Genomic DNA, 141,668 nt, shown 5'->3' on the forward strand with positions numbered 1-141,668 from the left:
AATCCTTGACCAGATACAGACTCAGTGAACACAGCCTGGCCATCGAGAAGGGACGCCACAGACAGACCTGGCTCCCAAGAGAAGACAGACTGTGCTCCCACTGCACACACAACCAACTAGAGACAGAACTGCATTTCCTGACTTCCTGCCAGTCATACGAAGACATCAGGAATACGCACTTCCCACGGATTATTATAATATATACCTTACCTTTTTATATTATATCGCTGTTTATTTTATTGTTCACCTGCTTTGGCAATGCAAATGTATATTTCTCATGCCAATAAAGCTTTTTTGAATTTAATTTAATTTAATTGATTGAGAGAGAGAGAGAGAGAGAGAGAGAGAGAGAGAGAGAGAGAGAGAGAGAGAGAGAGAGAGAGAGAGAGAGAGAGAGAGATATTCCGGTTATGATGTTCATGCTCTGACTCGCATCATCATGAGTCTGAACATAACGGATTATTCTGGACCAATGTGAGCCAGGGTAGACGTTTGGACCAATCACAGAGCAGTGCGCTGGCTTGTCATCTACGCTAAGGAAGCAGTGTAGCTAGCCTGGCAGCTAGCTGCAGACGTACTGTTATTTATTCCTGTTCTGTGACATAATTTACATACTGATCTGTGGATTATTTAGCGATCATCCAACGCTACACCGGGGGTCTATAGGAAGCCAAGGTTGGTTTTGTGTTGCGTTAAAGTGTGATTAAGTTAGCTTAATGGGAAAGGGCGTAGTGACACTGATAGCCCTGAGCGCAGCAAACGACATAGCCACCGAGCTAACAGAGTCTATAAAGCTTTCCTAACATTTGTTTACATTGGTGATTTGCGTACATAAGGTTTTATATATGTACATATATATTGATCTAATATATTGATGAACAATTATATGAATGTGGTTGATCAACATTGTTGCACTTTTTCTGTTATTGTTGTGGAAATATTTTATTGCCCCCCCCCCCCCGATATCCTTAATATTGTAATGATGTATAAAATATTTAGTTATAATATATGTAATTATAATATGATATATTATTTATTTAATATGGTTTTATATCCACACACAACCCGCAGAATACTTAATCAACATTGTTGCACATTTCCTTTTATTGTTATTGAATTGTATTTTATTTCCCCTCGAATCCTTTAATATATTAATAATACATATAATATTTATAGATAATATATGCAATAAAAATATGATCTATTTTATCTCCAGATGCAGTTCATGCTTCTGTTCAGCCGGCAGGGGAAGCTGCGGCTGCAGAAGTGGTACGTTCCTCTCTCCGACAAGGAGAGGAAGAAGATCTCCAGGGACCTGGTCCAGACCATCCTGGCCAGGAAGCCCAAGATGTGCAGCTTCCTGGAGTGGCGGGACCTCAAGATTGTCTACAAGAGGTAAGTACGAACCACTGTGACAGCGCAGAAGATGTATCTAGGGAGAGTATGAAAGAACATCATGCAGCACATGTGCTCCATGAGGTTGTTTCAACATCAATCTACAGCTGCCATACTTTCTATAAACCCTTAAGCTTTTGTTGTCAGAAAGATGAGTTGGGGCTCCATCATCTATTCTAGGTAAATGTTCTGCATTTATACAGAGCTTTTCTACCCAGTGGCCACTCAAAGCGCTTTATGATATTGCCTCACAATCATCCATTCATACACTCATTCACACAACCATGCGAGGCGACAGCCAGCTCGTCAGGAGCAGTAAGGGTGAGGCGTCTCGCTCAGGGAGATCTCGACACTCAGGTAGGAGAAGCCGGGGATCGAAGTAGCACTAGGTCATCAGCCAATCCGCTCTACCTCCTGAGCCACATGCCGCCATACCGCCTAAAGAAAATAAGTTTTGGTCACTGAAGTGATAATAAACGCCCCCCCCCTGTGTCTCTGTGTGGTAGACACCCTAGCAGCCTGTATAGCGATCCTAGCTTGTATCTCTGTTGTGTTGTAGATATGCTAGTCTGTACTTCTGCTGTGCCGTTGAGGACCAAGACAACGAGCTGATCACCCTGGAGATCATCCACAGATACGTGGAGCTGCTCGACAAATACTTTGGCAGTGTGAGTACCAGACAACGCTTTGAGGGTGATCGCACGTTCTTATCCTCAGTCCAGTTGAACCTATACTTTTGGATTATGTTGGGATGTGAGTTCATGTGTCAAAAAAAAGACACAATCATAATGTGTTTAAAGGGGACATATTGTACCACCAGGTGTGAGTGTGATTAGCCTTACGCCCCGTGCCCACTACCTCCGTCAGTTGTCCGTTGCCCATTGACTTTGAATGGGGACGGTCGCGCAATGCATTGTGGATCCGTCCGTTGACTTGGAGCGTTCGCCACCGTCAAAAAGTTGAAAAATGTTAAACTTTTTCGGCAGCGACGGTTCCGTCATCCAATCAGATCCCGTATGCAAATTTAAGCACTGTGACGCGACTCGGGCTCTGACGATACTGGAAAGCGGGAAAGCGGGTCTTCTTGCCTCGCAACAAGCAGGAAGAAGCGGGAAGAACCTGGCGAAGCGATTTGATTGGCTGACGGTTGCCTCTGCAAAGACTACTCCCCCATCCGTCAGCCACGCCTTCCCACGTCCGTTGACTGACGGTGCAGTGGGCACGAGGCGTTACAAGCCGTTTCGAAAATCTGCCCCATATGACATCACGAGTGGGCATGTCCACCTAGATGTGTGCTGGATAGATCGGTCTACCAGCCTACCCAGTGGACTGAAGTAAACGTTGCTCATCTATCCAGCACAGATCTAGGTGGACACGCCCACTAGTGATGTCATATGGGGCAGACAAGAGGTTTCTAAGGCTAATCACACTCACACCGGGTGGTATAATATGTCCCCTTTAATATATTGTGTCTGTGTATTTTTTTAATTATATAAAGACACATTCCTAATTAAATATGACTGATCGTCATCATCAGAGTTTACATTAGAGATGAGGGATGAATAGTAGCAATGTGAAGCATCTTATCCTGGTTATCGAGCTGTCTGCTAAATGCCCTCCATGTAAACGTAGATGTGTAACGTGTGGGGGTGTGGTTCAACAGGTCTGCGAGCTGGACATCATCTTTAACTTTGAGAAGGCCTACTTCATCCTGGACGAGTTCCTGCTGGGCGGAGAGGCCCAGGAGACGTCCAAGAAGAACGTGTTGAAGGCCATCGAGCAGGCCGATCTGCTGCAGGAGGTGGGGACGGCCTCAGCCTATCGTATGATGTTAGGACAGGGCGGCTCAGCCTATCGTATGATGTTAGGACCGGGCTGACCTATCGTATGATGTTAGGACCGGGCTCAGCCTATCGTATGATGTTAGGACCGGGCTCAGCCTATCGTATGAGGTTAGGACCGGGCTCAGCCTATCGTATGATGTTAGGACCGGGCTCAGCCTATCGTATGATGTTAGGACGGGCTCAGCCTATCGTATGATGTTAGGACCGGGCTTAGCCTATCGTATGATTTTAGGACCGGGCTCAGCCTATCGTATGATGTTAGGACCGAGCTTAGCCTATCGTATGATTTTAGGACAGGTTCTAGAGGTTATCTTGGGGTAATCATACTTTTAATTACAACTTAAATGATGCTTGTTGAATTTGTAGTGTTTATGTAGATATATGTATCGTTGCTGATCTCCTAGCCTTCCTAACGGGGCTGTAGGGTAGGAGACAGAAACGTAATCAGGTCACAGCCAGTGGACGTTTCAGCGCCACAGTGTCGCCCATTCCCGTAACCATTGACCGACGCACAGCCCAAAACCATTTCACTGTTAACCACTTCCTCTGTTTCTCGTGGGCAGGAGGCCGAGGCTCCACGCAGTGTCCTGGAGGAGATTGGCCTCACATAGACCCAGGTCCACGTCCATCCACCCCCTGGCCTGTGTTTGTGATCTAGTGTTGTTGTTCTCGTTTGCTTGTCGTCTTTGCTGTTTTTCGTAATGTTGTGCCAACTGGTATTATCATCCTCGCCCGCGTACCGAATCCTCCCATGTCTGAGAAACACATCCCTCCTGTATGTTCCAGCCGATATCCATGGAAACGCCCGGGAATACTAATGTAGCAAGACATTCACCGCACATCCGCAGTGTAGTATTACGTCCTGTTCAGTCTTTGTTACGTGTGGTGTTAAATCTCTTATTTATGGTTGGTACCGCAACAAGCACTGCTTTGAGAATCATTTGCATTGGATGTAGATGAAAATATGATGCGAGTCTCCCTGCATTCCCCAGGACTTCATGCGTGAATACAGAACGTTCACCGTTGCTGTATTTCGTTTCGTCTAAGTGAATGAGCAATCACATTCCCATTTCCTTGTCCAATCGATGTTCCCCGTCTGTCCTTGCTTTTGTTTACTTTCCTTATCCTGAAAATCAACCTTTTGAGAGTAGCATCGGCACGTGACAAATTTAGACAGTATTCATGTATCCTTGGCTAATTCACATGTTAAAATGACCAAAGAACACTGTGCTAACATTAGTCGTTAGGGAATTAAAGCATTTAAAAAAATAAAAAAAACAGAATCTAATGATTGATTTTCTAACTCTTAAGATCAGTTTACAGCGCTCTGGGCCCATTCTAAGTATTTAGTTTATTTACTAAAGGTTGCATGTTTGTTAAATCCACGTTACAGGATGCAGCAGACCTACGCTTTAACGATATCAAACGCTAATCCTATTTTATGCGGTTAGCAGGTGCACTTTTAACAAGTTCCGTTTTTTTATTGCAGTCATCCATGGATTGATTCATTTGCGATAATTATGCTTTTTATCACTTTATTCAACACTGCCGGTGCATTTTCTTCTGATAATTAACAATAAATGTATCCCAAAACAAAAAGCCTGTTTTCAATTTTTTTTTTATTCACTAAATGCTATGTAATCTAGCACTAGCTCCGTCAATCCTCTTATTAAAAAACCATTATGTACAGAGAGAGCCATCAGAGCTGTGGTTTGACATCGATAACGTCCTCATCTTCCTCCTGTTGGCAAGGCAGCTCAGGGGGATCCGCGGTCTCCTCCAGAACAGACTGCGACTCGGCCGCATTCTGAGGTTCAACACGCGGGTCAGGCCTCAGCCCGGCGGACGACACCTCCAGGACACCGTCCCCGGTGTTCGGGGGAGACGTCTCTTCCTTGATCTCCACGTCCGCGTCGTCTTGGTTCTCCGAATCCCCGGAGGAACTGATCACCTCGGCCGACCGGCTCCTCTTCTTCTTCTTGAGTTTCTTTTTGTTCTTCTTCTTGCTCTTTTTGGAGCGTTTATGGCGATGGTGCGAGGGGTTGGCGTCGTCTGAGCTCCTGTCCCTCCCCTCTCCGTCCTCGTGGTTCTGTTTCTCCGGGCTCCGACGGGCGCTCCTCTCCCGTTTCGGCCGCCTCTCCCCGTCTTTGCCGCCGCCCCGCGAGTCCCCGTTCGGGCTTCCGTCCGGAGACCCGTCTCGCTCTCTACTCCTGTCTCGCTCTCTACTCCTGTGGCTGTCTCGCTCTCGATCCCGTTCCCTGCTCCTGTTCCCGAGTCTGTCCCTCTCTTGGCCGCCACTCGGGCTGCGGCTCCGGCAGCGCTCCCCCCTGCTGCTCGCAGGCCTCCTTCTGGACGCCTGACTCTCACTCCGCAGGCTCTCCACTCTCCTGTGACTGCGAGCGCTCTCCCTGCTCTGGCTCCTCCTCCTCCTCTCCCTGCTCTGGCTCCTCCTCCTCTCACTCCCCCTCCTCTCACTGCCCCGCCTCCCCGTGCCGGAGCGCTCCGAGCGCGGCGGGCTCCTGCTGCCGTGGCGATGGTTCCGCCAGGACCGCTCACTCCTCCGCTCCGAGCCCCACCCCCCCCGGCGGGAGCCCTCCCCCGTTCGGTCGGGGGATATGTCGCGGTCCGCCTCCCAGAACTCGTCGCCCGGGTTACGGAACACGTGCAGGAAGTTGCAGTGTTTCCCCTTCGGACACTTGAGCTTGTTGAAGAGCCCTGAGAGGAAATGCACAAAAACATGATACCGAATTAGAACTGGCTTTTACCACCACATTATCGCCTGTGCAACACAAAATACTGGCTGCACAAACTCTGTTTCCTCATTCTCCTCGAGGTGAAAATAATGAAATGCATCACGGCATATTCACAGTTACCGAATATGAAATGGCAGCCTCTACGGCGCTTGTGCCTTTAAAATCATCCTGATTGTCGTTTTGAATCATTGAGATCCCCGAGGCTCACCACAGATAGCGTTCTTCCAGCGCGTGACGGGGCACAGCTCACAGGTGAGTTGCTTGCCCGCGTAGTATCTCCCGTTGAACTTCTGGTAGGCCTCCATGCACTGTTCCTCCCTGGACCCACCACAGACAGAAGACACACGTGAGGGAATGCTTTCCCACCCAAATAAAGAATAGGTTTTTTTTTTCGGTAGGTTTGACTGGTCTTACGTGCTGAATTGGACGTAAACGTTTCCTCTTAAATGTGGTTCAAAGTTACAGCTGACCTACAAGAAGAAAAGATGCACAAATTAAAAGACTGATAGAAAATGCCCCCTCGATTGTGCATTCTTTGGCCCTCAAATAACAAAGTTTACATGCAAGAATGTCCTTAACTGTAAAATAGGATCATGGCAGAAAATGTACATTCTGTTTGTTGAATCCACAGTTACATACAGGTGAGACAGAGAACAATCAAAGCACAACCCAAATGGGGGTCACCTAAAAAAAAGGACGGACTAAGGAAAGATATCAGGGGCCGTATTCACAAAGCATTTTATCTTACCGCTAGGAGTGCTCCTAACTCGCGCTAAAACATTTTACGTAGGAGTTTTTTCTTAAAAGTTATTCACAAAGCCGCTGAGACCTACTCTTACTAAGGATAAATCACAAAGAGTGAACTAAGAGTGACGCGCCGTTGCTATGGATTACGTCAATTCTCGTGCACGAGTTTAGAAGCGGTCAGTTCGGTGATTGGTTGTTCAGACGAGCCCACTGAATCACCGAAAAACAAGGAAATAGCCTAGGTTAGAAATTAATTCCTATTAAGTAGTTATAGTGCAGTTAGCAGAATACACGCATGATGACAATTTTGTGCAGACCACGATAATGACGTTGTAGCCTGCACGTTCAAGAGAGAGAGAAAGCAAACAATAAAAATACGTAAAATCTAAAAGAAAATAAATGTTACGAACTACCCAAGTGTTGACTGATTTGTGCCAAGGTGTTTACCTAAAATGTGTTTTCAAAGTGATCCCTAAATGCCAGTCCACTCGGTTCCACACGGCCAAATTCCTTGTAATGTTGATCGCCATCATCATCATCATCATCATCATCATCATCGTCTGGCTGTGGAATGTTCCTCCGCTTGCAAAGGTTGTGTAGAATGGCACATACAGTGATTACTGTGCTTGCCCTCTCTGGGGTGAGGCGTATTTCGCCGTGGAGGACATGAAACCGACGTTTCATCTGCCCAATTCCTCTCTCCACAACATTTCGTGTATGTTTGTGTGCTCGCAAAGAGCCAATACGATGTGTTTTACGCGTAATCTGCGTAATCACTTACATGTTACACTTTAACTGTGCTCCCGGTTGTGGATTAAGATAGGGTGTCTAGAGCCACGTCTTGCATGGATAGTCACTGTCACCCAGCAAGTGACACCCAACTCCTACATCTCAAAAAGCTGCCTCAGACCGCTCACCATTAAAATGCGCGAATCATGGGTAGCTGAAGATCCAGGCCACTTTGCAACAACATCCAGTAGGCTATGTTAAAATTTGCATCAAAAACAACCTGCGTGTTGATGGAATGCACTTTCTTCCTATTGACGAACACGTCCTCGTCTTTTGATGGCGCAATTATTTTTATTTTTTATAAGTTATATATATATTTTCTATAACTTATAATTTTATAACATTTTATTTCGGGACTAATCGGATTATTCCTGTTAGTCGGGGACGTTATTGCATCGCGCATTAACTCCACAATAAGTTGAATACCCTAACATTTCGTCTCGCAGGCATTTTAAGATTCTTTGTGAATAGGTCTTACTGAGTTAGGAGTCCTCTTGAGGACTTTTAAGCTCTCCTAGACTTAGGTGCTACTTTTAGTCCTAAAATACTTTGTGAATTGCTCTTAGTGAAAAAAGTTAGGAGTCCTAAATTTAAGAGTGACACGCCCATTATTTTTAGGAGTTACTCCTAAATTCGCCAGTTAGGACCTACTTTTAGCCCTAAGATCCTTTGTGAATACGGCCCCAGAACAATCGATGGGGGAGTCATCCAGAACATTGGTTCAAAAAAAACATAGCCAACCGACGGCCAATCAAAATGGGATTCCCCCATTTTGATTGGCCGTTGGTTGGCTTTGATTGTTCTGAATGGCTTGTCCTGATATGTTATATCAAACCAAACCCCGCACCTTGAACTGCACCACGCGTCCGAGGCTCTGGAACTCGGGCAGCACGTCGTGGTAGAACTCCAGGAAGTGGTCGTGCAGGTCCTCCTCGCTGTGCTCCAGAGAGGCGTCCGTGTCGTAGTCGTCGCGGTGACACTGGTCCATGCCGTACGTCACGAACATCCCCCGGATCATCAGGGTCGAGCTGGACGGGGGGTGGGCGTGCCGCCGCGAGCACCTGGGTCCACATGGTACAGAACAATAGCATGATTATAATCACAAGGCCTTACAAACACACAGTGTAGAGCAACACAACCACACAGGGTCGCCAATCACAAGGCCTTACAAACACACAGTGTAGAGCAACACAACCACACAGGGTCGCCAATCACAAGGCCTTACAAACACACAGTGTAGAGCAACACAACCACACAGGGTTGCCAATAACAAGGCCTTAAAAAGCATGATACCATTTTTTCCTTAAGTCCCTTAACTCAAGTTAAGATTCCTTAACTTGAGTATCGGTCGATAGCGAGTATATACACCGATACAGCGTCTAGCATTGTAACTACTACTAGCACTTGTCTAATTGAAGGGTTCTATTACGATGAGTAATGTAAAGTCGGTTCGCTTGCTGTCTGCATTTTATTTTCCAGAACTAGACAATTCACATTTACAATCTATAATTATATATAATATATATAATACAATTATTTTCTTGTAGTTAAGCGTCCATGCATCCATGTTGCTGCATTTCAGGCAGCATCGAAGGACTTTCTCGGAACGACTCTAAACTGAATGTTTAAAGGGCATCCTTGTGACAGCACGACGTACCTGTCTCCGAATCGACACGCTCCCGTCTTCAGGAAGAAGGGACAGTTCTGCCCGTCGCGCTCGGTTCCGTAGTTCTCAGAGTTCTCCGTCTTGGGGGCCTCGGGGTTCATCCACTGAACCGGTTTACTGAGCTAGGGAACACAAGCAGTCCACCGGAGACAGAGCGTGGGTCTACAAGAAGCCACCACGGTTGTATTCACTGCCAATTCGCTTACGACACGGTCAGCCATGATTGGCTTAAGGGCTCTTTATGGTCCCACGTTCCCTCAACGCAATGACCACGCAGGCGCTTCGACGCAGTCGTGAACGTTTATGGTTCTGCGTCGGCTTTTAGTAAGTGGACCAATCACAGCGCTTGCTGGTGCGTCACCTCGACGGAAGGTAAGATTTTTGGGAGGCGCACGTCCGGCCCTTTTGGTGGACGCAAGGAGGGCACGCAAGGACGTAAGGGGTCCGTAACCCCCTTGGGTCGCGTGAACGTGGGACCATAATCAGTGGGCGTTGCGTTGAATTGGAACCATAAAGAGACCTTTAGACACCAACAAAACTTGTTAGGACGTTGGATAGGAACATGCAAATACCTGACTCTCTGCTTGGTCCAACATTTTCTGAACAGCCTCCTACAAATGGTGCAAACACATGCTTTGTGAAAAATGTGTAGCAGGCAGGCAACCACGCATGTCTGTTTCCAGCAGGTTAAGATGATATTTACCAGAGGGGAAACAGGCTACATTCCCAGCAGGGCAATTCAACAGTATCATAGACGTTTCGATGTTACACAAAAACACACGTAAAAGATACATCCTTGTCTTGAGGGATGAAGTTGCCAGGTAAGGTTGGTTCTCATTGTGTGCATCTTAGTCAAGGAACAGGGTGAATTATTTGGGCCAATCATATTACATATAATGCAAGAAAACATTGAAAATGTATATCTTCTTCGGAAACAAAAAACATCATAGCTGATTCTCTATACATATGATGAGGTCCATTACAAGACCATATTCAATTATTTTACCACATCAGACTACCACGCGACTTGCTCAATTAAGAGCTATTAGCCAAAGAGGGCATTGGGACACATTTGGCTTAAGGCTAAAAGGTTAAAGCTTCGATACCTAAACTCTTCTAGGAGAGGGCAGTTCAGAAGCTCCTTATAAAACACATGAACAGGCTTTTCTGCAAAAGATGTGATTTTCCTCCAAAGGTTTAACCTCGTAGTCGTAGGATATATATACAACTGTTTTTATCCTCCAGGTGACCGCTTCACCTCTCTGTTCTTCTTCTCCTGCTGCTTGTGCTCCTTCTCCTCCTCCTCCTTCTTCTGCTGGGTGTCCCACTCCTCCTTTATTCTCCGCTGTAAACGGGGATGTCAATCCACATGGGTCAGAGGGCAGCTTTCACAGGCAAATTGTACGTTGTGGAACAATAATATGAAACATACAGTATGCACAGATGGACCAGCAGCCGTTATATGAATGATGAGGCAATCAACTCCATTGATTTTAATTGACAGCGATGTTGAGAAATAAGCTGATATGCGTACGTGACAGCGTATTTGTGTTGACGTGTACTGGTGTCTATACAGTACACTGATTCCATCATTTCTTTCTGGCTGTATTGTTTAGTTTATGGATCATGGATTTCCTAAAGAATCATAGACCAGGACCCCTTGTTGATGATCACGTTCTGGACGTTACCTCTTCGTCCTCTTGCCTCTTCCTGGCGGTCTCCTCTCTCTCGGCCCGGAGTTGGAAGGCCTCCTGAGCGAGCCTCTCTCTCCCCAGCCACTCCTCATGGTGCCGCTGTCTTCAGAGAGAACGCAACGAGACACTTCAATCGGCTGAACCGCCCGACAGTCCATGTTGGCTTTCATCACCGGATATAAGGACTGCTGAGTCGCCCTACCTCTCCTGGACAGAAGCTTCCCCATCACAGACATCTTCCTCCTCCTCATCCTCCTCCTCTTCCTCAGGCCTATGCCGCTCTCCATCTTAAACAGATAAGATACAAGCAATGACAGAAGATAAGATATAAGCCGGGGTTATTGTCTAATGTTACAGCCCAGGTTGTTAGTAAGGTACATATTGAGTATAAATATAAAGGGTAATAGACAAGCATCCTATATCTTTAATAGGAACATACCGCCTTCTCTGGCTTGGGCTAAAGCCTGACGTTTACGCTTCCTTCTCTCCTTCTTCAAAACAGCCAAGCGTTGCTTTTTACTGCAGGACAGAAAACACAGGGAGGGTGATTACAAATCCGGACCAAAAACCTGGTTATAGTTGGTTATAAACCTGGTTATAGTTTTGATTACAGAACCTCACTATACCTGGTTATCTAGTGGGGTTTTGTTTCAATAGGTACACATACACACACACGTTTTTACGTCTTACGTTTTAAAAGGGCAGTGCACAGGAGACATGTGCCTGCAAAACACCGTATAAGCTTGGTTAAGGTTTAAATCATTCAAACTAGAGATTTAAGAGCATTAAAGAGCATTCAATTCACAGACCTCATCGCGGGGACCTGGACCGCCACGGGCGCCGCCATGACAGCTGGGCGGGAGCTGCTCACGTTGGCCTCAATAAAATATTAAGCATTATTTATCAAGAGGCGAATTAACTGCCAGTAAGTCCGTGTGTCATTGAATTGTATTCTTTGTGATAAGGGATCAAATAGGTAAATTAACGGAACTGTTACTGATCGTGGTAACCGTCCGTGAGAGGCGGAAAGGAAATATAAAAACTTCCGGTTCGGAGTTCGCGCTGCCCTTTCCCTTTCCGGTGTCCGTTGTAAACATCAGGTCGATGACGCGTGTGTTCACAAAACAGAGTTGATATTAAATAGATGAATATGTACAGATTTAAAAAAAGACACATACATAAAACATTCATTTTGTGGTTTCTGTTATTATTGATTCAGACAAATTGCTGATTACCAACTTTACTACATCTTCATACACACATTCCTAGTACTACTAAACAACTAAATCATACATTTAGCAAACATATTTTTATTAGCTTGATGATCATGTTAAGCCTTATTAACTAAATGTATGTAATCGGTGCTTTAGGTGTAATTATATTTGATCTTATATTGTATTAAGCTTTATTTACAAAATATATGTCATCTGTGGGATGTTTTTTATTGAATGGTTGCATTTATTAAATTATTATTCACACTAATAATACACTTTGGTGCATATATATTTAACCACACACACACACACACACATGCGCGCACACGCACACGCACACGCACACACACACACACACACACACACACACACACACACACACACACACACACACACACACACACACACACACACGTATACACACATAAAAGGGTTGTATAGTATTTCAGTGCTGTAGTTCTTTGTATCCAAGTCCCAAGTGTTCATAGTACCTAGTCAGACTGTCGAACCAGAGTACATTTTCATGGTTTCAGACTGTCTGTTAGGCACAGTATTGTGAGGTCAGATGATGACCTGACAAACACACAGACACAGGCACAGACACAGACACAGACACAGACACAGACACAGACACAGACACAGACACAGACACAGACACAGACACACACACACACACACACACACACACACACACACACACACACACACACACACACACACACATCTTGCTCCTTCACAGTGTCTTCCGGTCCGGGCTGGGGCGGAGGAAGAGCTCCGGGCGTGTGGCGCAGCGGTAGCAGAGGGCCTGGGGCAGCAGGCCGTACAGCAGGTTGACCAGCAGGAACAGCAGCTGGCCAGCCGCAGGGACGCGGTACGAGAACGGGGTCCGCGTGTGGAGGGACGCGCCGATGTGAGAGAACTGAGCCTGGGAAGTGATAACGACGACGGCAGGTGAAAGAGGAAGAACATTAAAGAGTAAAGAACGTAGGCAGGGTAGTCTGCAGTGGAGGGACTCCCCAGCTGAAAGGTACTGGGTTCGAGGCCCGATGTCCTCTGCTTAAGCTGCTGGAATCCTTGATCAAAAAGCCCAACCCCTGCCTGCTTCCTAATGACATGTATCTGAATTCACTGAAAATCCCTTTGGATCAGCATGTGATAAATTAATTAATTAAACTAAATAGTCAAATAAAATAAAACAAAGCACTAAGCCAAACAATTCAGCTCAGTGTTCCCGGTTTGTGCCTTTTCCTGGTGCTTAGTTACGGAAAGTGTTGACTTCTGCTAGAAGTCTGAATTTGGACTTGTGGGTTTCTATGTGTCATGTTCAAACCTGTTCCTTCTCATCAGGGTGAAAAAACAGTACAACATCATCATAGCAGCCATATTTCCCTGAGCATCTCTATTAATAGCTCGGCCACACAGCTGACATTTAGATGAATAGCACCATGCCTGGTCTGAAGTTAGCCCTGCCTTTGTCATCGTGGTGACTGATAGCACGTTGGGAATTCCAGCAACAAAGCTAATGTTGTACCGACCAGGCTGATATACTGGAGGATTCAAGCACTCAGCTTTTGAATTAAAACATAACCTCACAGGACGGTAAATAGTTTTCTGTGAGAACAATAATCCTTGTGAGGAATGATGTCTGAAGTTTAAAGAATACCTTTTTTTTTTACATTTATGCTTTGTATATTTGTACATGTATGATGGATTGTACCCACTTGTGCGAGAGCCCCCGAGTGGACAAGGGTGAGGTCTGGCATCCACTCACATCCGGGGACCACAAGCCCATAGAGAGCCATGATGTAGTACGGCCCTGAGTACAACATGCCCACCAGCATCTGGCAAGCAAAGACACAGAGCCCTCAGGCTTTGAATGGGTATCAAGTACGAGATGTGCAAGTTCCAGTCTGTAATGGTCAAACGCACAAAGATATAAAAGAGTCAGACAGGGCTCCAAAATCACGTCCCGGTCAGCGGAAGCTGTAATGCCATCGGAAGTGGATGTTATGTTAATGATATTGTAACTGTAATGTCAACTGTAATGTCAATAGAAATATCAATAACTATATCGATATCAGTTTGGTTACCTGTATTTTAGGGTAGGCCGAAGGGTCTTTCAGGTAGGGCTCGTATTTCTGAGCGTACTCTAGACACCATTCCCAGGGACAGTCCAGCACAACCTCAAGAGAAAACAGGATGTTTTAAATGCTGGTAATAAATATTAATAATATGAAGTAATAATACATAGTAATTACTATGCATGCTTACCAGGCCTCTGAAGATGCAGAAAGCCGTTGCAAGGACGAGGTAGATGATGAACAGAACGTCTAGAGGTCTCCTGAGGACATTCTTGCTCCGCTTCAGCGGGATGCTCTAGTAAAGTAAATGTAAAAATAATGTGTTGTCTCACTGGCCCAAACCGTACTGCATAGCTTTGTTACACAAATAACGCGAGTATGTGCCGTTTAAACATGACCTTTTGACAGTGATTGACTTTGGCTTACTTGGCCTGTGATCTCCAGCGTGGGGGGCTGGCTGAAGACCCTGAAGCAGGCCCAGACAGACACCAAGACGTACGAGATGTGCAGGAGGAACAGAGGACCCACCTGGGTCCCATACTTCCCTGTGAAACAAAAAGGGAAATAAAGACAACAAGGCTACAAAGGTTGCATCATACGTAACGTTACATAATAGGAAATAACATCAAAGGAACACAACTTGACGTAAAGAAAAGTAAAAAAAAAACGAAACATCACGTAACGTTACATAATGGAACATAGCATCATGGAACGTCACACAAAGTAACGGGGGACATCATACTATAACATAGCTTGGCGGAACATAACATGAAGGAACTTAACATAACACCTAATGGCAAATAATGGGAATGAACATAACAGCACAGAACAACAGATACCTCAAAGTACATAAAGTGTTCAGGGCTTGAGGGCACGTGTGTGTGTGTGTGTGTGTGTGTGTGTGTGTGTGTGTGTGTGTGTGTGTGTGTGTGTGTGTGTGTGTGTGTGTGTGTGTGTGTGTGTGTGTGTGTGTGTGTGTGTGTGTGTGTGTGTGTGTGTGTGTGTGTGGACCTACCCACAGCGTTCCCCAGTATGTAGACCATGACCCTCATGAGGAAGGAGCCCACCCAGTACAGACCGATCGCCCGGTAGCTGCCCCTGGGGACACAACACTCTGTAAACCACCATGAGCAGGTACATGAGGTAGAGACAGACAGACAGGCAGACAGACAGGCGGACGGACGGACGGACGGACAGACAGACAGACAGACAGACAGACAGACAGACAGACAGACAGACAGACAGACAGACAGACAGACAGACAGACAGACAGACAGACAGACAGACAGACAGACAGACAGACAGACAGACAGACAGACAGACAGACAGACAGACGGACAGTACCCCCAGGTGATAGCCGCCACCATCAGCAGGTACATGAGGTAGTGCACGCAGCCGTCCCAGTAGGAGATCATGTGACCGTAGGCCGTGTTGATGTGAGGTTCAGCCTGGAGGTGTTCAGACCATAACCGTCAGAACCAGGGGGACGTGATCAGGTACGATCAGGTACGATCAGCTCCACTCATATTCACGTAAACTACGGTAGACATCACTGGCCTCCTTGAGGTAGAAGGTCATGAAGCCGTCGATGATGTTGTCCTGCTCCAGCCCGATGATCAGGTTCACCACACTCAGGAAGGCATACACCGCGTACACTGCAGGGGTGGGGGGGTACAGACGCACAGGTCAGCCACTGGGGGTTCACACTGCTGTCAGACAGACAGGTAGACACACTGCTGTCAGACAGACAGGTAGACACACTGCTGCATACAGACAGACAGACACACTGCTGTCAGACAGACAGACAGACAGACAGACAGACAGACAGGCATACACATTGCTGTCAGACAGACAGACAGGCAGACATACTGCTGTCAGATAGACAGACAGACAGGCAGAGGGACAGACAGACAAACAGACAAACACACTGCTGTCACGGAGACAGAGAGGCAGACAGAAAGACAGACAGACAGACAGACAGACAGACAGACAGACACACAGACAGACAGACAGACAGACAGACAGACAGACAGACAGACACACAGAAGGAGTGGAAGTACAGGCGCACATGTGAGGTTTTATATCTAATGTTTTATATTGAATGAAGATCACGACCAACAGCGTGAAAAACCGTCACGACGACGTCAGCAGGATAGAGAAGCCTCACGTTGACGGCCTCACCATAGAAGAGGGGGTCTGCGGGGGTCTTCCTCTTCAGCAGAAACCGCGCCGAGATGGCCAGGATGAGCACCGTCGTGCATCCAGCAAAGAAGACAGCTTCAATGCTATCATAAATCAAATATAATCACAAACATCAGTGCGGGTTAGTTAATTTCCCTCCATACTTTTCGATCATCAGTGAAGAAATCAATTATTGTAAATGGTGAGACATACTAACTTTAAACAAAATACCATTCACCTTACCTGCTGTTGCACATGAGTGAGTTAAAGAGGAAGGAGATGGGGATGGACATCAGGGACAGGAGGAACACGCCCGACCCGGCAGACACGTTCATCGCAGCGGCCGTATTTGATCCAAGCCTATAGTTCCAGATATTTGGTTCAGTCAGAATATTAGATCCCTATAGATCCCGTTCACAATGAACACACATTCAACTAAGTGCTTCAAGTGGTGCCTTGTCTCGCACTATTCAACTTGGTGCTTTGCGCGCCTGCCCGTCTGCTGTCCCTCCCTCCCTCCCTCCCCCTCCACCTCCCTCCCCCTCTCTCTCTCTCTCTCTCTCTCTCTCTCTCTCTCTCTCTCTCTCTCTCTCTCTCTCTCTCTCTCTCTCTCTCTCTCTCTCTCTCTCTCTCTCTCTCTCTCTCTCTCTCTCTCTCTCTCTCTCATCACTAAGTGGAGTCACTTAATAAAGTTTCAAAGTTCTTTCCAGGTGAAAGGAAATCTGAAGAGGATGAATCGAGCGAATTATCTCCAAGTGGAAAATTGTGGAAAAAAATACAAATTACTATTTCTTTTATTTTCTTTTTTTTAACCGTTTAATGCATCCGCAGTCTACTTTAAAGCATGTTATCCGACCCTCTATGCGTGCATGATGTGATGTGGCTCAGCCCAAACTCTCCTCCCTCCACTAGCCGGCGACACCTCCTGCGCTCCTTCGACCAACGAAGTAGCGCAGCGTGTGTGCGTCACACTGGGAGGAGCGCACAGCAAGCTGGTAAACACACCGACGATGCTGCAACTGGAGACCACCTAAACACGGGTGATATGCGCGTTTCACTTCAGTCTTCGCTCTTCACTTGATCACCGATTACACACACCGGCCGTCGGGCGGTGCAGGATGGCGACAGGCGGCGGTGCGCCCGCTGCGCCTCACCTTGAAGGGCATGCGTCCAATTACACACAGCCTGGCGCGGCCATGAACGCGGCGGCGGCGAATTCCGCCGCGTCTGCCGCTGTGATCCCCGCTCCCCCTGCAGCCGCAGCGGCCGCAGCGGGGGGCCTTCACCGGGAGCCCATGTACAACTGGCAGGCCACCAAGAGCTCCCTGAAGGAGCGCTTCGCCTTCCTTTTCAATAACGAGCTGCTGAGTGACGTGAGGTTCGTGGTCGGTAAGGGCAGGCAGGCCCAGAGGATCCCGGCGCATAAGTTCGTCCTGGCCGCCGGCAGTGCTGTGTTCGATGCCATGTTCAACGGCGGGATGGCCACCACGTCTGCGGAGATAGAGCTGCCTGATGTGGAGCCTGCAGCGTTTCTGTCGCTGCTCAGGTAGGCCCTGTTTATTTACTGCAACGTTGGTTCATTAATCAACATAGACAGACAGACACAGACAGAAAGAGAGAGGAAGCATACAGATAGACAGACAGACATGTACAGTACCCCCAAGGGGGGTCGGCCTATTTATTGTCCTAAAACAGGCCGACAGGACAGTTTATTACTGCAACGTTGGTTCATAAATCAGCATTCACTCAGGTGAAGGGATTTTTTTATTGTAAAACGATGATGCTGGATGTCCTGTCTCGTGATCCGTCCAGGTTTCTGTACTCCGACGAGATCCACATCGGGCCGGAGACGGTGATGACAACGCTGTACACTGCGAAGAAGTACGCGGTGCCAGCCCTGGAGGGGCACTGTGTAGAGTTCCTAACTAAGCACCTCCGGGCGGACAACGCCTTCATGCTGCTCACCCAGGTGGGTGGTCCTTCAGAACACCGTCTCTCCTCCGTCTGTCGGCCAGATATAGTCTGGGATGGGTATTTATATTTATCATGTGGGTGTGGAGATGAGGAGGATAGAGAAATGCATTCCTCATTTCAAGAGCAGGATCTCCACATTAAACGGCTTTAGTGATGGGATGTAAGCCCTCTCACACGTCTATCACATGATCGAGTCCCATAGGACAACATGGGGGTTATATTGATGTATAGTGCGTGTACCTTCTGTATATTTTGGCTTGGATATAGGTATATATTATTGGTTGGTATACATGTATATGCAGGTAAGATATGAGTAGTGGAGTGAATTTGATACACAAAATCTCAAGTTTTCAGCATTCAGAATTATTGTATGAATCTTTTAAAATGCTAGAACAAATGTACCTTTAGTGGCCCTTTCATTTAGGTGGGGATCACTGGGAATATGCAGTAGTTTAATATGTAGAAAGAATTCAATCCAGGGGCGCCCTGGTGGTTCTCCGGTTAGAGAGCGTACCATTAAGGCCTAGTCCCGATCGCAGCGACCCAGATTCGGTTCCTGCCTATGTTCCTCTGCTCCATGTCTTCTATCTCCCACACCTTCCGGTCTATCTCACTCTACTACAATAAAAAGGATAAAATCTTAAGAAACAAATCTTCAAAATAAAACAATTCAAGGCTCGGGAAAGTCCTTAACCCGTGACCCTTAATCCTCACTGTATCTGATGTTTCTCTTCCCAGGCCAGGCTGTTCGACGAGCCTCAGCTCGCCAGCCTCTGCCTGGACACCATCGACAAGAGCACCGCGGACGCCATCAACGCAGAGGGGTTCACGGACATCGACCTAGGTAGGTCAGAGGTCACCACCACTCCCCTGGTAAAGCCTGGCTCGCTTCCCCATCATAAACACGTCCACAGAGTAAACACGGAAAAGGAATCACCCTGTGTGTGTGTGTGTGTGTGTGTGTGTGTGTGTGTGTGTGTGTGTGTGTGTGTGTGTGTGTGTGTGTGTGTGTGTGTGTGTGTGTGTGTGTGTGTGTGTGTGTGTGTGTGTGTGTGTGTGTGTGTGTGTGTGTGTTCCTCAAAATAGAGAGAGAGAGAGAGAGAGAGAGAGAGAGAGAGAGAGAGAGAGAGAGAGAGAGAGGAGAGAGAGAGAGAGAGAGAGAGAGAGAGAGAGAGAGAGAGAGAGAGAGAGAGAGAGAGAGAGAGAGAGAGAGAGAGAGAGAGAGAGAGAGGTCTCTATGACAGCTGTGTGTGTGTTGACTGACTGACTTGTGTCGATAACGACGCTGTGTGTGTTGACTGACTTGTGTCTAACGACGCTGTGTGTGTTGACTGACTTGTGTCTAACGACGCTGTGTGTGTTGACTGACTTGTGTCTTACGACGCTGTGTGTGTCTGCGTGTCTGTGCAGACACTCTGTGCGCGGTGCTGGAGAGGGACACGCTGGGCATCAGGGAGAGCCGTCTGTTCGGGGCGGTGGTGCGCTGGTCCGAGGCCGAGTGCTTCAGGCAGCAGCTGCCGATCACTGCGGAGAACAAGCAGAAGGTTCTGGGCAAAGCCCTCACCCTCATCCGCTTCCCGCTCATGACCGTGGAAGAGTTCGCGGCAGGTAAATAAATACACATTTTGTTTCATTCCATTTTTCTGTGGTATTAACACTCTCATATCACTCACTAGTCTGTTGATTGTGTGAATCAGCAATTCATCTCACAAATCCAACCAGAGGAATGTCAGTCACCAAACACTGCGATAGCTCTTTCTGGTTCAAACCGGTGCAACGTGATGCTGTTCTGCCCTAGCTGACGTGGCACATTATGTGACCTCTTAGCTATCTGGTCCAAATGAATCAGAAACGGCTATTGCAGCGATCTCCTTGTTTAACATTGGGGCCCGACTGATTTTTTTACTCCCCATGTAGGGAGTAAAAATGGACCGATATCGATTTATCAGCTGATATGTTAAATATCGTCACCGTTTCATATCGGCAAACATCGTTGAAAAAATCGACCAGCCGATATATCGGTCGGGCTCTAGTTTGGATGGTTTCCTCCTTTGGTTGGATTGTTGTAGAGCTGTCATTTTTTTTTGTGATTGGATGATGTGTATGTATGAAGATCTTTGTTTTGTATTTGATAAACCTGAACTGTCCTAAACACTACACCGGTAGAAACCAGTTATATATTTTTCCTTGTGCAACAGGGCCTGCCCAGTCTGGAATATTGTTCGATCGGGAGGTGGTAAATCTGTTTCTCCACTTTACAGTAAACCCCAAACCGCGGGTTGAGTACAATGACAGGCCCCGCTGCAGTCTCAGGGGAAAGGAGTGCAGTATTAGTAGATTCCAGCAGGTTGAGAGTCGATGGGGATACAGTGGGACCAGCGACCGCATTAGGTGAGACCCAGGCCCCAGGTAGCCTCCATCATGGGCACATTGGAGGCATTTGAGACCTAAAGGTTTCGAATTTAGGCCCAATCCCATTTCTACCCCTTTCCCATCCCCCTTGTTTTGAAGGGGTAAGGGGAAGGGGTAAGGGGTAGAAATGGGATTGGGCGTTAATCTCAGCTGATTTTTACACGATTGATGTCTGTAATGTGGACATGGTATTATCGGAAGTTTGATTTGGTGTATTGTAATGAACGTGTTAAATGTGGTGTATTCAACTAAATTCCCATATATTTATGAACGTGAATAAAAACATACTAACGTATGCATTTTAATTTCTCCCTCCAGATTTAATGTCAATAGAAGAATATCAGTAGTTGGGTTTGGCTTATACGGTTCAATACACGGACCCAACGACTACCAGGTCAACATTCAGGTAAACCTCCACGTGACAACCGCAAACCGAGAGGAAAGACACCCGCACCCCCCACACAACAGCAGCAGCAACACACGCCCTACAAACCCTTCTCCACAGACTCATTTAGCTTTCCTTTCCAGATCATCGAGAGTGATAAGAGCCAGACGCTGGGCCAGAACGACACGGGCTTCAGCTGCGACGGCACGGCCAGCACCTTCAGGGTCATGTTCAAGGAGCCCGTGGAGATCCTGCCCAACGTCAGCTACACCGCCTGCGCTACGCTGAAGGTGGGTGAACGCCTGCCTGGGCCCCCACCCCCCCATCCATGATGAGGATGGAGGATCAGGAACTTGTTAAATGTGCTGAAATGGATACGATCATTGTTAATAAAAGTTAGCTTTATTTCGAAAAGCCTTTTTTAAGAAAGGTATTTCATTAACTTTTTTTCGTAAACGTCCTTATTCAGAGTTTATGTCAATGCTATGGAATCCTGTGGCGACACCAATGCATTCCCTTCCCCCCCCCCCCCCCCCCCCCCCCCAGGGTCCGGACTCCCACTACGGTACCAAAGGTCTGAAGAAGGTGAGCCAGGAGTCGGGGCCCGGCCCCAAAACCACCTTCTTCTTCTTCAGCTCGCCAGGCAACAACAACGGTACCTCGGTAGAGGACGGCCAGATCCCCGAGATCATTTACTACATCTGATGTCCACCAGGGCAGTGCAGGGCAGGGTGGGGGCAGCCCACCCAGGGGCCTCTGTGCCGGTGGGGGCTGCAGGGCTAGACAGACCCTGGCTCTCCACATCCATGTGGACGGTTCCAGAGTTGTGTGTTTCTACTTGTGGATGGGATGCTATGTCTAACTGTAGTGTTCTCCCCAATCATCTTCTTTTGATTGTATTTTTTTGTCGATGTATGTTCATTGTTTCGTTTTTTTATATCATGCAAAACTAGTCACAGAAACACGGGATTTATGGGTGACGAGGTTTAATTTGCTTTAGTTTAAGGGCCAGTGGGAATTTGCAGGTGATGAATACTTTGGTTTTAGGTTGGAGGTGAAATTGATTGTTTGCTGTAGACTTGTCATTATTACTCAAAGGCACGACCAGACAGCCAAGGTACATGTGTAGTTTATCTCTTTAAATCTTCATATACACTCAACATTGCCTTGTCTTATTCTTTTGGATCGTCTTTGCAGACCAGCTCAGAAGCTCTGTAGACACGTTTTCTTTTTTTATATGTGCACCAGCAGCATCACTCATTCAGCTGTAGTTTAAGTGTTTTTTAGTCCATGGATGCAGCTCAATGTGTATATACTGGTACGAGATTGCTTGTGGTACAAACTAATTTATGATGCCATATTGTTTTCTAAGCACTTAAAATGTAATAAAACCATCTTTGACACTTTATTTTTGCAATGAGCAATATTTTTATCAAATATAAACAACCGAGTTTAGTTTTCCCTATTTAATTGCTGAAGAGCTGGATGCGTATTCTTGTCACTAGGTGGCGCAATAAGATCCCATTTATCGACAAGGTAAGCGCCATATCAACGGTGCGCTATAATTGTCAACTACTTTCTAGAGTAGACCTTACTAGTACTTCAGAGACTTCTTTTTTTGAACGATAAAACGTTCCTGTTTAGTCACAGTATAAATATTACCTACATATAAAACTCCAGATGTGCACAACTTATTTTGCACCTTACCACACCTGGCCTGAATGTTAAGTACAATAGTTTATTAGGGCTGGTTGATCTTGAATTCATTACCAGGGTAATGTAGATATGGATAGATCATGATACCGTCATGTAAATGATCTGGTCAAGGAATTGACAGGGAATTGTTAGATTAACAAATAAAATCATGGAATATTTTATTTACAATGATCTCAGTAAACTTGTATACAGAGGATTTCAAATGAGCCCCAAAACCACAATAAATATTAGTTTTATTTTCTTTCCCATATAAAAAAAAAAAAACATGTCTAATATCCCATATATTTTGCAAGCAATGTTTTTAAATTCCAAGGAGCAGAGTCAGTATGGTGGGCCGGGGGTGACCATCACTCAAAGGAGATCTCCTCATCGTTCGTCACTGTGTCGTCGTCGTCGTCATCATCACGCACCCCTGGCCCCGGGTCGTTCAGTATAGCCTCAAGCTCTGGGTCGTAGAAATCTTTATCCGAGTCCTCGGTCGCTGGTTCCGAACGTTTCAGCTCCTCTGAGGAACCCGGGTCCGTCTTCGGGTCTGCGTCTGGGTGAGGTTCCTCTGGGGGCCCCTGGTCCGTCGTCGGGTCCACCTCCGGCCGAGGCCCCTCTCTAGGTTCCTCTGTGGGTCCCTGGATGGTGACGGCCTCCGAGGAGGTGGGGCTACTGAGATCGGCGCTCAAGTCCTCCGCCAGCACCACGATCTCTCTCTTGGGGAGGAGGAAGTCCAGCGGGGCGAGGATGGTGTTCTCGTCCATACAGCCCAGGCTGCCGTACTTGTGGACCTGGGTCGGCGGAATGCCTGGAGGACGGAGAAACGGTCATGCTTAATGAAGAGAACTCCAGAAGGAATAACAACATTTACCAGAGTTATGCTTTTCAAAATGGTCTTTACAGTGTGAATGATATTTAAGTTGCCTTTCCTTAGAATAGCATAAAAGGACAACTCACGGTTTGAATTAGACGGCTCTTGATTCAGAATGGATAACCTCAAAATGTATTCTCCCAAATGTCCCAAATTGACGTTTGTTGATGTATGAAAACGTGATTTATGTGTGACAAGGTTCTAAGGGTCGGTTGGAATTAGATCAATACGGTTTTAAGTTGATTGTATACTGTGAACTTGTCATTAATATTCAAAGGCACTACCAGACAGCCGAGCTACATGTCTAGTCTGTCTCTTTAAATCCTCACATACACTCAACATTGCCTAATTATTTTGGATCGTCTTTGCAGACAAGACGGGAAAATAAATCCTAAAAACCTCCCCATGGTATTTACCCAGTATCAGGGCCAGCTGGGCGGGGGGGAAGAGGACCTGCAGGCAGCGGTTGAGGAAGGGCACCAGGTCTTCAGCATACGCACAGCAGAACTGAACGAACAGCTCCTTCTCCCGGACGCTGAAGGCCGTCTCCTCAGCCCGGTGGAACACCAGGATCAGCTTGGTCACCTGGGGGGGAGAAAGGGGGAGAGGGAGAGAGGGAGAGAGGGGGAGAGCGAGACAGAGAGATAGAGAGAGAATGTATTTAAAGCAGAATCTCTTCAGTACGAGATTAAGCGACATCTTAATTGAGCAAAATAATGGCCATGAAGAGTGAAAAACTAATTAATTGTGATTTCAGGAAAATAAAAACAAAAGGAAAAAGGAAAAGGAAAACAAAAAAGCATTAGCCGACAAACCAAGAACAACATCTAGGTGGACGTGCTTTTGTTTATGTCACAAACAACCCAGCATTAAACCTATTGTGGCTTTCTGTTTTTTTGTAAAATCCAAAGTGTGAGTCCTTGTCGTTACCTTCATCAGGGCGTCCTCCAGGTACAGGCCGACGTCCTGGGCCAGCCCGATGGGGCAGCACAGCCGCAAGTCGTTGAAGGCCGTCAGGATGTGGTTCAGGAAGCACGCCAGGGGTTGGAAGTCCAGCAGGGACATGGGGGGCTGCAGGGTGCCGGGCTGGGTGCTGGGGGCCACGGCCGGGATGGCGCCCCCCAGCATGGAGGGCAGCGATATCAGGGTGTAGTGGTTCATGTCCTCCTGGAACTTGTCCGCCGCCTCCTGCACGGCCTGGTGGAAGGTCTCCCCGGCCACCCTCTGGAACATGGGAGCCAGTTGCCCGCGGAAGTCCGCGCCCACCCTGCTGAAGGAGAGGCCGAAGTACATGCACTGTCCCAGCAGAGACTCCAGCCGGCTGCCCACGCCGCGCTGGAGGTCCCGGTCCAGGGTCTCCAGGAACTCGGCCACCTTCTGCACCACCCAGCCATGGAAGATGGCGCCCTCGTTGACCGCCTGGCCCCCGGGGGCCAGCAGGGGGTCCTCGTCGCTGAAGATGGCCCGGTACTGGGTGATGATGTCGAAGAGGTGCACGCGGCAGGCCTCGATGGTCTTGGTGATGTGGAAGTAGGGGTCGTCGGCGGGGACGGCGCCGGTGATGGAGTGCAGCCAGGTGCCGCGCGCCTGGAGGAACTTGACGCGGAGCTCCGCCTCCGTGAACACGTCCATCCTGCGGAGGTAGCCGATGACCCGGAGGCAGACGGGCAGCTGGGAGTTGCTGCGCAGCTGCTGCAGGAGCTGGTTCAGCATGAGCTGGGACGACTGGCGGACCTCGTGGACGATGCCCTGGGGACAGACACCGGGTTAGAGGGGGGGGGGTACATTAGGGATGCTCCTATTTATCGGCCCGACATCGAATCCGCCGATACCCCGCCCATACATATACTGACATTCAGCGATGGCAGTGGCCAGTGTTTATATGTTTTTTATATTTACATTTAGGGCCTTTAGCAGATGCTTTTATCAAAAGCCACTTACAATAAGTCAGAAGAAATATGTCGGAAGAAAGAGAAATAACAATATATCGCTGTGAGTGGGTACAGTAAGGATGTTCATAGAACCAAGTGCCAAGCATTAACAATCGCTAGGTTAACCCATTCCCCGTAGACAACAAAGATAGCTCGGATAAGACACATAGCTGTTGTGTCGCATACATTTAAAAGAAGGGATTTTTCACCAAAATAATCTTTGTTAGATGAAAGAAGCTCCCCCTGAGATCCCCGAAATATTAAACCTGAGCAGGTTCTCTGGTGGTCTGATTCTTGGGGGCCCTAACCTGGATGACTGGCAGCGAGGAGTGCTTCTTCTCCAGCCTCTTGACGTACGCAGCCAGCTCCAGGGCCTCCTCGTAGTAACCGTTCCTGACGCAGGTGTCCATCAGCTGGGGGATCTCCAGGATCTCCAGGATCTCAGTGTGTCGGTTCAGCGTCAGGCTGTTCATTCGCCGGCTGGCCCCGATCTGCTCCGCCTCCTTCATGAACCCCCTGGATGAAGAAAGAGGGATTGAATTTATAGAGCGCTTTTCTCTCACTCAAAGATGCTTTACACTGAAGGGGGGGGGGGGGGGGGGGGACCTCACTCCCCACCACCAATGTGTAGCACCCACTTGGGTGATGCACGGCAGCCAATATGACCCAGAAAGCTCACCACACACCAGCTTGAGGTGGAGAGTGAGGGAATTAATGAGTCAGCCTGGAGGATGATTAGGGGGCCAGATTGAATGACCCTGGTTGAGCGATTTTAGCCAGGACACAAGTGTCAGAACAAAAAACTCACATACTGTCAAAACTCTTCATGTGTTATTACATGCATTGCCTATCATCACTGACCTGCATTTCTCCCCAAAACTCGGAAGCTTGTCCAGGAGCTTGGAGACGCTGCTCTCTATCCTGCCGAAGTCCCTGTAGATCTCCTCGGTGCAGTCGGCCGTGCGGATGAAGGTCTTGTAGTTGGAGAAGGCCAGCTCCCGCGTCTGCTGGAGGATCTGGGCTCTCTCCTCCGACAGCCGGTCGGGCTCACGATTCAGCTTCTCCACCCCGAAGGAGCTGAGCTCGGACAGGTAGGCGGCGAAGTCCGGGTTGTCCCGCCAGTTGTCCGGGAAGCTGTCTTTGAAGATCGAGGCCAGGATGCTCTCGTCCTCCACGTCCACAGACTCCATCGCCCTCTGCTGCGGTAGTGGAGCCTCTCAGTAAAACGCTTTCTACAGACGCTCACTATAATATTAATTAATTATTTTTGACATGACGGGGTACCTTTCATAAAACAAGGGGGATTCTAATGGTTTTGGAACCCTCAAAGCAGCAGGATGTTTGTTATCTTTCGGTATTCCTCGGATTGATTTATCAGTCACGGAAGTTTTCTTTACTTCCGGGTTTCTTCTTCTTCTTCGCTCCTATTTTCTGGTGTAAGGTGCTGCCCCCCACAGGCTCCCAGGAACCTGTTCAATAAACAACATGGTACTGGGATCTGTCTCCACATAAACGTCTGCACCACACTCTGCCAACCGAGTAATTTGAGTGTACGTTTTTAAATGTGTACTGTTAAAATGTAGTCGTCCCTTCCTTTCAAAGGTCATGGGGTCTCCACCTTGAGAATAAGATATTCAAAATACTAATTGATTCGACATCTGTGTCAAGAACTTGGGAAAAGTATATCAATCCCATTTGCTACAATACCAACAATAGACACAATACTAAAATAATTTTGCTTTGAATGGATTAGTCAAACTATTTAATCAAAGCCAGACCTGAATCAGGATAGTATGAAATAGGAGACAGACTTCATTGTTCACAGCCAGCCACAGAGGCCATTAAATTAACAACCTGTTGACAAACACAAACATAAACCATTGTTGCTCTTAAAGGATATTAAAGGACAAACATGAATAGGATCAAACCATTACATGATAGTAGATGGTAGTCTAGGCTTCAAACAATATTTAGCTTGGAACTCACAACACTCCAAAATGAATGCCAGAGGAACACGTTTTAAAGGTTGAGCCAATTCATAAAGCACATTAATACAATAAATATTAAAGGGTAACACATTGTGTTTTACAAAAAGTAACAATACAATAAAAATACAATTGCAATTGTAAAATATAAATATGTATATCAATAGTTGTACGGGAAAATACAAAGAATTATTGCAGAAAATAAAAAAACATGCATGCGCACCCGCACCCACGCGCACACGCGCACACACGCACACACACACACACACACACACACACACACACACACACACACACACACACACACACACACACACACACACACACACACACACACACACACACACACACAGTGGATGTCAACTTCCTTCTGTATCCTGATACATGTAGTTGCATTCCAAAGTGTGGTAAGTTTTCATTTGTTTTATCACATTGTATCATTCCAAATCTTAAAATAACTGTCTAATAAATGATATATGTCTAAAATGGATATGATATGTCTGATCCTGTCTGCAGCGATGCCCTTTTTTGGGCATAACCGGAAGTCGTTGACGGCTTGTGTTTAGTTGCTAAGCTGCGGGACGGTGTTGTGTTGTTGTGTTGTTGTGGTCTCTCCTCCGGCGCACAACACCTATTTACCAACAAGTCAACAACAACCGGCTTCCTGCTGAAGAGGTACCACGGATGTACTCTGAGGATCTGGTCGGAGATGAAGGACCAAACTACAGGAATCTAACTCAAAGTTAGCGAAGAGGCTAATTAGCCTAGCGAGCTAACGCAGTAGCCGCGGACAGTGAGCCAAACTCCTCACCAAGGTACAAACTAACAGTCTGTTTAAAGTATATAACCCAAAAGAGCGACGTGGTGGCATGGTGAACATTGAGTTATATGTGTAAATATATATTTATAAGGACGGATTTACTGGAGTGTGTGTAGTTTGGCTAACTCAGGCTGATTGACAGTTCATTGATTGACAGTTCATCACTCCACTAAATAATGTGTCGACTTCACTTGTCGACTGGATGTTAAATTGTGTTATTAGTTTCTGGTTGTTAGTGAGTGTGAACGTGATGACCTGGTACTGGTACTTACTGAAGTTGTCTTCTTCTGGTTCTCCTGTAGGTCCACATTCCTCCAGTATGTGAACTGGAGGACTGGATGTTGCTTCCATTAATCCCGATCAGCCAAGACGCTAATGAGAGGGGTCACGTTTAATACACCTTAAAACAAAGACGCAAGCCCCCCCCCGCTCTGGCACCATGGCTGGGGCCCACGCCACCAAGACCTCCTGGAGACTGCGTGAGTATACACACTGTACTATATGATATAACTCTACTACTGGGCTGGGACTTATTGAGTATATACTATGCTATATAATTACACTGTATATACTATATCACTTCTGGTGTATAAACACTACTCTAGAACTATACTATACTCTACTGTATAAATCTAGACTGAGCTGGGATTCTCGAGTGTGTCTGGTTGCTTTGCGATGAGCTAAAACACGTGTGTGTGTGTGTGTGTGTGTGTGTGTGTGTGCGTGTGTGTGTGTTCCTGCAGAGGAGTTTGTGGCCCACTCCAGTAACGTGTCGTGCTTGGCTCTGGGGAAGAGCTCAGGCCGTCTGCTGGCTACTGGAGGGGAGGACTGCAAGGTCAACATCTGGGGTGTCAACAAATCAAACTGTATTATGGTAAGGCTACCCTACAGCTGTTTCATTCACATTTCATCCAAAGCCACTTACAATAAGTACATATGTCAGAAGAAGGAGAAACAACAATATATCTCTGTCGGTACAGTAAGGATGTTCATAGAACCAAGTGCCAAGCACTAACAATCACTAGGTTAACCCATGTCCCGAAAATACAATAAAGATAGCTAGGATAAGATGCTACACAATGCTGAGTGCTATTACATGTGCATTTATATGCATGTAATTTTGAATATGCCTTTTGCACTAGTCATGGGCTTGTGTTCCTCTCGTCAGAGTCTCACTGGCCACAACAACCCGGTGGAGTGCATCCAGTTCAACAGTTCAGAGGAGCAGGTGGCGGCTGGCTCCCAGTCTGGATCTCTGCGTGTCTGGGACTTGGAGGCCGCCAAAAGTAAGGCCCAGACCCATTTCTACCCCTTACCCCTTCCCCTTACCCCTCCCCCTTGTTTTGAAGGGGTAAGGGTAAGGGGAAGGGGTAAGAAAGGGGTAAGAAATGGGATTGGGCCGGGTCTGTTGTTGTTGTCTGTACCTTATTAAACACTTCTTCGGCTTGGGGCTCAGGCGGTAGAGCAGGATCCCGGCTCCTCCTAGCTGAATGTCGAGGTGTCCCTGAGCAAGACACCTCACCCTGACCTTTTTTTAGTGAATAATACAGAACATAAGGAACTTAATAAATCACATATTAAATCGCAATCGCAATATTGGTCAAAATAATCGCAATTAGATTATTTCCCCAAATTGTTCAGCTCTTAAAATGCCATCCATTTTACGTTCTTTAAAACGCTCTTAAGTCTTTCTATGGCCTTGGGTCTGCGATGGTTGTGTCAGTTGTGTGAAGTAGTGTTGTTGTGTGATTCCTCTCAGTCCTGCGTTCTCTCTCGGGACACAAGGCCAATATCACCAGCCTGGACTTCCATCCGTTCGGGGATTACTTGGCCTCCGGCTCCATGGACACAAACATCAAGGTGTGTGTTAAAGACTGTTCTATTGCGTAAACCTTCTCTTGGCTTCCCCCAGTTAAACCTTTTGTTGTTGTGGTTGCTTCCTCTCAGGTCTGGGATGTGCGGAGAAAGGGGTGTGTCTTCACGTACAAGGTAAGTCTGTATCCATGGGAACGGGTCCATTGATACACCTGTCATGTCTATTGAAAACATTTTCACCTAAAATGAATTTGTACTGTAAGCAGTTTTTACCTTTTGGATCTATGGTTTGTTTATCTCATCAAGTTGGCTACTAGCCTGCTGCTAATTTGGTCTCTAATTTGCCTTTTTGTTATCGGTGAGTGCCGGGCGGCTGAATAGCTAATCCTACAGATTACTGCGTCGCATGCGTCCAGACACCGACTGTCTTGTGTCTGACTCCTGTCTCCTGTGTGTCTAAATCCTTATCCAAAGGATGATGTTTTGAGTCTGTGTTTTGTAAAAATCATGGCTAGGTTCAATGGAAGTTAAACGCTTCAATCTATTGCTGCCTCAGAGCACAAATCTTCTTTCTTATAAAGAGATTTAATAATACAGACAACCGTATTATTAAACCAGAACCCTTTTACCCATCTGCCCTCTGCCCTATGCGTCTCCACGGACCGCATTTCAATGGGATGTTCTTCTCAGACTAATGGAGTTACCAGACCTTTGTGCTCCGCCGACCCCTCTTTGGTATTTGTTGTTTCTTCCTCCAGAGCCACAGTCAGGCGGTGAGGTATCTCGCTTTCAGTCCAGACGGCAAATGGCTGGCGTCCGCTGGGGACGACAGCACTATTAAGGTAACCACATCTGCAGTCTTCTTTTAGTTATGAAGCCTTGTTTAGGTTTTGGAATTGATGTTGACCAAATAAGATTAAACTCTTATAAAGTATACTTACATGAGCGCATGATTATAGATGGAGAGTATAGATGTTGTCTTGTCTCTCAGCTGTGAGGACCTGACTGGATGTGCTCTGCTCGTTATGTCTGTCTCCCAGCTGTGAGGACCTGACTGGATGTGCTCTGCTCGTCATGTCTGTCTCAGCTGTGAGGACCTGACTGGATGTGCTCTGCTCGTCATGTCTGTCTCTCAGCTGTGAGGACCTGACTGGATGGGCTCTGCTCGTTATGTCTGTCTCTCAGCTGTGAGGACCTGACTGGATGTGCTCTGCTCGTCATGTCTGTCTCTCAGCTTCGAGGACCTGACTGGATGTGCTCTGCTCGTCATGTCTGTCTCTCAGCTGTGAGGACCTGACTGGATGTGCTCTGCTCGTCATGTCTGTCTCTCAGCTGTGAGGACCTGACTGGATGTGCTCTGCTCGTTATGTCTGTCTCTCAGCTGTGAGGACCTGACTGGATGATGTGCTCTGCTCGTTATGTCTGTCTCTCAGCTGTGAGGACCTGACTGGATGATGTGCTCTGCTCGTTATGTCTGTCTCCCAGCTGTGGGACGTGACCGCGGGGAAGATCATCACGGAGTTCACCGCCCACACGGCCGCAGTCAACATCATCCAGTTCCACCCCAACGAGTACCTGCTGGCGTCGGGGAGCTCAGACAGGTAACCCGGGGCTCCGGCCCCCAGGTGGATCCTGTGTTTAACGTGGCGTTCCCTCGCTGCTACATCATGTCCTCTGTGTTCCAGAACCATCAAGCTGTGGGATCTGGAGAAGTTCAAGATGATCGGCTCGTCCGACGTGGAAACCGGCGCGGTCAGGTGTGAACCGTGACACTTTAGAGTTCTCTCTTATGATTCTTTTCCGGTTTCACAAAATGGAGATTTGAGCTGAAAGTTAAAATGAAGCAGGTGGGAGTGTGGTGACTGGTTGGTGGCTGGTTTGGTGACTTCGGTCTGAGTGTGGTGACTGGTTTGGTGACTGTGGTCTGAGTGTGGTGACTGGTTTGGTGACTGGTTCGGTGGCTGTGTCTGAGTGTGGTGACTGGTTTGGTGGCTGTCTGAGTGTGGTGACTGGTTTGGTGGCTGTGGTCTGAGTGTGGTGACTGGTTTGGTGGCTGTGGTCTGAGTGTGGTGACTGGTTTGGTGGCTGTGGTCTGAGTGTGGTCCTCTCCCCCCCCAGGTGTGTCCTCTTCCACCCTGACGGTGGCTGCCTGTACTCCGGGGCCTCCGACTCGCTGCGGGTCTACGGCTGGGAGCCTGACCGCTGCTTCGACGTGGTGCCCGTGGGCTGGGGCAAGGTGGCCGACATGGCCATCTGCAACAACAAGCTGGTGGGTCCGGCCCCCGGGGGCCGATGGGTCACCGTCGGGGGGAGTGGGGGCGCGCTGTGGGCGTGTGTTGGGGATAGGATGTATGGGGATTGATCTGTACATGTTGATTGATATGTGACGGGAACTCAATCCCATTTCTACCCCTTACCCCTCCCCCTTGTTTTGAAGGGGTAAGGGGAAGGGGGAAGGGGTAAGTGGTAAGTGGTAGAAATGGAAATTGATATGTGACGGCGTGTTTTCACATAAGTGACCATGTATGTTGGATCCTTGGGAGATCTTATTCCACCATTTGAGGCTGGTAAATAGAGAGGAGGCAGGCAAAACGCACACAATACGCACTTATTCTATGGAACACACTTATTGTTCTTATTGTATATGGTATTGTATGTTGTACGTCCTTAAAAATAGTACTTAGCATCGTATAGCATCTTACCCGAGCTGTCTTTGTTGTATACGGGGAATGGGTTAACCTAGTGATTTTTAGTGCTTGGATTTGTTTCTTTGAACATCCTTACTGCACCGACAGAGATATATTGTTCTTTCTCTTTCTTCTGACAGATGTACTCACTGTAAGTGAGTCGCTTTGGATAAAACCGTCTGCTAAATGTTAAATAACATGACAACGCCTCAGAGGCCAGTGTCTTGACAGTACGTCAATATGCTGTCCAAACCCCCATGATTCACTCTGGGCCCCCGCTCCGCAGATCGGCCTGTCCCACCACCAGACCAACGTGTCCTCCTACCTGGTGGACCTGACCAGGGTCAAGAGGTCCGGGGGCGCCGTGGTCCAGCCCACAGAGCCCTCCCCCAAGGGGTCCACCCTGCGCCGCAGCTACGAGCGACCCATGACCACCTGCAGCGGCCCTCAGAGGTACCCCAGCCGGGCCCCGTGGTCATACTGTAGTCTCCACGGTAACACAGCCGGGCCCCGTGGTCATACTGTAGTCTCCACGGTAACACAGCCGGGCCCCCTGTTCATACTGTAGTCTCCACTGTAACACAGCCGGGCCCCCTGTTCATACTGTAGTCTCCACAGTAACACAGCCGGGCCCTGTAGTCATACTGTAGTCTCCACGGTAACACAGCCGGGCCCCCTGTTCATACTGTAGTCTCCACGGTAACACATGTATGCCCCCGTCCCCCCCCCTCCTAGGGTGAAGCAGAGCTCAGAGTCGGAACGACGCAGCCCCAGCAGTGAAGACGAGAAGGAGGAGAACGAGTCCGCTGCCGAGATCCGGAACGCCGACGACTACCACGAGATCTTCCAGCCGAGGAACGCTATCTGTGGGTCACCTCCTCTGGGGAGAACCATGAGAACCCTTTAGATGGATGCACTTTATATGAGATTAAACTCCCCGTTCTCGTTCCCTTCCAGCGCGCTCTCCTCCCAAGCCCGGGGACCTGTTCCCTGCCCCTATGGAAGATGGTGATGATCTACATTTTCCTTCTCGTAACACATTCAACTGCTGAGTTTATTATTGATCCTCTGTAGCAAAACAGTTTGTCTTGTGCTAACACGCACCAATGTGTTAATGTGCTGTCCCTGCAGAGACCTTCATAGTGAGAGCCAGCTCGGTGAAGGAAGCTATGACCCCCATGCCTGAGAAGCAACAGGTGGGTTTGTTTTGGTGTTGTTCGTTGTGTATGACGTTTATCGTTTTAAATAAGTATAAACAGTGGAAGGAATGATGCATGCAAACAAACATCCAAAAATGTCCAAGTTCAGTTTCTACATGACTCAGATGCGTTCAATATGGGGTACTTAATGTGTTGTGGTATGAACCAGGGGTTTTCAAAGTTTTGACGGCTAAGGGCCAATTTAGGAACCCAGAATTTGAGGGTTGCCAAAGGAAAGAAAATGACTGTAGGCGGGAAACGCTGTCAGCATCCCAATGGTGAAAAAACACAGTGCACCGTGGACCTCTGGGAGTGAGGTCAAGTGAGGTCCAAATCACGAAACTGAGGTTCATCCTTTCAAAGTAATGGACAGTCAGATTAAAACTAACAAATGTAACAGGATTTAATTGAAAGCTAGAGAGAGTCGACTTTTCTCTTTATATATATATTTTTTTGTTTAAATTAATATTGACATAATAATACAAAAAAAATATATATATAATATTTTTATTTACATACTTACATCTGTCTGTCATTGAGGGCCGGCAGGAATGTTTCTGCGGGCCGTCATTGGCCCGCGGGCCGCACTTTGAGAACCAATGGTATAAAGCCTCACAGCCTCATCCCCCTCCCCCAGCTAAAGAAGCCCCCCATCGCCATGTCGACCCCCGTCCAGAGGGTTGAGCCCACCGTCGTCTCCGCCCCCCCGCGCCCCACCACCACCACCACCACCGCCACGACGACCACACACACGGCCGCCCGGCCCACGGCCTCCGACCCGCCCCCCCCCGGGCCCCAGTCCCCCCGGGCCCCCCCCCAGGCTACCACGGCCGCCGCCAAGCCCAGAGCCCCGCCCCCCATCAACATCATCCCCTCCTCCAGGAAGGAGCCCATCGGACTCAACGTGGCGGACTTCAGACCGGTGGGCTGGGGGGGGCGGGGGGGCGTCACCTGGGGCTGCTCGGTTATTAAATCATAACCACGATGATTTTGGTCAATATTGAAATCACGATTATTCAAACGATTATTTTTGATTTTGTCTCCCTCAAAAAATTCTCCTTCAAAAAAAATTCACAAAATGGTAAAAAAGAAAATGTTCAAATCTAAAATAATGTACAGATATGTGTCCAGCTGTTCTGCACTTCCTTTAAAACATTGAATGAAAAAAAAAAAAGAATAAAAATTGAAAACTAGATTATATAAGTTTTGTGATCGTTTGACGTCACCGTAACAATCTAACCGGTTCTCTCCCCCCCCTACGCTCCAGAACTCGTTCCACAAGGGGCCCGAGGTGCTGGGGGACGAGGAGGCGCAGTCCCAGATCAAGAAGGGCCACGACACCATGTGTGTGATGCTGAGCAGCCGGCAGAAGAACCTGGAGGCCGTGAAGGCTGTGTGGGGCAGCGGTGACGTCAAGGTGAGGCTTCTGCTGGCCCCCCGACACACAGAGAGGGAGCCCCCCCCCCCAGGCCTCACTGAACCAGGCAGTGTCCTGCACCAGTGGGGAGCCCCCCAGGCCTCACTGAACTAGGCAGTGTCCTGGACCAGTGGGGAGCCCCCCAGGCCTCACTGAACCAGGCAGTGTCCTGGACCAGTGGGGAGCCCCCCAGGCCTCACTGAACCAGGCAGTGTCCTGGAGCAGAGAGGGAGCCCCCCAGGCCTCACTGAACCAGGCAGTGTCCTGGACCAGTGGGGAGCCCCCCAGGCCTCACTGAACCAGGCAGTGTCCTGCACCAGTGGGGAGCCCCCCAGGCCTCACTGAACCAGGCAGTGTCCTGCACCAGTGGGGAGCCCCCCAGGCCTCCCTGAACCAGGCAGTGTCCTGCACCAGTGGGGAGCCCCCCAGGCCTCACTGAACTAGGCAGTGTCCTGGACCAGTGGGGAGCCCCCCAGGCCTCACTGAACCAGGCAGTGTCCTGGACCAGTGGGGAGCCCCCCAGGCCTCACTGAACCAGGCAGTGTCCTGGAGCAGAGAGGGAGCCCCCCAGGCCTCACTGAACCAGGCAGTGTCCTGGACCAGTGGGGAGCCCCCCAGGCCTCACTGAACCAGGCAGTGTCCTGCACCAGTGGGGAGCCCCCCAGGCCTCACTGAACCAGGCAGTGTCCTGCACCAGTGGGGAGCCCCCCAGGCCTCCCTGAACCATGCAGTGTCCTGCAGCGGTGGGGAGACCCCCAGGCCTCACTGAACCAGGCAGTGTCCTGCCCCAGTGGGGAGCCCCCCAGGCCTCACTGAACCAGGCAGTGTCCTGGAGCAGAGAGGGAGCCCCCCAGGCCTCACTGAACCAGGCAGTGTCCTGGAGCAGAGAGGGAGCCCCCCAGGCCTCACTGAACCAGGCAGTGTCCTGGACCAGTGGGGAGCCCCCCAGGCCTCACTGAACCAGGCAGTGTCCTGGAGCAGAGAGGGAGCCCCCCAGGCCTCCCTGAACCAGGCTCCTGCAGCGGTGGGGGGACTGCTGTGATGTCAGTCGATGACTCGTGTGTAGAAGGTCATCCCTCTGTCTCCGTTGTGACGGCGTCTCTCTTTGGCTCCTCCCACCAGAACTGCCTGGACATGGCGGTGGCCATGAACGACCGCTCCATCGTGGTGGACCTCCTCAACATCGTCAACCTCAAACCGTGAGAGAGAGAGAGAGAGACACACACACACACACACACACACACACACACACACACACACACACACACACACACACACACACACACACACACACACACACACACACACACACACACACACACACACCCCCCTTGGTGTTTGCCTTGCATGGCGAGTCCTCCTCAGGTCTGTAACCGTGCTTCTGTCCCAGGGTGCTGTGGAAGCTGGACCTGTGTACGTCCATCCTCCCCCAGATTGAAGAGCTGCTGCAAAGCAAATATGAGAGGTGAGTGAGCGGGTCTCGTGTTCCCACAAACTTTAAGGATGAACACGGTTAGATTGGGATCGCAACAACATCATCCTCCTGCCGGCAGCTCTTCATACCAGCAGCTGTGTCGACGTGTCTGATAAACACACAGATCACATTTCTGCTGTAGGCTTGCGGAAGGTCAGGTGAATTTGCATGTCAGTGAGTTGCAGGACGACTTTGTCAGAAAGACGCTTTGATTGACGTCTGAAGTAAATTGTTGAGGAATGATAATGCCCGTACTTCCTGGAGGGTTACGTAACATTTTTTATTATGATCTTTCTTTTATAAACGCTCCGTTGATACTGGCTTGCTTTACTTTGCTTCTGTCATTTGTAATGTGCTGTTCCCAGGCCCTCAACCACCTAACACTGTGTGTGTGTGTGTGTGTGTGTGTGTGTGTGTGTGTGTGTGTGTGTGTGTGTGTGTGTGTGTGTGTGTGTGTGTGTGTGTGTGTGTGTGTGTGTGTGTGTGTGTGTGTGTGTGTGTGTGTGTGTGTCCAGTTACGTCCAGACGGGTTGCATGTCGCTGAAGCTGATCCTGAAGCGCTTCTGGCCGCTCATCTCGGAGACGCTGAAGGCCCCGCCCTCTGTGGGCGTCGACATCACCAGGGAGGAGCGGTGAGTGACAGCGCCCTCTCAGCTGGCTGTCGCCCTGACTGGCTGACACCGCCGTCGCTGTGTGTGGATGTGTATGCAAGAATATATGTAGCAAAATTAAAATGGCAATGCAATTTGCAATTCAATAGGTCATTACATTATGCAAATGACAATTCATTATGCAATTTAATGACATCAGTTTAACCTAGTGATTGTTAGTGCTTGGACTTGTTGGGATCGCAACAACATCATCATCCTGCCAGCAGCTCTTCATACCAGCAGCTGTGTCGACGTTGGGACACAAGTGTATTTTAATATGCAAAGTGGCGTTGAAATCCTCAATTCAATTTGAAAAAGTTATAACAAACAATATGATAATTATAGCGTTTTGAGGGGTCACTGGTTAGAGAAGCGCTGTATAAATGCAGTCCATTTGCTGTTGAACTGACCCGACGCTCGTGTGTGCACGGTCTCAGGCTCCAGAAGTGCAAGGCATGCTTCAAGCAGCTGAAGAACCTGAGCAACGTGGTGAAGACCAAGGCCGACCAGGTGGGTCGCCACGGCAGTGCCTTCAAAGAGCTGCAGCTCCTGCTGGCCCCGTTGGACTACTGACCCCCGCCGGCCTACTGACAGTGATCCCACAAGAAGAAAGAGGGGAGACCGGGCCTTAAACACGCCTCCCGCCGCCTCGGGGAGCCAATCACAACGTCTCTATCGGGACGGGAGCCGATGCTAAATGGACAGTGGTGACCGCGTTTGGAGGCATCAGCGTTGAAACGCCTCACTGCTTCACTGTCGTTATCGAGGCACTAATGAATCCTGCCAGTATAAATGTGTGTCTGTGAGTCGGGGGCGGGGCTCTGTGGGGCCGGCCAATCAGAAACGTATAAGGCCTTGCGTAGTATAGTGGGGAAATGGGACACATCAACGCAACTCGTCATCGCTCGGACAGCATGTTTTAATTTAAACATGCTGTGGAGTCGTGAGACACACAAGTAAGGGACAGCCGTTCTTCCTGAGACACGTGATTGCACAAAGCGCTGAAATCTGGGCACTGACGAGTTGATGCTTCAATGTTATTTAAAACATCTATCAGGATTATTTTTTACTTGATGAAACTGTATAGAAGCGCTCCTTTTAAATGTAGTTGACAATGAAAGATTTTATTTGTTCCTAATAAAACGGTAGAACATGTGAATGTCTTATGTTGAGCATAAAGGGGGTACCCTACATATGATGGGTTGCTGGTATGTTGACAATATCCGACCTACTTATACACACACGTTAACCTCATACATGATATTAACTAGGTTTGAGAGCTTATTGAATTGAGTATCGTTTCTCTACTTGGCTTGCATTGCTTTGAATCGTCAATGTTCTTTGTAGCCTAGTTAACAATGTCAGGACTAACACAGGTGTCACTCGTAACACTAGTGCTGGGTTTGCTACTTTGTTAACCAAAGACAAACATGGATGCCCGCATTGTCCTTTGGTTTGTATCTGTGTCGCTGGCATGTTGGAGCTGCAAATACAACTTGTAAACGGAACTGCAGATCTCTTGGATGAATAGCCCCATTAATTTTTACCTTTCTGATCTACGTGGATGATAGATATTAAATTAACAAAAAAGATATAAAAAATTACTTATTGATCTGTAAAGAAATCTGTAAAGCAATGTTTACAGATTTCTAACATTAATGTCAAAGTAGCGTCTATGTTTATGCTTTAACCATGACGTGTATCACTAGTCAATCAATGTACAGGTACATAAAGAGCAGATCAATAATTAGTGTAATGAGCAACACCTGGGTTTGTCTTACACAGATACCTCCGATGAGGTCAAGTTCACGTCCCACAGAATGCAAAGCAGCACAGCCAAAATACAAATGACAAACAAATGATCTGGATCGGGCAGTCAATACTCATTTGGTTTCGAGTGTTTATTTAAAAAGGGTTTCATACAAAATCACGGCTAGAAATCTACGACAAAGATAAGCAAGCAGAGCACGACAGACAAGCGTTCCTCCTCTCGGGACATTGGGTTAGCGACAATTTACTGACAACACGCTCCACCAGTTCAGTGGTTTCAAAGTCCTAAGCAGTCATATATTATATACACACATACATACGCCCGGCCCGGCTCGGATCACCACTGCATACGCACGCGTCCCGTCCCGTCACGTGGTTTTAGTTTGGTAAGCACCAAGCCACTCATGGAAGAATTCACAGTGCAGGAATGGTCGTTCCTGTCGTGTGTTTTAGAGAACGGAAATTCTTCCATGCGGGGTTGAGGTTGACACTAGTTATTCCCCCCTGTGGATTCAAACCCAAACATACTAAAGAGATGGTGTTCTCCAGCCTTCTACACTCTTCTATTGCTCATGTCCTATTGGACAGAATATGCCCCATCTTGGATTCAGTGGAGTACCCTGATTGGATAAAAGGAGGCCTTCAGGTAAATGCAAAAAAGATTATCACATCGGCCTCCATTGGAAAGTTTAAGCAAAATAAAAATGTAGATTAAAGCATGTCAAAACATAAATAGATATACCGTATTACCCATACTTTAAAAATCAAGCATAACTTATGTTAATACACATAAACAAACAAAACTAAAGTTTAAAGTGCAACTTTACCATGGAATACTGTAATCGCAAAGTATATACTGTGTTAGGGCATCAGGAAGAAAAAAGGGTTAGCGGCCGTAACCAATGGTTTCCGGACGGAGGCAGAGCTTATCTAAGGTCCAGGAGGGGGGGTGGGGGGTGGTTAGTATGGGTTGGTACGGGCAGCTTAACTGCCACTGTAGTCTTTTTGACAGCCACCAGTCAACATCCCCCCTCGGATTGACTGCTGACGAGGGAAACTTGAAGTTCAGGGTGCTGATGAAGCAGCCTCAGTGGAACTTTAGAAAAAAAACTAGAGTGAACTGCTGCGGGCGAGAGATTGCTTTGTGTGACACCTCCCCCGCTCCTCATCACTCCCTCTTCGGCGTTCCCTCCGTCACTCCCTCAAACGTCCTCATCCTGCACTCCCAGAGAGGAGTGAAGCAAAGCAGAGACATGTTGTTTAGGGAGCCGCTACTGGAGTCGTGTCCGTGCTGTACTCTCTCCTGGACGTTCTCTCCCCCCCGGTTCCTCACGCCGTCAGCTTCAGTCGTCCTGGAACGGCAAGAGAGAAAAAGCATGTGAGCAGGAAGCCACGGAGGGAGGGGTAGGGTTTAGTGCACTGCTGCTCTGTTAAACAGCCCAGAAACATCACAGCCTCTTCACCAAGAACACAAGACACGAGACGAGCACACTCACACCAGAGCACAATCCTGTGTGTAACGCACAAAGAAGCCACACAACGTCATCCATTCAACCGTACAACACACACACGCATACACACACACACACACACACACACACACACGCACGCACACGCCAACATAAGCCACAGTACCAGAACGCAACGTACTGCACCACTACACACATGGTGCTCCATGTGTGTGCGTGGCTGTGAGTGTGTGTGGGTTTGATATTTCTTTGCAGCGGAGCACAACAGAAGCTTTGTGGATGGCGTCCGGGTTAGCGGTGGGGGGGAGGAGTTAGACGGGTAGGTCGTGACCGGGTGACATGTGGGCACCATGGCATGCGGAGCGCGGCCATGCTGAGCAACCGACCAGTGGCCGACCCACCTACCTGCCCACTGTCCCCCACCAACGGGCTGCCTCTGTCTACCTGTCTGTCTGTGAACCAATCACAGCACAGCGTCAGGACAAAGAGAGGGGGGAAGGGGGACGCGCGCTGAGCCATCGCGGCCGTCGCCGGTCGTTGAGATGGAGTGCGCGTGTGTCTGGGTGCTCGTGTGTGTGTACCTGTCGAGAGTTGAGACTGGGAGCGTCGGCGCGTGCTGGGGGTCCGGGAGGTGGAGGAGAGGGTGGAGCCGGCGCTGCTGGCCCGAGAGATGGGGAGTGGCACCGGCGTCACGGGCGGAGAGTCCAGCTGCAGAGGTCAGAGGTCAAACGTGACTCCATATCATCGTTGCGATCGATACAGATCACTAGAAGGGTTTCATGTGCTTCCTCATCAGGTGTACAACTAATTCAGACGCAACATGGATCAATTTACAGACTTTGTAAATGTAATCAATTATCTGTTGGAGAACCATTATACCATTCACGGCATTTAGCAGACGCTTCTATCCAAAGCAACTTACAATAATTACATTTGTCAGAAGAAGGAGAAACAACAATATACCGCTGTCGGTACAGTATTGATGTTCATATAAACAAGTACCAAGCATTTACAATCGCTAGGGTAACCCATTCCCCGTATACCACAAAGATAGCTAGGACAAGACGCTACATAGTACTGAGTACTATTTTTAAGTGCCAGGACGTACCACACACATAAGTGCGTACATCAGAGTATGGGACTAGATTGTGAACATCAGAAGGTGGAGCGACCGCGCTACAGTCCCACACCACAGGCCGACGAGCAGGGAGGACAGAGCAGCTCACCTCCACACTGTCGTGGGTGGGCGACGAGGAGGTGGAGGAGTTCTCCACCCTCTTGAAGGCGGAGGCCGAGCCCAGTTCAACGCTGCGGACGCGCTGGGCGAACTTGAGGGAGCAGACCGACTCGCTCATGTTGCTGACCAACGGGGACACCTGGAGGGAGAGAGGGCGAGACAGAGACAGAGAGACAGAGACAGAGAGAGAGAGAGACACACACACACACACACACACACACACACACACACACACACACACACACACACAGAGGGAGAGAGAGAGAGAGAGAGAGACACACACACAGAGGGAGAGACAGAGAGAGAGAGAGAGAGACACACACACAGAGGGAGAGACAGACAGAGAGAGAGAGAGACAGACAGACAGAGAGAGAGACAGACAGACAGACAGACAGACAGACAGACAGACAGACAGACAGACAGACAGACAGACAGACAGACAGACAGACAGACAGACAGACAGACAGACAGACAGACAGACAGACAGACAGACAGACAGACAGACAGACAGACAGACAGACAGACAGACAGACAGACAGACAGACAGACAGAGAGAGAGAGACAGACAGACAGACAGACAGACAGACAGAGAGAGACAGACAGAGAGAGAGACACAGAGAGGGAGAGAGAGACACACACACACAGAGGGAGAGAGACACACACAGACAGACAGACAGACAGACAGACAGACAGACAGACAGACAGACAGACAGACAGACAGACAGACAGACAGACAGACAGACAGACAGACAGACAGACAGACAGACAGACAGACAGAGAGAGAGAGACACACAGAGAGGGAGACAGGGGTGAGGTCTACGGCATCTCAGCATCATCACTACAACGTACACGGTGAGGAGAACCAGTGTGGCGCCACGTTGCTCAGGAGCGAGAGCGGCTGGCTGTGGGACCCCCTCACCTGCACCATCATGAGGGTCTTGCTGTCCCCGCTCAGCGAGTCCTGCAGCAGGTAGGTGAGCCGCGAGTTCCTGAAGGGCACGTGGGAGTGGCGGCAGCGCAGTGCGTTGATGACGTCGCCCAGCGCCGACAGAGACTTGTTGATGCACTGCGCCTCGCGCAGGCGGCTGCCCTCCGCGCCCGACTTGGCGATGCGCTCTGAGCCCGCCAGGTCCACCAGGTTCAGCTTACCTGCGCGGGAGGGAGGCAGCGCGCGTTTATAACTTATATTATTATTAATTACATTGGCAGAAGAAGGAGAAACAACAATATACCGCTGTCGGTACAGTATTGATGTTCATAGAAACAAGTACCAAGCACTTACAATCGCTAGGTTAACCCATTCCCCGTACACAACAAAGATAGCTAGGACGCTACATAGTACCGAGTACTATTTTTAAGTGCCAGGACGTACCACACACAATAAGTGCGTACATCAGAGTTGGTGTGGTTGTTGTGGATATGGTGGTTGATGTGGTGTTGGTGGCTGGTGTTGGTGGTGTTTGTCGTTGTGGTGCTTGATGGTGGTGGTGGTGGTTGTTGGTGGTGTTAGGGTTTGGGTTATTGGTGTTGTTGGTGGTGGTGGCTGTTGTTGGTTGGTGGTTGTCGTTGGTGTGGTGGTGTTGGTTGGTGTGGCTGGTGTTGCTTGGTGGTTAGGGTTATTGGTGTTATTGGTGTTGTTGGTGTGGTTGTTGTGGCGGCTGGTGTTGGTTGGTGGTTAGGGTTATTGGTGTTGGTGTGGGTTGGTGGTTAGGGTTATTGGTGTTGGTGTGGTGGTGTTGGTTGGTGGTTAGGGTTATTGGTGTTGTTGGTGGTGGTGGTGTTGGTTGGTGTGGCTGGTGTTGGTTGGTGATTAGGGTTATTGGTGTTGTTGGTGGTGGTGGTGTTGGTTGGTGTGGCTGGTGGTTAGGGTTATTGGTGTTGTTGGTGGTGGTGGCTGTTGTTGGTTGGTGGTTAGGGTTAGGGTTATTGGTGGCTGGTGTTGTCCTACCTTGAGTGCGGTTCCCGGTGGCCGAGTTGAAGCCCGCCACCGTGATGACGAGCAGCGCGTGGGAGCGGGAGCTGTGCTCGTTGAGGTTGGTGCAGGCGGTCGCCCGGTTCATGTGGCCGAGCTCAAACACCTGGAGGAGGAGGAGGAGGAGGAGGGTCAGAGCTTTGTGGACGCCTGACCTTAATGCAGAGTTCAGTTACACAAACGCAGAGTGTGGGATGTGTACATGCGCTCGTAAAAAAGCCGGTGAACAATGTCATCGTTGATACATTAGCACATAGGCCTAATCCGACGGGATAGACGCAAATCCCTTCCTGTGGACATTCCATCACCTCAACTGGAACAGGCAGTCATGGGTCTCATGGCATTCGCTGTATCCCTTATCCGGTTATAGGCACGCACTAAACAAAAGTATAAACTACTGTATTGTACAGCGAGGTTGGACCACTCGTGACCGATGTGTTTGTTCTAGAGCTACTGTGACCACAAGGGCCTAATGAACGATGTAATGCAATCAGAGCGATCAGGGAGAGGGGGGCAGCTGACCCTGTTGATGTCCTCCGGGCACTGCACCGTGATCTGGGTGAGGCCGGGGACGTAGAGCTGCCCGCTGCCGTCTGGGTTCATCTTGATGTCCAGCTTCTCGCTGGGGTTGTCTCCCAGGAGGTTCCTGGGGGGGGATCACATCGGGGTCAGGTTGTGCATGGTGAGTGTCCACAGACTGGGACACCGCTCTGAGAGGGACGCCCAGAGCCCTGGACGAGGACGCGTTGGAAAAGTCCAGGCCTGATTTATTTCCAAGTGTTTAACTTTGATTGATTACATTTAACATTACTTGGATGTTTTATTTCATCCAAGTAATGTAATAAAATCTGAGCCGTTTTGAGTCACCAGATTTGTTTGTACAGTAAACACATTAAGTCGTTATAATCACTTGCATTGAAGCACATGATACTTGAATTAAAGAAGAACAAAGTGCTGACCACATGCTTTTCATCTCGTGCCGAGGCTGTGATGTGATCTCACACACACACACACACACACACACACACACACACACACACACACACACACACACACACCACACACACACACACACACACACACACACACACACACACACACACACACACACACACACACACCTCAGGGTCTCGTTGTAGATCTCCACCATGCTGACGGTGATCCTGTAGTCCCAGTCGGGCTTCTTCTCCATGACCTCGGAGAAGAGCAGCCGGAGCGCCCGCTGGTTGATGCCCGGGTTCTGGCCCGCGCCCTGGGGGAGAGAGAGAGAGAGAGAGGGGCGTACGACCATTAGATGCTGCTCAGACCCAGCAGCTCCAGTCAAGAGGGCGAGAGCAAGTGAGAGAGTGATGGATATATTTGTATGATTATTTTATTCTATATTCATGAAGAGTCAGACAGGAAGGTATGGAATAGACAGAGAGAGGCGGGGAGACATGCTGCAAAGGACCACGGTCAGGAATCGAACCCGAACCCTTAATGGTACGCGCTCTACCCGGTGAACCACTTGCTAAACCCTAATCTCGTTCTAGTCTCTCCAAACGCGTGGCGTTAACACCAGCTGGCGTTCCCGGGCTGGTTCTATGACGCCAAGAGTTCCGAGGAAGGCACCAACGTGACTGAGGATGAGCCGACTCACCTCCATGGTGTAGGTCTTCCCCGAGCCCGTCTGTCCGTAGGCGAAGATGCAGACGTTGAAGCCGTCGATGCACGAGGTCACCAGCGACTGGACCTCCTGGAACACCTGGGGTACGGAAAAGGATTGATTTGATTGGTTTACTGGCGATGGTAAAAGGTAAATGGACTGCATTTATACAGCGCTTTTCTAACCAGTGGCCACTCAAAGCGTTTTACAATATTACCCAACATTCACTCACTCATGCACAGATTCACACACACGACGGCGGAGTCAGCCATGCAAGGCACAAGGGACACCTCAACACTCAGCTAGGAGGAGTCAGGGATCGAACTAGCAACCTTCGGGTTACCAGCCAACCCGCTCTACCATCAGAGCCACATGCCCCCGATGGCACACAGACGTCCACACGACGGTCCCCGGGACAGACTGACCTCTTCCTGCGTGGCCTGCGGTGGGAAGACCTTGTCGAGGTCGAAGGTCATGGTCTTGCCCTTGTTGGAGAGGTAGAGGACCGCGTCATCGTCCGAGTCGAAGCTGACCATGTTCCGGGACTCGGCGGAGACGTGCTCCTCGTGGCTGACCGGCCGCACCCGGCAGAACACCCGGATGTTGCCTGGGGAACGGGAAACACGGCCTCGGTCACACGTGGGATCGGTAGGGCGGCAGCGCAGGAAGTAAACACATGTTGGTTTCATCCATCGCTACGTCGCATACGTCGCCAGTGTATTGCCCTAGCATAGGTGCTTGGTTCTATGAACACCCCTACGGTACCGACAGTGATATATTGGTGGTTCTCTTCTTCTCACAATGGATACTTATTTTACGTCGCTTTGAATTATAGCGTCTGCTAAATGCCCTATAGGTAAATGTAAGCATAGAAATTGTTTTCTTAATGGATGCAAACAAAACATACTTTATTTTGAGTCGATTTTATGATGGCAAAATGTGACGATTGAAAATGTAAATATATATTTTGTTACAGACTGGTCTGGAACTGTTACTTCAAATGCATACGGCCTTTAACTCTTTGCTGCGCCCTCATATTAAGGCCCGTTAACGTCAACCGTTTCCCTGGCGCCCGGTGTTCCTGCGTTTACCTTTGAGGCGCACCAGCTCGTTGTGACACTTCTTCCTCAGGTTCATCTCCCGCTTGTACTTCCTCAGGAGCTCCTGGTTGGCTGCGCTCACCTCGTTGATCACCTGGCAGATCTGCAGAGAGCGACAGCACAGTCACGGCTCAATACACACACACACACACACACACACACACACACACACACACACACACACACACACACACACACACACACACACACACACACACACACACACACACACACACACACACACACACGATGTTTGTACAGCCGGCAGCGACGCCGTGTTTACTCACCTCCTGCTTGGCCTCCACGATGGCCTTGTCCAGCATGTAGGGGAATTCCTGCACCTGCCTCTTGAGCAGGTTGTAGTCGCAGGTCAAAGTGCGCAGCGCGGGCTGCAGGGTCAGCAGGTTCATACGGACACCTGCACAGGGGGGCGATGGGGGGGAGGGTGGGCGAGAGAGGGTCAATAGTGCCGTAGCCAGGCTGATTTTTCTTTTTTGGAATGGAGCTTATTTACTGGATTCCCGATGACCTAAATTCATAGAAAACGGACACCGACAAGACTCCTAAAAAAATCCCCAAACTCTTATTTATACATCTGTATCTATATAGATATAAAAAAAAACAATAAATAGGAACTGACCCGGGACAAGAGTCCCGATGAGGCGAGCCCCCCTCTCACCCACCTGCTAGGTTCTCGTGGACCGCCTTCATCTCGCTCTCGGCCCTCACGAAGGCCTCCTCGATCACGCGGTTCTTCTCCTCCTCCAGGCTCTGCATCTCCACCTCCAGCTGCCCCTGGGCCCGCTCCATCTCCCCCTCGTACACCAGGATCTGCCCCCCCCCCCACACACGCAGCGTCAGGAGGGGAGGGCGCGTCTCACGGGAGAGCAGCCAGGGACCGAGCACCACAGCTAGCCACCGAAGTACACGCTACGACACACACGCTAGGCTCAAGGGCTACAGCTACACGCTAGGCTCAAGGGCTACGGTCAGCCACACGCTAGGCTAAAGGGCTACGGTCAGCCACACGCTAGGCTAAAGGGCTACGGTCAGCCACACGCTAGGCTAAAGGGCTACGGTCAGCCACACGCTAGGCTAAAGGGCTACAGCCACACGCTAGGCTAAAGGGCTACAGCCACACGCTAGGCTAAAGGGCTACGGTCAGCCACGCGCTAGGCTAAAGGGCTACGGTCAGCCACACGCTAGGCTAAAGGGCTACAGCCACACGCTAGGCTAAAGGGCTACAGCCAAACACAGCAAAGCCATCCGCAAACCAAGGGCGACGCAAAGCCCCGGGGTGTGCAGGTACCGCGGCGCTACAACATTACTGCTCTATAAAAAAAAAGATACGAAACACGGGAGGACGGGCTGGGAACGTTTACTGCTAGGAGCTGGGAGCACACACTGGGGACGTCCAGGGGGGACCAGGGAGCACTGGGGGAAGAGACCTACTGGGACAGCTGACTGGGAGAGAGACCTACTGGGACAGCTTACTGGGAGAGAGACCTAGAGGGACAGCTTACTGGGAGACGACTACAAGCGCACAGGTTCCAAACGCACTCGACTGACTCACTAGCCGTTTTAAACCCAAGCTCTCCCCCTCCCTCCCTCCCTCCCTCCTCCCTCCCCCTTATCTCAAACCAGATCATTCAGTAGTTTGTTTTTTCAGTACATGGCAGCTTTGGAACCTGCAAGCTCACACAGGCAAGACTAATAGTATGGAGGACGTCTCCTGGGGGGTTCAGGTGGACCACAGGTAGCAGGGGAGCTGGGGTTGGGTTTGGGGGGGGAGAGGGGAGGGGAGAGGGGGTATGGGTCAAACCTTGGACAACCTGCGAATGACCTCCCCATTGTCCGTCCCAACGGCCACGGAGAGCAGGCCACAGAGGCGGGCTCTGTCCGAGAGCAGCTGCAACCAAACGCAGGGAGAGAGACGGGGTGAACTACAGGGCCAGTGATGGGGAGGAGAGGGGGGCGGGACCTCAGGCGCTGGCGTGGGGGCGGGACTTTCGTTTTAGTTTCCTATTAACTCAAGACTCAAGAGGTCAGAGGTCAGAGGGCGCCTGGGCCCTGACGGACACCCCCACAGTCCACCCCCCCCCCCCCCCCCCCCGACGGAGGGAGGACCAGGGAGGAGCCGGGGCGGGCTGTCGTCGGGGGGGGGGATGGGGGGGGGGGTCTACCTGGGTGCGCAGCTGGGTGCAGCTCCTCTGGGACTCGTGCAGCTGCGTCTCCAGCTCCCGCAGCAGCTGCCTCTGCACCAGCAGCTGCTCCGTCAGGGCGCCGCTCTGCGCCCGCGCCTCCGCCAGCGCCCGGCCCGTCTGGGCGTTCTCCACCTCCACCGTCTGGGTCACGTACTGGGAGGGACGGGAGGGTGGCACGGTTACTGGGAGTCGTGGTTTACATTCCTGAAAGCGAGCCGAATTCACAACACGTGTCTTTGTGATTTATCATCCAGGAGAGGCCTCACTAAGGGTTCTACAAGAGACCGTTCTGTTCCCCAACTGGGTCTGCAGTGTGTGTCTGCAGTGCGTGTGTGAAGTGTGCGTGTCTGCAGTGTGTGTCTGCTCTGCAGTGTGTGTGTCTGTAGTGTGCGTGTGCGCAGTGTCTGCTCTGCAGTGTGTGTGTGCAGTGTGCGTCTGCTCTGCAGTGTGTGTGTCTGCAGTGTGCTTGTCTACAGTGTGTGTCTGCAGTGCGTGTGTCTACAGTGTGTGTCTGCAGTGCGTGTGTCTGCAGTGCGTGTGTCTACAGTGTGTGTCTGCAGTGTGTGTGTCTGCAGTGTGTGTGTCTGCAGTGCGTGTCTGCAGTGTGTGTCTGTACTGCAGTGTGTCTGCAGTGCGTGTCTGCAGTGTGTGTCTGCACTGCAGTGTGTGTCTGCAGTGCGTGTCTGCAGTGTGTGTGTCTGCAGTGTGTGTGTCTGCAGTGTGTGTGTCTGCAGTGTGTGTGTCTGCAGTGTGTGTGTCTGCAGTGCGCGTGTCTGCAGTGTGTGTGTCTGCAGTGTGTGTGTCTGCAGTGTGTGTGTCTGCGTGTGCGTCACCCCAGCGACTGGGTTCATCCGGTCGTTGACTGTGCGTTTCAACCCCTCTCCGGCGCCTCACCTTGACGGGCGCCGGCGCGGCGGCCTGCCGGGCCAGCTCCTCCTCACACTCCTGGAGGCGGAGCCCGAGCCGCTGCTCCGCGTCGCCCCGCCGCCGCCGGCTCTCGTCCAGCTGGGCGTGGCCCTCCTCCAGCGCGGCCTGCAGCTCCGCCCGCTGGGCGTGGCTCTGCAGCAGCTCACGCTCCACCTCGGCCAGCCGGCGCTCCCGCTGCCGCGCCTGGCCCTCCCAGCGGGAGACCTCGCCGCGCAGGGCCTCGGCATCCTGGGAGGGCCACACACACACACACACACACACACACACACACACACACACACACACACACACACACACACACACACACACACACGTTACAACAGGGGGTTTACAGTTCAATGGTGTCGCTTTGCTTCCAGGTTTCATGTCTGCATGTTTTTCTAAAATGTTTTTTGAACACACACACACACACTCACACGCACGCACGTACGCACACACACGCACGCTCGCTCTGCGTTTTGTGTATAAATACTTTTAAAAGAGCAGGAACCCTAACCCTATTTGAAATAAAACACAATAGTGACTGAAGGAAGCATTCAGAGGTTTTAACGGCTCGTATCAGGACCGTTTGGGAACGTCTCCCTGGGCTGCCTCAGCTCAGGCTGTCTAACCCGGTGCACACACACCTGGCCGTCGTCCCGCTCAACACTCACCTGTCCGTGGGGGCAGGCGGGGCAGGCGGAGGCGGCCGGGGGGGCCGGCGGGGGGGCCGCTGACGTCCGGCACGCCTTCAGCTCCTGCTTCAGCCGCTCATTCTCGACCACCAGAAGCTCCAGGTGCTTCTCCAGATCTGTCGCCCCCTGGAGCCCGGGAGGACACAACGCAGATGGCATGGAAGACACTGGTTAGAGTGGGAGCCGACCCGCAGAGAAAACATCTTATGCATATCCTTCCATCCATCTTGTTCAGAGTTCAGCTCTGCATAGCCTCCCCCCACATCCCCCTCTTTTGCACTTATTGTATGTTGTACGTCCCAACACTTAATGTACGCACTTATTGTATGTTGTACGTCCTGGCACTTAATGTACGCACTTATTGTATGTTGTACGTCCTGGCACTTAATGTACGCACTTATTGTATGTTGTACGTCCTTGCACTTAGCATCGTAGCATTGTGTACCATCTTTTCCAAGCTGTCTTTGTTGTATACGGGGAATGGGTTAACCTAGCGATTGTTGGTGCTTGGCACTTGGTTCTATGAACATCCTTACTGTACCGACAGAGATTTATTGTTTTTTCTCTTTCTTCTGACTGATGTACTTATTGTTTGTTCGCTCTGGTTGAAAGAGTCTGCTAAATGTAAATAACCTTGCACTAAACAGGGCGACCCAGACCCCATTCAGAGGGGCGTGTTCCCCATGGTGTTCGCGGGACCAAACAGAGGTTGTCTTCCCGCGGCAGACCCAGGAATGTGAGCCTAATCAGCGGCCCAGCCAGCGAGTTTCCCCTCCTTGTTTTACTGCCCTCGCTCTTTATCTCTCCACCCTTTGTCCTCACCAGCTCAGAGCGCAGTCTCCCCACCTCCTGGGTCTGGTCCAACAGCTTCACCTCCAGCTCCTCCACCTGCCAGCACCGCATCAAAACCAACTTTATTCACAGAGCGCCGTTCGTGCAACATTGCGATACAATGTGCTTGACAACACAATGAAAATAATAAAAGGGATTAATAGGAAGCTGAATTAAATAGGTATGTTTTAAGGTTTCTTTTAAAGGGGTTCACAGATTCCCAGAACACTTTGACAGCCAATACATGACAACTTTGATGAGGTCTTTCACCAATATTCGTATGCAAAAGGCAGCGTCAGTCCATCAAATACTAGTACACAAGTATGAAAAGCCGTTCTGAATAACGAGCAGTGTTCTCGTTTGTATTCAGCTAATAGCGGGGATCATCCAGAGGCTTTCTGCTCCAGTACAGCAGGGGGGGGGGGGGGGGGGGGGGGGTCATGTGACCGTGTCATGTGACTGCTGAGCGGGCTGGAGTCCAGGCCCAGGCGTGCGTACCTGTGTGTGCAGCTGAGCTATGAGCTGCTCTCTCTCCGGCCCGCTGGGCTGGGTCTCTGTGGGTTGCTGCGGCTGCCTCTCTTCCTGTGGTTCAGCCGGTGCTGTGTTCAGAGGGATGGATGGTGGTTCTTTTATTTTAAGAACTCAAACGGCCTTTAATAGGACCGTCTCTCTCGCCTCTAGACCAGCTAGTGTAGGGTAAAGTATCTCGTCTCCCCGTACACTTGCTCTCACCGCTGGGCTGGTTGGAGAGTGTCGTGGAAAATACCCACGGTCTAATACTCAATTATTGCAAGCGGTCGAGAAGGACTTGGTTTGAATGATCAAGGCTTTATTGTCACCACAGATAGTAACAACAACACCTGAGTTTGTTTGCAAAGAACTCAGGTAATAGTGGTACTCTCTGCGGTGACAATAAAGCCTTGATCATTCAAACCTAGTCCTTCTCGAGTATTAGACCGTGGGTATTTTCCAGGACAAGAGCAGCTCTGAAGTATCTCGTGTCCCCATCCTCCTGCTCTCACCGCTGGTCTGGGAGGAGAGCAGCTCCTCCTGCAGTGTGCGGATGATGCTGGTGTTCTCCAGAACGCTCTGCTCGTGACTCTGCTGCAGCCTCTGCAGCTGCAGCTGGCGGGCGCGCTCCTCGCTGTGCAGCCGGGCCTGGATCTCACACACCTTTTCCTGCAGGGTCTGCCAACAGGCGCGCACACACACACACACGCACACACACACACACACACGCGCAGGCATACACACACGCAGGCACAGGCAGGCACACACACACACACACACACAGGAATGTCATGGATTTGATCGTGCTCAAAGGAAGCGCTAGCTCACATGGCCTTGCACTACTTAAAAGCATCACGTGACGAATTGAGCGCATCGACATCCACAGCGCATCTAGCCTCTACTAGTGTAACACGCTAAGCCAGTTCTAGCTGAGGCGGCGATGAAGACAAGACCCAAGCCCTAAGCAACAAAACCAAGGAAAAGAAAACTGGTACAGAACTAACGAAAGGAGCCTAGCCCTAGCGCAGATTAGTCTACGACACGACAGCTTTAAACGGGACGGGACACGCTAATGAGTCACCACTAAGTAAGAGTGTGGAGAGCGTTACATCGTTAGTTGTCCAGCAGTAGAACCAGGAGACCTTCTGCAGAGGAAGGAGCGAGGGAGACACAAAAACAGAGAGAGGGACGATGAGGCAGTGAGACTCAACTAGAGGAGAGATGACCGAGAAACACTAAACAACCCGACAAACTGTAGAGGAGAGACTACGAGACCAAGAGTCGGGAACACTGACTGACTGACTGACTGACTGTCGTGTGTTTAAACTTTGTTTAAAAGTGCGTGTCAGTCAGTCAGTCAAATGTACTGAGTGTTTAAACACGCACACATTCAGACAGCCATTCAGACTGACTAAACGAACTGTCAGTCAGTCAGCCGCGTTGTAAACGGCAGACAAAAGTGTCAGTGGGAGCCCGGGGGGGCGCTCCAGTCAGCTGCTGTGTGAGTGCAGCTGTGTCAATGTCATGGAGTGAGTCAGCAGCCCCTCTGCCTTCAGTGCAGCGCCGCGGCCCGCAGTCAACAGGCAGCGGCGTGCCACGGCAGGGTTCTGTTGAGCGCCCCGGGGACCTGTACCGGTAGGGGCCCGCGTCACGTCTCTGTACGAGGAAATGGAACGCGCTTTGCTGACTCCATCAGTCTGAATCTAACCCCAGGGGAATGCACTGCATGTGGCCGCAGCATAGCTTACATACTTTGGTAGAAATGCAAACGGATGATGATCCACTTTGTTATCGGCCGATCGTCAGTACAGATCCAATCTGATATTGTTACTGAAGTACTCTTAGATAAGTAATACATAAAGGAAATACTTGTAATATTAATGTGGCAACACAACTCCATACCATCTAATGACATAATGAATACTAATATTATAATGATAACTGATTCCAATAATATACGAAATGTTTTATTAGGCCCGTGGGACGCCACTCTCCTGGCAACAGAGTGAATATAAATGGGTATAATGCTCACAAACAATCATCGTATCAGAAACAATTACAGCCCTCAAGCTTCAGCTGTGCTCTACTAAACACCCTCTGACCTTCAGTGGTTTATAACAACCTATGTTTATCCAATCTACCAAACCTCTATGCTCCAGCCTGAGAACCACACTACAGTCAGTCCAAGGCTGGTGCTGCTGAAGCTAGAGCTACCTTATAGCCCGTACTCTAAGAGGTTAGCAAATGACCGTTTCTGCCAACCAGTGTGTGAACGTTCTTCTACACTCCGAACCCAAGACCTGTTCTTTGACTATCATAAAAGGCACGTCAACGTCACACAAAGAACGGGTGACCCGACGAAGGGACCCCGGCACAGAGACGGTCCCCCAACGCTGTGTGGAGCGTCAACTTCGCCATCAGCATGGATGGATGTCATGATTTCTGCTGTATAAATGTTTTTATATGTTTTTCTGTGGTATATGTTAGAAGCGGGTATATCCGTCATCTGTTGTATACGTGGGAAGAGAGTTTATTAGTTATCTGCGTGCTACACAGTGTTGCTGCACCTTTTTAAATGTATGCTGCCCTGAAACCAACTCGACCGTGGGAAAACAATCATCATACACACTTTAAAGAACCTAACCCGCTGTGTCCTGCGTCCGTCACGGGGGGCTCACCTGGATGAGGAGCTGCTGGCCGGGTAGGTGGGCCTCAGAGAAGTCGGGGGTCAGAGAGGGGCGCTGGGAGAAGGCGGAGGTGGGAAGAGACAGGAAGGAACCCTCGTCCTCACCATCACTCATCAAGAAGTCCACTGAGCTGGCTGCGGGTGGACACACACACACACACACACACACACACACACACACACACACACACACACACACACACACACACACACACACACACACACACACACACACACACACACACACACACACACACACACCTTATTAGCACATCAGGGACCCTGAGGAATTGGTCTGCTCTACTTTCCATGTGCATCTCCTACGTTTGAAGTGTAGTCTCTTTTTTTTAGAGAAGTTGAACATTTTAAGTTGAACATTTTGTCGATCCATTCCGTTGTATTTTTCTACATCTGTACTTCCTGCTTGCGATTCAACAAATGAGCGGTCAGAGGGGGAAACATGGAAACCCAAATATTGGCCGATACTGGCCTGTAACACATTAACCGGCAGCACACAAATCAAACTCCCACCTTGGCAACATGTGTATGGAGGGGGATGCGGGGGGGGGGTCTTATCGCTAAGGGAACAATCAGCGGTCTGTACCAGCAGGAATCTCTACAGCATTAAGAAGAATTAGCAAACGGGTTCCCAAGCAGGCGTTTACGTAAGCACACAAAAAGGCTTCACAGAAGCACACCAAAACCAAAAGACATCATACTTGTTCAATATGTCACTTCAACCTGCTTCCCTACGCTATGAGGCACGATTTAAGTGACAGGATAGGTTAAACACAGAAAAGGGCTGCGCAACCATTCCGTTTTTTTCTGATGACACAAACACAAAACTGTCACCGTTGACAGTTGCCAACACACACATAGTGGGAACAATGACGCACAGAGCACACACACACTGACAACATTCCCTGGAGTTGTAGCTCACACCTGTCAACGGTCCATAATCATAATGCCAGCATTCCATGCCTGGCAAAAAACTGTTAAATCCTTTGCCTGTTCCAGTTCACCCTCTCAGTTACATTCAACAAAGCTCCTTTCTGCTCCCCCTGTGGACCCCCTGACCCTCTTTCTCCGCTCTGAAATCCACCTGGATGTCCCCTCACTATTCCACCTGGACACAATCAGCACTCTGCTACTCAATCACTACTCTGGCTCCCTGCTGTGGGACGCACCGTTTCAGAGAGCGACGAGAGAGACAGAGAGAGAGACAGAGAGAGAGACAGAGAGAGAGACCGAGAGCAAGAGACGACGGTGGACGCAATAACTCACAGAACTGCTCACACCTGGTTGTTTGGCTGTCAAACCAGAACGCCAGCTGTCAAGTCTCGACCGCGTAATTCCACCCGACTATAAAAGTGCTCCGGGCCGCTTCACCTCAGCCAACTCCGCGGCCCCACGTTGCCCCTTCTACCTGCAGGGAACGACTCGCACCTTATGACTTCACCATTCCATTCCCCTCCGTCTCAGACCAGCGGCATGCGACACGCACACGGCCCCACCACCGCGTCGTTCAGCCTCCAGCTCCTCCTTATCCGTCACGATTCTGAAATGTTGCCACACCGGTTCCTGTTGGGGCCCGCCTTCCTCCGCATGAGCGAGTGTGAGAGAGAGGAGGGAGAGGGACTCACCGTCCAATGAGAGGTCTTTCTTCCAGAGCTCCTGAAGGCAGGGGGCGTCGCCGAGGTCCCAGGTCTTTCTGGTTCCAAACATGACCGCAGGACAGAGCAGAGCGCTGGACCGCTGGACCGGCTGCTAGGGGCGACAGGGTGGGGGGACCACATCGACAGCACCGTTAGCCTTTGTGTACCGACACCCCCCTTATAGAACCCCGCGCCGGGACAGGGGGAGACGGGGGCTACTGGCGCCGCAGACCCGCTCTCTGACAGCCGGATTCGTTTTTAGACATGACTTGTTTTGACATGGACATGATGAGTCAAATCTGGGCACTCGCTACGAGCACCGTCAGGCTTTGTGTTTTAGACAACACATCAGATGTGTGGCACGGTGTTGGCTTTCCATTGTCCCAATGTGACAGCTTTCAACTCTGGGATAAACAAAAAACCCTGCTCTCAGTACTGTCCGGGCCTCCCCGAGCGATGCCATAACGTGGTGGGCCCAGCCACACTAGAGCCAGCAGTCTGTTTACCAGCAGGGGTGAACCCCGTTCAGCCACGGTATCACTGACACATTGAATCCAGGTGGGGGTCCAGTCCACTTCATCAGACTTTTGGTAGGAATGTTACAAAGCAACACCAGCTTCACACAACAACCTCATCATGCAAATGTTACTTTTCCATCCTTCGGCCTGTAACCAATCCGAGAGGTAACCAGTGGCAACGATGCTCCCAAACACCCAGTTTCAACCTGTGCCACATAGACTGATATATTCAACCTTAACCAAACCCCAGCTCCACTGAATCCCCCCCAAATGATTCAATTCACCTCACGGGCACAGCGACTTCTGGTTCAAAGCCGTGCATCCACTCAGAGTGTCAGAGTGTAAGAGGTTCAGTGACACCAGTCTCAAACAGGGATCGAGGAGGTTTAACTCCCAGAGACACGGACCTTCCGCTACAGTCAGCTGGGAGGACTGGGTCCCCACGTGCTGAACTTGACCTGCAGTTGACTCGGCCGCCTCTGTGCGGTCTAATCCCACAGCCGAATGCCCAACAGACAGACAGACAGACTGTGGCACATTGACCTGGGCGGCCACGAGGTCCCTCCAGCACCCAGTAGGTTCTGTGGTACAATGAGGGCCAATGATGGTCAGGCATTCAGATGCATTTGTTGGGTGACATATGGCTCTGGAGGTAGAGTTGGTTGGCTGGTAACCGGAAGGTTGCTAGTTCGATGCCCTGCTCCTTCCAGTTTCGAGGTGTCCCTGAGCAAGACGCCTCACCCTGACTTCTCCTGACCAGCTGGCTGTCGCCTTGCATGGTTGACCCTGCCGTCGGTGTGTGAATGTGTGCAATGTGTGCATGTTAGGCAGTATTGTAAACCTCTTTGAGTGGCCACCGGTTAGAAAGCGCGACATAAATGCAGACAATTTAACAGTTGCTAGAGCAGCAATATTATAAAATGATCTCTTCCCTTGTGGAAGGATTTTCTAATCGTTTAACGGAGATCCAAGTGGAACCACACAGACCAGGTCTATTGTGCTGATTAGAATAGACCCGTTTTGTACAATACACGCATACAATACAAACCACAAAGGCTTGCAACAAGCTGGGGTGTAACTAGTCCATAGAAAAAAGAAAAAGAAAAGGGAAAACACCTGACCTTTGCTGCTACTGGCTAATTATATCCCAGTCACTGTCAGAACACCACAGGATCCAGATCCATTATCTAATGACTTTCAATAAAAATAAAAAATCTATTTTAAAAAGGTCTCAGAAGTCAGCTGTTCCATCACCGCAACCCTACTTAACTTTTTGATCCAAAAGGGGCGCGCGCACACGCACACACACACACACACACACACACACACAGGTGTTCCTTCACCCAGCCCCCCCCCCCCCCCCCCCACTGTGAACTGCCACCTTCAGTAAAACCTGTGGTTGTAGATCATATTCCCCCCAATTACAAACACCGCTGAGATCTGACCTGGGGCCAGCCATCTGATCTCTAGTCACTCTGAGGAGCTCATCACAATCTGACTGTAGTCCAGTAAGTGAAGCAGCGACTCCCCTTAGGGAACACTTGCTGTAATCTCTGAAGCCCCCGCGAGGACACGCCCTCCATCTTAAAAAAGGACAAAAACGTGAGAATGAAAGGGAACACACAGCCTCCATTTTTAACCTCTAGTGTGCCTTCAATATTTTATTTCTTAACATCGCATTGTGCATCGTGTTGGCCGGCATTTGGCTCAGGAGGTAGAGCGGGTTGGCTGGTAACCGAAAGGATGCTAGTTCAAACCCCGGCCTTGGGTGGTTGACACCGCTGTCGGTGTGTGAATGTGTGTATGAATGGGTGAATATTAGGCTATTGGGTAAAGCGCTTAGATTGGCCACTGGTTAGGAAAGCGCTGTATAAATTTAGTCCACTTCCGCACCATGCTCAAATCTTTTAGAATTGGGAAGAGAGGATGTGAGCAATTATGAGTTGTGGACCGACAGCCAAGAATCCCCAGAAGGTGGCAGACAGACAGTGCCCCCCCCCACTGTGCTTCCTCAGTCAGACAGACACGGAGTGGCGTCACCACCTGTTCTCCTCGTACAGAGGAGCCGTGAGTCGTACCTCCTCCTCACTAGAGGAGGGGCTCCCGATTCCACTCACTACCAGGGTTGGTTCTTTGTTTGCTTTGTTGCACGTTTAAAGTCTGGCTCGAAAACAATCGTCAGACTGCAATAATCTAATCTGGGCAGTCGTGTTTGTTATGCATCACCCAGCGACTCTGCTGAGGACTCCTGCTGTGATCCAATAAGGTTTGTGATGAGGATTTTCACATTCAAATAGGGATCAGCCCTCCCCCCTCCCTCCACACACACACTTGCACCTTCTTAAATCCCTTAACCCTCTCCCAGCAATTCTTCCATGCCCATAAAACCCACAATATCCTGCAAACACACAGCATCTCAATTCATATCTACTACAAACACAGCAGTATCTTAAATGTCCATCTCCTAGGCCTGAAGGCGCGCACACACACACACACACACACACACACACACACACACACACACACACACACACACACACACACACACACACACACACACACACACACACACACACACACACACACACACACACACACACCTGAGGTGAGTACGTTGCCAGCCAATCCTGTCCCCTTGCCTCCACATGCATCTGATAGCTTAAGCTTATGGACGAGGTTATTATGCGTTATGAGGTGCTGACCGTGCACAGTGTGAGTGGGGTGATTACGGCTCTATGGAGTGAGAGCGATGTTGACGGACCACATGGGCACGATGGCAGACTCCAATAAGCACACGCCCATGAGAACATCAAAAGGAGACTATTAGGCCCGTCAGTCGCCGACGCCAAAGCCCTATTCAAGGCCTCCCTGCTGCAGGGGGGGGGGGGGGGTCGGGAGCTGTGACTGGAGCAGGACAATTGTGGTCGACGACACGTTTTGTCGCTCTACGCATCGAGCACCTTCTTTTGATCGTGTTTTCAGCGAGTCACAGCCACAATAAAGTCTATTTTTATCCATCCCTGGTGACGGCAAAGGCTGTGGGAGGCCAGATCATTGTGTGTGTGTGGGGGGGTGTCTATACACCCGTCAGTATTTATGGTTCTGGTCCATAGCTGTGCTGAGAGCACAGCTCACAGGAGGCAAACAGCAACAGCATGTCCTTCCCTCTCACTCAGAGTAAAATCACAACCTGGGCCAAAGATAGGCAGCTAGCGTCTGCAGCAGTGCAAACATCGGGGATGTGACGCTATCGAACATTAACAACGCCTTAATTACCACGGGTGCTGCTCAGAGCACAGGCACACCATCTGATAAGGAGAAGGACGGCTTGCGTCGCTCCTCTCTGATCCTCTGACCGACGAGACGCCGTCCGTCCCCCGCCGCACAGACACACCCCCCCGCCTCCGCCTAAAGTGGGTCAAACCAGTGACTGCTCACCCAGTTACCGGGCGCTTAGAGTGATCTGCTCTCCACCAGACTGCATACGTCAAAAATGCCTGCTGCCAACCAGACTGCACACGTAATATGAGGCCGAGGTGCCCAAATGTTCTGCTGTACCAGCCACGCCCACCAGAGACACAATGCTGGACACACATGGATGAAACACACACATTGATGAGAAATACATATATATAGAAGGATTATAGAAGGACATTAAAGAGGGAAGGTAAGGAAAGGCACCAGTCAAGCATGCACAGAGCTCCACAGGCAGGTATTCAACAGGGGAAACGCAATACTTCTGGCTGATTAAATTACATTTCATGCATCTCTACTCCAGCAATTTCCTCTACCCCACCCCCAGCCAACATCTCCACATATAAGCCCTCCTTCGCTTCCCCATGTCCTGTTCTCCCCCCGCCTTCTCCCCCTCCATTTCCTTCTCCATCTCAATCCCCAATCGATCGCCAGTGAATTCCCATTCATATTCTCGATCCTCATGCAGGCACTCACACCTCCATCTTACCCCCCCCCCCCCCCCCACCTCCCTCCTTGACATTCTCCGCGTACTCACCACCTTCCCCGCAGCCTCGCTGTCCTGATCATCCCTGCATCACTGCCGCTTCCTCCCGCAGAACTGGTGCAGAAAGACACACGCCCCCCCCCCCCACGACACACGGCTGGTGTCAGATCCGTTTGAGAGCGGCCGAGAGAGCCAGATCTCCTCCCCTGGCTTCACTATCGGCGGCTGACTCCAGCGCGCACACACTGACACACTGCCTCCGCCTCCTGTTCCCTGGTAACGGGGGAATCTGAGCCAGAATCATGTATGCCGCGGACACCCCCCACTACCCCACTCTGCTAGACCCCTCCTCCTCCTCCTCCTCCTCCCCTCTCCTCCTCCTCCCCTCTCTCTCTCTCTCTCCCTTCCGCCATCCATCCTTGCTCGGGAGGAATAAATATTTCAGCTCTAAATGAAGAATGCCGTTGCTAAGCTCCCCTTCCACACTGCCTGCTGAAATATTAAACGTGCGCGTGCGCGCATGTACAAAGACAACGTTTCTCTTTTGTCCAGTTCTAGTGATAAATGTATAAAATCTTTCTTGTGCAAACACATTTACATGATGATTCCAGAGTCCCCCAATGCACTGGAGCACAAGAGAAACAATATATTTATTTATCTATAGGAATGTTTGCGTGCTCATTCCATTGGAGCCGATATGTTATTCTGTATTAAGGTTGTCCAGTAAACACAATTCACACACACTAAACCCCCTCCCCTCCCTGTCGCTCGCTTGCAAAGCCGGGGATTATGGGTAATGGAGTTTTTCACAACACTCCGTGCTTGTGGTTTGCAAGTATTTACACACAGCTATTCCTTTCAGTGCCATTATACACAAGTGTGTGTCTGTCTGTGTCCGTGGGTCCTTTTGTATTTCCAAGGTAGGCTTACATAGACAAAGCAACTCGCCAAAGTCATTGAAGAGACAAGTCAATTATAAATGAGACACACAATCCTGTGCAGAGTAATTGAATGGCCGTGACTATTAGAAACATTGCCCAGTCTAACATATTCTCCTTATAAACACAATAATTACGACTACATAATGACACAACAATAAGACCAACCTTGTCCCAGTCACTGCTCTGTAGATAAAGGCTTGCTAACTGCTCTTTATTTAGTTACGCGCAGCCAAGCAACGGTGCTTTCTAATCCGGAAGGCACGCACATAGATGAATAGCTATTGAATTGACTCGCCACGCTTTCTAAACAAAGTCTGAAGGCATGTGGTTGCCTTCACTGGTCTGGTACAAAATTACACGTTTTAAAAAACACAACATAACCGTCTGTGGGGATTAAGCCCTAAATTAATGAAACTATAACATCATGGCCAGATTAGAAGCATCTTTGGTTACATAAGGTTTGATCCGCATCCCACCGACTTCAGCTCACAGGAGTATTGGATTCGACAATTGTTGAACTTTAATTTGACTTTAATCTGAGTCATAAATGTGAAACAATAAAAATACCTGCAGTTTTACGAGTAAGGGAGTGACACGGACAAACGCCAACTCCTTCTGTGCTAAAGGAATGCTTTCCAATGTCGCTGCCTTCATCCTCTAAAAGGGGAACACGCGATCCCAGGATACAGCGACGCATTAAAAGGTTGATTTATATTAGATTGGAAAATATTGCAAGATTTCCACTGAGCCGTGATCCAAATCTTATGGCTCCTGTTGGCATGCTTCAATTGGCATAACTTACTCTCTGATCACCACCCACATAACTCTCCCGTCTCCAAATCATAAGGCATCAATAAATCTAAATCTTGGCATTAATTACTCTGTGATCAACACCACCACAACTCTGTCCTCTCCAGACCTTAAGTCTACTCTTGGCCTAACTTCCTCTCAGATCACCGCCACCATAACTCTGTCCTCCCACGTTCACCTCACCTTTAAAAGCTTCCTTCTGTTTGGTACGTAGTACAGGCGGCCTGCTCTCCCAGGCTGAGACTCCAGTCTGCAGTGGGCCAGCTCCCCACGGTCAGGACCTTTCTCTGGCCGCTCCCGTCCCCAGACGTACCCCCTGAGGGGGCTCCGTCTGCGCGCTCGGGGTCTGAGCCGCCTCCCCTCCTCCCCGGCTCAGCGTCCGGGTCGGCCTTCGCCTCCAGGGCCTTGTAGTAGCTCTTGATCAGGCTGTGGAGGGTGAGGACCACCAGGGTGCACAGCACATACATGATCCCCCTCCCCCCCCCCCCCCCCGGCCGAGTGGGTGGGGGCCCCTAGCACAGGGCTAGCTCCCCTTCCCGGTCGGTAATCCCGTTAAGGTTCAACAGAGTCGCACTCGCACCCTCCAGGCGGCCGTTGTCAAAATGCTCAAGGGTCGGGCATCTCAACCTCCCAATACGTCCGCGAGGTCCGAGCGATCGGTGGATCAAAGTCCGTCGTCATGAGTCGTCATGACTTCATCTTTCCATTCAGGCAGGATAATGGGTCCAATCGGGTGGCTTTATAGTCCAACTGCCATTTGTTTTGTTTTGAATCCAACAGGCGAGCTGAATGACCACTACAGATATTTCTGGATCCGTTTTACACGGGCAAGGCGCAAACTCTCCCAAGTCTTAATCCCAGATCTCTCTTCCCTCAGTCGTCACTCAGAAATACCCTGTGATGCTGAATTGCAAATCGTTATAATCCGCTCGTCTCCTCATTCCGGACTCGCCCACAAACAGGCTCACACCTACTTGCGTTATCTCACCTGTTCCACCTCTGTACGCAAGTGCCATGCAGATTAGATTAAAAAAGTGGACCTGGTTCAATCTTCATAGCTTTACGTTTCCTTTACTTCACCTCGCCAGGTGCACAGCCCAGGTAACCTAAGGCTTCAGCAGCTCGGTGTCGATGTAACTCAAGAAGCCCGGTCCTCATTTGCATCCTCACTTTAGACACGCAAGGCGGAGAGACAAATTTGCCTGCAAAGCACCAGGAAACCGTGGCGCAGAGAAGTCGGCAGTGTACTCAACAAGCAGCTGGAAACTCCCAACACGTTGCCTTCAATGCACCCCAAAGAGGGAAGCCTTCTTCTCCTCTGGAGCAGAAGGTGGGTCACGCCGTCTCCGGTCCCCCTCGTGTTCCGCCTCACCTCCTGCGGGGTTAGTAGCAAAGTCCCGGTGTGGCAGAACCGGGAGCCTGCGAGAGTCCAGTCCTGAAGTCCAGTCCAGTCCTGAAGTCCAGTCCGGTCCTGAAGTCCAGTCCGGTCCGTCCTCGCTGGGACGAGTTGGAGTACCGGCGGGGATGGGACGGGGGCAGGGGTGATTTGTACTTCACCAGAGACACTCACTCTCACTCCCCCCTCGCCTCCCTGCTGGAGATTAGCGCCCTCACAGGTTAGCGCTTCACCTCGCTGAGCCGAGCCAGCCTGAATCCTCCATTCACTGTCCCTCTCTCCGACGTCCCTCCATGCCCAGCCCCCCGCCCCCCCCCCCCACCCCGCCCTCTGGCCATCTGCTGCCCCGGATAAACACGTAAACACTGGGACGGGGCAGAGCAACCGCCGGTGATGTAACATGATTGAGTCTGCCTGAGGATTCCTAGGATTCAGGATTCTCTTTTCTTTTTTTTTTTCATACGGACACTCATTCCAACAGTCGATAGACGCACCATCGAAGCAGAACTCTGGCTTCCCATTGGTGGAGAAGGGCGACCTCGCTGGCCCACCGTTGGTCAGGGGAAGCGGATAAGACCATGAGGCTCCCCTCACAGCATGGGACCTGACACTGTGAATCAAAGGTCTGAGTTGTGACGCCCGCCTCGAGTGATCAGCCAGGACACTGCTCCCTCTGTGGCCGGCCAATCACGCTGCTGTAAAAAGACTAAAGGACAGTCTTGAGAACAAAAGGGAGAGCAGCACAGTTTCCACCCGAGTGATCACTTTCAGCGTCTTAATTGGAGGGGTGGGACCATGAAGGGAGCAGAGCTTATCCAGTTCATCCACGTGCCATGGTTCTGGAGTTCAAGTCGAAATTCACCGGAATCTAAAGGGCATGACTTCTTGTAACGAGGAAGGAACGTTCACTGAGCCAAGTTTATTGAACAGCGATTAACTACAACGGGAATCAAATCAAACCATTAAATCATAAACAAGGAACCATGAAGAGATCATAACTACAGCCACATCCAGTTCTTCAAATGTTCTGCTTGAAAATAAGAATAACTTGCTAGAATAGTATACAATAGCACAATCAATGCACTTCACATGTTTACAATACCGGCCACCATTTTATGTTGTACGTCCTGGCACTTAATGTACGCACTTAATCTACATTGCACTTATTCATAATACTTAATTGTGTAGCATCTGCAGTAGCTGCTATCATTGCTGTACACAGGGAATGGGTTAGCCTAGCGATTGTTAGTACTTGCACTTGGTTCTATGAACATCTTTACTGTACTGACAATATATTGTTTCACTACTTATGACAAATGTACTTATTGTAAGTCGCTTTGGATAAAAGCGTCTGCTAAACGCACTAAATGTAATGTAAATGTACAATTGCTGAACCGAAAACGAAAACTCCCAGGCACCCACTGAAAGGAGGTCGGCTCTCCTGGTCCCTGGCTGGCCCACGATGTGGACTCTGGGTTGGGACCCGTGGTCACAATTAGACACCGATGTCCATGGGTCATTCATACAGCCGGGCATAATGCCACCCAAGTCAACAGGCTACATGAAATAGCTACAATAGTACTGGGGCAACTTCATATTTACAACACTCTTAAAGCCGGTATTAATGAAACCACTGTCTTGTACCCAACCAGCCATCAAAGAAAGGTACGTGCCACGTGTGTCGCTGACCAGATATCTATTAGCACGCACCCGCTTGCTTATCAGCAAATTAATTAATCTGTCAAGCACAGATTCATAAACATTTCTTTAAGAAGCTGCCAGTCGATAGGATTCAAGAACATCCTAGTCTGGATGCAAAGAAAACCGAGCTACAGTACATTTGTCATAATGAATAATGCCTCGATGTTTCCCTGTCACTTTAGGACTGTAATCTCTGCAGCCTCGGGTTCGTCCAGGATCCGAACAGGTCAGGAGGTGAAGAGGTGTTCATGTCAACGGCTACGACGGGTATGTGCACGTGCACGTGCACTGCAGGCCAGACCACCTGGGTCCAAGCAGCTTACGGTAGAATCCTGCCTCCCCTTCATGTCAAGAGCGGGGTTCATGTCAAAGAGGGGTTCAAGTCTCCTCATCTTACATTAATAACATGAAGGTCTTTAGCCGACTTCTGGTTCAGACACTGTTGAAACTCCGCCAGCGAGAGTAGACAAGAGGGAGGGAGAGAGAAGGAGCGAGTTTCCACCCAGTTGGGTCACCATGTAATTTACACAGAAATAGCACAGATGAGAGGGAGGGCGGACGAGCGCAATGCATTTTGGGACGGAAAAGGGATTTATGAATACATTGAGGCTTCTGGTGGTTTTTCTGCTGACTTCCTCTGCTTAAATATGGAAGAACGACGGGTTCACAACACATGGAGCATTCCAGGAGTAAGGAAGGAAAGTAAGGAAAACAAAGAAAGTGAATCCCCCAAGTGGGAGCTCTTAGCTATGTCTCCTCCCCCTCTTCCTGTGTTACCTCTAGGATCAGCAAGTTGTGTTCCCACCCCGGGACTCAGCCACGGGCATGGAGAGATCATTAGAGTTAAACCCTGAAGAAACAAAGTCAGGCCAGAGCGGTTTTCTCAGGATGCCCCCACAAGGGAAAGTGAAATGACTGCAATGTAACTCTAATCCACAAAGGAATAACGTTGTACTGTTTAACTTGTCAGAAAGAACTCCTTTTCTTTCTTACAAGAATTCCTGACGTTTTTGTGACATCCATTGTATAGATGTGAACAAATACGAGAATCATTTGTTACAGGAAGTAACTACTCTACTATACACATGATCTATACATCTCTGAATAGGAAACAAAGCTGAGAAACACACACCCACACCAAGAATGCTTAGGAAGGAAAAGAGAGTCCTATCAGAAATCAAATGAGGCTGTTAAGACTTTCTGCTGCAATAAAAGGCCGTAGATAACATTTTAACATCCTTAAGAGAATGTCCTTATTTTGAGTATGGCCAATCTTTAAGAGAAATATTCAGTGGTCGCACACTGATGTGTTTCCCATCTCATCCTAGAGGCCTTTTTGCTGTCCAAACCCTTCCCCTAACATCAAGTAGTCCATACCACACAGCAACACATTCAGTCTTTCCCTGTACAGACGTAGCATTTGGTGTTCAATAGAGACTTTATCCGAGACAATACTTATTTTAGAAGACCATCTAACCAAACAAGGCTTTAGTTTTATTTCAACATAGTCATTCCGAAGTAAAAAGGCATTTATATTGTGCATAAGCCAATGAAAAGAAAAAAAAGACAGAATTAGATACCGATGAAAAGAACCAGCAGTTGAATTGTTTAAACAGTTCCCTAAACAAAGTGACTTTGTTTAACGTGCTTTGGTGCTTATGAGTCAGTGTGCATCAATAGTCCCTTTAATGACTCAGCCAGACAGCGCCCTCTGGTGGTCCATTTGGTTATACTCCACACTGGGGCGTTAATGACCAAACATAAAATGACCGTTTTATTTTAACACCGCACGTCGAGTCAAACCCATCTAGACATACAGCGATAGATTATGTATATGGTCCACTCCCACATCATCTAGGAAAAATACATGATTCATCCTTATGCATAAACTGCTGCCAGTACTCTGGATAAACGTGCCAAGAGCTCTCAGGGAGAACATACCGGGGATACTGAACATAAGAGGCCTGGGCAGTCCTTCATTTCAACGTCTCTTCTGAGGGCCTCCCAGGGCCGGTTCATCAGACTGCACTTAACGTCTGGACAAGACTCAGGCAACCACATTAACTAAGGACTGGATTTGACCATGCTTGCAGCAGGCTGCATTAACAATCTCTATTTGCACTTTCACCCGAGCAATTTATTAGTAACCCGTTATCTTCGACGCACATTGTGAGTTTCGACTTGAGCTGACAATAACAATATCTAGGAAGCTTGCTGCATGTCTATAAGCTACAGTCTGACCGCAAATAAACAGGCCTGCATATAAAATATAAACCAGGGCGGTGTAGTCTACTACGCCCTGAGGCTTCGCGCGCCACCGCCTCCCTACGCCCAGCAGTCCACCAGCGGTTCTTCTGACAGAGCCCCCGTGACTCCAGCCTCTGGAATGCTCTGAGGATGACGCGTGAGGAGCAGCGGGCCATCATGGAACAAAATGCGTTCTCAAGTCAGTCCCATGAGGCGCGTAACCCAGCATTACGCGCACAACCGCGGGCACTTACAACCGGGTATGGCTCCCACATGCTCAGAGAGCGCAGTCCTAAATCATCTCTACAGTGTTGTGATTGACTGATTGTCTGAAATAGGTCCGAGACTTCACAGTGTTGTTCCTTCGGTGAGTCCCTGACGAAGCGGTGTATTTATAGATGGAACCGTTTGTTTCTCCAGACACACCCTGCGGGGGAAGGACTTAACTTAACCGCCTCCATGTGCTTCTCCTTATTGGAGGATGCGTGGAGGATCCTGGATAAACCATATCGCGCCTGAGAGATGACATGGCTGCGCGCGCATCTCACCACGACGTAAAAGTTCTGGAAAAAGTTCGAGGAAAGTTTGGAACGTCGAGTTTTGTTCGCGCGTAGAAACTTCCACTGTTCCATCAGTGAAAGTCCCGAAGTGAGTTCAGCCTGTACTGCAGCCGACCGACCTCTGCACTAAAGTCATAAGAACCCAACAGTTTGGTGTCTGTCACGAAAACATCAAGCCCTAGATTTACATCCAAGCTGCGCTCAATTAATTAATCCAAAAGGTTTTTCTGTCTACGTTTTATTTCGAACCTACCTCCGGTCCTGAGCGCAAAACCTCCTCCTCTTCCCCTCGTGTGGTTCTTTTTATTCCGATAGTGTTGGTGGGTCCTGGTTCTGAGTCCTCTCCTGAGATGAGGCAGTTCTTTGGAGGAGCTGCTCGTCGTCTACCGAAACCAAAGAGTTCCTCCTCTGCCCTTCTGAATGCAGCTGCGCTCTGAACAGCTGAGGGTGGTGACGTGTGACGTCAGCCGGCAAATCAATCACAGAGCAGGGAAACTGCTGTCTGTCTGTCCGCATGGACTCGTAATAACTATATGCATGGTTTGGTTTATCAAAGTGACAAGCGCCCTTATAATTATTCTGAGGTAAGTTTTACATTAGGAGATAAAAATATAAATGAATACCATATTGTTGGATCATTTCCCCGTAAAGTCACCAGCCACCCCCTTCTCGAGAAATAGGTCTGAAGATCCTTCTTATTCTATCTATTTCTAAATAATACACAAACAAAACGACATTTTGTTCACATAATTGTATTTATAAAATAACATTTTCACCAAACAGCGCTTATTTTATTGGTCATAATCGAAAATTAAATCCCTGAGCATTGTTCTATATGACAAAAAATGGACTACGTTTGTTTCAAGTCTTTTGGAAAATACACAGTCAGAAAAATACTATTAAATCATCTAACAAGCCCCTGATGAACCATGTCAAATGGGGTTCCTCAAACGTTGTGCGAACCATTATGTTGTACACAAGCATTTCTAGGAGAGATTGTTCTAGAAGATATGAATGAAAATTCTTTACTCCTTAGTTCCCGCATTCACGTTGTTATTTTTTCATTCATGGTAGACAGACTCTGGACACAATGAGCACTTCCATAGCTTCCTGGAAGCATTTCCTTCACACACACACACACACACACACACACACACACACACACACACACACACACACACACACACACACACACACACACACACACACACACACAGTGCTATAGAGTAGTTTAAAAACAGTTAGATAGATAGAAGATGGAACAAATAAATGATCAAGCTACCAAAAGCAGTTATTGCATCTATAAAATTAAGAGAATTTGCTTAGCACAGTTTAGCATAGTGAAGGCCATAGTTTGTCACAAAGGGATAGTAATGTATTACAACAGGGACAATGGCAATAACGAAAAGCTTGAATCAGCAGCAAACCTGAGATAAGGACTGAGATATTGTGGGGAATCAGTGCGCGTGTGTTTCTCTGTATCGATGTGTGTTGTAGTGTGGCCATAGTCCGGAATCTGATTATACAAAAGTAGGGACCCATCAATACTGCCTGCATACCTATCCTGGGTTTATTGGATTGATAGATCGGTCTAGTATCCTAGAATTGGCCTTCAACAAACATCTGGCCTACTTCCTACTGTAGTCTGCTATCAGACCTGATCAGATATCAGCGGGAGGAACACGTGACGTCATCACACGGTTCAAAGTGGCTTATCACATCCAGACCTAACCAGGTCCTTAACCAGGTCCTAGACCAGGTCCTGGACCAGATCCTAGACCAGATCCTAAACCAGCTCCTAAACCAGGTCCTAAACCAGGTCCCAAACCAGGTCCTGAAACAGGACCTCAACCCCCCTGTGGTCCCGTCCTCCTCCTCTCCCCGTCGGTGTCTACTCCTCCTCCTCTCCCCGTCGGTGTCTACTCCTCCTCCTCTCCCCGTCAGTGTCTCCTCCTCCTCTCCCCGTCAGTGTCTACTCCTCCTCTCCCCGTCAGTGTCTACTCCTCCTCCTCCTCTCCCCGTCGGTGTCTACTCCTCCTCCTCCTCTCCCCGTCGGTGTCTACTCCTCCCCCTCCTCTCCCCGTCGGTGTCTACTCCTTCTCCTCTCCCCGTCGGTGTCTACTCCCCCTCCTCTCCCCGTCAGTGTCTACTCCTCCTCCTCTCCCCGTCAGTGTCTACTCCCCCTCCTCTCCCCGTCAGTGTCTACTCCTCCTCCTCTCCCCGTCGGTGTCTACTCCTCCTCTCCCCGTCAGTGTCTACTCCTCCTCTCCCCGTCGGTGTCTACTCCTCCTCTCCCGTCGGTGTCTACTCCTCCTCCTCTCCCCGTCAGTGTCTACTCCTCCTCTCTCCGGCGGTGTCTACTCCTCCTCTCCCCGTCAGTGTCTACTCCTCCTCCTCTCCCCGTCAGTGTCTACTCCTCTTCTCCCCGTCGGTGTCTACTCCTCCTCCTCCTCCTCTCCCCGTCGGTGTCTACTCCTCCTCTCCCCGTCAGTGTCTACTCCTCCTCCTCTCCCCGTCAGTGTCTACTCCTCTTCTCCCCGTCGGTGTCTACTCCTCCTCCTCCTCCTCTCCCCGTCGGTGTCTACTCCTCCTCTCCCCGTCAGTGTCTACTCCTCCTCTCCCCTTCGGTGTCTACTCCTCCTCTCCCCGTCGGTGTCTACTCCTCCTTGGCCTTGCGGCCCCGCTCCACGCTGAGTAGCTCCTCCCCCCCGACCCGGGGGGTCATGCGGATCACCAGCGAGCCGTCGGTGGTCTCGGAGACCGCGTCCTCGTTCCCGGGGGGCGGGGCCCGCGGGATGGGGGAGCGTCGGCGCATCGGAGAGGGAGGCGGGACGTCGCCCTGGAGGGAGAGGGGGAGAGAGAGGGGGAGAGGGAGCGAGGGAGAGGGGGAGAGGGAGAAGGAGAGGGAGCGAGGGGGAGGGGGAGGGGGAGAAGGAGAGGGGGAGAGGAAGAGGGCGCGAGGGGGAGGGAGAGAGGGAGCAGGAGAGAGGGAGAGAGGAGAGTGGGAGAGAGGAGAGGGACAGAGGGGGAGAGAGGAGAGAGGGAGGGAGCGGGAGAGGGGGAGAGGGGGAGGGAGAGAGGGGGAGGGAGAGAGGAGAGGGGGAGAGGAAGAGGGAGCGAGGGGGAGGGAGAGAGGAGAGAGGGAGGGAGGGAGGAGAGGGGGAGGGAGAGAGGGGTTCAGTTGAGTCCTGTTGGCGGTCAGTCGACTACGGGGCTGGGAGGAAGGGGAGGAACGGGAGCTAATGCTGAAGCGTGAACAACAAGACATGGACCTTAGTAGGGAATACAAAACGTGCCGGGTCACACTAGGAAACTGTTCAAAGGAGACCTTATCCGAACCAATGACACCTTATTTTAGAAGACCATCTAACCAAACAAGGCTTTGGTTTTATTTCAATACAGTCATTCTGTAATAAAGGCATTTTCTATTTTGTATAAGCTAATACAGAGAAGAAAAAAAACGTGAAAGAACTGGTTACCCATGCCATGAAAAGAACCAGCTGTTTATAATTTTTTAAATAGTAAAAGTGTGAAAGTGTCTCACTTGTGAGACCCTTTCACAGAGGTGTAGTTGTAAGAGCACCTCAGGTGTCGTTCACACCGCTGATTATGGGACTGCACCTTTGATGTCGGCCTACCAAGGCGCCGGTGCCAGACTTATCCTCCCTGGTTTAGTCTACTACCCGCGCCCTTGAGCAGACCCATAACTAGTGGTGGGAGCAATACCTGTGATTGTCCAATGACGACACTACTGTGAAAAAGGGTGTTTCGGAAAAATGACAAAGATTCATTGACCGTGTGAGACGGCAATGCCTCCAAGGTTGGATGTTTGGTGTTTCATTCTTTACACTTCCTAACGACATAGGGAGCGCCTCTCTAGACATGTAGCTCTTCTTCATAAAAAAATATATTTAGGGGCCTTTAGCAGATGCTTTTATCCATAGCAACTTACAATAAGTACATTTGTTAGAAGAAAGAGAAAATAAATAAATGATAAATGAAACCCATTCCCCATAAACAACAAAGACAGGTAGGATAAGGCGCTACACAATGCCAAGTACTATTTTTAAGTGCAAGGACGTGCAACATATAATAAGTGCGTACAATATGTGCCAGGACGTGCAACATACAATAAGTACGTACATTAAGTGCCAGGACGTGCAACATACAATAAGTACGTACATTAAGTGCCAGGACGTGCAACATACAATAAGTACGTACATTAAGTGCCAGGACGTGCAACACACAAAATGTTGTTCTTCAGAGTGACATAGCGAGTACCTCGGTAGCCATGTAGCTCTTCTTCAGCTTGGCGAAGGTTCCCTCAAGCCCCGCCTCCTCGGTGACCTGCAGCGCCGCCTTGAACAGCTCGGGGGTCGGCGGTCGCATCGTGATCACCTCCACCGTCCCCTTGTCCACCTTAGCGTCCGTCTTCTTGTCCTTGGTCAGCATCGTCCTGCATGGAGAGGGAGGAACACAAACAGTGTGCGTGTGAGTGTGTGTTAAGGGGGAGACACACACACACACACACACACACACACACACACACACACACACACACACACACACACACAGTGCCTGTGTGTGTGTGTGCTTGGGGCGGGGGGGGCATGCAGCTGTGCGTGGAGGAAGGAAACTTGTGCGCCCACGGAAACACTCACCCAATTACACACACATGCGCGCACACACACACACACACACACACACACACACACACACACACACACACACACACACACACACACACGCACACACACACACACACACACACACGCAAAGCATTTCTAAAGGTTGTTCTTGGTGTTGCTTTACTTCTTTTTTCTTTCTTTTAAAATATTTTCCTTTTATTCATAACCTCTTCGAACCCCTCCTTCTCTGGACAGAGTACGGGCACTCACACAGTCACGCACTCACGCACACGCAAACACACACACACACACACACACACACATTCCTGCAACTAACAAGCTAAATGCCAGCATGGTGTTCTACTGAGAGGCTGCAGGGACACCAGGCCGGGCCACGGGACTGGGATTATCGTGGCTAATTACCCGCCTACTGGCCTGATACCACAATCAGCAGCTACTCCCGCCTCAATCGCGAGCTTAAACGGCGTCCCCCCCTGAACCCAGGAAGAGAGCAGCGACCCGCTACAGAGTGAACAACAGCTTCCCAGGAGACAGGGAGACGTGGGGAACCCGAATCAACCGGCCCCTCCGCAAACCCCTTCACCAGACTATAAACCAAAGCGCTATGTAGGGGTGGATGATGAATGGGTGAATGTGGTTGTGTGCGGTGCGAGCAATCCCAGCGTTTGTGTTTGTCGCCCTCTGGCGAGGCCTTGTGGTGCTGGTAGCAGCGGTGGTAGTAGTGGCAGCAAACAGCCACACAGGCAAGCCAACAAGCTAGCATCTTCCGACGCTGTGGATCAAGCACGGAGGCTCCGCCCTCACTTGGCCTTCTTCCTCAGCAGTTTCTGGGACTCAGGGTAGTGCACGAGGATCTCGGCCAGGTCCTTCTTATCCAGGATAAAGACGTTGACGAATCCGTGGGCTTTAACGTTGGCCGTGCGCCTGTTGCCTCCGCCTCCGGCCAGCAAGCTGAAAGTAAACAAAATACAATACCACGAGGCTGTGTCAGCTGTTATTGTATGTTGTGCGTCCTGGAACTTATCATAGACACTTATTGTATGTTGTACGTCCTTGCACTAGCGGCTTACCATAGCTGTCTCTATTGTATACAGGGAATGGGTTGACATAGTGATTGTTAGTGCTTGGCACTTGGTCCTATGAACATCCTTACTGTCCCGACAGCGATATATATCGTTGTTTCTCTTTCTTTCGACAAATGTACTTAGTGCAAGTGGCTTTGGATAAAAGCGTTTGCTTAATGCCTTAAATGTTAATGTAAATCAAAATGATGTTAGTGTTTCTGCCTGAACACACACACACACACACACACACACACACACACACACACACACACACACACACACACACACACACACACCACACACACACACACACAGGTGTCGGTTCCCTCCATCGGCCTGCATGAATCCCCAAAAGACCCCGTCGCTGTTAATGTTGTGCCCACGCACTCGGTTCACACTAGGGCCGCTCGATTATGGGAAGATCATAATCACGATTATTTTGGTCAATATTGAAAACACGATTTTTTCAAACGACTATTTTTGAGTTTGAAAACATGATGTATTTATTCAGCGTGTCTCTCAAGAAAAAAATCTCTTTGTAACTGAGAACTTAAAAAAACCTTAAAAACATACACAAAATGGTCAAATAGAAAATGTTCAAATCTAAAGTAATTTACAGATATGTATCCAGCTGTCCTGCTTTTTCTATAAAACATTTAATAAAAAAAAAAAAGAAACTAGATTATATTAGTTTTGTGATCGTTTTGACGCTAAAATCGAAATCGCAATCAATATTCGATTAATCCCGCAGCCCTAGTTCACACTGCAGTTCATGGACTGGCCCAGCGACCCAGGGACTCTGACCTGATCTCCCCGAACACGGAGCCGGCTCGGATGGTGACGAAGACGATCTGCAGGTCCGGCCCCCCCACCACCTGGACCTCGCCCTGCTTGATGATGTACATCTCTCTGCCGATCTCGCCCTGCGACCACCAGGACACGAGTCGTTAGTCTCCTGCCCATGCACACGCGTGTGATACACGCGTTTGTATGTAAATGGACTGCATTTACATAGCGCTTTTCTAACCAACGGCCACCCAAAGCGCTTTACAATATTGCCTCACAATCACCATTCACGCACACGTTCACACACTCATTCACACACCGACGGCGGAGTCAGCCATGCAAGGCGACAGCCTGCTCGTCGGGGCAAGTTAGGGTGAGTTGCCTTGCTCAAGGACACTCAGCCAGTAGGAGCCGGGGATCGCTCCAACAACCTTCTGGTTACCAGCCAACCCACTCTACCTCCTGAGCTACTGCTGTTTGTGTTGGTCACACTCATGCTTGTTGTACTCAGACAGACTGTCTGAGTACAGCACAAGCTGTGGCAGATGGTTCTTGTTGTGTTTCTATTTGGTACCTTTTTGCAGACAAAGTCTCCGGGGAGGTAGACAACAGACTTGAGTCTTGTCAGCATGTCAAAGACCATCTGTCTGTCGCATCCCTGAGGAGGGACAGACAGACAGAAGGAGACAAAGCATTAAGTTGAACAATTTACATTTACATTTACATTAAAGGCATTTAGCAACTTACAATTAGTACATTTTTCAGTAGAAGATAAACTATACATTTGGTAGAGTAAGGATGTTCAAAGAAGCAAGTGCCAAGCACTAACAGTTGCTAGAACCAATTGGTTAGAACACACTTGGTTTTGGGTAAAACCAAGTGTGTATTGAGAAGGTAAAGGCAGTCGTATGACAGGATGACGTCATAACAATAGTTGTGTGTGTGTTTCGCAACGCCCTCTGACCTGGAACAAAGCTACTTTACTGACGATGGAGTAGTTGACGTCCACGGCCATGTCCAGCCTCATCTTATCAGGGAGCTGGATCAGCAACTCTTGTTCGTCTGGAGACAGACAGACAGACAGACAGACAGACAGACAGACAGACAGACAGACAGACAGACAGACAGACAGACAGACAGACAGACAGACAGACAGACAGACATACAGACATATAGACAGACAGACACATAGACAGAAGACAGACAGACAGACAGACACATAGACAGGACAAACAGGATGGTCAAAACATTGTCACTTGTGTGTCACCTAAGCAGTGCATCTGTTTGAGTCTCCTAGCAACAGCAACTTACCCAGCATGCCCTGGATCTTCCAGGTGTAGTCGTACCAGGTCTTGATCCGGTTCTGGACGTCCCGGGGGATGTGGTAGGAGGTCATGTACTTGACGGTGCTGTCCATGCACGCTCGGTAGTAGTTCTCGCCCGCCGTGGCCGCCCCCACCACGTCTCTCATCTAGGACACCAGCAGGTTGGGACAAACCAGTCGGTAAGGAGTGGGGAGGTCGGCTTTAGACTGGCAGACCGAAAACAATACATGACCAGGCTTAGGATTTAGAAGCGGCCTGACCTGACCAATCATGATGGAGAAGGCAAAGACGCCCGTGAAATAGTTCAGGAGCTGGAAGACGATTTCGAAGACAGTGGTGGGGTCGGGCAGCCCTCCGATGGTGATCAAGGTCTTCACGGCGAAGTAGTAGCACCGGATATACCTACGCATCAGAGGAGGATACGCTTTATCTCGTGGGATAATCAAAACACTCCGTTTTATAGTCAATGACTGTTTCACTATTTCATACTTCAAATCATAATTTCAATTCATTGTAATTTCAATTTCATAGTAAATGTATTGCAAGTACCAAATCTCAAGGTAAGTATGCATCTGAGGGGGTCATAGATCCTTACGCGTTGCCTTTGCCGTTGTAGACCCATTTGGTCGACCCTAGTCCCTCATAGTCGGAGCCCCAGTAGAAGAGACATGCGTTGATGTGCAGGGAGTACAGTAGGTAAGCCGTGGTGCGCATGACCCTGGAAGGAGGGAACATGGGTTCAAAACTGGTTATGTACAATGTACAAAGCTGCACAATGAACGGAATATTAATCTAAATCTACATTTTCCCTTCTGCAATTAGATGATTGTGAAAGGTTGAATTTAATTAAAAAGAAAGGAAACCATTAAATAAATCAGATTTTCGTCATATCAAATTCAAAAACGATTACCACTCAGCAATTGCTTTATTATTGTTTTATATGCAGTAGGGGCCACTTGATATTCATTGAATGGATCATTAAATGGAAAATCGATAATTCGCCATCAATTATTTCAATTTTTATTTTTGTCATTATAGTGCAGCCCTTTTACAAGGTGAGTAGGATATTGACCTAAACGCAGAAGATCGTGATGTTGGTTGTTTGGTTGTTTTGTTGGACTTCGTGTTTTGTTGGACTATTCCTTGATGTCCTTACCTCCAGATGTAGGCCTTCTTCATCACTGCCTCCACGCGGTCGTTGAACTCATTGAAGACCATGTACTGGAAGACAGAGCCAGTCCGGTCAGAGTTTGGCTATTTCATATTCACCACTCTGTAGAGCCACCCTTCCACACGCTCCTCATGACGCAGGCACACACACTCACCTTGAGCAGTCGGGGGAACCGCAGAAGGGAGTTGACTCCAGTGAAGTAGTAAAACACCTCCATGGGAAACAGGCAGATCATGTCCATCTGGAAGACACAACGTTTCACTGCAGAGGTGTTCGGGAGGGGACGGATTCAACACATCTCTGCAGGTCTGACAACACTTACCTTGAATCTCTCTGTGGTCATGTAGTGGTCTCTCATGTCCTTTTTATCACACTGCAGTAGAAAAACCCAGATGAAAACCAAGGCGTTCAGTGATGTTTTTTCTTTTCTCAACTGTAATGCATATCCTGTGCAATAAACTGATAAGAAGGCGTGCATGATCAGACCAAAGTTAAAAGTCATCCTCCACTGACCACAATGTCTCCACCACGAACAAACTCCAGCCTGGTTTGGAAGACGACCATGTCGGTGATGTAGATGAGGTCGCAGGTGTAATCCATGAGGAGCCAGAGGTGCACGTTCTCAGGCGTCTGGTATGGGAAGGCCCAGCGTACAGGGATCAGCCACAGGTTCCAGTTCCACGCCATGACCACGCATAGCAGCCACATCACATACAGAAAGTCTGCAGAGCAAGAGACAGACAATCAGTTCACACAACGTACAATGTAGCCAGAGCAATCTTCTGCCTTCCAACTTTTTTCTGGGTTTCCGTTCATTTATTTTCTTCTATAATCTTCTACTTTCGCACCAGGTTTTTGGGGAGCTATCCCTAGCCTCTAGCCTATGGGAATAGGTTTGGTTGTGATTGTGATTGTGACGGATGGCACTGAATCCAACGCGACAGGGATTAAGTCCAGTTGCGTTCCCTTCAAAGGCCAGCGCTCCACCTACCGGTGTACGGGTCGATGCTAGAGGGGAAGCGGTACTCAAAGACGACGCGGAGCCAGTCAGGCATGGGGGGCAGCTTGGGCAGCGCAGGAAGCTTGATGGGATACCCGAAGAAGTCATAGTATATCTCCAGCTCCTCCTTCTCCTCCTCCCCATCCCCTGCTCCCTCGGCGGGGGCGTCCTTCTTCACGTCCTCTGGGGGTGGAGGAGGAGGAGGAGGAGGAGGTGGAGCGGCGACGGGCACTGAAGAGATCAGATCCCCTGGTTAGATGTTGTCTGATAAAACACATGTGTTGCTAACTAGCAGACACTTTTATAATTGGTTTTAAGATACAGGTTTTACGACCTAACACCCAACTCCTCGGCCTCTTGCTGATGGTTGCCGACAGGTAGAATGTCGACTCTGGGGTCCAACAAACTAACCACGACTATTCCGCCCGAAAATCATCAAAACTTCAACTTCAAACATTTAGAAAAAAAAAAGCGATTTCATAAAAGTCAGAAAAGAAAAAGGAGGCAATCTAGCCAATGCCATTATCAGTGATCCTTATCACTGAAGTCTAGAGCAGCAGTACTCACTGTCCTCTTCATCCGACTCGTCCGGATCCACCAGCCGCTCCCTGCGGAACTCCGTCCTGCCTTTGAAGAGCAGCACCAGCTCAGACAGCCGCTCGGTGACCATCACACTGGCCAGGCTGGCGGCGGACGCAGGTCGGCCCCTGGGGGTCAACACAGGGGGCTTCAGTACAGAGCGCGGCCCTCGGTTTGGGCGTGTGCGTGTTGAGACAACGTCAACGTCCACTCACTCGTCCTCAGCCGTCAGGTGGGTCTTCTTGTCGACCGCTCCGTCTTGATAAGCGCCACTGGAAGAACACAACGTTTGATGCTTTGAAGACTTTTATAAGCTCTTTGCTAAGCAATTGTACGCAAATCTTTCATTCCTCTGTTATTTTGCTTCTTAAAACAGAACCGACATTGGTATTGACGATGGTACAGGGGCCAGTAGCTCAGGGGGTAGAGCGGGTCGACCAGAAGGTTGCTAGTTCGATCCCAGCTCCTCCTAGCCTAGAGTGTCACGTGTCCCTGAGCAAGACACCTCACCCTGACTGCTCCCGACGAGCTGGCTGTCGCCTTGCATAATCAGCTCCGCCGTCGGCGTGTGAATGTGTGCATGAACGGTTGTAAATTGCTTTGGATAAAAGCGTCAGCTAAATGGAAAATCAGATGTAAAATGTTGATTGTGTGATTACACGGTGCATTTGAAGACTGACCTGAGCCTTGCCAGGATGGTCTCTTCATCCTCGACTACATCCTCCACTCTGAGCGTAGGAGGAGCACAGCCACCGGATCTCTTCTGGAGACGCTCTGAAGAACACACCCAGAGATTGTCCAATATCACCACACTGAACTCAACCAACCCTTTCACTTAAAGGAGGATGAAACTGAGACTTGAAACGACTATCTCAAATGTATCGTTGGTGACAGGATGGCTGTGGTATTAATTCAGCAATTCCCTAAAGACGTTTTGAAGGGCAAATTGGACATCAAGCATGATGGAGGTTAATCGACGGCTGAACGAGCGAGTGCAGCTCGGTTCATCCTGCTTTTGGCACAAACACCGACGTACTTCAACACACCACAACGCAAGCACAGCATGGCAGGGCACAGCACAGCACATCGAGGTCACCTGAGACGGCGTGAGTTGGCCTTTCAGCATGATGCAGAGCTGCTCTGGTGAAGGTAATGAGGATCGATCTAAAGGGGCGGGCTGTGGATAGGCTAGGTTGATGCTAGCTGTTCCTAGCTTCGGGGTGGAGCGAGGGGGGATCTCTGTTTGGCGGACACTCGTATTATGGTTCTTTCTACGGATGCAGAAACAAAACAAACCGAACTAGTCCAGTTCTATCCGGATGTCTGGGGGTAGAGGACTAGGGTTATGGCTGCTGAGGGGGAGTCTGGGAGATGGAGTTAAGGCTGCGGAAGCGGTTCGCAATACTGCAGAAGCACCGCTGGGCGAGGTTGGAGACCCGGGACAGTGCCTCTGTGATGTTGGGAATCTCTTCGGGCAGGGGTGGTAAGGAGGGTAGGGTTGGTAGGGGAGGTAGGGGCGGTAGGGTTGGTAGGGGGGGTAGGGAGGGGAAGGGGGGCAGGGAGGGGAAGGGGGGCAGGGAGGGGAAGGGGGGCAGGGAGGGGAAGGGGGGCAGGGAGGGGATGGGGGGCAGGGACAGGTTGGGGAGATCAAGGTTGTTGTCGTGCAGAAGCGTTCGGCAGCTTTCCAGGCACTCTGCGACGTAGGGGATCTGAAGCACGAAGCGCTTTACTGCAGCACAGCCGGTGGGCTCTGGGCAGAGATATGCACGGATGAATTATACATTTCTTTGAATGAGATGGGTATTTAAAGATTCATGGCGTCTGACCACACCTACCTATTTCAGCCACGACCTCGGAGACCTGAAACGAGAATATTGGCATAACAGAAAATTAGCATTTTCTGAATGGTATCCATTGTACCATTTACATTCAGGGCATTTAGCAGACGCTTTTATCCAAAGAGACATACAATAAGCTAATTTGTCAGAAGAAAGAGAGACAATATATGTTGTCATGATTTTTATAGATGCATACGTCCGTATCATACGTTCCTAAACTATCTATCATTCTCTTTAATCATCTTAATGTAGTAATCGATCAGTATCTGTAGCTCATTTCCTGCACCTGGTCGACCGGTCCTGTGTCTGGTTGGGTGGTGTCGGGCTGGGTGGTGTCGGGCTGGGTGGTGACTGCGGGGGCGACCTGACTCATGCTGTCGCTCTTCTCTGACACCGTTTCCTTCTTCACAGGGGGGGTGGGCGCCGGGGGGGCCACGCATGGGGCTTCGGTGGGGGGCGAGCACCTGGAGAGAGGGTGCCGAGGGGGACAGGAAGCTTGTCACAGGAGCAGTCTGGGATGACGACAAACCATTGAATTCTCCCCATTTTGTTTTAAGGGTTTCATATTAATAGCAATTCACACAAAATGTAAAAGACTTTTTCAATCAATTCGCAAATAACCTATTAAAAAAAAATATGTTCACCATTAGTATGTGATGACATAATTGGCTGTCATAGAGGCCAAATGAGCTTGTTATTCTGAATAGCGAGAACGGATTTGTGTAGCTCTTGTCAACCTTTGCAGCACGGCCTAATAGAGTTTGACACTCAAACAATCAATGCCTTCGATTGATTGAGAGAGACGCAGCTGTTCTTTGTCTTGACACACTTGACAATTTGATATATATGCACACAGCGCATATATATCAAATTCTAATCGAAAAAAAATGACAGAAACATGAAGGCCCGCATTTATGCCATTGATTAAATACTGATCACATCTGTCAACTAATGTGGAGTGGTTGACAGACTCAATCGATTCAAGAAATATATAAATTTCAACATAGCCTAAGCCTAACCCTAACCTAAAATCAGGCCAAAGGACAGTAGAGGCAGAAGTCTCAGAAAAGTGCATATTGTGAAGCATAGCAACCAACTACAGAGAGCTAGGGCCTGGTCCATAAGGCTTTAGGAATTATATGATGCTGTTTTAAAGGCTAGTTAAAAACTAAGTAAATAGGAGAGTTGAGGAATCCCCTACTGATACATTTTGGTTTCTTATTTTACAGTTAATAAAGATAACCAACTTATATACTTATTATCTCATGTGCATAGACTAAAACTAATAGGTTTGACGGTGACACAATTCGTAGGGAAATAAATTGGGGATTGTGGAATAGTAGCCTAATCTGTGAATTTAAATGGAAAATTATAACTTTTTTACATGATCTTATTTTTCTATGATGATGTACAAATTAAAACACACACCCCGCATACAATTTATATCAGGTCTGTTCCGACACACGAACCTTTAAGAGATAAAGTAAAACTGTATTTGTTTTGCGGTAATGAGGTCATCTGTCGCGGCTCGCGCTGTTTGCTTTGATCTATCTATCTGTTGCTGCGTCTCGTTAAACTTAAACGGTTGCTCTCCCCGACCATTTTTCAGTCTAATGTCTCAATATACGGTCATCTTAATAATGGTTATGAAGTTGAATCATAGCGTGGTGTGAATGTTCCGGTTAACGGTTATGATTGAATGATGATAGATCTGTTCTTCTGTTCTCCGGGTGAACCGCGAGGTCACGAACACTTTTCGAAGTAAAACCGACCACAAGATCTGGAGCACCTGTGAGTAGGCTACCTTATTATCTACGAAGCCATCTTGATATGTTCAGGCCCCTGAGGGGCCTGAACATATCAAGGATGTGAAGGCAATATAGCACACATCCTTGTGGATATGGGTCTGTTATGTCTGATACCTTGGCAAAGTCAAGGTATCAGATATAATATTTTAATTAAACCCTTCATGGTTTTAGTGGTTGGGGTTTTGCCTTTTTTAAAGGTTTTTTGATTTAGTATTTGAATCAAATTATTATGTCTACTATTCCTCAGTTTATTGAAAATAATGTATGAAGCCTATGACCTATACTATTGGCTTATTGATTTGGATACCAATTTGCATTGAAATGATTGCATTGAAGGAATTATGTTAGCATTGAAGGCGCCCCAGTCTGACTCGGCAGAAATGGCCGTCATAACTAAGAGGGTAAAAATAGGCGGGAAAATGACGGCGTACAATGCCTTTGTCTGTCTGTCTAGACGGCAGAGTGACAGAATTGACTTGAATGTGAAAAATAAGTCTCTAATAAGCTCACATGGAGGTCAATTGAGGATTGTGGAAGAACAATCTTTGAAGTTAAATGGAATAGAATATATCTGCATTTTTACATGATTCTCATTTTATTGGATGACGCACTAATTTAATCAGTTCCCCGAGTCGTGTTAAATGAGCTCACCTGCGGCGCCTCGCGACTTTTGCGTTGATCCATCTGCTGGTGAGTCTCGTTCAGTAAATCAATATTATTTTGGTCTCCCCAACCGTTATCAGTTTAATGTCTCCAATATACGGTAATCTTAATAATGGTTACGACCTTGAACCATTAAGTGGTGGGAATCTTCCGGTTATCGGAGTGACTGATGATGATAGATCTGTTCTTTTGTTCTCCAGGTGAACCGTGAGGTCACGAACACTTTTCGAAGTAAAACGGACCTCAAGATCTGGAGCAGTTGTGAGTAGTTTATTTTCTACGAGGCCGACTTGATATGTTCAATAATGTTAGTTCTGGATGTAATTGGAGGTGAACAGTGTTTCCCCGTCGATATTGGACTATTCGGGTGGTTGGAGTGGATGTGTTCATGTGTGTTGTTCGGCTGATTTTAGGTTCAGAGTCAATGCGTTGGTAAAGTCATGTATTTATTGAACCCTTAATGGTTAGATCAATGGTTGTTGTGGGATTTTTGTTCGAAAATAGAAAGAAAAAAAAAGTAGAAAATGTATTGGTTTCAATTTTTAATGAAATGTAGGCCTATAGGTTTAACTAGAATACATTTGAAGATTGAAGCCCACTGACTTCCATGGTAACAAAGTTAATGGAAAATATCAAAAGCTTAATAATATATAATCAATAATATTTTGGTCTCCCCAACCGTTATCAGTTTAATGTCTCCAATATACGGTAATCTTAATAATGGTTAAGACCTTGAACCATTAAGTGGTGGGAATCTTCCGGTTATCGGTTATGAGTGACTGATGATAGATCTGTTCTTCTCTTCTCCAGGTGAACCGCGAGGTCACGAACACTTTTCGAAGTAAAACGGACCTCAAGATCTGGAGCAGTTGTGAGTATATTTTCTACGAGGCCGACTTGATATGTTTAATAATGTTAGTTCTGGATGTAATTGGAGGTGAACAGTGTTTCCCCGTCGATATTGGACTATTCTGGTGGTTGGAGTGGATGTGTTCATGTGTGTTGTTCGGCTGATTTTAGAGGTTCAGAGTCAATGCGTTGGTAAAGTCATGTATTTATTGAACCCCTAATGGTTAGATCAATGGTTGTTGTGTGATTTTTGTTCGAAAATAGAAAGAAAAAAAATGTAGAAAATGTATTGGTTTCAATTTTTAATGAAATGTATAGGTTTAACTAGAATACATTTGAAGATTGAAGCCCACTGACTTCCATGGTAACAAAGTTAATGGAAAATATCAAAAGCTTAATAATATATAATTAATAATATTTTTGAGTAGGCAACTCTAGAAATGTGGGAGTAGATGGTTGCCAAAGAGGAACGAATAAATAGTTTAAATAAGCAACACTGTTGAGTCGTTCATTCGTAGGCTACTCTGAAACTGATCAGCTCGTTGCACTGCTTCACAGGTCAAGAAGAATAACAGATTCTGTGAGTATCCCAATTGAACCATGAAGAAGAAACTGCGAACTGTAAGTCCAGATTTTTCCTTTTTCGGGTAGAATTTTGGCCTCCTGTTTGGTCTGATTGGTTAGGGTTAATGGGTGTAGATTGATAAAGTTAAAAGTAGTGCAGTATAGGTTCTAAGTGAATGGTGTATGACTAGTTGGCTTTCTGTGGGTAAAGTTATAACATACTCTAGGGTTTTTTCAGGTTTTTTTTCTGCCCACTTCACCACCACTTACCTGAACCTTGCATCACTTTACGTGTGTGTTGTCTTACTGATCGGGGTCTGGTCTGAACGATCAGAGATGCATGCTAGGGTACTGTGCTGTCTGAAGTCTACAGTTCTGTAGACGTGCCCCCTCAGAGGAAACCAAGTGTTTAAGAGGCCGTCGTAACGTTAGTTACGTGAGCGGGAATGTCCTCCTTCAAGATGGTGACGGGACTCCCCTGAGGAGAAACGCATGGGGCAAGATGTGAAGGCTCCTCCTCTCAGCAACTAGAACATAACCTGGTGCCTGCCCCTGAGAACCATGGAGCATCTGTCAACGTTCCCCTCCATACATCTCTAGAAGCTGTAGCGACGGTTTCTCTACCTCCACAGCTGGAGGAGAGCACAATTGCAGTTCGGAATGGGTCCTTCTTGGGGTCTTTCCAGGTTGGTTTCTGATTTTGAGGGGAACCATCTTCCAGGCCCAGCTGGCCTCGCCCAATACTCTGCAGTACAGCCCTGAGGAAGACTTGCATCTGAGCCAGCAGAGGGATCATCGGCCTGCTGCTCAGATGGGATGAAGAGGATCCTGCTGTTCAAGACCCACCACCCCTCCACTGGGTGGGCCTTCTCAACTGACCACCTACCTCCCTCCCTTCCATCAAATCCTGTCCCCGTCCTCGGGCTCATTTAAGCGGCACCATTTGTATGTGAGCATCACTGCGGGCAGTACTGAACGATGTTTAACAATGAGTACGTTTATTGGTACGGCTTGGCTCAGGAGGTAGTGCAACCCGCACTACCCGACTTGTAACCGGAAGGTTGCTAGTTAGAATCCCGGCTGCTCCTAGTGTAGTGCAGAGATTACCTTGAACAGGAAACCTAACCCGAACTGTGCCAAATGTCCTAAATGTAAATAATAGTTTGTTTATACTACTTGTTAATAAAGTCTTTAAATTTGTATTTGTTTCACACATGTGTGCGACTGGTCAGAGTTTGACCATGCATGGGGTTCTTCCTGTGAGTGGTCAGATTTAACCTGACATTGGGTTCTTCTTCTGAGAGTGGTCAGTTTAAACCTGACAAATGGTTCTTCATGTGAGTGGTCAGCTTTTAACCTGACATTGGGTTCTTCCTAAGTGTGGTCAGCTTTTAACCTGGCAAATTGTTCTTCATGTGAGTGGTCAGCTTTTAACCTGGCAAATGGTTCTACGTGTGAGTGGTCAGCTTTTAACCTGACATTGGATTCTTCATGAGAGATTGGTCAGCTTTTAACCTGACAAATGGTTCTTCGTGTGAGTGGTCAGCTTTTAACCTGGCAAATGGTTCTACGTGTGAGTGGTCAGCTTTTAACCTGACATTGGATTCTTCATGTGAGAGTGGTCAGCTTTTAACCTGACAAATGGTTCTTTGCGTGAGTGGTCAGCTTTTAACCTGACAAATGGTTCTTCATATGAGATTTGTCAGCTCTTAACCTGACAAATGGTTCTTCGTGTGAGTGGTCAGCTTTTAACCTGGCAAATTCTTCTTCATGTGAGTGGTCAGCTTTTAACCTGACATTGGGTTCTTCATGAGTGTGGTCAGCTTTTAACCTGGCAAATGTTTCTTTGTGTGAGTGGTCAGCTTTTAACCTGGCAAATTGTTCATGAGTGGTCAGTTTTTAACCTGGTACATGGTTCTTCGTGGGAGTGGTCTGCTTTGAACCTGACATTGGGTTCTTCGTGTGAGTGGTCAGCTCTTTACCTGACAAATGGTTCTTCGTGTGAGTGGTCAGCTTTTAACCTGGCAAATTGTTCTTCATGTGAGTGGTCAGCTTTTAACCTGACATTGGGTTCTTCATGTGAGATTGGTCAGCTTTTAACCTGGCAAATGGTTCTTCGTGTGAGTGGTCAGCTTTTAACCTGACATTGGGTTATTTGTGTGAGTGGTCAGCTCTTAACCTGACAAATGGTTCTTCGTGTGAGTGGTCAGCTTTTAACCTGGCAAATTGTTCTTCATGTGAGTGGTCAGCTTTTAACCTGACATTGGGTTCTTCATGTGAGATTGGTCAGCTTTTAACCTGGCAAATGGTTCTTCGTGTGAGTGGTCAGCTTTTAACCTGACATTGGGTTCTTCGTGTGAGTGGTCAGCTTTGAACCTGACATGGGGTTCTACATGTGGGTGTGTCCAGGGTTCTGGTCCCCTCAAGATTTAAACTGTTTTAGGTGAAGGTCAACTTCCTGGCAATCCTGGGGGACTTCAACGCAAGGCTCGGACCAGAGGACACACCCTTCCCATACCAGGACTCTACCAACCGCAATGGTGCATACCTCACCACCCTTCTCATGGAGCATGAACTACTGGCAGCGAACACCTTGTTCCAGAAAAGGCAAGGCAAGTGAAGGACCTTGCAGGATCGAGCCACACGTATGGTACGCCAACTGGACTATATACTTGTGAGGAGAAAATGGAGAGACTCCATCCTTAATGCCGAACCATACAGTTTGTTCAGCTCGATGGGTTCGGACCACCTTGTGGTGTCCATGAGGGTGCGACTGAGCCTCAGGGTCCCCAAGCCTAGTCCCAAGATCCGGCACGATTGGAAGTCATTCGCAAACGATCCTGGCCTTCAAACCAGGTACACTGAGGAAGTCAGGAATCGGTTCCAGCAGCTGGACAAGGGAGCGGAGCCCAGCAGCAAATATATGAGATTTGTCGCTGCAAACGAGGAGGCAACCAGGATGTGTGTGCCTGTGTTGGACAGAGCCAGAACCTCCCTGAGGTCCAAACATCCGGAGGTCGTAGCGGCACGAGGAAGTGTGGAGGAAGCACGCCTCAACTTTGAGCGGGAACCAACCACGCAGAGACGTGGGGAACTGAGAGAAGCCAAGCAGCTTCTGTTCAGTACCTACGACAACATCGAGGGGGAGGAACTGATGGAGAAGGTGCGAAGGGTGCAGGCTGCGCAAGGCGAAAAACTGTATGGGGAAGCCTGGAGGGTCATCAACGAAATGACTGGGCGGAAAAGGACAAAGGAGGGACAGGTTGAAGGTCACAGCCCTGAGGAGAGGATGGCAACCTGGTTCAACCACTTCCGAAGCCTTCTGGGTTCAACAGCCGATTGGGCCGAGGAAGAAATTCCACCAGTCCTCCGGAACCTAGACATCGTTGATGGTCCATTCACTGTCACTGAGCTAGCCCGGGCGAAAGGCACAGTGAGAGCTGGAAAAAGTGCTGGGCCAGATGGCATACCCCCAGAGGTTTTAAAGAACTGTGACCTCGATGACATCATGCTGCAGTTTTCCAACCAAGCGCTACTGCAAAACAAACTGCCTGAAGTAGGGTCTCTCTCCAACATCATCCCAGTACCTAAATCAGGAGACCTCTCAAAGCCAGACAACTGAGGCATCAGCCTGACATGTATCACGGCAAAGATATACAACCGCATGATACTGAACAGGATCAGGAGCGCCGTCGACCCTCACCTGAGGGAGAACCAAAATGGCTTTCGCGAGAGGAGAACCACCACAGCCCAGATCCTGGCACTAAGGAGAATGATCGAGGAGGTGAAGAAGGATAACCTGCCAGCTGTACTGTGCTTTATCGACTTCAAAAAGGCATTTGATTCTATCCATAGAGGCACGATGGTGAAGATCCTTAAGGCCTATGGTGTTCCTCCCAAACTACTCCGGGCTATTGAGACCATGTGCGCAGGAACAAGGTCCAAGGTGGTTACCCCAGATGGCAACACTGAGGAGTTTGATATCCTGGCTGGAGTAATGCAAGGGGACACACTAGCCCCCTACCTCTTCATCATTGTCCTGGATTATGCGCTCAGAAAAGCCATTAGTGGGCGGGAGCAGGGCCTCGGCTTCACCCTAACCCCAAGGAGGTCAAAGCGACACCCTGCAGTTATCCTGACAGACCTGGACTACGCGGATGACATCAGCCTGCTCTCCAACAACGTGGAGCAAGCGCAGGAACTCCTGAACAGAGTGGAGCTGGAGTGTGCCAAGGTTGGCCTTAGGCTAAATGCCAAGAAAACAAAGGTCATCACCTACAACATCTCACCGGAGCATCAACCGCTGACAGCAACTGGTGGCACTGTGCTGAAGGAAGTCGAGGACTTCAAGTATCTGGGCTCATGGGTCAACTCAACCGAGCAGGACCTAAAGGTGAGGAAGGCACTCGCATGGAGGGCCCTGAACGGCATGACCTGTGTGTGGAACTCCAACCTCCCCCGTCAAATCAAACTCAGCTTCTTCAAAGCAACGGTAGAGTCTGTTCTCCTCTACGGCAGCGAATGCTGGTCCCTGAAGCCAACCTTGCAGAAGTCTTTAGATGGGTGCTACACCAGAATGCTGCGTGCAGTACTTAACATCAGCAAGAGTACACATGTTACCAACAGGATCCTGTATGAAGGAATACCAAGGGTGAGTGATAAAGGAGCTGCCAGGAGAATGAGACTGGCGGGACACTGCCAAAGACGCCAAGAACGGCCAGCCAGCAAATTGGTACTGTGGGAACCAACCCATGGGCATCGGTCTCGAGGACGTCCTAGACTCACATTCGTGGATGTACTCAAGAAGGATGCAGGAGCGCAAAGTACCAATGAACTGGCCAGATGTATGGAGAATCGGGATGACTGGAAGCAACGATGGAGGGCTCGTCTGAGGACGACCTCGAGAGAGCTGTTGGAGCCCTCTCATCCTACCCTTTGCGTCTCTCTTTGGGGAGTCCCTGTCATGGTCCTGAAGGATGTTCCAGTTTTGTGTAACTGATGTAACGACAGCCAGTATTGGGCGAGGCCAGCTGGGCCTGGAAGATGGTTCCCCTCAAAATCAGAATCCAACCTGGAAATACCCCAAGAAGGACCCATTCCGAACTCCAATTGTGCTCTCCTCCAGCTGTGGAGGTAGAGAAACCGTCGCTACGGCTTCGAGATGCATGGAGGGGAACGTTGACAGATGCTCCATGGTTCTCAGGGGCAGGCACCAGGTTATGTTCTAGTTGCTGAGAGGAGGAGCCTTCACATCTTGTCCCATGCGTTTCTCCTCAGGGGAGTTCCGTCAACATCTTGAAGGACATTCCCGCTCACGTAACTAACGTTACGACGGCCTCTTAAACACTTGGTTCCTTCTGAGGGGGTACATCTACAGAACTGTGTTCTTCAGACGGCACGTTATCCTAGCATGCATCTCTGGTCATCAACACCACACCCAGATCATTAAGGCAACAATCATGCAATGTGACTGCAACGTTTGGAGAGTAGAAAGGAAGTGGGCAATAGGTGTAAGAGGATCTCATGTCTGTAGCTCTGTCAAGGGGAGGCAAGATTAATGGTTTATTTCTCTAAAAAATACTTTATACCTGTAAATATTTGGAAAATTTATAAAAGTGGTCTGAGGTAAGGGATATCAGTTTTTACGATATTCTGGTTAAATTTGGTTACCAAACATGATGGTTATAAGATTATTGTACAGTTCTAAGCCTTGTTTATTGCTAGTCAATTTGTTTGATTATTAGTTCTGTACATAAACCAACGGCAACAAACTACTAGATCGACTCAAGGTAAGTCTGTTGGCTGTATTTTGAAATGAGACGATCGACCCCAAGATCTTCATCCTCGTTCAGCTCAAGGTGAGGTGCTGGTTACGTTACTTATTGCTGGTTTGGTTTGTACTGGAATGTTGGTATTCCAGTTGGAAGGTGTTGAGCTTTCTGCAGAGGTCTGTTAGTTGTTTGCAGTTTGCAGAACAATGGAGGCCAATATGGGCACTTAATTTGGTTTCCTTTATGGTTGGCATTGATTTCATAAAACATTCTAGCACCAAAGTCAGTAGTTGGTTGGCTGTTGAGTCACCTGATCAGGGGAGCTGGCATTATGACTAGGATTGGCATTGCGTGACCTCATCACTAACGAGGGTACCCTATTGGGTCATCTGGCAGTACGATCAGGATTGGCATTTGCGTAACCTCATCACTAATGTGTTCACACTATTGGGTCCTCTGGCAGTACCTGATTTATATCTGTAACCATCTGGCATCTTTGTCTTGTGCTTTAGGTAGGGCATAATTCTAAAACCTTAAATTAGTTGACGAATTTCTCTTGCGTTTATAATTTTACCGACGACTTGGCTAACTGCGCTATACTTTTAAGTCAACTGCATACCGAAATCGAAATACTCTTGCGCGCACATTTTTGAGTTGCGAATATGAATGGAGCAAATTTGGCTTTTTCATACTACGGAAGACGATCATCCCAGCAGCTGAATGTGGCTAAGTATCATTTTACTATTATAGTAACTATTGATTGAACTATTGATGCTAGTGAGGTAAATATCTGGGATGTGAGTCAGTTAAACCCTACCAAATTGCAAGGAATTACTTTTTTACTATACTTTTGTGGCGAACAGTAGTGTCACCTTCCGAAATTAAACAACAGCTAAAATCATGGAACCATGTCCCACATGCTTATACAGTAATGTCGACTAAATAACTGTACAGAGCTGAACTTGTCCCTGTAGTTTGTGTCCCAAGGTGTCTGCCTCCACACCCAGCTCCACACCTCCCTGCTGTCACCACTGGTCTAAGAAGTCCATAACGGTTCGGTAAGGGCACTTTCAGTTTCAGGGCTTGGGCTGAATAACTTTCTGTAGTTGATGTGGTCTCTACTAGACTTCAGAAGTAAAAGGAATTGTTCAATGTTATCTGCATGAATCAAATGGTATAGTTGGTCAAATATTGTAATTGTAGTGTAAGAGTAGCATTAAAAAGTTGCTGCTTCACCTCCTGTTTCTGGTGGTTGTTACGTGTGATGTTATCTTGCCGTTATGATGTCATTTTTTTTAAACTGATGAATGTTGTTGGTCACAGTGGGGGGGGGGGGGGCAACTCCAGAACTTGCCTTCTTGAAAATGTATGATGCAATTGTGATTGGTTCAGTACCTTCATTGTGTGGAAGTTTGCCTTAAGACAGCCAACCTGTATGTCTCTAGTTAATAAATAAAGCTACTAAGTCAGAGCACAGCTATTTAGTTATAGCACGTTGTCTTCCGAGATTGAATCACATGTACATCCTGTACGAAACAAGAAGGCTGTGAACGTTTTAATAAAGATGCTGTCTGACTTCACAGGATCTCCTGGGCAAGGCATGGGGCACCAGGATGGACCGAGGCTGATCACCAAGCTGTTCTGAAACGCCAAAGGCCAGAGATTATTATCTTAGTTTTTTGTTTTTCCTTATTAGTAGTTCTGATTTTAATTCTGTGATTTGAGGTAATATCTTGGGTGATCCGAGTAGTGAGCTGTTTTTGCCCCTATTGCTGCTACTATAGTTTATACATTACTCAATACGTTGACATGTAAACTTAAAGTTGGATATTTGTTACCGCTTTACAAGTGCAAGGGTTTTTGTTACCAGATGTTTTGACCGAACTATCACTGTTACCAGACATTGTGGTGAAACAGTCTTATTGTTTTCCAGAATAGGAGCCGTGGCGGAGGGCAGCTAATGGCGATCAGTGCTGGAGGACCTGCTGGGGAAGGACATCCCTCGTGGGGGTCGAGACATCAGTCTCCGAGGTGATTATCACACTCGCCTCAATGCAATATAGAGTACTACTACTTCCGCTAAACAAGCCATTTAACCTCTCCTACATCCGTCTCTTCAGCCATCCCTTTGACCAGAATCATTTTGGGAACTATTTTAGAACTTTTCCCTAGGTTTATATTTTTATTTAGCCTCCAAGTAATTTCTGCTCTAGATGTGAAGGCTGCAGAGGACCCACCAGGATCCCCTTGGAGGACAGCAATGGGACTGCTTGAGGTCTTTGGAAGGTAAATGACAGCTGTTGGTCAACATTGAATTCTCAATCTGGTCATGTGACAACCAGTAGTGCACTCTTGAATTCACACTTCTAGATTTCTGAGAAAAAAATGACTGAAGATGCTTGGTCCTACACAATGGTTTCCAGAGTACCTATGTTGGGGCAGGTTTCAAATATTAAAACAAATCTCTTTTAATCTTTCCTCATCTTTTACACTCCATCCAGCACTTCAGTTCAGAATGCCTTCCAAAGAATGAAGCCCACCCACCCATGGCTCAGCTAATGGCGTTCACCGGACCAGGAACCCCGAGACCTGACGGAGGAGCCGTGCATCTGGAGGAACACCATGGGCTACCCGCCAAGTATTACTCGTAAGTTGGCATAAACTGTGTAGTTTACTCCCAGACATTCGAGCAAACTACCCCTGATACCAGACTGCCCATACCAGTGCTGTGTCTTACCAGACCATCAAACTACCACTGATACCAGAACGCTCAAACCAGTGCTATTACCAGCCAACTGCTGATGCATGTTACCAGAGCAGCAAAACTACCACTGTGATGGTTGCCAGACATTGAGGCCAAACTACCGCTGTTTGTTACGACCAGACTTCCACGAGGAGGGGGGCGCCTTCTTGAAAATGTATGATGCAATTGTGATTGGTTCAGTACCTTCATTGTGTGGAAGTTTGCCTTTCTTAAGACAGCCAACCTGTATGTCTCTAGTTAATAAATAAAGCTACTAAGTTATAGCACAGCTATTTAGTTATAGCACGTTGTCTTCCGAGATTGAATCACATGTACATCCTGTACGAAACAAGAAGGCTGTGAACGTTTTTATAAAGATGCTGTCTGACTTCACAGGATCTCCTGGGCAAGGCATGGGGCACCAGGATGGACCGAGGCTGATCACCAAGCTGTTCTGAAACGCCAAAGGCCAGAGATTATTATCTTAGTTTTTTGTTTTTCCTTATTAGTAGTTCTGATTTTCATTCTGTGATATGAGGTAATATCTTGGGTGATCCGAGTAGTGAGCTGTTTTTGCCCCTATTGCTGCTACTATAGTTTATACATTACTCAATACGTTGACATGTAAACCTAAAGTTGGATATTTGTTACCACTTTACAAGTGCAAGGGTTTTTGTTACCAGATGTTTTGACCGAGCTATCACTGTTACCAGACATTGTGGTGAAACCGTCTTATTGTTTTCCCAGAACAGGAGCCGTGGTGGAGGGCAGCTAATGGCGATCAGTGCTGGAGGACCTGCTGGGGAAGGACATCCCTCGTGGGGTCGAGACATCCGTCTCCGAGGTGATTATCACACTCGCCTCAATGCAATATAGAGTACTACTACTACTACTACTTCCGCTAAACAAGCCATTTAACCTCTCCTACTTTCGTCTCTTCAGCCATCCTTTTGACCAGAATTATTTTGGGAACTATTTAGAACTTTTCCCTAGGTTTATATTTTTATTTAGCCTCCAAGTAATTTCTGCTCTAGATGTGAAGGCTGCAGAGGACCCACCAGGATCCCCTTGGAGGACAGCAATGGGACTGCTTGAGGTCTTTGGAAGGTAAATGACAGCTGTTGGTCAACATTGAATTCTCAATCTCGTCATGTGACAACCAGTAGTGCACTCTTGAATTCACACTTTTAAAAAAAAAATGACTGAAGATGCTTGGTCCTACACGATGGTTTCCAGAGTACCTATGTTGGGGCAGGTTTCAAATATTAAAACAAATCTCTTTTAATCTTTCCTCATCTTTTACACTCCATCCAGCACTTCAGTTCAGAATGCCTTCCAAAGAATGAAGCCCACCCACCCATGGCTCAGCTAATGGCGTTCACCGGACCAGGAACCCCGAGACCTGAAGGAGGAGCCGTGCATCTGGAGGAACACCATGAGGCTACCTGCCATTTTGACTCGTAAGTTGGCATAAACTGTAGTCTACTCCAAGACATTCAAGCAAACTAACACTGATACCAGACTGCCCATACCAGTGCTGTGTCTTACCAGACCATCAAACTACCACTGATATAAGACCTGACAAACCACTGCTTTGTTACCAGACCATCAAACTACCACTGATATAAGACCTGACAAACCACTGCTTTGTTACCAGACCATCAAACTACTACTGATACCAGACTGCCCATACCAGTGCTGTGTCTTACCAGACCATCAAACTACCACTGATACCAGAACGCTCAAACCACTGATATTGCCAGCCAACTGCTGATGCATGTTACCAGAGCAGCAAAACTACCACTGTGAAGGTTGCCAGACATTGAGGCCAAACTACCTCCGTTTGTTACGCCCAGACTTCCACGAGGAGGGGAGCTGAAGGCTGGAGGACCTCCCTGCTGGTGGGGCGAGTGACACCCAACTCTACAGGGCTGACCACGGAGGAGAGAGTGCTGAAGCTGTGCATCCTGAAGGTGAATCTGGTACTGATGGTGCTGATACTGGGCAGGATGGGGTGTTGGGCTCTCCATCAGATGGCACTGGGCTCCAACCCCAAGGCAGAATACATTTAATGACATGCGTCAGAATGCATGTCATCACAAGTCTCTTTGGATAAGAGGGTCTGCTAAATACCTGAATGTCGTCTCATTTTGAATAATGTCAATGATCGATGTCATCCGTTTTTGCAAGGCACGGTTGAAGTGCTGTGTTCAGTCTGGGAAGGACACACCTGAGCTGTTTCACACCTGAATCTCTTAACCGCTAAAGCCCTTCAGGTCAGTAGTCCTCTGCTGAAGATTACATGAGCTAGGATAATGTGTTAATTAACTACAATTGTAATAACCTGTTTAACGTGACGCTGCATTTTATCCTCTGGCAATATTTCAGTGACCAACAAATGGTGCCTCATCACAGCTCATCATCGCTGGCCTGTGGATTCATCTCCTACACTCACACAACGTGACTTTGTCACCATCTGCTGCACGTTGGGATGCTAACGTGTTCCACCAGGGGTTCCTTCCTTCCCACCGTGGGAGTGTTCCTTGTCCTTTGAGGAGTTAGGGTTCAGTGTTAGGGACAGAGTTAGGGAGAGATGGTTGAGTCCTGGCTGGTTCACGATGAACCGCTCTAATGGTTTTTCAAATTGTGTTTGGATGCAACGCTTTGCCAAAATGTTTCAATGTGCAAACACTCACATGCATAAAATGTATACCAAGTGTGTTTGTAAAATAAATTCAGATAAAATCCTGCCTGTTTGTGTGGCTTTTTATTACCATAAAACAATTTTCTCTAACCTTAATTTCCTCAATTTTATTTGTATAGCCCTAATCACCATTAGTCTCAAAGGGCTGAACAGGCCAAATATTTATGACACCCCCCCTTTACCCAAGCCCCCACAAGCGCAAGAAAACTCCCTTGAATTAGCATAGAAGAAATCCCCACTGCTCTAACCTTAAAGGGGACATTGTACCACCAGGTGTGGGTGTGATTAGCCTTACAAGCCGTTTCGACAATCTGCCCCATATGACATCACTAGTGGGCGTGTCCACCTAGATCTGTGCTGGATAGATGAGCAACGTTTACTTCAGTCCACTGGGTAGGCCGGTAGACTGATCTATCCAGCACAGATCTAGGTGGCCACGCCCACTAGTGATGTCATATGGGGCAGATTTTCGAAACGGCTTGTAAGGCAAATCCCACTCACACCTGGTGGTATATGTCCCCTTTAACCCTACCTTAACGTCCCCCGTCCCCCATCTACCCTTATCTTTACCTCCCTTCTCCCTAAACTCGTCTCTACCCTCTACTTTAACCTGCCCCTTCCCTCACCTTAACCTCCCACTCCCCTAACCTTAAGATCACCTCTATCCTACCTTCCCCTCCCCTCTACCCTCAGCTTAACCTCAACTCTACTTTAACCCTCCCTCCTACCCTCTAGCCTAACCTTTCTACTCCTCCCCTCCCACTATTTTTACTTTTCTCATTCATTAAGTTACTTTTTTAAACGATCATGATGTACGTGGAGTATAAGATATGATTAAATGTGAGTGTCAAAATTACTGAAATCCATGAGAAATGTAAGTTTTCTTGACCATTTAAGGGGCGTATACAGTTGCTTGGCATAGCTTTAGGCGAGCAGTCTCTCACCACTTAGTTTAGGGCACATCGTTCAGATGACGCTCTAGTGAGGTACACAATGGCCTTTGTTAATGCTGCTAATGGATGGGAAAGAGGGAGTTTTTGCAATGGGTCTATTTCCGTTGACACTGATTTGAGTTGCCTCATTTCTCTTTGTCGCTGCTACCCTCTACAAATAGCTATCTCTCTTCTATCACCAGTCACTAATCAACCACAACCACCATTAAATTCAGGTTCGACCCAGTGGCGCCCCCTAGCGGTGCTCTTAGGCCATCGGTGTCCTGCTAATCTCCACCATGTTTATATCTCTCTGGCTCCCTGTACTGGCTCTCTGTGGAGCTCGCTGGCACCCTTTACTGCCTCTCTATGGGGGAGGAGAAAGACTAACGGTCACAGGGGAATGCGGCAGTTATTAATGCCTTCATAAACTGGAGTGTACGGTTCTCTAACAGCGTGGTGCACACACGTTGATTAGAAACACGATTTGGTGAACAGTTATTGATAGTACTTTGCTTGCTGTAATTGATTCCAGTACGAGCCTAGCACTACGCGGCCAAGTAGAACACACCCCCAGGCCCCGGAAAGCTGGACGCATAGCTTCGGTTTAACAAGTGATTGCAGGGAGTTGCATTGGCTGTGTTTACATCGGTGCCTCTTGGAAGAAGTGGGCCAGATTTTAGCCCAGGAAAGACAACGGGGAGGGGGGGGAGAGAGAGAGGTGGCTGGGCGTGAGGCATAGGCTAATGAAGGAAAATCTGACTTACTCTGGTTCGTCTTCGTTCTCCTCTTCCAGGATGTTGGGCAGTCTTTTCAAAACAAACAGGCAGAATTATAGGAGTCGCACCGGAAGGTGTTGACCCTGAACTCTGTGGCATCACATTGGGTGTGAATGTGTACATGAGTTTCCCTTTGTGTTAGCACTACGTGTGTGTATGTCTTTGTGTGTGTGCGTGCAGCAACCAAACATTCCTACATAGCGCTTTTGTTTACAGACCACTGCTCACCTTTTTATAAGCCCCACCACCCCACCACCATCATCCTCATTCTCCACCTCCATCCTCATCACCATCCCCATCACCACCATCACCACCATCATCGACCCCCCCCCCCCCATCAGTACAGCGATCACATCCATCACACGGACCTACACGGAGCAGCAGCATGGGTTTGTGGCCGTAGTGAGAGCGTTCAGAGGAAGGCGTGGCTTACTGTTCGCTGGCCTCCGGAGGCGGGTCCTCCACGATGATGGCGGTGCGCTGCTCCTCCTCCAGCTGCCTCACCGCCGCCTCGGCCGCCCTCCAGGCCAAGTCCTCCGCAATGCGGGCGGCCTCCAGGCGCTCCCGCTGCAGCCTGGGGGGGGGCACAGGGGGTCAGGGGCCGTGGGGGTGCCTCTGCGCTTTGAGTACCGTGAGGCTCCACACGGCAGTGGAGGTCAGCGGAGCAGCTTTTGTGTTTTTTGTCCATCTTATTCATAATAAATCTGTGTTCTGGAATGGGCTGATGCGGTGTTAGTGCGGTTCTAGTGACACCTAGGTCACTTTTCAAGAGCTTCAACACCCATTTGTACATCTAGGGTCGATAACGTATTCCCCTGTCTTGTAAAAAAGGAGGAGGAGGACACCTCACTAATAGCATGAATAATTCATGACGGGGAAGGGAAGGACAGGAGTGTTAAGACATGATGAGACGGGATTACTTGATTAATCAGTGACAGAATCGAAGCGACTGATTGGTGTTATTAGCAGCCCCTTACCGCTCCTCCATCTGGGCCAACATGGACTGCCCCGCCTGGCCCTCGATGGTGCCAGTCTGTGTCCCCGCATCTTCCGCCGGCAACTCCTTCCAAATAGCAACGCAACTTTTAATATGTGTAAATATTTTTTAAGAGTAAAAAAATTACAATTTACAAGTCCTACATATGTTGCTCTCTCTCTCTCTCTGTCTGTGTCTGTCTGTCTGTCTGTCTGTCTGTCTGTCTGTCTGTCTGTCTCACTTTTTCTCGCTCGCTCTCTCTCTCACTTTTTCTCTCTCACTATTTCTCTCTCTCTCTACGCCCTGTGGTCGTACCTGGTTCTCCTGGGGGGGCTGCTGGACCCGCTCCTTCTTGTCCCAGTCTGGGTCCACCTCCTCCAGGACCATGTCTGATGGGTCCTGGACTATGATGACTGCACATCACACAGGAGGCAGGATTATACTGGGTCTTGTTGGAATCTGTGTGTGTGGTGTCTGTCTGTGCAGTTATTAGTGTTTGTGTGTGTAGGTACGATTTTTGTGTGTGTGTGTGTGCACGGTGTGTTTGGGTGTCTGCACGGTGTGTGTGTGTGTGTGCTTCTAATATGTGATATGGTTATGAGCAAAAGCTCTGTTTACCCCACTATGGCATCTGTGTTTGAGTCATAGGCCCAAAGCCTTCTTGGTCTTCCAAACGCTAAAATGAAATATGTTTTCAGAACATTCAGCCAGAATAGCGTTCTTGTTACATAAAGTCAACAACAGCTAGAGTCAGTTAGTCAGCAGTGCGAGCTTGTAGTACACATCTTTTAATTGGAGAGAATGACAGTAAACACATTCTCACAGAGCATTATTTGCAGTAAACATTTTTCAGGCATGTTCTTGAAAATAGTGCGATGAAGTTCAATGTAACAACATTTCAAAGTGACACAAACAGTCGACTACGATGTCTTTATTATGATGTGTCTGAATCTTTAGAATTTTGTGATATATTATTTCTAAGAAGTGCAGTGTAATGTATTAGAAGTGACAGTTCAATGTATTGATTGATTGACTGATGGGTTGATTACTTGATAGGTGCAAAAAAAATAATTTATAAATTCATACATCATACATCAATATGAGCTGCCTGGTATGTAAAGTTTACATTGCATATTTTTTACACTTGATAATCATTGACATCAATTAGCTCAAAAAAAATTACAATTTGTAATAACTAAATAAAGAGGGACATATTAAATGGTGTATTTCGATTTTTTTCTCGAACATTAACATGTCCTATTGCAACTGTATCTCGATCTGAAGATATCACAGTGGATTATCTTGGTCACTATCGTGTTACATAATGTACATAAACAACATACAGGATATACTTAGCTGTGGGCGTATTTTAAACCATTATAGCCTAACATAGTAATTTACTATGGCAAATAAGAGTAAATAACTGCTTAGTATAGATGGTGCAGGTGTCTGTAGAAACTGGCTCCATTGTGCGATTGTCTTGCTTGCTCTGCTAAAGTGCATCTGTTTCTGAGTGAAGGACTCTGTCCAACCCTGTCTTCTCCTTTAATTTAAGGGGCTCTCATGGCTCCTGAAACAGAATGAGAAGAGGAGCCTGGGTTAGAGTCGTCCTCACTGCTTGACTTCTAAGACCTTCCCTGTTTATGCACCAGCAACGAACCCATCAGCCAATCAGTCACCTCCGCATGTGAAGCTCTTCAATTCTCTTTTAGATTGATTAATATTGAACATGCCTCGCCTGAGTCCTATTTTATGAAGTGGTAGAGGCTGTTTGGTACTGAATGTGGCGCTAGTGTATTTGAACATTAGCCAGCAGCATTGTACTTACTGTTCTCCACTCCATCGTTGTTGTCCTGCAACAGAAGACAAACTGTACGTTAACACAGGAATGCTCATAAATATATCCAGATGAATCGTTACAACGCGGAAAATGATGGACATTACTTATTGTCATTTTGTAACGCATCCACAAGATGGACGTACCTTCTTCAGCACAGGTTGGGGCAGCATGCGACCAATGCCTCCAACGATCCAGCCTACCACACTGCAGGGAAGGTCATCATTACACAATGTCTGGTATAGTGGTTAAGGGCACAATGTTCCCTCTGGAACAGTGGACCTTTAAACATGCAGGGCGGGAGTGAATCCAACCCCATTTAGCTGAACTAGCCTAACATCTTGCTCGTTGGAAACAGGGTTTCAGGGTATTATTTTGTGCTTAGCTGTTACAACACGGCAGTTAAACTGAAATAAAGCACCTCGTTGTACACTAAAGTTTAGAAGAAGGCGCTCGGTCTAATACATGCCATCATGTCTCCTATAAAACCATCGGTTTCCATGTACGAACCGCTCACTCGGATTCTGAAGAGAAATAAAGCGAGATGTATGTCTGCTTTACCACACGAGTTGAAATCACTCTTGAGCAGAAGGCTGTGGTGCTTACTTCTCCGTGTCGCCCGCCGGAGCTGGAGCCTCCTCAGCTGGGGAGAAGAAGAGGAGACACTTTGTCTCAGTAACGGCCCGCCGCCCCTGATTCATTAACAGAGCCCGCTTTTTGCTTAGCAGCCACTATGGCCACATTGCTCATGGGTGCTGGAGCTACAGGATTAGGGAACACCACGGACGACCGCAGGAGGAGAGGGGGTCTGGCCGTGTACCTTTCTTTTGACTCTGGGCCGCGCCTTCGTGGGGGACATGGATGTAGATCTCGGGCCGAGGAACCACCTTCTCGATGCCTTGCTTCAGCCACTCCATCATCCTGTTGGGGACGCACATGTGCACGTTCACATGCACGTATACACATGGCCAAATGTGCATTATCCCCACTGTCCCATCTCTTGAGGAGGGTCAGACAGCACTGTCCCCTCTACCTCTGCCAGCTTAGATACTGACCTGGGCTGCAGTTGGAGAGGCTTTTCCTCCTCTTCCTCCGGGTCCGATTCCACCTCCACCACGGGGATGTGGGCGAGAGGCTCAGCATCTAGAGAGAGAGAGAGAGGGGGAGAGAGAGGGGGAGAGAGGGGGAGAGGAAGAGAGAGAGAGAGGAATAGGGAGAGGGAGAGAGAGAGAGGAATAGGGGGAGGGAGAGAGGGAGGGGAATAGGGAGAGGGAGGCATAGGGGAAGGGAGGGAGAGAGAGAGAGAGAGAGAGGGGGAGGGAGGAATAGGGGAAGGGAGGGAGAGAGAGAGGGAGGAATAGGGGAAGGGAGAGAGAGAGGGAGGAATAGGGGAAGAGAGAGAGGGAGAGGGAGAGGGAGAGAGAGGAATAGGGGAAGGGAGAGAGAGAGAGAGAGAGAGAGGGAGGAATAGGGGAAGAGGGAGAGGGAGAGAGAGGAATAGGGAAGGGAGGTAGAGTGTTTACAGCCAATATATACCTTCAATGAGAGTTATTTGCACATGATGGATGCATGTTCTTCTCACCTGGTACATCTGCGACGTAATGCACCTAAAGGAGAAGCAACCACGTTTCAAAATCAAGATGACATCACTTTTGAGAGAAAACATTTAAAAGAAGTTGACCTCCTATGGTGCATAACAATAATTCAGCCAGCCACACAAAGGGTGCATTCTTTAGTCCATGAATCGGGAGGTTTTCCTTCAGTACCTCCGTCACGTCGTCCTCTTGCTCTGGCTGCTTCTTGTACTTCTCATCTGGCTGCGGCACCACTTTTTCAATCCCTTGGACAATCCAGCCCATCACACCTTGACTGTAAAAAACGGGATAACCAAGAACATTTCCGTGATGAACAAGAATCCCTCAGACGCTGTACACTAGAGGGCGCTGTAGGGTCAAGCAAAAGCAGTAGTGGCAGTAGTGAAAAAAGCTTAGTAGCCAAACGTGAAGCCTAAACAAAGCCCCAAAACAAACAAGGTATAAGGGAGAGTGCCAAAATACAAACCCTGCGCATAGTATTGCCTACTATGGACATTGGCCTAAGGATAAAGGATTGCCCCCATGCTGACACTAAAAGCCGAAAGCACCAATAATGTAACAATGGTTTGCTTACATTCACTGATGAGTGTTTAGACTAACTTTTTTTACAGTATGTATCAGTGTGATTGATGATCGCTTGGATTTCTGAACGGCTCTGCTATTTAGACCTATAGTTTTGCCTGGTATACTGTAGCGCTAATGTAAAAGCTTTTGCTCTGCATAATTACTTACTTTGGCTCCGGATTGCTGTTTTTCCAGAGATAAAAGACATGTAACTCATACAGAGATATCACGGACTGTACTAATAATCACATTGACTATGTTTAGATGTGCACAAAACTGACAAATGTAGGCTACACACACACACACACACACACACACACACACACACACACACACACACACACACACACACACACACACACACACACACACACACACACACACACACACACACACACACACACAGAGGAATGTTACCTGATTTTCTCATTTTCTTCCTGAACATAAAGAAAGAAACATGATATCATTGTTACAGTTGGGATTGCAAATCTCTCTCTCTCTCTCTCTCTCTCTCTCTCTCTCTCTCTCTCTCTCTCTCTCTCTCTCTCTCTCTCTCTCTCTCTCTCTCTGTGTTAGCTAGTACAGTGCAACACCTTGAGCCATGGGGGCTGAACGCACCTTGTTATCAGGCTTGGCGAGTCCTGCCGGCTGGGGGAGAGCGTGGGCCAGGCTGTGGGAGATCCATGTCAGAACCCTGGGCTGGGCACTAGGATGGGAAGGAACACAGGAGCTGAGCAAATCAATATTACATAACACACATTCTTTTAATTATTTGAAAACAACTGCACTGCAGCATTAAGTGCCTTATCAGGTGCGCACACTCTCAGAAGTGGTGTTAAAACGTCTCTTTAATAATTATGTTGTTTTTTTTGCTTCAAGGATTCAAGCTATTTGGTGAACAAGGTTTGCACTCAAGATATCGTGGCGCGCATTTACCAAAAAAGCACCCGAATCAGAAATTAAACACTAATGTAAAGTATTAATTTTATTTCCTCATTGTTTTTTTTTAAATTATACTCTGGGTGATCATTTACCCAAATAAGTAATTTGGGTGTAGCCTACAGAATAAAAAAAGCGGTCTGATCTTTACTTTGTTTGCCATTGCAAAGCTGAAGCTATTTCTCAACGTGTTCAAAACGCGTCTCCAGTTCAGAACATACTGTTCTGCTGATGTGGGGACACTTTGCACGGCCCAAACACCGCCACACCATCTCAAGTCTCCTGGCGGATTAGCCAGACTGACTTTGAGCTAATGACGGCAAAACAAGCCCTATCTTTTAATGTGTGCAGAGTCAGACTTCCCTGCTCCTGATCCTATCACAGGGAGACCATTTGTCTGGAAATCCCTCTAAGTCCGGGAGCAGAAAGTCCACAGGGTAGCAGCCATTTCAGTGACACAATTGGATAAAACCCCCGTAAAAGTTTTGTATGCCTGGGTTTGAGAGTCCAATGGGTCCCAATGGGTGCTCAACCATTGAAATTGCTGAGGTAAAATAAGTCGACATAATAAAGAAAGAACAAAAAATTACTCATAACATTTGTTCTCTGTTTGGCCTGTCGAGGGAATCAAAGTGGAAACGTCCGTGGATTCTTTTTGGACTCATGAGCGAGGCCGCCTCTGACAAGGAAGTTAACTCATGCATGCACGGCAGTTCAAACTTTGTGCACTCTGCTTGTGCACAGCAAGATGCTAAATACTGGGGACTATCTCTTTAATTAATATTTATTAAGACTCACCTGCTGTCCTCAGACGCCTCCTCTTCTTTTAGTGTCACCGCTGTCAAAGGCAACACATGATTTATTTGAGTTATTTTCCCTAGTCTGCCATATGCGAGGAGAAAAGATTAAATATATATTATTTCTGCACCTTTTTTGCTTTCTTCCTTGAATGTCACCTTCTTCTCCTGTTGATTAAAAAATATAAAATAAATTGTTTTTGTAAAACACTATGAGGGGAAGTGGACACGTCTGCAAGGCTGCAAGACAGCTAAAGGAGTCTACACATCAAAGAAATCAGGAGATTGGGCTCCGCATCAGATTTCATGGCTACGGTCGCAAACAAAATGCAGACTACCTGAACACATTTCAATTATAGCGAGGAAGGGGGACATCTCTTAGTGCAGGGAGAAGGTATACAAATGCCTTTTCAAGTGGCTAGTAGTTATATAAACAAGGCTTATGTAATTTGTATATCATTACAATTCATATTTCCCAGACAAATACATACACACACGCACAGCACACACCGAAAGGATGTGGACTGAGTACTTACAGCTGCAGAAGGCCGTGCTTCTGGTTTCTCCTCGCAGGCCTCTGGGGGCTGGGGAACCACTTTACCCACCCAGCTTAACATCCTGAAAGCACCCCAAAACACACATTCAACACACAGTTGGGGTTTTACACACTCACATAATCACTGCACTTAAAACACATTACGCTGTCTAAATGCAGCAGCACCAAACTCTGCCACTCATGTTTTAATAAAAAGAGGAAGAGAAGAAATCACGAATACAAAACCACTTTATAGCGGAACGCGCACACTGTTTCAGCCCCTGGGCTACGCACAACGCGTGGCTGGGATTTTGTGTCGCTAAGTGTCACTCTCAATTAATGCTGAGCTTCTGTAACCTCGATCACACCACTCAGGTACGGTGTGAACACACACATGGAGAACACCTCCAAGGGCTTCTGTCGCCAGCGACTGCTCACAGTAGAAGCAGCAGATTTCAGTTTTAAATCTGCCCGCTGCAAAAAAGCTTGCAGTTCAAAAAAAGCCTCGCGTTTTGAACAGATCAATAACCTGCAGACAACATCCACATTATTCCTGGGCTGTTTTCCTTTTTTAGGAAGCGAGATTGAGAGCCAACTCAACGGATAGGGCAGATAGTCCTCCTGGTGCTGCCTGCTCGTAACTGCTCACCTATACCTAAGCACCGTAGCCAGTGGCAATCGCTTAATTCCTGTAGCCAGCGCACATTACAAGCTGAGAGCAAAGCACTTGACAGCAAAACCACGGTCTACGCAGTAGGCCAACTCTCCCCCCATACACCACAAAAGACCTGAATATCTTCCCTTGAGCGTATTTTTTCGCAACGGCGTGAAACTTTTTTACACGGCCTGTGGGAAGCAGGGGAGCGGGCTGTTAATTAGCATGGGAAATTAGATAATATGGAAGGTCAGGGGACGGCGGATCTAGCTACGAGCCTTCAAAGTAGTGGGGTGTCTCTCTCTCTCTCTCTAGGGGGAGTCTAAGCTTACCTGTGGGCTTCAGTAGGGGTCCAGCATCACAGAGGCTGCGAGACTATGAGCCACGAAGGATCGGGGCGATGTGGGAGGATTATAACGCACTGGCTCCTGCTAACAGGATTAGCCGCTGAAGGACAGAGCAGGCCAGGAAGGAAGCTTAGATTAGTGTCGCAGCATCTGAAGAAGCGGCTTCATGGGGGGAAAACCTGAAGGCAGCAGCCGTTTCCTCAGCGCGTCACGCTCAACTTCCCCCAGTTTTCATGGAACTCCTCAGGGAGTAAGGGGAGGATTTGTGCTTTGATAATTAGCTCATTTGAAATAGATATCGTATAGATTTTGCGGATTGACATGCTGTTTCGTTTAAGCATGAGAACCACAGTGGCTTCGATGGAAGACATACCTCCTCAGTCCATTCATTTAAAATGTGAGAGGGATTTGCATTTCGACAAGGTTCTGTGTTGACTGAACCGTACTACATGTCTTGTTGATGCAGAGATCATCAGCAATCGAACAAAACACAATTGTTGTTTTGTTGACAGCTCTCCCTCAATATGCGTCATCCAGTCATAGCATTTGGGGGGGATGAACAGGTGTGTGTCCATTAAAGGGCGACCTATGATCTAACATAATACCCATCCGATGTAAACACGCTGACCAACCAATAGGTGCAGTTTGCAATTTCCTCTGCACTCTTGAGTCGAGCTGCTCGCTCGGCACAAATACAATACGAAAAACACAAGAACATCAAGGGCAAAGATAACAACATTAGGGCTGCAGAAACATATTGGGTCGGTTTCAGAATTGGATGGAAACATGAAACAGTCCTTTGTATAGCTCTTGGAAAAGATCAATACAGAGTTTGGACAGATTTATCGGGATGACAGCTGGATGGAGAGACGGATGATGCTTGTTTGTTTTGGGATTGTGACTCCATATGGGTTTTCACATACCTTTGGACTATTCAGTTATTTTACCGAGAAAGAACGCAAGCATTCCACCTTACGTGTCCACCTGTGATTGAATATGCAGACTGCAGTTGTTCCGCGGCAGCTCCCGATAGAAAGCTGCTCACTGGCCTTTTGCAGGATTAGCTGCTAACAAGGTTAACCTCAGCGTCAGCAGAGGATTGCACTCCTTGTTTCTCATCCAGCAGATCCACAATAAAAACCCAGATTGTTGGACACAAATCGAATAGTAAATATTCGATTTGTATATTTATTATAATGTCTTGCAACAGTTTGGTTGGAACAAAATGGTTTTTTCAGCGACAAAATGAATGGAATGACGTGGGTCACCATTTTTCTGGAGTGCATAGTCAGTTTAAAATGACCTGGAGGAAAATAAAAATAGCAAGGAAGTTTACAGCTGTTCCCAGTTCAGTTTCTGGTCCACTTTCAGTGTGTAGAAGAGATCCCAGTGATGTGGTGTCTCACTGTGTCCCCAGTAGATGGCACTAAGTATCTATTTAGAATAGCTCTATCTATTAATATGACAGAATAACGGCTGAACAGAAATTATGCTAGAATATATGGTCTGTATACGTGTTATGTGTCTACACCTTAAATGAAGTCAGACTGCATCTGCCTCAAAGCCAATGTGATGAATGTGATTACATGGCTGATGTTGACGATGCAGATGTGGAACGGTTGAGCTCCGTGCCGTAATTTATTAGGAGGGCGGGTGGGTTAATTCGCACATGCTCACGCACACAAGGGTTGCCAATTTTCTCACTGTCTGATGTGAGTGGAAGGTGGCGTCCTAGCCTGATGCCATAGCGTGGGGGTGTGTTGTTGTGTGAACATACAGCACTTGCTCATTATTTTTTTTGATCTGTATTTGCAGGTATGTCCATAGTTTACACATGCAGAACCGACGATCAGCAGAAATGTCCAAAACCTATTTATGCAGGAATTGGCACATTTACGCTCCACGTACAACTGATGCGTAGGAGGCCTGTGATTGGATGACAGAGGAGCTCACCTGTAGCGTGATCAGCACTTGATCTTCTGCTGTTCAGCACCTCTAGCACCTGTGAGAGCGCCGTCTGGTGATCAGAGCAGAGTAGGAGTCAACATACGGGACAAAGGAGATCCAGTATGGGGAACAATTATTTAGCCCAATAAAAAGGACGTCCCGGGCAATCCGGGACAATTGGCAACCCTAACACATTCGTACGCACACACGCACGCACACATGCACGCACACAAGCACACACGCACACAAACTTACACCCCACCCTCCCCCAACACACACACATCTGCCCAAAAGTAAAACAGCAGGTGCTTTAGTTTGTTGCTATATTTTCTAAATTCAAATTTAGATCATTATTGATAAATCACCTTCTGCTCTCAACATCTCCACTTGTCATTGGATTTCATGAAAAGTCTCCCATAACCAAAGCTATCTTCACTAAAACATCATCTTCACCAGAAGCTTGACACCTGAGAAAATGAATCCCCATCCTTCACCGACTTTTTTACTCTTCTGTCCTCTTTGGCGTGACCTCCGCCTTCCTCCTCGATTGCACATCCCTGAGCCGGAGAGGTGAGACAAAATGAAGGAAAATCCATCATTAATACCCTAAAAAAGTATTAGCCAATCCACGGCGGTGTGCCTGAGTGATACAGAGGCTAATTATACCCCTCTGTCCAGCCGAGCGCTATGCTAATTCACACGAGCCACTGGAGACACATACGCTGAAAACGCAGACGACAGAGAAACAGGGACAGGATAGTGATGACACCAATTTACACTGAATCACCAGATCCTGTTCTGTGTTAGCACAGCGCTGACAGAGGAATCACCGCCACAGACAACGCGTTGTGAGGCTTCACTATCTGCTTTTTCCGTGCACCAGCCGTTTCCTCCATTAGATCCCGGTTTATGTCCCGTGTTCAGGGGACATCACACAAGGCGGTGGCACTATTTTTGGCAAAGGAGAAAACTTCGGCCTGTCCGGTGATCTGTTTGGTGCATAACAGGTGTTAAGTGGACTGGTGAGGGAGGCTGCTAGTCTGGCTATTGCCAGACTAGCAAGATCAATCATAGATTGCACGTTGGTCTGGAGAAGCTGCTGTCATTTTCTTCAGCACAAGAGGCGTGATCAACGGGCCTAGTTCATATGACTCTGCACGCGATTGGCTGCTTACTGTCGCTTCCCTGTCGTCATTGTGTTAAACCAGCCAATAGCGCGGCAAGGGGAAAAGCCAGCTTGGTGATTGGCTCCTGCAAAAACGTATCGGATGCAGAAAGAAATGTATTGCTCTTCTCCAGACCCTTGTGCAGGGCGGACTCAAATCGCCGGCAGAATATTCGGGGCTACCCAGGCTAGGAGGCTGCAGGAGTAAGACCCTCTAGAGACATGTTTGTTGCATTGTTCTTAATGAGTCGGACTCCCCTGACGATGGAGCTGGTAAGGTGGGGTGTGCGGTGGGGGGTGTGGGTGGGGTGGAGGGAGGAGTGGGGACGGTCGGGGCGGTGTTATGAAGTTATCCCTTCATAATAGGAATGCCTTTGGTAAATTAGCCCCCCCGCTAATGAACAAGCCGCACACGCCGTAATAGAGCTTTAATGAAACGGGGAGTTTCTTAAACAGGACACGCCATCGCCGGCGGCACGTGGATTTAATGTGCTTCTCATTTTCGCCCTAATCACCACCTGTTTAGGAGGCAGACTTTCCCCAAGTCATCCGACGATCATTACGGAATATCAATGTTCCTTGAAGACAAGCCCGGGCTTATTGCATCACTGATGGGAGGACGTCCTTGAATTAAATGTGAAGCTATAGATCGCGCACGCGGAAGATGAGCGAGGGAGAGAAGGCCTCTGTGCGCGCGGCACTGTCAGAGGGAACCGCAGAGTGATGTACACAATCGAAGAGCCCTTATTGTGCTGGCGGGAACCTACAGTGGTGGATGCAATGGTGACGGTACCTTGCTGGTGTTGAGACTGAGCGAGAGGCCCTGCCACCAGTGTTTCCCCCAGAAAATGTCTTAGTCAAGGGGGGGGGGGGGGAGTAGTCAAGGTAGTCAAGGCGGGGCCCTATTGTTGTTAAAGAGGCCGCCTTAACCATGCAGTGCTGGGGGAAACACTGGCCACTGTCTTGTGAGGAGATCAGGACAGGACATGAAAGGTCTTTCAGTGCCACGTATCAAACCACCTAGGATCGGTTCTTTATGATGATTCAATAAGTGCTATTTGTATGCCAAACTAGTGCTCACACAAATCGATTGAGATTGAGCTTGAATGATTGTTCAATCATCCTTTTCATGAAGTTGTTTATTAACAAAGAAACCAAAAATGAAGGAGATCGTGAATGAAGAGTTGAAATGACTGCCATATGATGTCTCAATAAGAGAACCAGTCTTATTGGAATATTCTTAGACTAATTAATAAATCTCTTCACTAGGGACTACACGTAATTTATTCATCTTCAGAAATTATAGAAAAATAAGTTATTCTCCTCAGAAGTAAAACTATCTTAGCCGACCGGTCTCTAATGAAGGAGATCATAGTCCACACCTCATATAGAGCTGTTTCTCCTGTCACTCCCTCCTTCTCCAAATACACTTTAGAAGAGATAGTTTTGAATGTCATAAAACTCAAGGATAGTTTTCAACTACAATGATATTAGCAGTGTGCCTGGACTGGTTATGAAAGTCGTTTATCAGTTTGGTGTATTCAAAGAGGAAGTAGAGATATTAGTTTTATCAAATTGCTCTCATAAAATCAATAATGTACAGTAGTCATGCACATATTTAGTAGTACTTTAAATTTGGTATTTTTTCCCAATCCTGAACCAACCAGGTTTTTAGTTTTCATTGGGCTGTGCTTTCTACTATGTCTATCTCCATGTAACATAGTAGATGTAACATGACTAAATAGTAATGATTCACTTTAACTGTTTCTCACAGATTCAGGTGCATTGATACAACTTGACCCAACTCATAGGTGAAAAGGTGTCTTCACATACAGGAAAATATGGGTTTAATGCGCTGGAGTTTGGTGTGTTTCCACACAGACGTATAAGGAATAACCTGTTTTTATTGATCCAGATCTGGTGTCAGGAGGCTCACACTCCACCATTACCTCATGTCCTGTATGTAAGTGGATGAAATGGGGGATAAATACAACCCATCTTGACATCCACTCTCTGTTTGCAGGCCCATGCGTTTCTGCAAAAGTAAAAAGGCAGATTTATTTACCCTAAACTGCTCGGGGAGGCTTCAGTACCCCATAACCAAAGCCAAATAATGTCAAACTAATGATGGTGGTTAATATTACATAACCGATGGAACCTGGAAAAACAGAGCAGATTCATGTCTCTGGGCCCATGGCTGTGACCACTAAATGGATGGTTGCAGTTATTTCTGCAGTGCTATACAATTTGTGTCTTTTTCTGTGGCAACTACATGGCCTTGACAAACTAGGGAGACTGTAGACTCAGTATTGCTTTTCCTGTGGCTGTAGTGAAAGACTCTCTTTGGTCCTCTTGAAACAAAAAAGATGCCCCATGGTCAGTTATGTAATGGAAAAAAATTACAATGGTGGGTTGTACGTTTTCTTTGTTATGTCACAATAATGGTAAATTATGTTTTCTGAAAGAATAGTCAAAATCGAAAGGTCACCATCATATCAAGGTTTGGTGCATTAGATATGCATTCAATGTGTTTTAGTGCGTAAACAGTACCTTATGTCACGGAAGTTTGTACACAGTTGGATATTTCTGAGACAAAGCATGAATCCAATTACAACTCTATCTCTAAGGTGGTAACCTTCCTCGCTCTACTGCATCTCATCAATGTCCTCTCCATTCCATTTGCTAAGTGAAATTTGTCAATCTTTTTCCCCTCAAACTAAATCCCATCTAATTGGACCACAATTGAGTAGCCCTACTAGTTTTTATTCCATTGCAAACATTTAGACGTTCAACAGCAATGTGTATATGAACACTGTATTTATATCAGCATGTTAAGGAGTAGGTACTCGGTATCCAGGGTTCCTATATAACGTCTACCAAACACAAAACTCTCATCGTACATGAAAATGGACCATAAATCTGGAGCGGAACGGAAAGCTCTTCGATCGAGGTCCCAAACGACTCAAACAAACCACAACACCAGACGGACCGCTCTGTCTGGCGCCTTTCACCTTTGCCTTCGTTTGACCACATCTCCGATTCCCAGACCGCAGGAGGATGTCACGATAGATGGGCCGAGCGGACGGGGACAGGGCTGAGGGATCGACGGAAACCCACCGGGGACCCGCGGCCGGTAATGAGACTGATCGGTCTTGGCAAGGAGCAGAGCCGCGAGGCCGACCTTGGCTGGAAGGGGGGACAGGTGTGCGACAAATCGGAGATTACAGGCAAGCCCCCCTTTGACGAATCAAACCGAGAGCAAACAATCTGGGCGGCCAGGTGCCAGCGCCTGCCGCCGTCCATCCCAGGGTCGGTGTTTGACACGAGGGCAGTTGCTGTTTTCTCGACCGTCATGCTGTGGTACACAAAGAGAAAAGCTGATATGAAGAAGGATGGTGTCGCGGTGAGAGAGACGGAGGTGGGGCAGCATCGATCCGGGGATGATGGCTGGGAAATAAATATCCCCGCTTCAGGCAGAGCCCCTTCGAAATTCTTGCTCTCCTGAAATGGAAGACATATCCTGTCGTTACCTCGCCCCCCACGCACTCCATCCCCCCCGTTCTCTCATCAACGGGGGAGCCTGGAGCGCTAACATGCTCAAAGTTTTCACGTAAACAGACATGCGCACACACACACACACACACACACACACACACACACACACACACACACACACACACACACACACACACACACACACACACACACACACACACACACACACACACACACACACACACACACACACACACAGCTGCTGCAGCACGCATGGTGAAAGGTATTGAGTATCCACTCTTGTCCATCATATTATCCTCTGCCACTCAGTGAGTTATTTTCTCTGGTTTTTATCACCTCACCCGGGGCCGTGGGTGTGTGTGTGGTGGGGGGGGGGGGGGGCATCTGATAGAAGAGCTTCACGCTATCTCTCAGATGTCAGGCTTGGAATTAGCCCGGGCCGACACAATCAGCCAGTCGCCGCGCTCAGTCTTGTCCTGAACCCCAGTAATAGATTTGAATCATTGATGAGGAATCTTTTTTATCATTTTGTTCACATCGTGTCGCTGTGTTATGCTTGAAATACATGAAAAAGAAGGCCAGATTCACTTTGAAGAAAAGGAAAAGAAAAGAAAAAAAGGGCCTCAGGCTGTAGATCATGCATTGCGTTTTTCATTTATTCAAATCTACTTCTATCCCTGTTATTTATAATTGTTATAAAATATCAAAAAAATGTGTTTCCAGTATCACCACTCCTCTCTCTCCCTCCCTCTGATACCCTCGCACTCACACTTGTTGTGCCTCTTTCTCTCGTTAGCTCGCTCTCTTAACGAGATCAGAGTCCTGGCAGTGCGTCCACATCCCCCATTACCCATATGTCAGATTCTACCCCTGCATCCCTGCCATTTCTCTCTTATCTCCCAGGCTCCCTCCCTCGCCCTTCCCTCCTACTCTTTCCCTCTCTCTCGCTGTCGTTATCTATCTCTCCCTCACTTTGCCTCTGATTCTTTATCTCTCCCTACCTCCCTCCATCGATCATCCTCTTCCTCTCTCCCATCTCCATTCTTCAGAGCAAATAGCAACTTTAACATCAGAAATACCAGGCAGAGTTTTGCTGAGTTACAAGGTGAGCGTCGTTCAAAATAAACGGATGGGTTATTTGGCTTCACAAAATGACAAACTACAATTCTGTTAAATCTTCAATTTGATACCATTTCTTTGTATAATCTTCAATGATAACATGATGATCATAGGTTGCAAGGCCGGCACACTTTTGTTATCAGCTGTCTTTAAATAACTCACTCCATTTTATCAATTGTTCAAGGTACCGACACTGCAGTGTTCATTTCGTTAACGAAAAATATGACGAAAAATGTTCGTCAACAACCTTTTTTCCGTGACTAAGACGAGACGTTGACGAGCTAAAAATAGATCTGTGATAATAAAAACGATGACAAAATGTCATTTTGTTTTCGTTGACGAGACGAGACAGGACGAAAATGTTAGTGGTGTGCTATTTGGACATTCAAAATGCATGATATTTTCCAATCAGTACACTCCTGTAAGATTCTTATGCAACTGTTCACTCCTCCAGTAAATAGGACGGACCTTAGCTACGACTTGGCAACGGGAGGTATGGTCCACTCAGCTATGAGCTAAGGTTATGCATTGTACATGAATCGAAATTCTTCCCAGCTTTTATTCCACAGATACTAGGGTCTATAGCATATAACCGCGTTGCCTGATTACAGTTTAATTCATTTTTCACAATTTACCGGCTCTTGTTTTGAAGAAATTCACCTCGCCATTCGTTTCAATGGGAATCGCCACGGTCTATACTTCAACATAAGGTGGACTTTGAAATTCGTCCCAGCCTTTATACCCAAGATACTATAGGGTTTATAGCATATAACCGCGTTTTCTGATTACAGTTTAATGCATTTTTCACAATTTACCAGCTATCGTTTTGAAGGCTTAACAGACAAGAGTACTAAAGTGTGACGTCACGTTTCGAGAGCAACAGATTTTCGGTTCTACACAAACCAAATTAACATGGGGAAATCCTATGCCACACGAACCTTTTATAGAAAAGGAACAATCTTTTTGCGAATTGATTTGTGAGTTTGCCTTACCAATGATGTAAGTAATATTGAGAATAGATTGTCTTCATATTAAAAAAAAAAACTAAACTAAACTAACGTTTACAAACTTTTCCTTTTAATACCCCAGGGGAATACATGAACGCCTCGACATTTTTCGATTGGTAGTGATTTTCACCTCTTGAAATTGATTTATTTTAATTTTGAAAGAAACAACACATGGAAGCAATCTCTCGTTCGGTTGTTTAGAACTGAAAATGGGCCAGGACAACGTAACGTTTTCACTTTAGTACTCTATTTGAGTGGAACAACTTAGCAGGTGTCCATATAGCCTATATAGGGTTAGCCTAATTGAACTAGTTTAAAAAGAGAAAACATTTTGACTAAAATGTAAGGACTTTTCGTCGACTAAAACTACAAAGGAAAACAATGACTAAAATGTGACTAAATATACTAAGCATTTTCGTCAAAAGACTAAGACTAAGACTAAATCTAAAATTGCTGACAAAATTAACACTGCGACACTGAACACGTTTGAAAGGCCGGTGACATTCCGATTAGTGAAATTCCATGTCCCTCTTCTGAGGTAATGACAAATGGGTTTTGCAGATTCTGCCAAGTTTCCCATACAAATGCATGAGTGGAGAGAGACTTCAGGGGTTTGAGGTCGAACTAGCATGTGTTGTGGTGCTACTGTGATGCTATGCGTCAGTATGTGCTAAGCTAGCATGCATTAGTTTGAGTCTCGGCAGGTGAGCAGCAGCAGCACCATCTAAATAATTGAGCTAGCTTGTATTGGGGTAGAATGCTCAGCCACAACCACAGCCATTCATAGTAGTTTGATTCTTTGTTATGGCACTAATCGAGCTTCTTCCGTAATAATTTTTATAATCTTTTTATTTTTGCCTGTTTCGTCTGCACCGTGTAAACTTCACGTTTTTTCCCCGTCTGCCAAAAATGTGCTTTGATTCATGGGCTCAGGGTTTTATATGTGAAGAGGAATTGATTAGGTATATTTCTCTCTCACTGTGTGTCTCTGTGATGGAACTGCAGGCCACAGTGATGATGCCAAAATGTGCAGTAGAAGAGGTAAACAGACTGAAGGGTCTCTCTGACATTCTCCCCTGATGGGCTTTGTGGGAACCTTTTTCCAAAGCCAAGGGCAGATCGCATTCAGGGCTGTTTAAAAGGTGAATCATGAGGTGCTTCACGAAGCACTTGCAATCAACACATTCGCTCTTCCTTTCGCCGCCACCCATAGCAGCAGCCGATAAGGTCTAAAACCGCGTCTCCCTCCTCCCTGATGCGCTCTGCCCAACACTCGTCTCCTCTTTCCCCTCCGCCTCCTCTTGTGACTCTCACTTCTCCTCGGACTTCATCCCTCTCCTCAGCGTCAGACGCTGACTGCGTCTCGGCGGATCTGACCGCGTTCTCCTCGCGGTAAATAAACAACCTTCACGTCCCAATGTAACTGGTCCCCCTCTGAGTCAGACGGAGTCATCCACCACGTCCACCACACGTCTATCACATATTCATCCAGATGGAGGATAACAATTCAAATCAATACGACAACAGAAGGACCCGGCAAGCTCAGCGGCCGTCTGGGTGCGTTGTACGATCCATAGATTTCACAGGGGGGAGAGGATCCGAGTGGAAGCGGTGATATTGCAACAGCACAAATTGAGGGGCTTATGAGTCAAATCAACAGCCAGATGGGAGAGATCCTGCGTTTCATCTGAGGGGAGGAGGAGATGAGACATGGACAGCCACCTTACTCAGCAGGTACTTGTACGGAGATAATGATGCACACCCACTACCAGCCTCTGTTGATGGGGGGGAAACAAAGTAGAAAAAAGGTATGCAGTTTAGGGTGATATAATAACAATAATACATTCGATTTATAAAGTGCTGTTTCTAAATACTCAAAGACGCGTTACAGTGTGTCTAAGGGCTGACTGCTCAGCATGCACAAGCGCATTACCAATTAGCTCTCTCAAACGGCAGTGAGGGAGAAGAATACAAATATTTATTAATTGGTAATTTTATGGTCCACTGACTCTGCCCCACAACCAATGACCCCCCCCCCCCCCCCCCATGTCGATTTCACCTTTGGATCAATGGAGAGGGAGGGAGAGCCAAAGAGAGGGAGAGGGAGAGAGAGAGAGACACATAGAGAGAGAGAACGCCTACTTATTGCATTGTATCTAAACGCAGCCTTTTACACATTGATGAGTTTGGATCATTTGATTGGTTAATGGGTCGGCTCGTTTGGGATCTTAGCCAGATACAGCTGCAGAGGAAATTCATGCTTCATTTGAGGAAAAAAAAGGAGGGCAGTAATATCACTTCTGTCTAGTAGCTAAATATATATATATATATTTATATATTTTTTTTTCCTAAATGTTTTCATCTTTAAGCTGTGATACAATGCAGTCACTTCTGAAACATCGGAATATTCCTTTATTGTCTGAATGTTTTGAACGGAATGCTCTTGTGTATGTGTGTGTGTCCATACATGTTTATCTTCCGTGTCACCTCTCAAACGCTGAAGCTGTTTGATAATGCACGGGCAGCCCCGCTGTTGCATTTTGTATTTGCATATGGTTATTCTATTTTTCTTTTATCATCATACAGCCATTTCATTCGTTTCATCTCCTAATGTGTCTATTTGTTTGTTTTGAATCCAAAGTATTTCAATGCTTTTTTGTGGGGGGATCAATGTAGCTATATGTCTACTGTGACAATCTTTATGTTGGCACATAAAAAAAAACTTTAAAAATCACTCTACAAAGGGATGACTTGATAATATCCTGTCAAGGTTATCTTGTTATGCACAACTTTTACATTCAACATTTCGAAGATGGTTAAATGCGATAACTTCAGACACAAGGACTGTGTGTGTTCAGGTCCACCTATAGTATAGCTAAAAGATTTCCAGCACCCACACACAGTCAAAAGTCTCTAGTTGATGCAATAATGCGGAATGATCCCTTGTTTGGGAAAGAGGAAGTAGCCTATCATATAAAATATGATTCAGTATAAGGCAGGACAAAACCCCAGAGTCCACAATCCACCTCCACGCTCCTCAGATAGATGTTAATTATGTGTTTGAGCATCTAACTGCTTGAGGACAGAGCAATGGGTAAAAATCTAGGTGAAGGCGTTAAATGGTAAATGGACTGCATTTATATAGCACTTTACTATCCAATGGCCCCTCAAAGCGCTTTACAATATAGCCTTAGATTCACCCGTTCACGCACACATTCACACACCGACGGCGGAGTCAACAATGCAAGGCGACAGCCAGCGCGTCTGGAGCCATCAGGGTTAAGGGGTCTCGCTCAGGGACACCTCGACAATCAGCGAGGTGGAGCCCGGGATCGAACCAGCAACCTTTCGGTGAACAGCCAACCCGCTCTACCTCCTGAGCCACATGCCACCTGTTAACAATAAGCGTTTTTACACTCCCAAATATTCCTGTCTTGTTTGAAACTACTTCCCGGCATGGTCCACGAGTTCACACTGGCCGAGGTAATATACTGTCTTGATTTCGCACCCTAATATCACCTGTTGAACCCTACACATATTGGGGGATCCATTTTCATGTAAATGTGAATTTTGACGGAATCGCGTTACCAGGGGCAGGACTTGGCAACACAGCGACGTCAACATGAGAAGTTCTACCTGGAGAGACGGTGAAACCCTCGAGCTGCTGACTGTCATGGGAGAAGAGTGATACAGTCGCATTTAAGTGACGGGGTCTCCGTAGAGCAACGCAGTCTCCAGAGTTACTCAGGTCTCCGGAAGAATCTGCCCCCTGCTAAAAGGGCAGGTGATTACAACCACTATTGCAGAAACATCTAGCGACCGTTTCCGCGGCTAAACAAGGTATTGATCAATGATAACACGTTTAAACAAGAATCAACACTGGGGGGAAAATACCTTGATGCGTTACATAAAACAGTGAGAGGGATAATAGAATGGGGTGTTTTACTTTATTTACCTATTACTGGCTGTTGTGTCTGCTCAGTGGAGCGGAATAATCAGGCTAAATCGATGTCCAAGATGGGGATGGTAACTCTCCCAGCAGGCCACTGTTTATAACCACTATGTGGTGTTCAGTGAGCCTGCCTGAATGTGGCCTGATGTTGCAGTGATGATGACCCTGGCCCTGAAATCAGAGAAGAGTACCTGAGAATGTATGATGTCCCTGGATTGTGGATGAGTTAGCAAAGGAATAATAATGCTATTGTTCATGTGTGTAGAGTGTTATGTTTGCTGATGATCACAATAAAAACAATAAGTTATGCACACAATGCTTTTGTTCAAGTGTATAAATTGTTATGTTTGTTGATGATAACACTATGTCCATCTGTTTTGTCTGTTGTACGTTCTTGCTCTTAAAAATAGCATTGTGTAGCATCTTATCCTAGCTATCGTTGTTGTATACGGGGAATGGGTTAACCTAGCAATTGTTAGTGCTTGGCACTTGGTAATATGAACCACCTTACTGTACCGACAGCGATATATTGTCGTTCTCTTTCTTCCGACGAATGTTCTCATTGTTAGTCGCTTTTTGAGAAATGTGTTTGCTGCTCCTAAATGTTAATGTAAATGTTATAACGATTGGATTTTGACAGAAGAGGGCCTATGGTTGAGCTGTTACTGCTGGACCCTCAAAGAACAGGGCAGAAAACTTTTTTTTAGTTCTGATATAAACTTGTTTTGGGTACAATACGGGCTGCATTTCTGCACGCTGCTCCTTCTTTCCGTGACCTATACAGCTCAACATTCCTTCATGGATCAATGTGCAGTGCTGGAAGGCAATCTAAACTCATCAACAATGTTTGATTACGCCCTTTACTTTCTGACAATCTATGCCTCGTTATCAGAGATGCCATTACACAATAGGGGAAATAAATGGTGTTTAGCTAAATAGCGACTATTGAGTTGAAAGTAATGCTTGGCACTATAGCATGTGCTCAGGATTTGCTGTGCTGTCATTAGGAACTGAATTGCCACGTGATGTGGATATTGGCTATTTTATACCCAGTTGGGAGCCCTCCAGCAACAATCTACCACTTCAGTCCAGTTCTGTAGCAGAAGGCACGGTTGCCATGTTCACTGCATGAAAGCAGCGCAATGGGACCTATTGCTGATACTGAAGGTGCCCCACCTTTATTAACAATTGTCAGAGCCAATGGACGAGAGACAAGATGGCAAAATCCATTCAAATTATATTTTTTTCATTTTGAGGGCTTGCCAAGGTATTGAAATATGTATTGTATTGATTAGACATTTTCCAGGTGGAACATATTAGACTTATTCCCTAATGGCCCAAGGCAGAATGGCTCATCGTAGACACGGCGAAGGTAGCAAGGCTTCTGGAATGACATTCAGAAAATACTACAGAGAATCCCACATGGTTTCACGCCTTGCCTGTCAGTAAATCACGGCGTTCTCTACAACGTTTATTCACCATCTGTGTTGGTAAGTGGAATAGCAAAGCAAGCCAATTAAATCAATCCCCACTTTGCTTCCCCACGAGTCAGACCAACCGTGTAAACAGTAAGTTATCAAAAAAGACTTATTTGGAATATTGATATTGTGGCAATAACATGCATGTACAGGTGGTATGATGTGAAAATGATCTTTAGAGATTATAACGTGAACACAAACATCAATCCGCAGAGATCAGGCCTGCAGTTCCATCACAGAGACACACAGTGAGAGAGAAATATACCTAATCAATTCCTCTTCACATCTAGAGATCTAACCAGTCCAGCCTGCATCATATCACAGGCAACACTTTTACTAAACAGAGAATGCTCTGTCCTTGTGACTAGATTATTTCAGTGTTAGGATATTCTCTCTCATGTGTGAAGGACCACCTCCTGTGGAAGTCAATCTCCAAGAAGCAGCTCCGCAATGATCAACTTCATAACGATGCAAAATAAAAATGCAATGGCAATCACGCTACCGGCTGGGAAAAATTTCAAGGTAAAAGTCACGCTTTGTGTTTATCATGGCAGGTGGCAGCATATCATTTGCTAAAATTGTAGGCGATAGAGATGACAATGGTAGTCTTGCACAATGCACATACACAAAAACGTTCCACTAGGTTTTGAGAAAAGGGGTTCAGGTTTATCAGATACAGGAATGCATTGGAATCAAAGCTCTGTATTTATCTTCAACCTCACCAAAGAAAATACACGCAGTCGAACTGGAAGTAAAAAAAGTGTAGTAAAAGCAACAATCCATCTTCCAGGAACAAAAACTGCTCCAGTTATGGTGACAGCCTGTTCCGAACGAGATTTAGCACACAGCCCTGAAAGGTAGAGGGAAGTGTGACCACCCATCAGCAGGCCTCATTGCCTGACAGGTCTAGACAGATGCCTGACCTACCTTCCAAACAGGAATTTCCCGCAGCTTATTTCTGCCAGGACAACCCCTACGTCTGGGGGAAATGCCTCAGGTAAACCAAAATAACACCCATTTACCACTAAACCCGGTTGAACCTGTAAACTGTGGAGTGAAACTGTTTTCAAATTCAATCTCATTCGTTCATCATTTTTATTTCTTGCACTTTCGAGTAGATCTGCAGTTGGAGATCTCCATGCTTGACGTGTTCTCTTGTGGGGCGAAAACAAATCAAGGAAACCATTGTTGTGACGACAACCTTGTGATCCACCGAACCAGTAAGAAAAGAGGAGGATGAGAACCATACCATAGAGTGAAACATGCTCCAGCTCGTGACCCCATCAGCAGCCGTTCCGTCTCAAGCAGTGGTTCTCAAACCTTTTCTACGAGTGGACCCCCTCTAAGATATCTTTTCAATGGAGTACCCCCTTCAGTGCTCAAAAATACCCCTATGGGATGCGCGCACCGCCGGACTAAAGAAAGCCCTATTACTGTGCTGGACCTGTGTGGATCTCCATTCAGATCCATCCAGTTCCGGAAAGCTTTACTAATCCCAGGTAGGCAAAAGACGTATTAGCGATCTAATCAAATTTTGTTTAACAATGTTTTTTCATGGAACAGGTTTTTCAGATTCGTCGGGGGCTATTTTTTCAAACCAGTTACAATAGTTGTTGCCTGATTAATTTCATGACACCATTGTGGACCATCAATAAGGGGAAACTAAATCATACAACTTATGTTTTTCCTCCTTCCCTTGGCGTTGTGAAATAATCCATTCTCGGTAATATCCTGACATGGTAAAGCAAGGGAAGGCGGGAAGGCAAAGAAAATAAAATGCAATCGCAGTGCCCCCAGTTCGATTCTTCAATAGCGTTTTCCTTCCTGTGGCTCGATTATCACGGTGACCGCATGAGAGAGCAACGCATCATCCTGGTAATCAGCGAGGCAACAACCGACGCGGTGTAGAGGCGAGACGAGGCTGGGTCTGAGAGGACGGCGCTGAATGTCCTCATGTACACCGATAGAACCCCAACAGATAGCTGACGTTGAAGATCTGTCGTAAGCCGAAAGCTCTCGTTCAAGTGGAATTGTTCCCGCCGCGCCTGGGGCTACGCGGGGAGAACGTTACATAAAACAGTGAGACACCACGTCATTCTGGCCCCCGTAACAACCTGTCACACGTCGCCTCTCTCTCAGATGATTGTCTAGAACTGGCACGTCCTGACGAGGATGAGAGGACATTGTTCTTTCCACATATGGAAAGAACAACATATGGTCTGTTTTTAAAGCCTGCATCCATTGTATTCTTCTCAATGGGATTATAGATCTTTTTAAATCCAACCAGTGAGTTCTATGTTAATTCTAATGCAGGGATAGGGATATTATTGGGAATCCAGTTTAGAGAGAGATTGGATACATGAGTGCAGGCCACTCTAAGGTGGATACCCCATATATTATAAACATTATTATATCATAATAATAATATTATATATATTATTAAATTATATATATATATATTATATGCATAGCTTTCGCTTATATTTCATACCATGGGGACTGTGTCCTTGATTGTAATGCAGGAACCGATCACTTTCTGAATAGGATGTCTCCCCATCAGCCTCACACTCACTCTGCCCAAACAGATCTCACACCAAAACACTGCGACCACTGCACAATTGATCAGGCGAATCTTAAGGCTTGAACCAAGCGATCGTCTTTGACTTTAGAATGAAGCGGAGTATTGGGAAACCGGGTGTTTCATATGGTGTTATGCTGTTTCCTAAATTACACTCTGTTGGTGCGTGATGCTTAACTCAATGTTGATTTGACAGCTGGCCAAATTCACAGCCGGGAGCCAAGAAGGCCTTCAAGCAAGATTTTGAAATTGGAAACAACACGGTTTTTGCTTTCATTAGTGAACAAACCTGTGTGCCCTTTATTGGGTTAGCGTATATGGATTATGGTGAAATTGTGAGTATTTCCCTGGGTGGTAGTACTCAGGGCTTGGGCATAATCAGGCCAAATTCCTAAATGTTGGACCTGATTTCCCCATCTCGCCACATGTGTAAGCTAAATTATTTTTTAAACCCTGATGGTGAATTGAGTCCAAATACATGCATGTGATTAAGTGAACACGCTTACGCCCATGGCATCAAAATCTAACTCCAGCCGAAAATTTGGCAACGCTGTAGTAAAAGCAATTACAAAGTGAATTATCATTAAGGGTATTTGAGCGATTTCAAGACTTGCTTTGCTAGTTAGATAAGCCAAAGCTTGTTTTGTCGGTTTGAGGAAAATATGTTGGCTGTAGTTTCTTCTTCTGTTACTTTGGTCATTGTTACCAAACCACTCATTTTGTAAGTTGTTGCTGTTTCACATATCAATACTTTTTGTTTCAAACCTCAAATCCTAGTGTCCAATTTGATATGTTTCCAAAAGGCTCTGTGATGGAGACTATAGAATATATCCTGACGTTAATCAACGTGGAGTCAGCGCAGACAGAGATGTACTTAGGGAATTTGCGTGTGCCTATCTTCCCCATTTTGCCAACCAGCAGCCTGTAATTGAAGGTTGTTTTGCCTCTCTCTCTGATCCTCCTCCTACTTCCTCTGAGCCTCCCAGCTCTCCCATATCTGACGAAAACAGTCCGGAAAATAATAATTAGGTCTTCTTCGTCCAAAAACAAGAAACGCCCCTGTGTTTAAAAGTATGATATGCGGGGGATCCGTTTTTGATCCGACGACGTCCACCAACGAAGAAGAGTGGCGAGGTTTTTGAAAGCAAGCATCTTTCCGAATGCTTGTCAATCCCGAACCTTGTCAAACCCCCTGTCGCCAGCCTCCGTCGCTTATCTACAGCGGAACCACAGGCCTTGCCTCCTCAAAGCCGTGTGGTGTTAATTTAAATAGCAATGGTGGTCTCATTAAGGAAACACAGTGAAGGCAAGGCTTACCCAAAGCCACAGGTCTTGATTAGAATGGTGTGTAAAGTAGTTCCCCCGGCAAACAGTGCTATCTGGAGGTCCAGTGGCCAGCCGTGGATTAGCACAGTGGGACCTTAATTGGATTTCCAATAGTTAATTGAATTTCCAATAGTTAGTAATTGAGTGGTCTTAAACATGTATCATCCCTCGTGTCTCTTTTTGAAGCGACCAGACGTTGAAGGAATCCACTGATGGGGTGACTTCGTCTCCAGTAGGCTCTGGGATTATTCTCGATAAGCAGGAAAGGGGATTTTTAGTGAACTAGTTTCAACACGGGCAGACTCGGGCAGGGGGGGGCAGGGCGACTATCTCTCCCCTGGTGCCCCCGTGGTTTAACAAGTGTTACGAAAGTGCCCGCCAGAACGGTAACCACAAGAGGAAGTGACCTATTGGCTACCCTTCACATTGGGTAAAAAGTGCCCTCTAGAGTGCCCCTTCATGCCATAAACTATGATGTTGCCCCCTAGAGCAAGACAATTCTATAACGTGTCTTAATGAGTGCCCCTCTAGTGGAGAGAACGTAATGGGGTGCGCTACAAGGTGCCCATACGATAGTCCCAATTTGGCGTTCCCTATGGGTGCCCTTCCAGTAGAGAAGGGGCCCTTTATGACGTGGCCTCTATGCTGCCTGTACATGACACCGTCCCAAACGCCGCTCTGTCCAGTAGAGAGAATGGGATACAATGCTGCACAGGGAACACTTACAGGTGAGGAGGAGGACGAAGAGCCCAGTGAGAGGTTCCTCTGATGGAGGAGGTCCCCTATAGTGGAGGCAGAATAGGGGACCTTTTCATTCTCCCTGCCCTTCAAACAGCCCGGTTCCGCCACTGGGATTTAAGAATGACTTTTGTACCTTTTGGAAAACGATGTTTATGAATTCATGTGTAAATGAAGAGATTTCTGCTGAACCCCATATAAGTACTGCATAAAAGCTTGGTATTTTTCCACATGTTTCTCTAAATGATATTATCCCTCCCTATTTCCATGCTCTTATCGTAAGGTAGAAAAAGTCAAAGTCAAGTCAACGCCTGAGAATGACAACTGAGAATTTTTATATATTCGGTACAGTTACATGTACTTAATTTTCCCCAGTGTAATAGTGAACTTAATGATATCCTTTTATTTCTTGAATCTACTATTTTCTTCATGTGGGAGACAGTGAAACGTCTCAAAATAACACAATCTGGAATGTATTATTAAGTACCCGAAGCCTTGGTTTCATAACTATTCCGGTCTTCATTTACTTTTTTAAAGTATCAACTTCTGTGGAAATTCGCCAACAATTCAGTAACCCTTCACATAGTAGAACAATATAATATTCTTTATTGTTTAAAACCTTATTTTTCACCATCCTTACCAAGCACTTATACTACACTGTGGGCAAAGCACTTACGACCAAACGCCTTTGAGTAGTATTAAACAAATGCTCTAGTCTACAGCATAGCTATAGATAAAGGAGGGAGGTTTTTTATTCTCTCCGCTGCCGAGTCGCCATTCACTTAAAATGGGTTTGAAACGGCCATACTGAATGGCCTGGAAGGGCCTGGGTTCTGACGTGAAAGTGATAGTTATGGACATTGTCATTGTGTTTGGAAGCCACAAAGCATCTCTTGTCTTGGCAGCCATAATGACGTTGTGTCCTCCCTTTTTTATAGCGTCCAGTGAATTGGACTCTTCCGGAGACAGGAGTGTATTGTACACATTATCTGTGTGGTAAGATGTTTCTTTTTGTCTTTATTCTGTGAAAAGAACCAGTGCTTATATGAGAGTATGGATACGAGTTGATAATGGTGGGGGACCGAAAGTTTGCATTACTTCGCAAACGACCCCTCGTGAAAACTTAGCTTCAAAAGACACTTACTCAATGGCAAGGTGCTTCTGTATAATTCTTTAAACGCTGACGGACTATAAAACATAATGAGTGTGATTCGAAGACAAGAAGCTTGTAAGCCAGTGGGACTTTGGTGAGTTTATTTTCTACCAAGGTTGAACGTTTTCTTAAGTCTGGCCCGGGTTTGATTTATGACAATGGGTGGGTGTGCCCGTAACACACCTCTGACAAAAACATCTGCGAGTTGACTCTGCATTTTTACACTTTCGACATACGGGGGTCCAAGATTGCTGAATCGGCGAGGTTGTGTCCTCAAATGACAGCAGTAGAACATAACCACAATTTCAAATGTCAGGGTTTGCGTCTTTTTTATAAATGCATAGCTATGCATGGTTTGTTAACCCCAGTACTTAATATTCAGATTAAAGTTCTAAATATGGTTCCACAAACTAGTTATTGAGTGTGCAAATGTATAAAACCTACGGATGGTGGCAGTGGGATTTCAGCATACTAATATCCAATTAAATCCTAACTTTAGGGTTTTTGAGGTCGACATCTCACAGCCAATCCAATAGCTGCCTCACAATTTCTGAGGTCTCACATTCTATCTTATACATTCTAAAAATATATGTTCTCACAAATGAAGCATTTGCATCTTAATTCTGATCTTGATAACGAACATTCGAATGCAGTTATTATTACGCTAGCTTCCACCCTGCTGTAATTCCCGTAATGTTTGCCGTTCAATTTGAATTGCTGTTAGAATCAGAATCAGAATCTCTTTATTGTCATTGCACAAAGTGCAACGAAATTGGGGTAGAGGCTATCTAATAATCAGAATGGAAACCAAGTTTAATTCTCTGAAGAACAAAATGTCCTCCCCTCTATGATGCGTGAACCACCCTTCTCCCAAAATATGTTGTCGCTCGTCCACTCCTCCAACCTTCACAGCCCCCCTCCCTGATCAAATGTCAGAGCTTCTCAGCCCTGGGACTCATCAGCGGCCCCATGGCACCTCGTGTTTGTGCTGTCCCACTCCAACCCTTCATCGTCTCCCTCCCTCCCGTCCTCACGCCCAGCCGCCTGTTATCCGCAGATTGGTGCTCTGTTTCCGCCTGTCGGTGAAGGTTCTATTATGTTGGGACCATGTTATCTTTCCATGAACAGGGTACCCACACACACATACGCACGCACATAAACACACACACACACACACACACACACACACACACACACACATATGTACACATCCGTGCAGGCACACACACACACACACACACACACACACACACACACACACACACACACACACACACACACACACACACACACACACACACACACACACACACACACAAGCTTTGCTCTATTCTTCCAGGGAAAGTACAGTAAAATGAAAGGGACATTTTGAAATTAGACAATAGGCTTCTTTATGAATAATTCTTGTTTTTTTTTACTTTCTGTAAGGTCAACAGAAAATTTGCCAATAGGTCACTATCAGCTACATTTTTTTGAGTTATTTTCTGAAATGAATACACACTGCATAGTTAGACAATGCAATGTATTAAAGTTACGTATTGAGATTGTAGAGCTGCCATGTTGAGAAGTATATATAACAGCTAACTCAGTATAGTGTGCATGTCACATGGTTCTGATGAAGGGACATAGTGGCTTGGAGCCCACGATGGGAGATAAGGCAGCAAAATATCAAATGCATACTTTATATCGTAAAAATTCCCCAAACCGGCTTGCAGTTTGGATCTTGAGGTGTAAGTATGCACTAATTAATATCTAACAGTGTATCTCATCTAACCTTGTTTGAGGGCTATCTCATCTAACCTTCTATCTTTTTTTGTTTGAGGCTATCTCATCTAACCCAGTGTATCTCATCTAACCTTCTCTTCCCCCATGGCTTCCTTGGCATAACTTAAGCATCTATGCAAAAACATTTTGTATATTTTTTAGAAAGCTGGCCTTGCAGCACTTTTCTTTCATACTTGTAGGTCACTGTTGTTAACGGCGTCTGGATAGACCCAGGTGCAGCTCATGGAAGAGGTGTTTCTTCGCAGCAGAACAGCTTATGAATGCAGCTCAAACAATCAGATATAACCTGTGGTTCCACCCTCACCTCTGATTGGCCTCTGCCATTAAATCCTCCGTCTTCTCCTCATTGTCTCCAGCTGTTACAGTCTTACCGGTGCGGACACATTTGTTGATTGGCACGAGGGTTTGACCAATCAATCGATCCCTTAAGTGACTGGTGTCAACCTCCACAACACTCGCCTGCTGTTCTGTTTCAGGCTCTAATTGTAGCATTGAGTACAGCAGTACCACACACATCAGTCAAAAAACACAACTTATTAACATTACAATAATGCTCAACTGCTACCATGCAATGATCACACAGAGACATATATGTAACTTATTATGTCTGCATGATCAGAAAAAAACACCCCTTTGTATTCAGTCAAAGGAGGAACGACGCTGGTGTTTAAAGTTTCTGAAGGAAAATGGGTGCATAAGAGATTGATTAATTGGGTGGGACATTTTCAAATTATTACAACATAAACTGTCAGGTCTTAGGTACACTGAAATGTACAGCGCAGCCTCAAACAGTCCGAGATCTTTGAGATAGGAATGCCGTTCCTAAGGTCTGTGGGCTGCTGATAAAATACTAAAATAAAGATATTCTGAGTTGTTTGACTTGATGGTTGAAATATTGTTAGCATAAAACCAGATAAGGCACTTTCCCTTCATTTCAGAATAAAAATAGAGAGCCATAACTGTCTTTTAAAGCCATCATCCACTTTATCACACTCACACAAAGTTAGAAAGGGAATATAAAATGAAAAATCAACTTTACAACAGAACTACAGTAATTAACCCTTATTAAACTTTAGTCAATGCAGTAATAAGCATTAACAAACTACCTTGTTTACTAATGGTCTAGTATAATATACTTAATCTAATCAGATATATAAAGGTGGTCATGTTTACTGATGGTGATCAGGTTAAATAAGGTTGTAGTGGCTATTTAAAAGTGTGTTGTTTAATAGCCACTGCCCCAGTTTTTAATTGAGCTGTACACCTGATCTTCTCCTACACACACCTGATTTTCTCCTTTTCCTGCCTAAACATCGTGAACAAAACTCCCAACTACAAAACCAGGACCCAAACCCTTATAATCGGGCTTCAATCAGCCTAACAAGGGCGTCGCCATGCAATCAAAACAAACTCAAAATGGGGGAAGTTTCTCCAAATAATAATATGCAGTTTTCGCAATTGTGGAAAGGGATTTCATGTTAAGGTATTCATGTATCCATCATATAATAGCATTAAATAACGAATAATAGCATCCGCATAGCGGTTAAGGATGGGGATAGGGTTATGTTGAAGAGTTAACCCTAACCCCAATCCATACCCCTATGCTGATGCTATATAATCATGCTTATTATTAAAATAATATACCCTTACTGTAAAGTGTTACCTAAAAGATTTGAATTAATACAATTATATAATAATACCATAGGTCAACCAAATTGAATATTCATTTAAAAATATACGTATATAAAATCAGTGTTGCAAGAAGTCACGATTGTCTGGGGAGGAACGGCTCCCTCCACTTTCACCTCCCTGCACGAGTGGAATCAGTCAGGTATATGAGCCCAAACCCAATGGCTCATGAAAAGAGAACTGATTTTAGATTAGTCTTGTTTTAGACACATACCATTGAACACCATTGTACAACCTCAGCTCACTGAACACTACTATTGATTCAGATTTACTTCAGATGACAAAACAGTTTCTTAGGGTCAAGGATTTAAATACAAATAGCAGAATTTCAGTGACAGTGATTTGCGTTGAGAAGATGTAGTGCCTCGGATCGTAATAAACACTGTTTGACGTTTGTTTGTTCAGAAATTTTAATGTTACTTCCTTTCCATTAATACTGGATTATAGATTATTACTGGCCCACCCACAAACTAACCCCACCATCCGCCTTGATTCTGGCCCAGTGTCAGACAGCGTGTTGGGGTGAAGGCTGGGCTGCCTCGGGGTGTTTCACACAAGACAACCGGAGAAATCGCAAGCAGACATATCTGCTCGTCTGGGTGCAAGTTAGAAACACCAATTTCCAACACAGCACTCTTATTTTGTGTTTTTCTAAAATAATGGTTTTCTAAAATAATGATAACATAGTTCAATAATTGCTCGTACCCTGATGGAAAAATACAGACTTTTGTCTGCCTTGCAAAATAGACAAATGTAGAGGAAGGTGAGTCATTCTCTTCATCCTTGTTTGCCAAAAAAAACATGACTCCATTAAGTAAACTTGATATTTACTTCCTCAAGCGGTGTAAGAAGAAACTCAAAACATCACACAAAAAACGCAACACAGGCCTCATTATCAGGGGAAAGATCACAGTAAGAGCAGTGTGTACGTGTGTCTGCAAGGCGAACGCGCTGCAAAAACAGTGTGCCACATTTAATGGATTCAATAAAACCTGTTTGATATGTGTGCACCTATAAATATGAGTATGTGATCTGCTCTTGGGTTAAAGTCCTCGCTCGCTGCTGCCTCAGGATTCTATCTATGGCTAATCATGAACCCAGGATGTGCTGTCAGTCTCCCAATTCCAACATTTTAGTTTGAAGAGTGTGGTGTGATTGTTTGTTTGTCTGTGTTTGTGTGTGTGTGTGTGTGTGTTGGTATGTGTGCGTGTGCGCGTCAGTCTGTATGTTGATAATGGGGATTAAAGTAGTTTGACTCTCATCATGGAATCTCATGTAGGGACAGACTCATCGTAGTAATCCAATACTAATTCCAAACAGCTCAACTGATTCGAAGGGGAAGACACATGCATCTGTCGAATCTCGTCACAGGAAACTTTTTACATGACATCCAAAGCTGCACTTTATTGATTGAATTGGGAGAAAGAAAATGATATATCTTTTTGTTTAAGTTTGGTTATTTTGAATAAATAGAAAGTGTAAACTCAAGGGTGCCTTTGAGAGAAGCAGTGAGCAGCAGAGAAGATTTTATAACCCCCTCGCTCTTTTCAGAGAGAATAAAGTAATCTGGGTTCTGGGTACACCGTGGTACTCTAGAGTCCTGAGGGGCAAGGCATATTCACACGCTGCAGTGGGTTTATACACCACTGAAGAACGCGGCGTTGTTTATTTTACTGCCTTCCTGAGTGTCTTTGTCCTTCTGCAGAACGTGATTCCACCAACCGCCTCTTAATGGAATAAATCAACATGAAAATGGGGAGGGGAGGGGAGGGGGGGGGGAAGGCAGATGGGAAAGTGAAGAATGTCATACTTTACATACCAAAAGGGGTGACCCGTGAGCATTCAATAGACCTGAAACAATGCCCTTATATCAGAGATATGAAAGACAATATCATGGGCGCGCACGCACACAGACACACACGCACACACGCGACGATGACATGTACACGCACACACACGCTTTGATCCTAAGAAGGCTGCCTATCACCTTGACGTTTGTGTCGATGTCGTAATCAGGGAGACATTTGAGGGAGGTCACGGGCTGTTTGATATTCAGGCAGCGGGAGGCAGGACACCTTCTGATCCATCGGGAGCTGAACCTTCAATCCGAACAGTCAATCACAACAGTCTATCAGAACCATCAATCAGAACCAACTATTAGAACTGTCAATCAGAATCATCAACCAGGACTATCAATCAGAACCGTCAATTCGAACTAGCTATTAGAAATGTCAATCAGAACCATCAATCAGAACTGTCAATAAGAATCATCGTTCAGAGCCGTCAATCAGAATGCGACCATTCAAAAGACAATGATCCCGATATGCAGCTCCTCTTCACTGTCTTCCCGGCTTGTATTCTTCTGTCGACGATCCGTGCGATGAACAGGAGACGATGCTGGAGCTGAGGCTCTGTCTCTGATCGAGGGCCCGAGGTCATCTGTACGGATCCTCTCATCTTTTATTGTCATCCTCTTAATCACCTCCAGGGGTTCCTGGGGACCTGAAGAATCCACTCTACTGCATTGCACACAACCACTCTCCACTGTCTGTGGAGAGATGTCATGCTCTTCCTATCGCTCATACACACGTCTTATGCACGTTCGTGAAATCTTCTCACATGCTGAAAATCCTTTCACCTACGAAGGCTGCATCTCAGTAGTGTTTCCGTGGTATATGAGAGGACTTTCAGGGGGATGTCCCTCGTGAATGTAGCGCATTTCACTTGAATACATGTGCATATGTGAGCGGTATGGTTTGAACTGGGGTCTGTATGGCTGTTTCTCTGAAATACAAAGAATTGTATCAATGATGTTACAGGCAACAGCCCATTGGGAATGCACTCTGCTGCATCATATCATCTTACTCTCTCGGTTTGCATGAATTTCCTGTGCGCCATTAAAAAAAGAAAAGAAAGAAAAGTATCTTATCTTCTGCTTCATAGCTGAATAGTATTTATTTCATAACTTACTCGTATTACTCGCCCGCTCCCTGTATGTATGTCATCTCTTCTCAGCATGTGTGTATGCGTGTGTGAGTGGGTGTATCAGTGTGTGTAGCGCGAATTATAAAGTGCACACACAAAAGTGTGTCTGTGTGTGTGTGTGTTTGCCATGAATAGACAGGTATATCTGTATATCTAACAGTGTCGGGATGGTATAATAATCATTAAAGCGGATAAATATTGAAATAGTTTACTCTGAGATGGAGATTAAAAGGTTTTGGACAAAAAAGGGGAGATTAGATTATTTTGTGTATTTGGATGGGCTTGAGGCGGCACTTTCTGACCATGTCACCATATTGGATTGGAATTAGACTTTAGAAAATGGGTGTGTAATCAGTGTCAACCACCGAAGAAATGGTTGTCGTTAGTGACGATGAGCGCAACTGAAAGCCTTAAAGAGTTGTGTGTGTGTGTCCTTCTGTGTGAGCGTATAGCTCTTGCGAGAGCCAATTTTGAAAGTTGATCAAGAATCAACTGGCATACTGGTGAATGTTGATAAGCATGTTCGGTGATATCAATGTCGAAATAACCATGCTCTGTTGACCTATAATCAAGCATCTTTTCATGGATTAATGGTAGGATTCTACAAAGCACTCAGCCGTCCAATGGAAAGCAAGGTTTAACGCACCCACTAAATCTGAGCAACCACACCGCTGCAGAGGGAAGCAATCAAGAGAAATGTAGTATATTTAAGGCCATGCCAATCATTTACTCCACTGTACAGTTTGCTATTCCTGTAACAAACACACTTCCTTCAGAAGTTGAGAAGAGGAATATCTGTAAAAAACATCCGAGGATATAATCCTTCAACGCTTCGGGCGTTAATTCCCTTATTTTCCTCCTCTCGTGAGGATTCTCTCGCTGGGTGACCGTGGCTGCAGGACAGGAGGGCTGAGCTGGGTGCAGGATGGATGGGGGCCTTCGAAGTCAACCAGATCTCTGAGCTTCAGGCTGACGATGAGGTAGTTAAGGAACAGAAAACATACTCCGAGTGGCTGCGAGGAGTGTCAGGAACACTCTGCTCAACCTCAGAATCAGTCTGCCGCCACACTTCCTCTGGCGAGAGGTGACAGCTGAGAAACTGGAACTGAAAACTGCAGGGAGAGCTGTCGATTGGAAGAATTGTTTATCCGTCTTGTCCGGAAATTGTAATCCAGTGTGGGGTCTGCGAGGCTGTAGTGCGCTTTGATATCGGCTCAAGCACAGGGACGGCATGGGGTTCAGGCGAACAAGACCGGGTTGGAGTCTGAATTAGCTCTCAGTTGTCCGGCAAGGCCGTTGAAGGGAGCCAGTGGGAATGAAAATAGAAACATTTCTACCAGCTTCCGCAAAAGACTCAAGACTCACTTGTTCAGAGTTCACCTAGACTCAGCATAGCCCCCCCCCTTATCCCTCAACCCCCCACACCCCTCTTACGGACTTATTGTATGTTGTATGTCCTGGCACTTAAAAATAGTACTTAGAATTGTCTAGCCTCTTATCCTAGCTATCATGGTTGTGTACACGGAATGGGTTAACCTAACAATTATTAGTGCTTGGCACTTGGTTCTATGATTATCCTTACTGTACCAACAGTGGTATATTGTTGTCTCTCTTTCTTTTGAGAAATGTACGTTTATTGTAAGTCGCCTAGAAAACTAGCAAATGATTTGTATCCATTGCCGTAAGCTGAAGCCGATTCCATGGATTCAATCCTGGGCAAAACCAAAATACCAACCCTAAGTGAGACGTACAGCAAGGTTTGCTTCCATAATAAAATGCACCCTGCTAACGTAGAATAAAACCTAGCTCTGGCCTAGACTTTCAGAATCACAGAATTATTTGCTTGTTTTATTTCTGTGAGGTAACTTCACCTTAACAAGTAAGACCAATGTTTTTCCCCAATCGTCTGTTCATCTTTGGGCATCAGACTGAGGAGGCGTTGTGCTTCGGCTGACAAAATCTTTCATCGTTTTAATCCCATTTTTAGAAGCTTAAAAGAAGGCAGAAACATTGTAATGACAATCTTTCACAGCATTATATTATAATGATAGCCTGTGAAACAAGGGCTTCTTTTGTCCGCACTTATTTCCCCCTGCACGTCTAGCCCATTGCTTACAGACAGGTCTTACAAAGAGATCAGAGGAGAGGGGAGGCAACAGGAGAGGAGTGAGATACGTAAGCCGGTAGGAGTCTCGGCAGTCGTGTCACCTGTGGGATAAATCAAACTCCCGGGTCAACAGCGTCTCGCTGGACTGGTTTTGTTCAACGATAATTTCTTCATATGAATTGGGCTCGCGTTATTGCTACCTCTCGCTCCTCCATTGTCTGTCGTTTGAGGCGTGCAGTCCGTTGTTGAAGGCCAAATTGCTGCTCCCATTCAGGCTCACGCTCGGCTGAAGTGAAGAATTATCAGGGCAACGATGTTAGAACTAAGAGGAACGTTGATTCAGAGTCAGGCCTTTTAAGATGAAAGCTGATCCGCCAACGATCCGTTAAGGCCCATGCAGCTCACCCCATTAGGTAAATTCCAATAATGAGTAATAATGATTGTTCACTCTTTACACCTCTCTCACCACAGTGTTTGCCGTTTTGAACAGCAAAAGGGGCAGAATCAGGGTGTGAGCCTAAAGGTTCCGGGTTCAGAGCCCACTGTCCGCCATCTATCTGTAGGCATCGTTGAGCCTGATGCCTCCAGCTCCACCATGACATGTAAACCAGTGTTTCCCCCGGCACTGTATGGTTAAGGCGGCCGCCTTAACAACAATAGGGCCCCGCCTTGACTACCAATATATAAAACTAAATATATGAAAAAAATATTAATAAATATATATGTTTTTAATATTTTTAAATTATTATGCATTAACAAAGTAGAAAACTCTTCAGTATGCACCGGAGGATGTTATGGACGGGGTCTGTTGGGTTGAGACTCCAATGTCCAGAAGATGGACTACCAGAAGTGCATCTGAGATACTTTGTCCTGTGAGTTCTTCCTTTGATGTTTGATGCAGGCTGTATAAACATGGACAACATGGGGGAAAATATTGCTTAATTTCCACGGTTCAAATTAAAATCAAAAATATTAATAAAGGCTCCTAGTCACAAAGTGGAAACAAAATAGTTGTTACATTGATAATGGCTTCTGCTTGAGAACTGTCATCCCTGTGTCACTCAGAAATCCATCAAAACATCATGTAATAGCGGCGTTAATGTGTCGTGATTTATTTGTAAAAGTAACCTTTGGAATGGTTTTCTTTTACAAAGCGAACAAAAACATTATCTGTCCCAAAGAAGAATAAATAATTCCCTGCGTCGCTCCAATTATTTTTCATGAAATAACACTCAGCACAAGAGCTCAGATGACAAAGTTACAAAGACACTAGTCCTTTTTCCATCAAAAAGATAATGCGCTTTAAAATGATGCGCATCAAAAGTTAGTGCGACATATGTGATGGAAAAAGGGTTATATCGCTCTAACGCCGATTTTGTCGCACTAAGTTAATTCGCTCTGCAGAGGTGGTTTTGGGAAAGTTCTAGCGACATAAAAGTAATGGAAAACGGCTGAAGCGATATAGAATGTCGCGCATGCGCATTGTTGATGGAAAATCATCTAGCGGGTCAGAAAAATGCGCTTCAATATGGGGCATTGTGACACAATTTTAATTCGCTATAATCATTCTGTCGATGGAAAACCGTTTAGGTGCTTCTTATGTCGCTACAAATTAATTCGCTTTAAGAGTTAATTCGCTTGAAATTCTGATGGAAAAAGGACTACAGATTCAAACAATATGTAAGCTGTGTGGTTTCAGGGATAGCAGTGACCATATGAATCACTATGGCAACGATAGATTCCGAAAAAATAATGCAGGTTTATCGCTAGAATTCTTATCAAAGCACATTTGAATGCCGAAACTGGAAGATGTCCAACATATAGGATAGCCAGCAATATGCTCACTACCCTGGTTTTGTCCGGCCCAGAGCAATTTTCTTTCTGGTCTGGTCTACCCGATAGATCACGGATGCTTTGGTCTGAGGTAACCATGTCCCACTTGTTTAAATATACCAGATATGACATAATGAAATAAATACATGTAGTAGAATTTTGGATTAACTCATTGGACCACACATTTGCAGTGATAACACCAGTTCTGACTGGTTTCTGCTTGTACTCATATTGTGGTCAAGGCACCATTAAAACATAAACACATAACCCCATAAACAAGACACCATAAAGACAAACACCATATCAATAGCAACATAGACCGGGGATTTAACCGGATCAACCAGACCCTCTAGGTGTGGCTTCTTTACCATTCTGCCCATAACCATATAGACTGGGTATATTAACTGGGTACACCAGAAGCTTCACAAACCCCCTCCAGAGTCCATTTCTGTTTACCTTGTATCTCTGACAAAACAAATGATTGTTGAACCTTTACCACTCTTCAAGTCATGCCTAGCCCTGAAACCACGATAGCTGAGGCATCAATTTACACTTCATCAGTCACCAGCTCATGTCCTCTCTTATTACAGTAATATACTGGAAATACTTTAAAACGACCTCACAAACTTTGAATTATGAAGATCTCGCAATTATTATGCAGCTGGTGACATTGTCACCAGCCAATACCACATTCAACCTAATTATAATAGTAACACATGATACATTCTAGAATTGAGTGCTCTTAGTGATTTATCTAGATCCCAACAGACTTTGAACACAGCCCCCTCTTTTCCGGCTCTTCAACACGAGTAGGACTTTGTTGTATTTCTTTTGTCTGTGTAGCTGTATGTTCATAATCCACGTTTCGTTCTGATGTCTGATATCTCTTCTTCCTTGTGATGTGAACAGTGGCCGGACGGTCTCTCTATTGAAAGGCTTGCTGCCACAGCAGGCTGACGGTGCAGGATCATTAATGGCTCATCTACCGGGGCTTTTAGCCGTCTATATTAGAACATATTGATTGGAAAAACAATATTTATGTCTTCCTCACTGGACATTATGTCTCCCACTGATGGGTTCAATAGGGGAGATAGGATGTGTGATATGCTGTTCTGCTTTCTATGGTCATTGTTTCCATTGTAAGACGTTATGTTGCTTGAGGTTTGCTGACAGCTAAACTAAATGTACTGTATGTGTTATATTTCTCTTTCTTTGAAAATGAATTTATTGTAAGTCGCTTTGGATAAAAGCGGCTCCTAAATGCACTAAATGTAATTGTAATTTGATTGTCAACAACAATCAAATGTCATGGTCAACATCAATGAATATCTACTTAAGTACTATTTTTTTTTCACACGGTTGATTCATTATTATTCTGTGACCTGATGTTAACATACTCAGGCTTCCCCAATTATTGAATGAGTGGGGGGCCAAAGCCTTGGTTTATTGCTCAAAGAAATCCATGCACAGAAATGGAGTTCTCCTACTGTCTCCTGAACAGACACTGATCAACAACCACCAAGTATGTGTGTGCACAAAGCCTCATGGTTATATATATATATATATATATATATATATATATATATATATATATATATTAGTGCTGTCAAGCAATTTCAATATTTAATCGCGATTAATCACATTAATGTTATAGTTAACTCACAATTTTTTTCTATACTAAATATCCCTCGATTTCTTTGTCCCATTAATTGTTCTCATTTTAATGCTCTTATCAACATGGAGAAGTGCAACGGCTTGCCTTGTGCAAATGTTTTTTTATTATATATATATATATACATACTGTAGATGCTGACTCTCAGCAGAGTTGAACCACGGAACACACCGCATGTATCAGAACCCGCTAGCAGGACCCGAGTTGACCCGCTCAGAAACAATTCGTTTGTTCATTTGTAAGTGTGCATGCCATTTAGCAGTGCACGGAATTCATCAGTCTGCTGCATCTGCAAGCACATGTAATGTAGATGCAAAGGGGAATTTATGCGCCTTTGTGAGTGTTAGTTTGTGTGTTTGTGTGTTGGTGCATGTGCGCGTGTGCGTGTGTGTGGGCAAGCTTTGAGACCTCATGAAGAGAGATGAGGAACCTCAGACAGAGTTAGTTTGATTAGTATAATAATTAATAATTAAAATGTATACATGAGTTTGCACCTGTGTTGTTTTTATTTATTTAATTGAAATATAAAATGCCATCCACCTGCTCCTAATGACCATGTGGATGTGTCAGAATGGTTTTTTTTGTGGACGAATGCTACTGTATTTGTTAATGAAACTTCATTCGTATTATAGTCATCTTCAGCAATCACAATTATTTTAATCTGTGTCTCCAATGTTAGTTAGGGATAATGTCAAACGAATTGTTGATTACGCTTTTTAATTATTTTTTTCCTGACAAGATATTCTTCAGGTGTGTAGTGGATACAGCCCTCTGTGAAGTTATCTCACACTCTATATCCAGTGTCCAAAAACTAGGACTATTTGTTACTGGTAGATGCCGATCCAGGGAAAGCGAGCTCTCACATCCTGCATGGGCGTGTGGAAAATAAATAGTATCGGACCAAACAGTAGAAAACATTCCTGGGTGAATTTTGATACTGATTTACAATTTAAGAAAGGCGTTTCATTGCAGTAAATTAAGGGCACTTAATGATCCAGACGCTATGATCCAAAGCGACTTGCAATAAGTACATTATATATATATTATTTAACTCCAGCCCTGCTTTCTGTCTCTTTACCGCATCCACCTTCTTTTCTGATTCCGGACTCTGATGCTGTATTGCGTGAAGTACGTCTTCTGGAGTTCTGACCATGTCTTGCATCATATACACTATCCAACATCTGCCTCTTCAGTCTCTGGGTCACACTGTCTACCATCACATACGCCTCTGGCAACATTTGGATAAATACATTTATTTCTAACACCCATGTAGAGACCGTGAAGAGTATGGATACATTGATAAATGCTCAGCTCTCTGATTCCTTTCTCCTTTCAATACCCCTGCCGAGAGAGAGAGAGAGAAAGGGAGAGCGTGATGGCATTTCATCAGCTCTGAGGCGACCGTTGCCCTGCTATTGAACGTCCAACAGAGTAAATATTTCACCAGACCGCAGAGTCTCCACGGAGCGACCTTTGTGTTCCACCAAACACGCGGCCTGAGACAAGGAATGCTTTTAGCAAATCCATCTGAAAAGAAAAATCAAAGACCCCCCCCCCCCCCGGGGTAGACAGGGTGGGGACTGGGGGGGGGGGGGCACGACTCTTACTCTCACGTTAACTGTTGTGCACTTTTGTGTTTCCAATTCCTACTTCAATTAATTCGGTTCTCTTTTGTCCATTGCCTTGAGCAGAGTGATCGTCATGGCAATCATTTTCCCCGTCATCGATAAATAATTCTGAATGTGAAGTTCAAGGCTCAGGGATGCGGTTCGCCCCTCTAATCAGCCCTTACCACTGCACCAGTTCACCCAGGACAAGGTGGTACGATTTATAAATCACCCAGTGACCTCGACCTAACAATATGCTGCCAACAAAGACCCAGCAACAAAGTGTGATTAAATGAGACTCTGGTGTAGAGATATAAAAAGACTTTAAGGCTTTCACACGATTAACGCTGTGTTTGGACCTGCGAACCGGAATCCGACGGAATACATTACATTCCCATGATGATCAAATGTGTTGTAAATCAGATATTAATTCAGAAAAAATAGATACCCATGCCAGAGAAATTGCAGAGAGAAGCGTTCTCCTGCTAGGAGAAAGAGACCCATGCTTTATTGCATTTGCATACAGCATAGAGCATTACCATCTGATCTATGGTTGAGTAGCGGCTTTCCATGATGGCGGGGTGGAACTGTCCCGGACAAGAGCTACTGAAGCCTCTTTCCCCATATGTGACCAGGGTCAAAATAAATAAATGGAGTGATAAGCAATAAAAAGATAAAGAAATGTTTATCTTTGGCTGGGGGATGAGCTAATGATATGCAGCCATACATGGAAAACAGTAGGCGATGACAGGGACGAGACGGGATCAAAGAACATCTGAGCGGAGTCTGAATTGGAGGAAGTCTTTTATATCTCATGTGAAGAGAGTCCGGATCGCTTCCCTTTGTTTGCTCATGTATGCAATTTTGGCTGATAATCACATTCAGCATAAGACATTGTGTGTTGTTGTTTTTTTTTAGATCAGAGCATCAGTCTACATAATGGAGCTGTTGTGTTCCTTGCAAAATGTGGTTGCCTAATGGATGTCAACATCTGTTTCTACATCACAGCAAAAAGTTGTTGACAGATGAGGGGGAATAATAGAGGGTTGCACAAAGACACATGCGTGGGAGGATTCTGTGTGAGCATGTTTTCTTAGCAATAAGGGGATGTACATCGTGAGGATTATTAACCATCGAATAAATATTTAGTTTCAAACATAAAAAAAAGAAAAGCAAAGCATAATTTGAAATCCAAGGACCGATTAACATTGTTAAATATTAAAGACATGACAAACATAACATTTATATGAAAAATGTAAACAAAATGAAGAAAAAGTTAAAGATTTGTCACTAGAGCGGTGTTGTTTGCCTTTTCCTCAACACTTTGCATATTCTGCAGTTGCGTGTGACCTTTATAAGAGACTGCCGTTTACTCTTGCTCCTCTAGATTAAATAATGTTTCCCTCTTTTAAAATCTCATATCTTTGATATTTTCTTTTTCCACAGTTGTTTTGCTTAAGGGAGGTGATGGAAAGCAGTGTAGATGAGGTGGGTGTTTAGGTTCCTTTTCTGTTCCTTTCCTCTCTGTCAAATAGAGTTTCCTTTGTTCTCTGTTTTTCTGTGTGAGATGACTTTCTGGCCCCTAACGCAGCTATTTCTATCCATTGTTATAATTTCTGCTATTCTTTCCTCTGGCATGGAGTTTTCTTTCAATATTTTCAGCTAATGTACCTACCCACTGCTGCCCTGCTTTGTTCAACTCAATCATGTCACTGTGTTATTTTCATTGTGCATTGTTGTCTCTCCTCTCCGTTTCCCACTGGGATTAAATTTAGACACCTGGACCTGAAAGGCTTTTAAGTGACTAGTGGTATTACATAAGTATAAAAGCATTCAGCTCAAAGCCTTGTACCCAGTAGTTAGGTCTTTAAATTGGACAAATTGATAACACACCTTTGTATATTCACACCAGGCTCCACCAGTGTTAACATAGACTCTAACATTAACATGACATTTGTTAACAGCATCATGGTCACATATTGCACAACACCTGTTGCACACATCTGTGAAAAACTCAGTTTTGCCTCCTTATTTCATTCCTC

General features: G+C 47.0%; 8 protein-coding genes and 1 long non-coding RNA gene across 14 annotated transcripts; 4 read left to right on the forward strand and 5 right to left on the reverse strand.

The window, feature by feature from the left end:
- Nucleotides 1-472: 472 nt before the first annotated feature.
- On the forward strand, nt 473-4,848 carry ap1s2 (adaptor related protein complex 1 subunit sigma 2). The gene is made up of 5 exons (XM_056607834.1): nt 473-675; nt 1,217-1,395; nt 1,955-2,063; nt 3,059-3,196; nt 3,803-4,848. The coding sequence occupies exons 2-5, from the start codon at nt 1,217-1,219 to the stop codon at nt 3,848-3,850; spliced, it is 474 nt and encodes a 157-aa protein (XP_056463809.1). The 5' UTR covers nt 473-675; the 3' UTR covers nt 3,851-4,848.
- On the reverse strand, nt 3,038-12,719 carry zrsr2 (zinc finger (CCCH type), RNA-binding motif and serine/arginine rich 2). Its single transcript, XM_056607832.1, has 11 exons — nt 11,698-12,719; nt 11,328-11,407; nt 11,091-11,175; nt 10,883-10,991; nt 10,453-10,539; nt 9,767-9,805; nt 9,186-9,316; nt 8,376-8,589; nt 6,407-6,462; nt 6,201-6,310; nt 3,038-5,954 (listed from the first exon to the last, which is right to left on the reverse strand). Exons 1-11 carry the CDS (start codon nt 11,733-11,735, stop codon nt 4,939-4,941), a joined length of 1,965 nt encoding a protein of 654 aa, XP_056463807.1. The 5' UTR covers nt 11,736-12,719; the 3' UTR covers nt 3,038-4,938.
- LOC130403466 (transmembrane 6 superfamily member 1-like) lies at nt 12,712-16,835 on the reverse strand. Its single transcript, XM_056607833.1, has 10 exons — nt 16,608-16,835; nt 16,365-16,468; nt 15,741-15,838; nt 15,528-15,631; nt 15,199-15,281; nt 14,610-14,728; nt 14,374-14,478; nt 14,193-14,285; nt 13,824-13,943; nt 12,712-13,027 (listed from the first exon to the last, which is right to left on the reverse strand). The coding sequence occupies exons 1-10, from the start codon at nt 16,697-16,699 to the stop codon at nt 12,836-12,838; spliced, it is 1,110 nt and encodes a 369-aa protein (XP_056463808.1). The 5' UTR covers nt 16,700-16,835; the 3' UTR covers nt 12,712-12,835.
- Nucleotides 16,836-17,278: 443 nt separating this feature from the next.
- On the forward strand, nt 17,279-22,621 carry LOC130403032 (BTB/POZ domain-containing protein 1-like). 2 transcript variants are annotated; one of them, XM_056607145.1, is made up of 8 exons: nt 17,279-17,910; nt 18,177-18,333; nt 19,077-19,182; nt 19,749-19,946; nt 20,600-20,729; nt 21,069-21,156; nt 21,279-21,425; nt 21,682-22,621. In XM_056607145.1, exons 1-8 carry the CDS (start codon nt 17,483-17,485, stop codon nt 21,838-21,840), a joined length of 1,413 nt encoding a protein of 470 aa, XP_056463120.1. In that variant the 5' UTR covers nt 17,279-17,482; the 3' UTR covers nt 21,841-22,621. The 2 variants fall into 2 exon arrangements, with proteins under 2 accessions (XP_056463120.1, XP_056463119.1); XM_056607144.1 differs by having other exon boundaries at nt 17,309-17,910; nt 20,537-20,729; nt 21,682-22,619.
- A 73-nt stretch (nt 22,622-22,694) lies between these two features.
- On the reverse strand, nt 22,695-27,107 carry cog8 (component of oligomeric golgi complex 8). Its single transcript, XM_056607142.1, has 6 exons — nt 26,923-27,107; nt 26,500-26,837; nt 25,947-26,154; nt 24,638-25,456; nt 24,124-24,292; nt 22,695-23,644 (listed from the first exon to the last, which is right to left on the reverse strand). The coding sequence occupies exons 2-6, from the start codon at nt 26,826-26,828 to the stop codon at nt 23,199-23,201; spliced, it is 1,971 nt and encodes a 656-aa protein (XP_056463117.1). The 5' UTR covers nt 26,829-26,837; nt 26,923-27,107; the 3' UTR covers nt 22,695-23,198.
- A 1,052-nt stretch (nt 27,108-28,159) lies between these two features.
- Nucleotides 28,160-38,984, forward strand: katnb1 (katanin p80 (WD repeat containing) subunit B 1). The gene is made up of 19 exons (XM_056607143.1): nt 28,160-28,438; nt 28,746-28,922; nt 29,187-29,317; nt 29,612-29,729; nt 30,203-30,303; nt 30,391-30,432; nt 31,017-31,100; nt 31,744-31,859; nt 31,944-32,015; nt 32,377-32,527; nt 33,232-33,398; nt 33,681-33,811; nt 33,903-33,953; nt 34,077-34,141; nt 35,412-35,561; nt 36,684-36,760; nt 36,952-37,026; nt 37,551-37,667; nt 38,123-38,984. Exons 2-19 carry the CDS (start codon nt 28,883-28,885, stop codon nt 38,256-38,258), a joined length of 1,824 nt encoding a protein of 607 aa, XP_056463118.1. The 5' UTR covers nt 28,160-28,438; nt 28,746-28,882; the 3' UTR covers nt 38,259-38,984.
- A 389-nt stretch (nt 38,985-39,373) lies between these two features.
- On the reverse strand, nt 39,374-68,960 carry kifc3 (kinesin family member C3). 5 transcript variants are annotated; one of them, XM_056607141.1, is made up of 22 exons: nt 68,753-68,953; nt 56,354-56,477; nt 54,703-54,845; nt 52,537-52,702; nt 52,013-52,113; nt 51,506-51,571; nt 50,663-50,809; nt 49,977-50,237; nt 49,062-49,235; nt 47,562-47,709; nt 47,166-47,296; nt 46,870-46,981; nt 46,204-46,385; nt 45,773-45,877; nt 45,255-45,385; nt 44,656-44,779; nt 44,110-44,239; nt 43,081-43,310; nt 42,151-42,300; nt 41,506-41,632; nt 41,330-41,376; nt 39,374-40,807 (listed from the first exon to the last, which is right to left on the reverse strand). In XM_056607141.1, the coding sequence occupies exons 2-22, from the start codon at nt 56,433-56,435 to the stop codon at nt 40,799-40,801; spliced, it is 2,766 nt and encodes a 921-aa protein (XP_056463116.1). In that variant the 5' UTR covers nt 56,436-56,477; nt 68,753-68,953; the 3' UTR covers nt 39,374-40,798. The 5 variants fall into 5 exon arrangements, with proteins under 5 accessions (XP_056463116.1, XP_056463112.1, XP_056463115.1 ...); XM_056607137.1 differs by having other exon boundaries at nt 56,354-56,474; nt 68,753-68,838; XM_056607139.1 differs by having other exon boundaries at nt 39,375-40,807; nt 49,977-50,183; nt 56,354-56,474; nt 68,753-68,838.
- A 2,195-nt stretch (nt 68,961-71,155) lies between these two features.
- On the reverse strand, nt 71,156-82,120 carry cngb1a (cyclic nucleotide gated channel subunit beta 1a). The gene is made up of 20 exons (XM_056608006.1): nt 82,113-82,120; nt 81,198-81,375; nt 80,909-80,933; nt 79,754-79,847; nt 79,289-79,345; nt 79,062-79,201; nt 78,486-78,725; nt 78,008-78,216; nt 77,817-77,867; nt 77,649-77,735; nt 77,480-77,544; nt 76,919-77,041; nt 76,584-76,725; nt 76,310-76,469; nt 75,963-76,060; nt 75,573-75,656; nt 75,017-75,135; nt 73,953-74,099; nt 72,781-72,955; nt 71,156-71,338 (listed from the first exon to the last, which is right to left on the reverse strand). The coding sequence occupies exons 1-20, from the start codon at nt 82,118-82,120 to the stop codon at nt 71,156-71,158; spliced, it is 2,385 nt and encodes a 794-aa protein (XP_056463981.1).
- An 8,027-nt stretch (nt 82,121-90,147) lies between these two features.
- LOC130403869 (uncharacterized) lies at nt 90,148-96,053 on the forward strand. The gene is made up of 10 exons (XR_008904126.1): nt 90,148-91,624; nt 92,150-92,597; nt 92,780-92,852; nt 93,068-93,213; nt 93,706-94,153; nt 94,344-94,416; nt 94,624-94,769; nt 95,166-95,282; nt 95,500-95,585; nt 95,698-96,053. It is a non-coding gene; the product is annotated as an uncharacterized LOC130403869 (long non-coding RNA).
- The last annotated feature ends 45,615 nt before the right edge of the window (nt 96,054-141,668 follow it).

The sequence above is a fragment of the Gadus chalcogrammus genome, chromosome 14, assembly GCF_026213295.1.
Source record: "Gadus chalcogrammus isolate NIFS_2021 chromosome 14, NIFS_Gcha_1.0, whole genome shotgun sequence".
In the NCBI taxonomy this organism is placed as follows: domain Eukaryota; kingdom Metazoa; phylum Chordata; class Actinopteri; order Gadiformes; family Gadidae; genus Gadus; species Gadus chalcogrammus.

What these genes read in the sequence shown, in the direction of transcription:
- cog8 (XM_056607142.1), bottom strand. Translation starts at nt 26,828, where the DNA reads ATGGAGTCTGTGGACGTGGAGGACGAGAGCATCCTGGCCTCGATCTTC. An exon ending in AGTTTTGGGGAGAAATGCAG is followed by an intron (nt 26,155 to 26,499) that starts GTCAGTGATGAT and finishes TTCTTCATCCAG; the next exon opens with GGGGTTCATGAAGGAGGCGG. An exon ending in CCAGCTGGCCCTGATACTGG is followed by an intron (nt 23,645 to 24,123) that starts GTAAATACCATG and finishes TCCGTCCTCCAG; the next exon opens with GCATTCCGCCGACCCAGGTC.
- ap1s2 (XM_056607834.1), top strand. Translation starts at nt 1,217, where the DNA reads ATGCAGTTCATGCTTCTGTTCAGCCGGCAGGGGAAGCTGCGGCTGCAG. An exon ending in CTCAAGATTGTCTACAAGAG is followed by an intron (nt 1,396 to 1,954) that starts GTAAGTACGAAC and finishes GTTGTGTTGTAG; the next exon opens with ATATGCTAGTCTGTACTTCT. An exon ending in AGGCCGATCTGCTGCAGGAG is followed by an intron (nt 3,197 to 3,802) that starts GTGGGGACGGCC and finishes TCTCGTGGGCAG; the next exon opens with GAGGCCGAGGCTCCACGCAG.
- katnb1 (XM_056607143.1), top strand. Translation starts at nt 28,883, where the DNA reads ATGGCTGGGGCCCACGCCACCAAGACCTCCTGGAGACTGC. An exon ending in CCAGCCGAGGAACGCTATCT is followed by an intron (nt 33,812 to 33,902) that starts GTGGGTCACCTC and finishes GTTCCCTTCCAG; the next exon opens with CGCGCTCTCCTCCCAAGCCC. An exon ending in GACATCACCAGGGAGGAGCG is followed by an intron (nt 37,668 to 38,122) that starts GTGAGTGACAGC and finishes GCACGGTCTCAG; the next exon opens with GCTCCAGAAGTGCAAGGCAT.
- LOC130403032 (XM_056607144.1), top strand. Translation starts at nt 17,483, where the DNA reads ATGGCGACAGGCGGCGGTGCGCCCGCTGCGCCTCACCTTGAAGGGCAT. An exon ending in CCTTCATGCTGCTCACCCAG is followed by an intron (nt 18,334 to 19,076) that starts GTGGGTGGTCCT and finishes TTCTCTTCCCAG; the next exon opens with GCCAGGCTGTTCGACGAGCC. An exon ending in CGTGGAAGAGTTCGCGGCAG is followed by an intron (nt 19,947 to 20,536) that starts GTAAATAAATAC and finishes CTTGTGCAACAG; the next exon opens with GGCCTGCCCAGTCTGGAATA.
- LOC130403466 (XM_056607833.1), bottom strand. Translation starts at nt 16,699, where the DNA reads ATGAACGTGTCTGCCGGGTCGGGCGTGTTCCTCCTGTCCCTGATGTCC. An exon ending in TCACTCATGTGCAACAGCAG is followed by an intron (nt 16,469 to 16,607) that starts GTAAGGTGAATG and finishes GATTTATGATAG; the next exon opens with CATTGAAGCTGTCTTCTTTG. An exon ending in ACTCGGGGGCTCTCGCACAA is followed by an intron (nt 13,028 to 13,823) that starts GTGGGTACAATC and finishes ATCACTTCCCAG; the next exon opens with GCTCAGTTCTCTCACATCGG.
- zrsr2 (XM_056607832.1), bottom strand. Translation starts at nt 11,735, where the DNA reads ATGGCGGCGCCCGTGGCGGTCCAGGTCCCCGCGATGAG. An exon ending in GTCCAGGTCCCCGCGATGAG is followed by an intron (nt 11,408 to 11,697) that starts GTCTGTGAATTG and finishes TCTGTCCTGCAG; the next exon opens with TAAAAAGCAACGCTTGGCTG. An exon ending in CTGGAAGAACGCTATCTGTG is followed by an intron (nt 5,955 to 6,200) that starts GTGAGCCTCGGG and finishes ATTTCCTCTCAG; the next exon opens with GGCTCTTCAACAAGCTCAAG.
- cngb1a (XM_056608006.1), bottom strand. An exon ending in CGAGGTCGTGGCTGAAATAG is followed by an intron (nt 79,848 to 80,908) that starts GTAGGTGTGGTC and finishes TGTGTTCTTCAG; the next exon opens with AGCGTCTCCAGAAGAGATCC. An exon ending in TGACCACAGAGAGATTCAAG is followed by an intron (nt 77,736 to 77,816) that starts GTAAGTGTTGTC and finishes TGTGTCTTCCAG; the next exon opens with ATGGACATGATCTGCCTGTT.
- kifc3 (XM_056607141.1), bottom strand. Translation starts at nt 56,435, where the DNA reads ATGTTTGGAACCAGAAAGACCTGGGACCTCGGCGACGCCCCCTGCCTT. An exon ending in CGCAGGCCACGCAGGAAGAG is followed by an intron (nt 45,878 to 46,203) that starts GTCAGTCTGTCC and finishes TCCGTACCCCAG; the next exon opens with GTGTTCCAGGAGGTCCAGTC. An exon ending in CACCGGGAACCGCACTCAAG is followed by an intron (nt 43,311 to 44,109) that starts GTAGGACAACAC and finishes CCTCCCGCGCAG; the next exon opens with GTAAGCTGAACCTGGTGGAC.